Here is a 144,179-nt window from a genome sequence, read left to right as displayed (position 1 = left end):
ACTCAGCTTGAGAAGCTTTCATGGGCAGAGCAATCTTCACTTTGGAAAGATTGGGTGAGTCAGGGTGGAGCTGGCTATCTGTATTCTACATGTCCATCTTAAGTCACTTTTCTCCTCACATAGAGATAAATGTAAAGTCCTGAGCTGGGATCCCAAAAGAAAAATTGCATGAGTACAACAAGGAGCAAATAGGGCTAAGCAGGTAGCACTTCATGGAAAAGAGATATGAGGGATTTTAGCAGACTGTAAGTTGAAGTCAACTGTGACGCGGCAGACAGAAGAGTTAATCTTAGCTCCATTAAAAGAGTCATTGTGACTGGAGGAGAGAGGCTAAAGCCCTCCTATGCTCTCCCCAGGTCAGAACAGTTCTGGTGGTAGAAGCTTCAGAAAGGAAAGCCGGATTTAGGAAGCAAACACAAATGGCTGAGAACAATAGCACAGTGCCTGGCACAAAGGAGATGATTAGTAAATGCTTGTTATTTGATTAAGGGATACAGAAGTTGAATCATTCCCCATCATTACTAGGTCTCCATCAGTCCTGTTAATTCCACTTTCAAACTAACTGAAGGTCCCAAGGGCTGGGTCACAAGACCCAGGGGTTACCACAACCCCTCTAGATGATTGCACCAGGTTTTGAGCACTTTCTTATTCGTAATTACCCCTTTTCTTAGACTGTTTAATGGCTGCTTTTCTTAGGCTATGAATTCATTCTTTGCCACTGGGCAGTGATTTATCCCTTGACAGCCACACTGGTGTATCTGGCTTGGTTATAAAGGAATGGTACAGATCTAGGTAGGTTAGGAAATATATAGAAGCAGAGCCCCCTTTATGACACTTGGAATGTTTCCTCCCTGTTAAGAGACCACCCAAAGCTGGAGGGGAAGAAGAGGATGGAACAGGAGGTATGTGAAGCTTCATAAGGTGAAACTCACAAAAAAGCTGTAATGGTACCCCACTCCACCCTCTAAACTCTGAAAAGATTCAGAGTCCTCTAACTTCAATCTTTAACACTGCACTCACCTTCTAGGACTCAATCATAAATCCCTCTCTCCTTCAGGACCTACTTCAGTAAGTTTAGCCCTTTCTGGTTAAACCAGCATATTTCCAGTTTGACATACAAATGATTATTCTAGAAATAGACTAGAACTTCCCCAGCCAACTAGTAGCTCAAGTAAATCAGTACCTTCTCCAGGAGCACCACAACCATCCAGTTAAACATGTATGTTCTAGAAAATCAAATTCATAAAGTGGTAGACTATAGTATACTGCAGGGTCAAAAGAGTTACTCAGCCTGCCTATTCCAGGTCTAGAACATCGCTTTTCACTTTTCTCTCTTACAGATGCATAAAAGAGCTATGCCCCTCGTGTGCAAAGGATTGAGAACTGGAAGGTAGCTTCAGAGATCATCTAGTCCAGAGTTTCTTAACCTGGGGCATGTAAATTGTTTTTAATAATATTTTGACACCTGTATTTCAATATAATTGGCTCCCTCTGTAATCCTATTTATTTGATAGTATTCACTTAAAAACAGTCTTCTGATAGAGAGTCCATGGGCTTTGTAGGACTGCCAAAGGGGCCCAAGACACCAAAAAAATTTAAGAACCCCTCATCTTGTCTAATCCCTTCATTTCACAGATGAAGAAACTGAGGTGAAATGACTTGTCTGATGTTACACAGTGGTGAAACCTCTGTCTACCAGAAGACCACAGTTCTAGGAGGTCTGGTCCTTTGTTGACTTTCCAGCGGTGCGCGCGCGTGTGCATGTATGTGTGTGTGTGTGTGTGTGTGTTTATGCTTCCTGCTGGTGTATATGTCTCTGGAGCTAGATTCATGTATTAGGCTTTACTGAAACCTGCTGCAGGTCTTAAGGCATAACATAAACTCAAGAACTTGGGCAGTGATGACACTGCCTTCAAACAGCTTATCTATTCTCTCAAGTGTGCCTGTGCCTTAGAGGAGAGAAACATAATGCCTCAGCTCTAGGTTAGTTAATACAATATTTTGTCTCACTCAGCAGATCAAGAATTAAAGTCAGAGGAGACTAGGAGGTCACATTTAGAATCCATGAATCATTAAAATACTCTTATTTGGGGACTGGGGGGAAGGGAAAAGGACTATGGCAAGAAAAGTGGAAGAGGTTAAAGAGTTCTCTTGGATTAATTAGTGATCATTTCCCTACTGAGATCAGAAACTATCTAAACTTCAGGGTTGTTTTTTTTTGTTTGTTTGTTTTTTGCTGTATATGGGACCTTTCTTTATGCCTAAGTATATGCCCAGCTGTGGGATCAAAAAGCAGGGGCATTTTAATCACTTTTAAAACATAATTCCAAATGATTTTTCAGAATGGTTAGTTTAACTCATAACTCTATCAATAGCATAATCATCTGTCTTTGATTCCCACAGCTCCTCCAACATCAATTATTTCAATTTTTTGTCATCTCTGTCAACTTGCCAGGTGTGAGATGATTGCTTTGGAACAATTTTTCATATTATTTTTGACAGAACAGGACCCCTCATGGTTGAGAGGAAGATCAGTTACCCTTTATCACACATGTTTCCTACCTCACTACCATTGTACTATAGCTTTGAGCCCTCTCTTCCCATGGATACTGTGGGTATTTGAGGAAGAATGAACTTCAGGTTTCTTGGGGGAAATGTTTTATGCCAACTTTACTTACTGTATCATCTTACTGAATGCCTTTTAAAATAATTAAGCCCACTGACTGTTCTAGGGAGAACACTAATGGGGGCTCCTGAGCTAGTGTGTGACGTATAGGCCCAGAAAGATATTCTTAGAACTCTAAGAGGCATAATTCACTACCCTCTGGGAGATGTTTTGCAAGTGAGGTTGCAAGATTGGGGAAGTACCTCCAGAAGGGTTACTACATCCAATAAAGGAGGAAGTTCAGCAAATGTAAATCAACTGTCATAACAAGGAGACCAAAAGAACATAAAATCATTCCTTAATTAACAAATATTTGACTTACTAGCCAAATAGAGAGAGATGGTAGCCAAATATAATACTGACTTAGAATGTAAACTTATTTTTTTGTACGCAATAATATTTTATTTTTTCCAATTACATGTAAAGATAGTTTTCAACATTCATTTTTGCAAGATTTTGAGTTCCAAACTTTTCTCCCTCCCTCCCTTCCCACTTCCCCAAGAAAGCAAGCAATCTGATATAGGTTATACATGTACAATTATGTTAAACATATTTCCACATTAGCCATGTTGTGAAAGAAGAATCAGAACAAAAGGGAAAAACCATGAGAAAGAAAAAAATGAAAAGAAAAGTGAAAATAGTCTGCTTCCATCTGCATTCAGACTCCATAGTTCTTTCTCTAGATATGGACAGCATTTTCTATCATGACTCTTTTGAAATTGTTTTGGATCATTGTATTGCTAGCAATAGTTAAATCTATCATAGTTATTCATCATACAATGTTGCCGTTACTGTGTGCAATGTATAAACTCATTTATAAAATTTTATAATAAAAGATAGTAGAAGATTAGAGAGGATTCTGGGAAGATGGCAGAGTAGATCAAAAAACTTTTGGCTCTCCAAATTTCCTCTACAAAAAAAGACAGAACATCTCCTAAGAGTGGCAGAAATAAACAAGGGATAAAGCAGCAGTTTGCCTAAAACAATCTGAAAAGACCCCAGGAAAGATCTGACCTCTAGGGCCACAAGTTTGGCCTGAGTAAAGGGTAAATATCTCCTGGTAGACTCTGCAGAATCAACAAACAATAAACCCTAGGGGCACCTGGGTTGAGAGGCAGCCTCAGCCTTAGAAACTTTCATCTCCCAGACAGCATGGGGATCTGATGGCTGAGTAGGAGACGATTGAAGGATCTTCCACCATGGAGGGATGCCAAGCACAACTGTGCTGACCAGATGCAGCCTGGGCTACTGCTGCTGGTGAGTGCAGTAGTGAGGGGTAGGGATCCTGCTGGCTGTGGGCACTCGCAGGGCTGGTTTCAGTTCTGGGGCAGAGAAGACAGCTGTAGTTTGCAGCCACTGGAAGGACCATAGCGAGTAAGAAAATTTGTGGGGCAGTGTCACTGGAAGCCTTAGATGTGGCTTAGGAGTAGAGAGGAGGGCCCAAATTTGGGCCCTGAGACAGACCTCAGAAAATAACAGTAAGAAGGACCTGAGGTTTGGGGCATCATTCCCCATACCTCAGTACTACAACATAATTACACTAATAGCTGCTAAAAACAAAAATAAATAAATAAAAATGAGTAAGCAAAGGGAAAAGAACCCAACTATAGAAATTTCTATGAGGATAGAGAAAATCTGGGTTCATATTCAGAGAAAGATAATGGAGCTAAAAAAAAGTCACTCCTTTTTCAATGAGAAATGTCAAATGGTCCCAAGCACAAAGAGAGTTCTTGGAAAAACTTACCCATAAAATGGAAACGGATAGTAGATTAAAAATTTGAATTCAACCACATGGTGCTTTCAGGAAACATAAAAATGAGAGATACACAAAGATAAAATAAAGGGCAGGAGTAGAATTTAGTATGTAAAAAAAGAACTTTAAAAATCAAATAAGAGATATTGAGGAAAAAATAGTAAAAAAAAAAACAATCCAAGAAAATCAAAAAAACTATTAAAATAAAGTCAACCAATTCGAAGTAGAGAATCAAAAACTTAAGGAAGAAAATAATTACTTAAAAATTAGAATTGGGTAAGGGGAAACTAATGATGTTCTAAGACACCAAGAAATCATAAAACAAAATCAAAAGAATTAAAAAATAGATGAGAAAATGAAACATCTCATCAGAAAAACAATCTGAAGAACACATTGAAGAGAAATAGTATAATAGTCAAAATACCTGATCAAAAAGCAAGGATAGTAATCCTGATCTCAGACAAAGTTAAAGCTAAAATAGATTTAATCAAGAGTGAAAAATAGAGAAAGTATACTATATGTCAATATTATTCAATATTGTTGTAGACCATCTAAAATACCTAGACAGTATGAAATACCTGAGTGTATAATTGCCAAAAAAGACACAGGAACTATATGAACATAAACATAAAACATTTTATACAAATCAACTCAGATCTAAATAATTAAAGTAATATTTATTATTCATGGGTAGGTAAAGCTAAAATAATTTTTAAAACAACAATTTTACCTAACTAATATATTTATTCACTGTCATCCCAATTAAATTACTAAAAAATTATTTTACTGAGTTAGAAAAAACAATAACAAAGTTCATTTGGAAGAACAAAAGGTCAAAAACTTCAAAGAAACCAGAACAAAAAGACATAATGGAAGTATATTCAGCAGTATCAGACTTTACACTATATTACAAGGCAAGAGCATTGCTGAAGTATAAAAAGGACAATTGTGATTATTTTAAATTAAAATTTTCTTGTATAAATAAAATCTTTGTAGCCAAGAACATAGGGAATGCAGCAAACTGGGGGGAAAACTTTCATAGACAATCTCTCAGATAGGATGTCATTGGGTTGGAATATTGCTGTATTGTAGGAAATGATGAGCTGGCTGATTTAGGAAAACATGGAAAGACTTAGATTTATGAAGGAACATGCTATCCACCTTCAGAGAAACAGATGATAGGAGGAAGTAGGCATAGTACGGTCTTACATATATATGTATGAGTGTATATATGTGTGTGTATATGTGTGTGTGTGTGTATGTATGTTTATATATCCACACTTAATTGTAGACTTCTTTAGGGTGGTGGGGGGAGAGAGAGGGAAAAATAAAGTAAAAGTGACCAGCAAAGAACAAAAGAAAACCAAAATGAAAGCAAAGAAAAACTAGGCAGCTTTCAAAACAATGTATAGTATTAGTTATATACATTTTCTTGAAATGAAGATATATTGTTTTATATTAAATCCTCTCTTATAGTTGGCTGTGTCCATGGTAACATTTTTTTTCTTTTCTCATTTTGTATTTGTTTAAAATTTAAAAATTTATACCAAAGAAAGATAGTAGAAAATTTTAATTTATATCAGTTCATAATACAAAGAGTAGAGGAAGTTAAAACCAGTTTAAATAAAGCTTGGGGAAAAGATTTCAGGGTGGCATAGACAAGTGTATAACTTGTCTCTCCTAAGCTCTCCCCTTAGAACACTCCAAATACCTGTAAATAATGTCACAAAACAATTCCTGGAGCAGCAGAATCCAAAAAATGATGGGGTGAAACAATTTTCCAGACAATGACAATTTAGAAGGTCAGCAGGAAAGGTCTGTTGTATCTGGGTGAAAGTGTAGCACAGTTCAGACAAGCCATGCCAGCACAGACCCAGCCACAGCAAAGCAGGGGCAGTCCTTGGGAGCCATTGAATCAGCAGCAGCAGCCAGATCTCTTTGCCCACAGACTGGGAGGGCGGGGGAGGGAGGGCAGGGAAGGGGTGTCAAAAAACTGGTCAGAAGGAGATTACTGGGGTCTCCCTGCTAGCACTGATGCAGGACTCTGTTGCTTTGCCCATACTCAGATCTGGGTTGCAGTTCTGGGTGGAAATCCAAGGATGAGGAGGAGAACTAGCACACCAGAGCTTGTGGCCACAGTGGAGTGGGGACCCTTGTCACATTTCCAGGGCAGATAAGAGTGCTTGTGGTCCCAGGAAAGTAGTAAACACACCTCTCCTTAGATCATACCATATTGGAAGAACTGAAAATTTAAAGGTCCCTAGAAGTATCTCTGAAAGCAGCTGCACAAAACCCCTGAAGCTTGGGACAATGAGTCCTCCACCCTGGAAGTACAGCCCTACTTTAACAAAGAATTAGAAGTCAAGAAATAGACTGGGAAAATGAGCAAACAACAGAAAAAAAATTCTGACCACAGAAAGTTACTATGGTGACAAGGATGATCAAAACATACACTCAGAAGAAGATAACAAAGTCAAAGCTCTTATATCCAAAGCCTCCAAGAAAAAGATGAATTGGTCTCAATCCACAGATTCTGAAAATTATGTAAGAGAGGTAGAAGAAAAATTGGGAAGAGAAATGAGAATGTTGCAAGGAAATCATAAAAAAAACAAGTCAATAGCTTGGTAAAGGAGACACACAAAAAAATTCTGAAGAAAATAACACCTTAAAAAAAAGACTAGACCAAATGGTAAAAGAGGTACAAAAAGCCATTGAGGAGAAGAATGCCTTAAAAAGTAGAATTGGCCAAATAGAAAAGGGGTACAAAAGGTCACAGAAGAAAATAATTCCTTAAAAATTAGAATTGAGAGGCAGCTAGGTGGCGCAGTGAGTAGAGCACCAGCCCTGGAGTCAGGAGGACCTGAGTTCAAAGCTGGCCTCAGACACACTTACTAGCTGTTTGACCTTGGGCAAATCACTTAACCCCAATTGCCCTGCCTTCCCCCTGCAAAAAAAAAAAAAAATTAGAATTGAGCAAATGGAAGCTAATGATTTTATGAGAAATCAAAAAACAATAATTTACATTCAGAAAAAGAAATATGGAGACTGAATGCAGATCAAAGCAGAATATTTTCTTTTTTTGTTTCATTTTATGTTTTTCTTTCTCATGGTTACTCCCATTCGTTCTAATTCTTCTGTACAATATGACTAATATAAAAAAAAATGTTTAATAGGAATGTATATGTAAAGCCTATATTGGATTGCATGCCATTTTGGGGAGAGGAAGGGTAAGGAGGGGGAGAAAATTTAAAACTTATGGAAGTAAATGTTGAAAACTAAAAATAAGGGGGTGGGGCCAGAGCCAAGATGGCAGAGTGAAAGCAGGGACTTGCTTGAGCTCTCTCCCAAATCCCTCCAAACACCTGTAAAAAATGACTCTAAACAAATTCTAGAGCTACAGAACCCACAAAATGACAGAGTGAAAGAAGTCTCCAGCCCAAGATGGCCTGGATGTTTGTTGGGATCTATTGGACCATGCTGGGAGCAGAGCGCAGCCCAGCTTGGGCTGGACCTGCACAGACCAGGCTCGAGTAGACCACACTGGGTGGAGCAGGCCTCAGGGCACTGAATCACTTAGCTGTGGCAATTTCCAGACTTTTCAAACCACAAATGCCAAAGACAACTTAGCAGTGGGAAAACTCTGTTGGACCTGGGTGAGAGAAGGGAGTGGTCTAGCCCTAGCCCCAGGGTGGTAGCAGTGGCTGCAGTTTTAGCAACTGCAGCAGCAGTAGCTGCTTCTGGAGCTCCAGGCCCACAGACAGTGGTAGGAATCAAGTGGCTGATCAGAGCAGGCGTGCAGGGATCTTTTTTCTGACACTGAGGCAGGATTCTCTTGCTTTTCCCTGCTTGGATCTGGGTTGCAGTCCTGGTTGGTGGTCCTGGGGTGAGAGGCGTGCTGGTGTGGCAGAGCTTGTGGTGCTGTGGAGAGGGATTCTTCCTGATAGTTACATGGCACAAAAGAGTGAATGAGATCACTCACAGACCAAATCGCAGGCCAGGAGAGGAGTAAACATCTCTCATTGGATCATACCACCTCAGAAGAACTGAAAATTTATAGGTGCCTAGAAGTAGCTCTGCAAACAGCAGAGCAAAACCCCTTAAGTTTGGGACAGAGCACTCTCCACTCTGGAAGCAGTCATACCTTGACAAAGAGCTCAAAAGTCAAGTAATTGGCTGGGAAAATGAGCAGATGATGTAAAAAAACTCAGACTATAGAATCTTACTTTGTTGACAAAGAAGATCAAAACATACGGCCAGAAGAAGATAACAAAGTCAAAGATCTACATTAAAAGCCTCTGTAAGGGCAAGCAAAGTGGGACTTTTTGTTGTCTTTTGTTTTGGAGTGCTTCTCAGCACTAAGGCAATCAAATGCCTTTGATTGAGTCTTGCCTTTGTTTGTAGGAAGGCTCATCCCCTTTTGCTAGTTAGGTCAGGAGAGGTGATGAAACCCTCAACTGGTGTGAAGCCCTCAAGAGGTGATGAAACCCTCAAAAGGTATGAAGTACTCTGACCCTGAAGAAGTGTATATATACTCTGAGGTTAGCATTTGTTTGGGGGCTCACTCATTGGAAGAATGCTGGTATAGAGACTCTGGGTAGCTATTAAGGAGCCCCCCGGCTTTGAAAACCCAGATGTTGGTGCTTCTCTCTCCAGTAACTATGTCTGTATAGCTTTGGTCAGACAGCTAGAAGCCTATCTGTTGATTTGTGTTATTTGCTCTGTTTAAATTTTCTGTTTGTATTTCTCTGAAGTTCAGGGTTCTGGCTCTTCCCCCTGAACTAAGTGAATGATATATGTCTGTTTGATTAAAGTGAGACTGCAAACCCATTAAAGTTGCTTTCCTTAGAAAAGTAGATGAAAGAACCTGTGCTACCAGCCCTCTTGTGTACTGGTGTTATTCACCTTACACAGAAACAGTATTGATTACCTTAGTGCTGAGAAGGCAAGAAAAAGCTGCTATAAGGGAAGGGAAGAGGGGGTAGGTGAGGGGAAATGAGTGAATCTTGCTCTCATTGGATTTGGCTTAAGGAGGGAATAACATACACACTCAATTGGGTATCTTACCCTACAAGAAAGTAGGGGGAGAGGTGAAAAGTGGGGGGGGGGGATGATAGAAGGGAGGCCACATTGGGGAAGGAGATAATCAAAAGCAAACACTTTTGAAAAGGGACAGGGTGAAAGGAGAAAATTGAATAAATGGGGGATGGGACAGGATAGGAAGAAATACAGTTAGTCTTTCACAACATGACTATTATAGAAGTGTTTTGCATAACAATACAAGTATAACCTATATTGAATTGCTTGCCTTCTCAAGGAGGGTAGGTGGGGAGCGAAGAAGGGAGAGAATTTGGAACTCAAAGTTCTAAAAACAAATGTTAAAAATTGTTTTTACATGCAACTAGGAAACAAGATATATAGGCAATGAGGTATAGAAATCCATCTGGCCCTACAAGAAAGTAAGGGGGAAAGGGATGGGGTGGGGAGTGGGGTGATTGAAAGAAGGGCAGACTGGGGAAAGAGGCAATCAGAGTACATGCCATCTTGGGGTGGGGGGAGAGTAGAGATGGGGAGAAAATTTGTAACTCAAAATCTTGTGGAAATGAATGTTGAAAACTAAAAACAAATTAATTGATCTTAAAAAAAGAAAACTAAAAATAAATTAACTTTTTTTTTAAAAAAAGAAATTATCAAGGAAAACTGCCCTGATATTCTAGAACCACAGGGAAAATAGAAATTGAAAGAATAACTCATCACTTCCTGAAAGAGAAAATCTTAAAACAGAAATTCTTGAAATGAAAACTCTAAGGAATATTATGGGCAAATTCCAGAGCTTCCAGGTCAAAAAGAAAATATTACATGCAGCCAGAAAGAAATAATTCACATATCATGGAGTCACAGTCAAGATAACACAAGATTTAGCAGCTTCTACCTTAAAGGATCTCAGGACTTGGAATTTATATGATATTCCAAAGAGCAAAGAAGCTAGGATTACAATCAAGAATCACCTCCCCAACTTTGATAGACTTGGGTCTTCTCAGCAATGCAAAGTTCTAAGAAAACTCCAAAAGACCTGGGATGGAAAAAGTGATTCACATCCAGAGAAAGAAGTATGGAGTCTGAATGCAGATTGAAGCAAGTTATTTGCTCTCTTTTTTTGCTTTGTTTTCGTTTTTTGTTTCTGTGTTGTTTCTTTCTCGTGGTTCATTACATTGGTTATAGTTCTTCTTTACAGCTTGACTATTGTGAAAATGTAGAACCTATATCAGATTTCATGCTATCTTGGGTGGGGAGGGGGAGGAGAGGAGGCAGAGAAAATCTGAAACGCAAAAACTTGAGGAACTGAATGTTGTAAACTTAAACAAAAAGTTAATTAATTAATTTAAAAAAATCACCTACCCAGCAAAACTTAATATGATTCTTCAAGGGAAAAATGGACATTCAATGAAATTTCAAGTATTCTTGACGAAAAGACCAGAGCTGAATAGCAAATTTGACTTTCAAATACAAAACTCAAGGGGAGCATTAAAAGGTAAACAGAAAAGGGAAAATCATAAGGGACTTAATAAGGCTAAACTGTTTACATTCCTGCATGGGAAGATGATACTTGTAAAATAATAAGAACTTTCTTACTATTAGGGCAGTTAGAAGGAGTTATATACAGACAGAGGGCACAGGTGTGAGTTGAGTATGAAGGGATGACATTTGAAAAATAAAATTAAGGGGTGAGAGAGGAATGTACTAGGAGGAAGGGAAAAGGAGAGACAGAATTGAGTAAATTATCTCACATAAAAGAGACAAGAAAATGCTTTTACCATGGAGGGGAAGAGGGAGAAGGTTAGGGGAAGTGAGTAAACCTCACTTTCATCAGAATTGGCTCAAAGAGGGAATAACATACATACTCAATTGGGTATAGAAATCTATCTTATCCTACAGGAAAGTAGGAGGGGAAGGGGATAAAAGAAGGGGGAAGTGATAGAAGGGAGAGCAGATTGGAGAAAGAGGGTTGTAAGAAGCAAAACACTTTTGAGGAGGGACAGGATGAAAGGAGAGAGAGAATAGAATAAATGGGGGGATAGGATAGAGGGAAATACAGTTAGTAATAGTAACTGTGAAAAAAATTTTGAAGCAAGTTTCTCTGATGAAGTTCTCATTTCTCAAACATATAGAGAACTGAGTAAAATTTATAAAAATAAGAGCCATCCTCCAATTGATAAATGATAAAAAAAACTATGAACAATTTTCAGATGAAGTAATCAAAGATATCTATAGCCATTTGAAAAAAATGCTTTGACTCATTATTGACTGAAGAAATGCAAATTAAAACAATTGTCAGGTACTATCTCATACCCATTAGATTGGCTAATAGGACAGAAAAGGAAAATGAAAAATGGTGGAGGGGGTGTGGGAAAAATGAGACATTAATACATTGTTGGTGGAGTTGTGAACTGATTCAACTATTCTGTAGAGCAATTTGGAACTAAGCCCAAAGGGTTATAAAACCATGCATACCCTTTACCTAGTCAAACCACTACTAGGTCTGCATCCCAAAAGAGATAAAAAACAAAAAAATGAAAAGGATATATATATATATATATATATATATATATATATATATATATATATATATATGTACACACACACACACATACACACACATACATATATATGTATATATATACACATATATATGTATGTGTATATATATATATATATATACACAAAAAATTTATAGCAGCTCTTTTCTGGGGGCAAAAAATTGGAAACTTGAGGGGATGCTATTCAGGTGGGAAATGGATGAAATTGTGGTATGTGATTATAATGGAATACTATTGTGCTATGAGAAATGATGAGCAGGATGCTCTCAGAAAAACCTGGAGAGACTTACATGACCTGATGCAAAATGAAATGTACTGTGTACAAAGTAATAGCAATATTATAAGATGATCAGCTGTGAATGACTTAGCTGTTCTCAGCAATACAATGATCTCAGACAACTCTGAAGGACTTATGATGATAAATGCTATCCATCATCAGAAAAAGAACGGATGCTATCTGAATACAGATTGAAGCCTGCTTTTTAAAATTTTCTTTATTTTTCTTGGGGGTTTTTTTGGTCTATGTATTCTTTCATAACATGACTAATATGGAAATATTATGCATTACTATACATGTATAACCTATATTGAACTGCTTGCCTTCTCAACGGGGGTGGGGGTGGAGAGGGAGGAAGGGAGAGAATTTAGAACTCACAGTTATTAAAAAGTAATGCTAAAAATGTTTTTACAATGTAACTGGGGGAAATGAAATACTAAATAAATTTTTTAAAAAGATTTAAAAAAATAAAGCTTGACAAGAGCCATAACTAAACAAAGTCATCTGAGCAGCATTTAAGGATGAAGATGGAAGGAAAACAAGATGGAAAAGATCTACAAAGATTTTTATATTTCACCAAAGGAGAGTAGAGTTTCCACTCTCTGATTATAACATTATAATTCTAGATGTGCTAATAGAAGAGGTACAAATGGTACCGAAGAGAATAAAGATGGGAAAACCATCTGGATTAGACCAAGTGTACATAGAGGAGATATATCCTAGAGAAGATGCAATTTTGATGGTTGAGATATGGAGTCACAAGGTAACTGAAGAAGAGGAAGATGCTAAAGACATGAAAAAAAGTTTGACCCTCATTAAAACAGAAAAAATGAAGTGACCAAGAGAATATCAGCTACTGACATACACACACACACACACACACACACACACATACATACACATATATATACACATATATACATATACTTTCCTATCTACATGGACTTTTAAGGTAATAATCTTACATGCACACATGCATCCTAGACATGATTGATGATGATGATATTAGTAGGGAACAGGGAGGCTTTCATAAAGTAAAAATTCACAGTAGACCACATATTTGCTATAACATGATTTACTGAGAGATGCAGTGAATACACAATCTCACTCTTAGTATCACTAGCTGACTATAAAAAAAAAGCTTTTTCTTTGGTAGAGCAAGGCACTGCTTTAAAGGTTTTCTTACAACAAGTTGCTTCTTATGAATACGTGAAAATTATGCAAAATCTCTTGAAAAGGATAACACAAGATAATGGCTGCCTAAATGGAGGCAGGACACTCAGTCCTCTTAAACCTACTTCAGTAAAAACTAAAATTCCCACTAGACTAAATAATGATCAAGAAATCCAATGAGAAACCACAGCAAGTGACTTCTTCAACAGCAGAACTGCACAAAATACTAGTTAGAAGACCCTGGAAGCCGTCAGCAAAGCCAGAATGAGTAAAAGTAGACACAACTATAGCCTTCCAACATGACTAGAGAAGAGCAAGAGGTACACATAACCTGTAAAGCTCTGTATCAAGAGGCATAAAGAGGGCTCCTCTGAGAAGGCTTCAGGGTGGCTAGAAATCCCTCAGGTAGGGACCTTGGAAGCCCCATTAAACAGAAATTTTCAGACCGAAACATCTTAGAAAAGGAGGCTCTAAGGACTCTGATACATTTTCCAGAGGTACCAGAGAGATCCCTGAAAGATCTGGAATTCTGAATCTCAAAGATCTAAGGAATTCTTAGCCTAGGTGGCAGAGGTCAGTGCAAGAACACAGGTGAGGCAGGATGAGACTAAGTAGGGCCAAGTACTGTCTTTCCCCCTGCCCCGCCAAAAAAAGAAAGGGGCTACAGGTCACAAAGTTCCAATTCAGGAAATAATGCTAGAAAGATAAATAAAACAAAGAAGATTCATTGAATAAACTCATTGGCATACTGCGGTACACCCATAGCTTACATTACCACTGGTAATGTCAGGTAATGCACACCTAAGGGTCACTATGGTGTACATGAACTAGAATCCTATCTATAACATATCTAATAGGTGGCCATTCAACTTTTGCTTGAAGACCTCCAGTGAGTAGGAACTTACTCTGTCCTAAGTACAAACAGAATTAGAGACATATAGATTGGACTATACCAAAGAATATATAAGAATGAATGAGCATTGGGGGCAGCTAGGTGGCGCAGTGAGTAGAGCACCAGCCCTGGAGTCAGGAGGACCCGAGTTCAAATTTGGCCTCAGACACTTAACACACTTACTAGCTGTGTGACCTTGGGCAAGTCACTTAACCCCAATTGCCCTGCCTACCCCCCTCAAAAAAAATTAGAAAAAAAAGAATGAACGAGCTCTTTACTTGGGAGGAAGATGAGATCTAAACTCAAAGCAGGAGTAAAAGCTAAATCTTTTCCATTCTACAGACTCAAGCAGTCTTATAGACTCAAGCTGGAAAGCATGGATGTGCTGAGGAGCCCGTTTCCTCAATATGTCTGTAGCTTCTCTCTCTTGACTATGCCATTTGGGATTCTGCCTGGTGTCCCTCGAACTTCCAGCGAGTGCATGGGAGAGGATTTCTCTCCCATCCCTTCTACCATAGCAGCTGAGCCAGAGTTTGGACCCCACGTCCTTGGCTTCCTTGTATCTTTTGTCTTTTCTTCATGAGCACTGGCTATGAATCTAAGAAATGAACGTTTCTATCCCTGTCAGTAGCTTCCTATGTTCTAGAAGTCAGGAGTTCCCAAGTCAGTGACAATTGTCCAGTGGGAGGTGTTTCTGCAACTGCACTGCTTTTTGGAGCAGAAGATATCACCACTAAGAGAAACCACAAGAAGGATATTGAAGCTGAAATGACTAAAAAAATTCAAGCCACAGGCTGGATTTTTCAGAGATCCAGACTCGTGAGTTGCATATTTAAGATGAGTGAAAGTTTAATAGTTTTTCATGGGTCCCACTAAAATACCATTACTTTAGGTAGTGCATAACAAGGGATAGGCAATTATTTCATGCTTTAAGTATTTGTTAATGCACCCTTATGAGACTTTTGTGTTTTAAACATCTCTTTTGTAATAGAAGAAATAAACAGCTGTTCTATGCTTAAAATCTACTTTGTACCTTATATACCCTTTCTAGAAGAGATCCTGTTAGTATCTTTTAGAGAAAATCCTAGACATGAGTCAGCTTTGTTGCAGTTTTTCCTCTAGAACTCCAAGTTCGGAACATAATGAGCCAGAGAAAGAAATAGAGCCTATCTGCCCTCTTTGGGGTCAGGATCCCTTAAGACAGACCTTGGTTTGTAGAGCCTCTTTTGAGAGGGGGATCCCTTTGGGCCCTGGGCAGCACAAATACATACAAAATAATTAGAAGCTAATTGGTGTTTAGCAAGCTCACTGGTACTTTGGAGGATGAGAAAAGGCTTTATGTAGAAGGTGGTACGAGACCTGAGTTTTGGAGGAAACAGGTTAGGAGGGGGTGGAATGAAAGATTTTAACAAATACAGGTAAAGGGGTCACGTCTTCAAGGAACAGGGAACTAATGCAAAAGCACAGAGAAACAAGATGGAATATTGTCTGTGAAGAAAAGTAAGAAGACCTAGTCTGGATAGACTGCAGAGTATAAGTACATAACAAGGTTGGAAAGATAGTTTAGAGCTAGACCATGAAGAGTTTTAGAAGTCAAACATTATTATATTTGGTCCTAAAGGCAATTTGGGAGCTACAAGAATTTATTGATCAGAAGAGTGATAAGGTCAGATCTTCACTTTAGGGAAATCATTTTAGCAGCTGTTTGTAGTTTGGATTGAAACACATCACTAACAACTAATGAAATGTGAATTAAAATAACCTGGAGGCTCCACAGTATACTCATCAGGCTGGAAAAGTTGACAAAAAATGAAAATGACAAATGTTGAAGAGGCTTTGGGAAAATGGGCACATTAACACATTGTTGGCAGAGCTATGAATCGGCACTGACATTTTGGAAAGTTACTAAACTGTGTATGCCCTTTGACCTAGCAATACCACTACTAGGGATATATTTCAAAGAGGTAAAAGTAAAAGGGAAATTACCCACATGTGCAAAAATATTTATAGTGGCTCTTTTTGTAGTAGCAAAGAACTGGAACTTAAGGGGTATACTCATAAAATGGGGAATGGCTGAATAAATTATATACATATACCTAATGGAAAACTATCGAGCCATGAGAAATGATAAAGAGCAGTGTTTCAGAGAAAACTAGAAAGACTTATACGAACAGATATAGAAGAAGTGAATAGAACCAAGAGGACAATTTATACAATAACAACAACAAAGTAAAAACAAACAACTTTAAAAGTCATAAGAACTCTGATCAGCATGATGATCATGATTCCAGAGAACTGATGACAAAGCACACTAACCACTGCCTGATAAGAGAGGTGATAGACTCTGGATACAGAATGAGATGTATTCATTTGGACATGGCCAAGATAGGAATTTGTTTTTCTTGACTATGCACATTTATTATAAGACTTTTAATAATAATAGCTAGCAATTATATAGAGCTTTAAGACTCATGAAGCACTTTTCAAATATTAACTTGATCCTCATAACAACTCTAGGAGGTAGGAGATAGTATTATCTCTATTTTATGGATGAAGAAACTGAGGCAGACAGTGGTTAAGCAACTTGCTTAGTCACATATCTAGTAAGTGTCTGAGGCTGGATTTTGTTTCTGTTTTTCTTTTTTCCCCAATGGCTGGGGGCAGAGGAGGGAGAAAAAATTGATTTTTAACTGAAAACAAATTTTTAACATAAAATAAAACTTTTTTTAAAAAAAGATTGAATGGAATCAGGAAAGACTAAGGAAGAGAGACTGGTCAGGAGGCTATTGTAGTAGTCTAGGTGAAAGGGCCTGATGATGGACCTGAACTAGAGTGGTAGCTGTGAATAGAGAGGAGATTGATATAAGAGATGTTGGGTAGGTATTATTAACAGAGGTCCATGAGAGAGTTGGGAATTATAATGGTCATGACACTTGGAGCTCAACCAATGGAAACAGAAAATTCGAGGTACATTCCTCAGTAAAAAGATTTAAGGACTTCAAACTAGAGGAACTGAAAGATAAACTGGTTATTAAACTGATGAAGGGAGCAGCCAAGGGCAGAGCTCTGTTGTTAAGCTTTCTTCCAAATTTTAAGAAGCGAAGGCAGAAAAGGGAATGGTGTCCAGGATCAGAGCTGCACTAACGGTTGGTGAGAAGAGAAGGATTGCTAGCAGCAGTAGGTAGGGCCAGGACTGTATGAAGATTCCTGTAGGGAAGTGAACATATTCTATGAGGGGTGGGGAACCTGCAGCCTTAATAAAAAGATTTGTTCTGTAAAACTTGGATTCACTCAAAAGGCCACACCCGTGGACCTAGAAGGCCATATGTGGCCTTGAGGCCACAGGTTCTCCACCTCTGTAGCTATGCCATCAATGGAAAGTTGAGCTGAATAAGTGAAGCACCCAGGAGACAGAAACAAAACTTCAAATTTCAGGAAGCAGGCTGAAGTGGAAGAATATGATTAATTTGAAGAGGATCTAGATCATAGTTTAGATAAAGAGGAAAATTTCATGTTGGAAACCTCTGGAAGACCAGGGAAGTCAAATAAAACTGTTCCGGTCTGAGGGGGATTTCAGTCCAAACAGGGGAGGAGATCTGAATCCAAAGGCTACTTCTTTACTGTCTAATAATCTGTGCAATTCCTGAGGGAAAAAACATCATCTATAGAGCCTGAATCATTAAGGGCTTCAAATATTAATAGCTGGTCTGGTCCATCTATAAATTCCAGATCAAAACTGCAGACCAGAGTGTCTGGGTACACTGGGTATATACAATTGTCAAGAGGTGTTGGGGCAGCTCAGCTCCAGGGTAGAATCCTAAAGCTGAGTGAAATAACTTCTGTGTGAAAGTATATGGTCTTTGAAGGTCTGGGTCCAGAGAGTCACTGTTCTTAGAGAAGAAAAAAGAGGAGGCCATTGATGTTTATCATGTACTCTTTTTTCTTTTGAAACTGCCATTTTTTTTTAAACTGGGAGAAGAGTATGGGAAAGTCAGTTACTAAACTGACAGTTTTGCAGAACAAAGGTCACCAGGTCACTCTACTACTCTGTAGTTGCTACGTCAAGCTCTAGGACAATCCACATGATTCTATCATTAGTGGCCAGAGAATCACAGGACAATAGCTTTAGAGCTGGAAGGGATCCTTCCTAAAAGATCATCTTGTCCAACTCCACATTTTATATATGAGGAAACTTGGGCCTAGAGAGACTATTGACCTGTCTTAGTATATAAGTAGTAAGTACCAGAGCCAGGTTCTCTGACTCTAACTCCAGCGATTCTCTGACTGCTTTTTCTTCTATCCCACAAGGAACATGGTAGGAATTGAAAGAAACTTAGCTACAACTGAAATATCAAGAAAACCTAGGGGAGTTCTTGATGAAGGGGAAGTAGAAGACTGGAAAAGATAGACCTAACTTGAAGTACTCTTTGCCATGCTGACTGGGTGCGGCTCTGGGTCTGCTTCATAAAAGAGCTGAAATAGCCCTGAAGTCATAGGTTGGTTCATTAAAGAATTGTAGACACTCTTTGTGAGGGAGAGGTAATAGACAGCAGTAGAATCCCCATGGATAAGTAGCTCAGCAGAAAATTCAGTGCCAAGGCAGTAAGTGGAAGCATCAGTTCTGTGGAGAAAGGAGCCTAGCAAATGATGTCAGAAGCTCTTTGGGAAGAAGCAAATGGAAATTTTGGAGTAAAAGATATGTTCCAGCTGAGCTGAAACCCTAAAAATGACGGCTGCCTAGGCTACAAGGGTTCCCTATCCTATTGTTGGCTTGAGGGTTTGGGACAGTGTGTACCTTTGTGTATGAGAAGGGAGAATTTTCCTCATTATTTACCTTGATATTTTCTAATTAAATTTCATTGCTTTGGATTATCTCTCCTATGGTAGGTCAGATAAAAAGGAAACATCAGGTATGTATGTATGTGAGTATATATACATTTATACCCACCTACAAATACGTGTCACTTTCAGAGAAACATATTAAGAAGGACTTTGGCTACACAAGCAAGGCATAAACAGGGGTGTGAGGTGGGGAGAATAGCTTGAGGTCAAAGTGAGCCTATTATAGCAATGACATATCTAACAGAGTGTGAATACCTTGTGAGAGGGATAACCTTAGTCAGTAGGCCAAGGGGTTTATCACTTGAAGGATGGGAAAAGGACCTATTGATCTGTGCCAATTTCTAGGAGGGTCACCTGGAAGCAGATGGCTAGGTCTGGTCCTGTTTAAGGATATTCTGTACCTACAATAACAAGCTTTTTCTTTGTCTGCCACTTTAACTGCATGGCAAGTCAGCTTGATCAACCTCTCATTCCTCCACAAAGTAATTGACTGAGTGTTTTAACAGCTAGCAGCTCCTGTGGGGGCGTAAGATCCTCCCCCCAGCCAGCACCCAGGAGGCTGCCGGGACACCGGGAAAGCACAGGTTCTTTTTATCTGCTTAAACAAGGAAAGCACGGTGAAGGGGTTGACCAGCTTACTTTAATCCAGCATTCAGTTAGCATACAGACAACATCCATTTAGTTCAGGGGAAGAAAACACCAGCATTCAGTTAGTTCAGGGGAGCAAAGAGACAAGCATCAAGAGATATACCAAATACGGATTCATTTACGTACTTCAGGGGAAAAAGCCAGAACCCTGAGGTTCAAAACATTCATTTAGTTCAGGGGAAAACAAACCAGCACCCCGAACCTCAAAACCAAAATACAAACAAATTACAAATATCAACAGACAGACCCAATACAATTCATAGTTACCAACATCTGGGCTCGGCCCGAAAGCAAGGGTTGACCCAGAGTCAGGCTCCCCACTGCTCCCAAGCCAACCGGAAAAGGAAAGAGAGCTCTTCAAGCTGTCCTCTCCCCTCTTATAGAGTTTTTGACATCGTCAAGCGCTGCCTGAATGACCAGAGCCGATTGGTTCTTGAGCTGGCCCCTCCCCCTAGCGTAGACCAGGTTAACACCCAATAGGGCGTGGCTCTGGAGTTAACACCTCCCCTCAGCCAGCCCCATGACTCATCACACAGGAAGTTCTGATTCCTGGCATGGTCGCTGGAGCAAGCCCCAGCGTCCAGCCAGGCTCAATCAGGTAAGCTGAGTCATTCAAAGAAAACAAAAGCCATTCTGGTTACACTGAGTGACTTTGTTGTATTAGATATGTGAGGAAAAATTGAGAGTAAATACCATACGGATAAATGGACAAAGTTTTTATAATAAAATGCTGCAGTGGGTAGTAGAGTGACTTACCATAAACCTCTTGGCTCCTCTATAGGGTTATTGGCACATATGACACAAGACTGAACATACTGGCAGAGGTCATGTTGTAGCCATGGCCACTAAAGCTTTAAAGTCTTTGACCAGGACCCTATGACCTATTTCCAGGTTGTCATGGCAGAGGAAGAATACCGCTCATTGAAGTTCACTATGAAGGATTTTCAGATAGGAGAGAGAGTTCATGAAACCATCCATGATTAACTTTCCATCTGGTACAAATGTGCCAACTGGGAGATGTGACAGGTAGTTTTGAGTATAGGTATATGACAGCTATTACTAGTGAGTTAATTGTAGTAGTTCCAGTTGAAGTTTAATTGCTGCAAAGTTTAGAGTTTGTAGAAAGACCAGTTGGGTGAGAGATACACTGGGTATTCAAATCTGGGTTTTCATTACAGTATAGTGGCCAATAGATTCTGATTTCCAGGAATATAGGTGACAATGAATTTCAATTTTAAAAATATTAGTCTTTTAATAAATTTCTATTTAAATGGCTTCCTTAAAATCCCAGCTAAAATCCCACCTTCTTCTATAGTTAGTCGTTTCCAATCTTTCTTAATTCCAGTGCTTTCTTTTTTAAAAAATAATTTCCTTTTTAACCTATATATAGCTTGGTTGTATATAATTGTTTGCACGTGTTGCAATGTCTGACCCTTTAGATTATAAACTCCCTGAGAGCAGAAACTGTCTTTTGTCTTTCTTTGTATCCCTAGCACTTAGCACAGTGTCTGGCCCACAGTAGGCACTTAATAAATGTTTATTGACTGCGCATCTTTTGCTTTTTATTTTGTTTATTTAATTTTGAAATATATCCCTTCCACCTACTCTATCCAATCCAATTCAATAAACATTTATTAAGCATCTACTATGCGCCAGTGTACTAAGCACTGAGGATACAGTCAATAAAGAAAGACAGTCCATGCCATCAAGCTCACAATCTAATGGGGGAGACAACACCCAAAAGGAGATAAGAAATGGGAGGATGAAGTAAGGATACCAGGAGTACATGGTATAGAGACAACCTGTTCTGTGGAGTTAAAACCAGGCAGAGCTGCAGATACAAAGTGGAAGGAATAGAGAGTCCAATTTCTGCCTTATTCCTCTATTGAACTATTTGTTGTAACAAAGGGAAAAAAAGGAAAAGAAAAGCAGTTAAGCAAAATTATCCAATACATTAATGGAATCTGAGAATACAGGCAATGGTTATAGGATCATAGATTTAGAGAAGGCCCTTAAAGGCCATCAAATACAACCTCCCTCATTTTAAGAGGAAAAAGGCTGATAGAATTCCAGGGACTTGATCATGGTCAGAGCTAGTATCTAAGGCAGAATTATGAATTCATGGCTTCCTAACTCTTATGTCCAGAATTCTGTTTACCACATCATCTAGTTATGTCACCCATAACACCCTACCCTCTATGAAGAAGGGAGAAAAGTACAACTCTTCTTTTTGACCAAGATCAAAAATTATAGTTACACAACACTGTTGCATATTTCTGCACTTTTAACTTACACTGTCATTATAGTAATTGTATATATTGTTTTCTTATTTCTACTTACTTCACTTTGCATCTGTAAAGCTTTACATAGTTCTCTGAATTCTTCATTTTTTTCTTATAGCACAGAAATATTCCATTATATTTATGTACTACAACTTGTTTAGCCAATTTCCAATTGATTGGAATCTATTTTGTTTCAATTTCTTTGTTATCACAAAAAGTACAGTCGTGGACAGATTGGTGCAATTGGGATACTTCCTTCTGCCTTTGGCCTTCTCGGCTCTTATGCTTAGCCACATCTCTTGGTCAAAGGCACATATATTTTAGTATTTTCTTTGAATAATTCCAAATTGCTTTCCAGAATGATTAGACCAATTTATAATTTTACCAATATAGGATATTTCTTTCTGCAATTCTTTATGTGATATAGTTTGCTCTGGCCTCACTCTCTCATGGCAAGGCTTATCACATTTTATTGCTGTAGGATTATCTGGCACCCTGAGGGAGCTGGGAATCTCTTTTTTCTGCCATAGGCTTTATCCCCCTCTATCAGTAAGGCAAGATTCACAATATCGATGGTGACCATGAATATGCCTATATAGTTTGGAATCGCAAAGTATAAGAGACTCTCTGCATAGAAGGCAGAAGAAGTAAAATATTTATTCAAACATCAGAGGATCATATCCCAGAACCAATAAGCCCAATTTGACATAGCAGTAATTGTATCCCAAAACCTGTAAGTCCATTTCAATGTAACAGCAAAGAAATTAAAACACAATATCACAGCAAAGAGCCAAGCCATCCTGTAACCTTCCCTTTTGCTAGGGCCTTCCTGTAAACACTCACTCATGAATCCTAACTGTGTGCTTGCCTGTGTTCTCTCCTCCCACAGTTCTGAAAGCCCTTGCAGTTCTCAGAGCCCTTGGAGTTCTCTATTTTCTCTGTCTCTGTGTCTCTTCCAGTTTTCTGTTTCTCACAGCTCTCTCTACTCTGAGTCTTCTTCTCCTTCTCCTTCTCCTTCTCCTTCTCCTTCTCCTTCTCCTTCTCCTCCTTCTTCTTCTTCTTCCAGCCCTCTAGTCCCTGAAGCTCTCTAGTCTGAGATTAATGGCTACCCACAGGGTATATATACCTTGTTTAGGGCCCTGGAGCTTAGTACCTAGCAGCAAAAGGGTGTGGGCCTGCCTACAAACAAGCCTCACCTAATCAAGCTTCCCTTAATTAGCTCCACCTGAGGCCTGTTAAATGGGGGGGGGGGGGGGGAGAGATCTTTAATCTCGATTAGTACCACAGCCCCTCTGAATATTTTTGCCCCCATTTTTCCAGTAATTAGCACTGCAGTTCTATTTAACCACTTAACACTGGATTAGCTTTTACAAAGGGATATATTTATTTCTAAGATATAAAAAAAGAAAAGTACAAACATTCTCCCTCCCCACCCCCCACTCCCAACAGCTCAGGAGCATAATCTCTTCTATATTCCCTCAGGTCTTTTGGAAATTAGGCTCACAGTTTAGCTCAGTTCCTACACATCATTAGTTCTGCCAAATTCAAGTCAAAGTCCATATGGGCTAAGTGTCTCTGGACTCTTGCTTCTCAGGGCTTTGTTATTAAATTGCAACATCTGGCATGGATTCCTGGACTTCCAGATCCCCTAGGGCTCAAGTTTCCATCCCAGACTGGAGACTACTACTCCCTGTACCTAGAACAGAAAAAAATGAAGGAAAAGGCCAAAATTCCAGACTCATTTCTTAGGGCCTTGCCTCTAGAGATAAAAAGATCCTAAGGCCCCCTCCTCATTGGTCTCATTGGCTAAGTGAAACCCTTTACCCTCACACAGGAATGCTGTAAAAAACACCTGAGTTTCTGAATCAGGCTGTTTTAAAGACAGTGAACTTTCCAGTTACGTAGACAATGGGAGAAGAGGGGGGAGTGCTTGCATTCAAGTGGTAGACAAATGTAAAACGTCCATGCTTGATCTAGTCCTGCAGTCTCCTTGAAGCAGGTCCCCAGTGTCTTCTAAGTGGCTGATGCCATTTTAGGTGGTCTAGGCTCTGTGCCAAATTAATTTCAACAATGAATATTTCCATCTTTGGTCATCTTTGTCAATTTGATGGTGTGAGAGATGAAGTTTCAGAATTTTTATGACTAGTCTTTCATATGGTTAAGTCTGTAGTTTTTCTTTTGAGAATTGTTGTGTATCCTTTGATCCCTTATCCATTGGGGAATGGCTCTTGGTTACATATTTCTGTTAGTAGCCTATGTATCTAGGATATTAAACTATCAGAGATATTCTATGCAAAGATTTATTTTCTCACTTGAAAGCTTCTTTTCTTCTCCTAGTGATTTGATTTTGTTTGTTCAAAAGCTTTCAAATTTCATATAACTGAAATTACTTATTTTATCTTTTGTGATCACTGCTAAAGCTTGTTTTGATAAAAAAATTTTCCCCCAAACTTTCTTCACAGCTATTGCTGTGAAAGGAACCTCATCTCATCCTCTTCTTAAAAAACATTTTTTTTTAAATTGTGTGACCTTTAATTATTAGGTCTTGTGTCCATTATGAACTTTTTGTGGTATTCCTCATTTCCCACTTGGCTACAGTCATTCTGGACTTATTTGGCTTCTCTGGCTGCACTAATTCTGGACTTATTTGACTTTTCTATGTCTCCCACTGGGTACCTTTCCCTGATCTCCTCTTTCAACTTTCTTTTTTGAGTTGTCTTTTCCCCATTAAATCATAACCTCCATGATAGTAGGGACTTTTTTTTTTATCTCCAGCATTTAGCACAGTGTCTGGCACGTAGTAGGTATTTAATACATATTCATTGACTATTGACTTAGTATAAAATGTTGATCTAAATCTACTAACATGCTTTCCAGTTTTCCCAATTCTTTTTAATTGTGTAGTTCTTCCCCAAATCAATCAATCAATAAAGATTTACTAAAGGCCTACTAGGTTCCAGGCACTGTGCTAAGCAGTAGGGATGCAAAAAGAAGAAAAAAAAAGCAGTTTCTGCCCTTACGGAACTTACAATCATTTATATTACTGAATTTATTGAACCCTGGGTTGTTGGGTTCAATTATTTCTGATTCTTCCTTATCTAATCTGTTCCATTGATCTGCTTTTCTTGTTTTTCACCATTGCCAAACAATTTTGATTATACTGCTTTAAAATATGATTTGAAGTCCAGAAATGCCATTTTCTCCTTCCCACCCACCCCTCAATATTTGCCTGAGATTCCATTCCTTCTGTTTCTCCAAAGTAGGCCCTTGGTAGTCTGATCAGTATGGAACTAAAACTGTACATCGATTCTGGCACTCTTGGTAATTTTTATTATATTGGAATAACCCAACCAATAAGTAACAACCATTGTTTCAATTATTTCTTATTTTTTACTACTTTTAAATTGTCTCGACTTGGCTTTGGTAGATTGCCGGACATTTTTTACATTTTGTAGTTATTTTCAATGGGACTTTTATTATTTCTTCCCTGATTTTGTTTTTGCTATAAAGAAAGTGATATTTTGTGTATTTATTTTGTATCCCTCTACTTTACTGAAGCTATTATTGTTTCAATTTATACATTTTTCTTCTCATCTGATTGTTGTAGCCAGCTTTTCTAGAACTATTTAAAATAATAGTGAAGACAAAGGGCACCCTTGTCTTTCCCTTACCGGGAAAGCTTTTAGTGTTTCTACATTGCAAATGATACTATTGATTTTAGATGCATACTTTTGGTAATATTAAAGGACCCTTTTATGTCTTTGCTTCTTAAAGTTTTAAACATGAGTACTGTATTTCATAAAAGCATTTTTTATTTATTGAAAGTCATGTGGTTTTTGTAATTTAGATGATTAATTGTGCAAAATTTTCATATTTTGATATGAATCCAACGTAATCATACAGCATTATTTTCTGGATGCATTGCTTGCTATATGTAGTCTTACAAAACATCGATATTTGTCGGTCAGTTAGCATTTATTAAGTGCCTACTATGTATTCATAAAATAACTCTGAAATCAATGAAATCAGTCTGAAGTTTTCTCTGCTTTGTCTCTTCCTGGTTTGGATACTAGGATTATATTTGTTCCTTTAAAGGAATTTGATAGAGTGCCTTCTGTTTTTATTTTTGAGAATTTTTTTGCAGCATTTAACTGCTATTAAAAAGCCTGAATTAATTTCTATCTAGCCCGGGGGTTTCCTCCCCTTTTGACAGTTCATTTATAGTTCTCTCAATTTCTTTTTCTGAGATTATCTATTTCTTGATTTGTTAATTTAGGTTTTTCATATTTTTCTGTAGAAATACAAACACCTGACTAGTTACTAAGCAGTGGAAAGGTAAATCTTGACCTGTACGGTATTGGATGGAGCATTCCAAAAAGGTGGATGACTTGGGTTTTTCTTTAGGTGATATGTGTCAGAAGGTATCTCCAAAGAACAGACAGAAAACTGATAAAGAGAGATTGGCCTATATATTGCATTTGCAAATTAAAGAGCTTCATTAGTCTGTGAACTGTTTCGTCAGTCATTTCCAATAATTTTGCCTAGGCTCACAAAATACGAGATTTAAAACAAACCATTACAAAACAAACCAAATCAATACATTTGACATTTGTTAGACGCTTACAGCGTGCACGTCATGAAAATGTCGATTTAAAGGAGGGATGACCTGATGTCCTACAAAACAAGGGCAGGTATCGTATTACAGTTAAAGTAACCTGAGCATCGGGAGGTTTCTTTTTCTGGTTTAAAATAATCCCTTTCACTAAATGGCCCTGAAGCTGCAGTGAGAGAGCTGAACAAACATCTTTTCTCCCCGAGGCTTTAGCGGAGGGAAGCTCCCCAAGTCCCGCACCGCCGCCTGGGAACACTGCAGGCTTCCCGGCTTCCCTCAGGGACGGCCTCTGCTCAGCTGCCCTGGGTCAAAAGCCCCGAAGAGGGGATGGGAGGGTCGGAAGGGGCCGGGCCCAGCCCCCGTCGTCACTTCCAGAGACCCAGGAAGGGGCCGCTGGTGGCGCCACACGCGTCACCCATCTCCCGGAGAACGGCGAGGTCCCGAGGCTCACAGCTCCCCGAAGCTGGCAAACAACAAGCCTCCCCTGCGGGCCTCGGAAAGCGGCCGCCCCACGAAGCCGCTCGGCAGCCCACGCTCCCTCCCTCGGCACCGCCCCACGCTTTGGCTCCTCCCCGCGGGTCCCCCGGCAGTCACCGCGAGATCTCATCACCTCTCGCGAGACTTGCCGTCAGCCATCTTCTTGGGGGTGCTGCGAGCCGGGGAGCCCCCCGGAATCGTTTTCTATTGAATCCTCGCGCGTTCCCTCGTCCTCCTCTCTTCTGCCTTCTCCGTTTTGTCAGTACCCCTGCCCAGGGAGCCCCCGCGGCGGGGAGGGCTGCCCGGGGCTACGTGCGCGTCCCCTTTCCTGACCCGGGGAGCGTCGGGCGCAGAACCGGGAAGGGGGAGGGCCCAGGGAAACTGCCGCGGCCGCTGCCTCCGCCCCGGGTAGGGGCTGCTTGGGCTAGGGAAGGGGAACGGGAGCGGGGAGGGGAGCGCGGGTGGCACCCCGAGGTGCCTGCGGCCTTGGGTGGCGTCCCGCGTGCCTTCTCGCTGAGCGGGGAGCGCGGTATCCTGCCACCGGCGCCGCCCACCGCGGCCCACGCGGGCGGCGGGGGCGCGCGGAAGGGGGAGGCGGCGGGGGCCGAGGCAGCGGCGGCGGGGTCCTGGCGTGGGCCGGCAGGGAGGGAGAGACTCGGGCCGCGGGCCACAGTGGATGGTTTCTAAAATGATCATCGAAAACTTCGAAGCGCTCAAATCCTGGCTCAGCAAGACCCTCGAGCCTATGTGAGTATCCGGGGATTATTTTCGGGGGGGGGCAGAGACACGCGTGACCGTGTGTGTACATCATCCACAGCTGCTTTTCTCCGCTATCTCTTCCTGGATTCTGCCGTGAGGGGGGAGGGGGAAGGGGGGAGGGGAGAGAAGACCAGGCCAGGCAAGGCTAGGACGGGGCTTCTTACTCCTAGCTACCTTCCGCCTCCACTGCCACCCGCGGCCCATGTGACTCCTGAGGTTTCGAACTGCCTCCTAACTAAGCCCTGCGAGTCTGTTCCGCGCCCTGCTCCCGGTGTCCCTCCCGTTACGACTGCCGTCCCCCCTCCCCCGCGATACGCAGCCATCCCCTCTTCTCCCTGTTACTCTTCCCTCGTGTTTCCTGCCCCTGCGTGGGGAATCCGAGCCCACCTCCTGCGGCGCCCCCCCCCCCCCCCCCCCCGCCGTTGTACACTGCTGTCCAGACTGATTACAATCCTTAAATCAAGTGAGGGGGGTGGGGGGGGAGGGGTTTGGACTCTTGCATTTCGAGGTTGTCATCCTCCCTCAGATTAGCAATTATGCTTGCCGAAAGGCCACGTCTCTCTTTTCCATTGACCCCTCCTCTTGTCTGGGCTGGCAGATGTAACAGGTAGGTAGTTCTGAGGTCCATCTGCTGGAGAAGACCTTGCTTGTTACGTTTCTCACCTAGCGATGCTCTCTGCGATCCTCTCCCCCTCTCCCGAACGTCCAACCTATAGGTTTCCCGGAACGTAGAAAACATCTGATCTCCTTTGACATGGGGGAGGTGTTTGGTTGTTACTTTTAGGATGAACGTGGGCAGTGGGTGTTTTGAGAGTGCAGGAGTATTTTAAGTAAGAAAGAAAATCTAAATTTAAGAAATGCTCATTTGAAAATATAGAAGGATGAGAGACCAGCACGGTACAAAATGTTTTTGGTTAGAATTGGCTATCATAAAATAGCTTCCAGGCAGAGTTAAAAAGAATTGTAGGATACTTGGTTTTTTTTCTGCAAATGTTGATAGTATTGGCCTACTGAAAAATGAGGTGTCTTAAACAGTTTAGGTTTTTTTTTTTTAGTGCTTTTTTTCCCCTTTAGCAGAGAACTTGATTATCGACAGGTAAATACGTCGCAGCTTATTCACACATCTTCTATTACTTTAACATTTAGTGCTTCTTACACATATTTACATAGTTCTGGGTGAAGAACCCTTTTACGTAAAAATAAGACAAGGCACTTAGTGTAGTGGTCTGGAGCACAACACATGGACAAGTAAATAAGGTTAAAAATAATGCAGAGATGCCGTTCCTTTTTTTTTTTCTTTTGGCAGGGGGAGGGCAGGGCAATTGGGGTTAAGTGATTTGCCCAAGGTCACGCAGCTAGTAAGTGTGTCAGGTATCAGAGGCTGGATTTGAACTCAGGTCCTCCTGACTCCATGGCCGGTGCTCTACTTACTGAGCCACCTAGCTGCCCCAACAGTTGCCTTTTCAAGCATTATGCTTTCAAGTGTCCTGTCAGCTTTACAAATTTTTCCCTGCTCCTGACTTAGTAGAAGAAAAAATTATTAACTACCTATACTTATTTAAATCTCAGAGAAATTATATTTTCCAAGTGTCATATATAAATTCTTAGGTGCATACTACTAAGCTTCTGCAGTCACTGTTTTTGTTAATAGTTGAGATGTATTTTAGTGTTGACCTATAATTACTTTTGCCCACTTTCAGTCCCTACCAAAATTCATCATCCTTCCATCTTATTGGTCCTTTTTCACTTGATGTCTTGTTTATTTGTTCTTTTATAGGAGTGATTTTCTACCCAAGTTTATCAAGATGTCTCCAGATACCTTTTAATATATTTCTGTGCATGTATATGTGTGTGTGTATATATCATGTTTTGTACAGATTTGTGTCTTAATTTTGGAAGAAAATAATTTAAAAAATCAAAACCTACAAAGGTAGAGAGATTTCCTTTAGAGGTTAGACTCTATCAGAGACATATGTTGGATTATTAGTATAGGCTTAGTTTGAAAGTAAAATGAAAAGTTTCTATTGTCTGATTATAATGCTATTTGGATATGGTAATTTAGAGGGTGTGTGTGTAAGTGTAACCACGTTGCAAATTATTTGAAAATGCTAGGTTGGATTTGGGTTTTTAAAATGCTTTTCAAGTTCCCATTTTTTTGCTGTTTTGTTCCTGGGATTTACCTCATTTTATTTTATCCATTTTCCAAAGGGTTGGATTTGTTTTACTTTTTAAATTAATATTTAATTCTATATAGAGAGGCCTTAAGAACAACCACAGACATTTTCTTTTCGGGGGGGGGGGAGAAATTGTTGGGAAATTTTCTTTCCCCCCTCAGCACCTAGATTTTTTTTAAAAGTGGATTTAAATTGAAGCTTTTTCTTCCTAGATTTTTTCTTAGCAAAATTACATTTTTTTTCTGGTCCTTCATATCTTTAAATATGCTAAATGCGATAATTTCAGAATTTTAGAGCTGATAGCTTAAATGGTTGTTTCTGCAGATGAAGGTGGTTTTGCAGATGAAGAAATTGAAATAGAGAGGTTAAGTGACTTACCCAGTTTCAAAACTTAGCTTTGTGATAGAACCTGGACCTCTTGACACTACCTTATGGTGCTGCTTAGTGCTTGCTGAATGACAAATCCTAATTTAAAAAAAAAATCATTGTTTTTAGTATTTTGACAGTCTAGATGGACTAATGAAATTTAATAGGGATAAATATAAAGACTTACACTTGGGTTTCAAAAACCTACAACTTTCTGACTTCAGGATGAGGGCTATTGGATCTAGGCGAGTTCTCCAAGGAAAAAGAGCTAGAGTTTTTAGTAGATTGCAAGCTCAATTTGAATTGAGTGTGTCATGACAGCCAAAACCTCTGCTACTTTCATGGAATCACAGTGCCTGGTGCATTCATGATCAGTTTGCAGTGTTAATTTTAGGAAAAGCTTTGAGAAGCTATCACAAGATACAGGATAGTTCTAGCACAGGGGTAAGATAGTCCTAAAGACCATGACTTGCAAAGAAAAGCTCAAGGAACTTCAAATATTTATTTAGTTTGGAGAAGGCAAAAAACCATAGAGAACCATTATAACTATCTTCAAGTTTTTTTAAGGCTGTTGTATGGAGGTGGACTTGTTCTGTTTGGCCCCAGAACACAGAATCAGGAAGTTGGGTCAATATAAAGAAGAATTCCCAACTGTTAGAGCTATACAAAAGTGGAATGGGCTGGCCCTAGGTAGCAGTTCCCCTCTTCAAGAGGTTTACTGGTGAATTCTGAGAGACTATTGACTTGTAATGGGGATTCCTGCTTAGGCCTCTAAGATTCTGACCTGAGAAATTATATGGAGACATTATTAGTATCTTTCTTCTTGTCAATACACCTTTGTCACCACCATAAAATTGCCTTCTGTCTAAATGGACTGTGTGTGTAAGCACCTGACCTTAAGTGACCTTTTAGCATATGTCAGTTCCACATCTTCAATATCTATCACCTTTTCTCCCCTCAGGCTGACACTACTTTAGGTCAGACCCTAATCATTCCTCACCTAGAATATTGCAGTAATCTACTACTTAATTGATCTTGCCTCTTTTTGCAGTCCCATCTTCCACTGCTTAAGTAATTTTATTAAAACACAGGTCCAACTGTATTACTCTTGGGTCAGTAAACTCCACTGGTTTCCTATTACTTCTAGGATCAAATATAGACCCCTCTGGCATTTAAAACTCTTCACAGTCTGATTGCACCTTACTTTTGAGCCTCTTTAATGATCACTCTCCTTCCAGTACTCTGGTCTATCCACACTGCTCTTTGGTGTTCCTCATACTCCCTCTCCTTTGCACAGACTGTGCCCTCTCCCTGGAATGCACTCTTTTTTAACTTCACCCCTAGAATCCAAGTTTCCTTCAAAGCTCAACTCCAGTGTCACTTTCTACATGATACATTTCCTGATTTCCCAGCCTTCCCCAAATTACCTTGTATTTATTTTGGGTATATTTTGTAAATGCATATGTGTACATACATTTTCTCTCCTCAATAGAAAGTAAGCTCCTTGAGGTCAGAGACTGTTTAATTGTCTTTGTATCTTTAGCACCTAGCATAGTGCCTGGCACAGAGTGAAGTGATTTATTATCTGATTTCTCTTAATTTGTTTAGGGAAACAGAATTTATCGTATAGTGGTTAGCATAGTAGCCAGTCTACAAAGGGTTGTGGAATGAGAACTCTTGTCTCAAAGGTAGTCAGTCCTACCTGACTTATACTTTTCCTTGTATGGCACAATGAGTAGGTAGAGTGCTGGACCTAGAGTCAGGAAGACCTGAGTTCAAATGTGACTTCAGATACTTATTAGCTATGTGGTATTTTGGGCAAGTCACTTAATCTCTCTCTATGGAATAATAGTAGCACCTACCTAGAAGGGTTGTTGTGAGGCTCAAATGAGATAATACTGTAAAATGCTTAAAGGCACAGTGCCTTGCACATAGTATATGCTTGATTAAAGTTTGTCCTCCTTCCTTTCTTCCCTCTCTTCTGGAAACTGACTACATAAATTATGTTCTTCAGTCTAACTTCTCCATTGACTCCTTCATTTTTTCTCCAGATGTACTCAGATCTTCATAAAAACACAGACAAGAACCTTTCTTTAGCTTATTTCATCTCTTCATTCATTTATCTACCTACTTAGCTGTTTTTTAAAGTAAGTTTTATTGTCATTGAATCTACACAAGTCTTGTGTGCTTTCATAGATTGATCCTCAGATATCTTTTGCATCTTGTAGTTAGTTGGAATGGAGATTCCCTTTCTATTATAGTTTTGTTATTATTACATAGAAATGCAGTTGATTTTTGAGGACTTATTTTGTAGACTGCAACTTTGCTGAAGGTATTGTCTCAGTGTCTTTGCTGATTCACTGGGATTTTTCACGTATACTATCAGTAAATAAGGGTAGTCTTTATGCCTTTAATTTCTTTTTCTTGTTTTGTGGCTGTTGCTAGCCTTTACAGAACTGTCAAATAATAGTGGGGGAACTTAATGTTAAATTTTTCTCCATTTTGCTGCTCAACTTTGTGCAAGGCTAGTTGTACTACACTGCCACCTTTACTTCATCTCTATATATAACCATTTTCCAACTACCACCCCAAAGCACTTTACTGTACATTTCTTGAGGTATTTTTCTTTAAATATTAAACTTTGAGTTGGAAATGACCTGAGAGGTAATCTAATCCTGTGGTCTACAAAGTGGGCCATGGCTTGACCTCAAGGGATGTGTGGTTAACCAGTCAGAAGATGGGAAGATAGATAGCATCATTGCCTCCTTCTGATGGGTGTAGGGTTTGCCTTCAGTAAAAGCACACCTACTTTAATCCTCCACCCTACTTTACCCCTTCACTACACAAGTTAACAATCTCTTTCTCTCTGGAGCAGGAGTTCAACCCTTGAGGTAGTCATAAGGTAATCACCTGGTGAGGGTGGTGAGTGACCAGAAAGAGCTCCATCTTGCCTTCATTTTGGGAGGGTTACACAGGAAAAGTAAGCATCATGCCTCACAGATGATATTTTAATTACATTATCTTTCCCTTAAATCGAACCCATTCTTGAACAGCCCTATTTGTCTTTGCAACCTTGGTGTCATATTGATTCTTCAGTCTCTCTTACCCCTTATATCCCTTCATTTGTCAAGTGTGGTCATTTTTATCTCCCCAACACCTCTCAAATTTGACACTCATAAGCCACTGTCCTAATTTAAGTGCTTGTTATCTCTCACCTGGATTATTGTAATAGCAATCAATTAACAAGTACCTGTCAAACACTTATGAAGAAATGAGGAAATTACTGCTCACAATGAGTTTGCTTTTAAATGGGGAGACAAGTACATATCAAAATATAAACAGCTTAAATATAAAGTTAATAAATGCAAAATATGCTAAATAGCTAAATACTAGCTAGTTTAGGAGAGAGAGCCCCAGCAATTGCAGGGATCAGGGAAAGCTTCATTTAGAAGATGGTGCTTGAGCTGCATTTCAAGGGAAGAGGAGGACTCTTGAGTTGGAGGTAAGGAGGAAGTTCATTCTAAGCGAGGATAACCAGTGCAAAGTATGGGAGGTGGAGTGTGCCCTATGTGAAGAATAGAAGGCTAGTTTGGCTGGATTGCAGAGTATGTGATGGAAAGAGTACTGTTCAATGACATTGGAAAGATAGATTGGAATTAGGCTGACCTCTTTGAAATGCTTCGCTTCACTAACTCCAGTCCATCTTATAATATCTGCCAGAGTGATGTTCCTCAAGGGCAAGTCAGACTGTCTCTCATTTAGTTAGCTTCTTGTTGACTGTAGTATCAATTATCTTTATCAATTTATTTTTATCTCACATGTTAAATGTCTATTTTTTGAGTTTTGTAATATATTCTTAGTACAGTAAGACATGCATAATTTATAAATAACTAAATGTAGACATTAAGGGTACTTAGAGATTTTTTTACTGGTAAAAGTATGTGATCAAAACAGTTTGGAGAATACTGATCTGGCCTCCCCTTTACCCCCAACATTTGTACCCCATATAACATCTCTTCATGAGTAATCATCCTGGATTTCCATGAACACCTCCAGTAATAGCCCATCTTCTTATATAAAAGTATTTATTGCATGTTTATTATGTGCCAGATATGTGCTATATGTCTGATGTTGTGAAGGACCTTCTGTTCTACATTTGGGCAAAAACAAAAATCAACCTCCCAAATTGAGGCTAGTAGAGGCATGACAAGACCCTTGCCCCTCAAATTCTAGTGTTTCCTGATTACTTTGAGGATTAACTCTAAAGTCTTATCAGACATTTAAAGGTCTTTGCAGTTTAGCCCCTTCCTACCTTTCCAGTCTTATGCTTTACTTCTTTCCATGCGTTCTCTGATCCAGGTACACTAGTCTGCTTGTTGTAGATTGTACAGCTGTAGCTGCTGCTCCATATCTAGGCTCTTTGACCTTTACTCTGCCTGTCCCCCATGTTTAGAACGCTCTTCTTCCAACTCTTCGTTTCCCTGACTTCAAGATTCAGCTTAAATGCTACCTTCTGCAGGAGGTTTTTCCTGTCCTCCCAGCTTATTAGTGTCTTCCCCTCTGAGATCACCATTTATTTGGTATATGTTTTGTATGTACCTATTCACATGTTTCTCCCATTAGAATATGAGCTGCTCATATTCCCAAGGAAGTCCCTGCCCTCTAGGGCAGGAATTGTTGTTTTTGGTTTTTTTTTTCTATTTCTTTGTATATCAAGCATTTAGTTCTGTGCCTGACGTAGTAAAAATGGCAAGTGTTTGTTGACTGATTGAAAACAGAAGACTGGGATGGGGAGGAGAGTGGTAGCTTTCTCTATGTATTTGAAGGGCTGTCATGTTGAGGAGAGATTTAACTTACTTTGCTTGGTTCAAGAAGGCAGAGCCAATAGTAATGGGTGGAAATGGCATATAGGCAGATTTTGGCTTCATTGAAAAAATGGTTTTTTTCGTTTTTATATTACCACCACTTCCTGAAATATCCTCCATCCACCCCCCACTGCCTTTTTAAAATGGAGGAAATGAAAATTTTGGCAAAACTAACCAACAGATAGTTTACCAGTATTGTAGTGCTCCACATTCATAGTTTCCCATATTAGCAAGAAAGGAGAGAGGTGAATTTTCTCATCTTTTCTCCTGGGCCAAGCTTGAGCATTATAATTATGCAACATTCAGTTTTGTATTATTATTTTACATTGTCACTATGAATTTTTTTTCCTGTTTCTTATTTCTTCACTCTGCTTCATTTCAAATAAGTCTTATGCTTCTGTCAATTCTTCATAGTCATTGTTCCTTACAGCATAAGATGATACCATTATATCCATATACCACAAGTTTTTAGCCATTCACCAAGCAAATTTTATTTCTAATTCTTTGCTACCACAAAAAGTTCTATAATACTGTGAGTATTTTGGTGCAGATGGGATCTATTTTATGACTTTGACATCCTTGAAGTTGTGTCACCATGGAATCTATGGATTAGAGGGTATTTTACATACAAACAATATACACAAACATTTTAGGCACTTTCTTAACATCACTGCAAAGTGCATTCCAGAATGGTTGAACCTGTTCACAGTTCCTATCATTGTAACTTTATGTAGCTCCCATCATTGACTATTTCTATTTTTGTCTTAGCCAATTTTCTAAGTTGTAAGGTGATACTTTAGAATTAATTTGCTTTTCATTGCTGCTGTCAATTAGTGATTTAGACTCATCTTTTGTATGGTTGTTAGTAGTTTGCATTTCTTTTGAGAATTGTTTTTGTATATCCTTTGACCACATATGGCTTATTCTTGACCTGTTGCATAGATATCTTGGGTATTAGACCCTTATGTAAGATATTTGATGCAAAGGTTTTTTCCCCCCCAATCATCAGCTTCCCTAATCCATTTCCTATGATTGAAATTATCTTTTGTGATCATCTCTAATCCTTATTTTGAGCTTGATTTGAAGGAAATCTATTTGTTTTTTTTAGCAATTATGGCTGGCTAAAAGTGGCCAGGTTTGCCTTTAATGCAATATTCACTTTGAGCTCTTCTCATGGTCCCTTGACATCATTCCCAATTCTCAGTGTATTTTTACAATTCTCAGTGTATTTTTTCAAGTCTCCAATGAAGAGGTAGCCTTTATCCTTTCTAGGGCTTTTAATCTATTCTTGTCTTTTTCAGAAAGTTACTTCCGCATTCAATTCTTCTCTGTCACTTTCAGCCTCTCCATATTTACTGGTTCTTTTCCCTGTTGCCTATCAAATGCCCAGGTCTCCCTCATCCTTAAAAACCTCTTGCTAGTACCTACTATCCTTCAAAGTATTGTTCAACATCTCCCTGATTTCACAGCCAAAATCCTAGAATAGCTGTTTACTCTCATTGTTTCTACTTTTTTTTTTTTGAATTTAAGTTTAAGAGGTCTATTGGACATCCAGATTGAAATGTCCAATAGGCAGTTGGTGATAAGGACTGGGGATGGATGTGTCCAAGGGAGGTGTTAAGATGACCAAGGGAGAGCATATAGAGGGAGAATAGGGCCCATGATAGATCCTTGGGGGACCATTTATAGTTAGGTACTAAGGAGGAAAACCAGGGTACAGGGTAGTATCAGGAAAACCCAGAGAGGTGAGAGTATACTAGAGAAGAGAGGGTCAGTCACAGCAGATGCAACAAATAGATTAGAAGAATGAGGAATGAGGGAAAAAAAAACCACAAAAAAACATCAGATTTGGTAATTAAGATGTCATTGGAGACTGCTTTGGAGAAAGCAGTGATGATGTTGGTAGGCTATTTGTTGAGGGTTGAGGAGTGAGTAAGAGAAGTGGAGGCAAGAAGTGTAGATAACTATTTCCCAGAGTTTGTCCGGATAAAAGGAGGAGATATATAGGATAGTAGCTTGGAGGGCTTATAGGGTTGAGTGAAGGTCTTTTAAGAATGGAGGAGACTTGAGCATGTTTGAAGGCAGTAGGGAAGGAACCATGGAACCATTTGAGTTTGAAAATTTTCTAATTGGCTAGAGATATGGGGAGGTGTTGGGATCAAGTGCACATGTAGAGGTGTTGACCTTGGCTGAGAGAAGGAGGACCTGTGTTCAAATCCTACATCATATACTTAATCCTCTGCTCCAAATCTCAGTTTCTTCATTTGTAAAATGGGGGTGAGCACCTACCTGACAGGGTTTTGTTGTTTATAGAGCGTTTCAGTCATGTCCCACTCTTCTTGACTCCATGTGGGGTTTTCTTGGCAAAGATACTGGAGTGGTTGCTATTTCCTTCTCCCCTTCATTTTACAGATGAGGAAACTGAGGCAAATAGGGTTAGGTGACTTGCTCAGAGTCACAGAGCTAGTGTCTGAGACCTGATTTGAACTCGGAAAGATGAGTCTTTCCGACTCCAGGCCCAGCACTCTATCTACTGTACCACCTAACTGCCTTGATAAGGTTATTGTGAGGATCAAATAGTATAATAAATGTAAAAGCTCTCTGCAGACCTCAAAAGAACTATAAAAGTGTTAGCCATATAGTAAAACTTGATCTGTTTGAGTAAAGGTATTTATTTGTATTTTCCAAGTTTTTTTAAATAAACATTGGCCTTTTTTTTTTTTTTTTTAAAGCTAGGCAGTGATACTAAAATCAGGCCTCTTAACATAAAAAGCCCAAATTCCAAAACCTCTGATGTGAGAGAAAGACCTTTTTATTAGGAGCAAGAACTTAAAAAAATATTTATTTTAGTTTATTGTGAATTCCATCTTAAATTTAGTTTTAAAAAAAGCATACATTTAAAACTTTAAAATCAAATAAAAATTCTGAAGCAGTGTTGCACAAAGGGTAGAGGCTTGCCTTTGAAGTTAGGGATATCTGTCTCAAATCCTACTTCTGATACAGAATATTTGGTTGGCCAAGGGCCACCATCATTTAACCGCTTAGTGCCCACAAACATTTCTTTAAAGAGATAGAATTTGAGTGTTTGCTTATCTGCATTAGTAAAGGGAGTGTCTATATTGGAAGTTTAATGAAATTATGACTCTGGACCAAAAATAAAACACAAAACAATTTCAATTTAAAAATAACTATAATGGAATTCACAATAAACTAAAAAATATGTGAACAAGAAATCTAAATTATGAATATTTGGAGGAGGTGTAACTTGGCTGTATGTCTTTGGAGGACAGTATTACCAAAACAACATACTTATAAATTGTTTCATTTAATTAAACTTGTTGGAAATATTGTGACTGCTAAGGCTTAGAATTATATCACTCTTTTTGGGAGAATCATCTCTGGACTCCTCAACCAGCCCAGGACTCCACAGAGGGGTCCCAGCTAAGTTAAGTTTTACCAGAATTTTATTGAGCTTCTCAGGCCAGACTGAGTCTTCCCTGAGGCCCTTCGGTATGAGAATGTCTTTAGGGTATTTTGCTTGGGTCTAGCCCTATATCCCTGCCCAGCCCTAGCCATATCAAAATGAGTAGCTGGTTGGTTAAGCACACCTTGAGGTCAGTGCAGCACTCTAGACCTGAGCCAAACAGAGCCTATAATATCTTTCTAGTCTTATATTACTCCCTTCCACAAAATCTTTCTTGTATCTCCCCCCCCCCCCCCCGCCAAAAAAAAAGCAAAAGGAAAAAAAAACTCTTGTAGCAAATAAACACAGTCAAGAAAAATAAATTTCCAACCATGTCTGAAAATAACTTTCATTTTGCATATTAGTATATTTCCTGTCAGAGATGGATGGTGTTCTTTTTTGGTGCTCTTGAATTATGATTGATTGAATTCCTACTTATCTTTTAAAGTATCATTCAAATGCTACCTCCTTCATGAAACTTTAACTCTTGGACATTATATAGAACTTTATATTTCTCCTTTGGATTTAATATATATTAATTAAAGTAGTGTATATGTTCTAGCAAGCTACTAGACCATAAACTGCTTTGATGGAACTTATTTAGACTTCTCTAGAGTTTAACATAGTTTACCATAGTGCTCTTGTAAACTTAAAATATTTACTTATATTTACTTAATTTGGACATGACATTAATAAATACTAGGGGACCTCAGTAGTACCATTTAAATGAGTTAATTGTAAATAAAGCACTTTATAAACTATAAAGTAATATGTAACTATTAGCTGTTACCTTTATCTGTCACTTATTTGAAAATAAAGGAAAAAATGGTGGCCGACCATTATGGATGGGGAAGGAAATAGGTACAAACTCTGTGGTTGGGGTTGTGTTTTGCCAGCGCTTATAATTGGGAACTTGATATTGTTTCTTTGGACATAGAATGAACAAAGGGAGAAGAGGGAGATTAGGGGAAATTCTTGAAATGAGACAACTTGGTTGTAGTGGTTTGGTGTCCATGGGTGCCCTCCCTTTCCTATATTGTTTGTAGAATTGGTAGAAGGCAAACAATAGGCTTGAACTATATGTTCTGAATGTCTTGTGTTCCCTGTTGGTCAGTGGTCCAAAATTTCCAGCACTGATAATACCAGAAGAGAATGATGATTTCATACTTCAGGTTTGGCTGTGACCAGAGACCATTCATATAGGAAGACTGCAGTGGCACGTAACTATATCTTATCTTTCTGTAAATAGTTACACCATCAGGTTTTTATCCTGTGCTTGCAAGAAATTAAAAAATAGGAATTGAGGCTTTTCAATAGGTTCCCTGATATATCTATCTATCTATCTATCTATCTATCTATCTATCTATCTATCTATCTATCTATCTAAACTCACAAATTTTGCCTAAAGTTTATATTGGATCTTTTTGTTATTAATATTGTAGTTATTTCTGTTATTAGTTATTTTTGAGGCAATATGCCATTTTGGATAGAGTTCTGGACTTTAGAATCAGGAACATGTGGCTTCAGATTCTACCTCTAGTGCATGCTATGGGCAAATTAGAATCTCTGAGCCCCAGACAACTCTTTAAGACTCTTCAAGTTACTAATATGTTGGGGCCCCTATTATGTGAGATAAATTCTTATATCACAGTTTCCAGTGATGACATCACAGACCTTTGACTTATTTTTGTTAGTATGTGGATGGCAGGGCTTTACCTTGTGATCATTCTTGGCAGAATTCAAGTTTGTCTGGTTATAAAAAACAATTAGCAAGGTCACAGAAAAAAGTGTACCATGGAGCCTTATTCTTTTCAAGAATTTGTATTTGTGTGTGTGTGTGGGTGCGAGTGTGTGTGGGTGTGTTTAACTATCTTATTAAAAAAAATGAACCTGTATAGAGTCTTAGTTATTCTGTGCTGAAATATGAAAATTTTTAGGGCCTCCCCTCTGCTATCCAGTTGCAACCATCTTTTCCTGTGGACTATGATCTTCTAGATCTCACCACTCACTTTTGCTGAGGAAAACCTATAGGCCTTTCTTTGATTTTTTTTTCTTTGGCCTATATTTTGTTAAGCCATCAAGCTATTTTTTTTGCTCTTGTCTATTCTTTACTTTTTTGATTATTCAGCCATCTCTCTGTATTAGGCAGGCATAGCCAGGTTGGAGAAACTTAAATGTGTAGCATCTAGAAGTTTTATCTGGCAGCCCACTGCAGATGAAATCTCATCACCCTGTCACCCTAATGCTATAGCAAAGATTTGTATGACAAAAGTATTGCCAGGTCTCAGCTGGAGGTCCTCTTTCTTAAAACAATAGTAAATTTATAACACTTCTTTGCAAAATTGTAGAGGATATGACCTGTATAATTGAATTTTTTAATCATTGAGATAAAAAGTTTCTCCCACATTTTTGTTGTTCTATGTGTAGTGTCACATGAAAATCTAATAGTGAAAGAAGTCCTGTTGCCTTTTCATATGTGTAGTGATAACTCTTTTAAAATGTATTTTGTCCAAAGACTTCCCCCATAGTTTTCTGTTGTGGTTAATATACCCAGTTTCATTTACGTGTGTAACATTCTAAAAACATATAAAAGGAAACACTATTTACATACTAATTTCTACTCATTATACATACTAATAATTAAATGATAAGCACACAGAGAATGCTGTATGTGATGGAGTTTCTTTTATGTCTGCAGATATTTTCATTCTTATACTTATATTAGAAATTATTTTTTATTTTTAGCTGTGATGCTGACCCATCAGCTCTGGCTAAATATGTTCTTGCTTTGGTAAAGAAGGATAAAAGTGAAAAAGAGCTGAAGGCATTATGTATTGATCAACTGGATGTATTTCTTCAGAAGGGTAAGTGGGAAATGTTATCCATATTTTAATAAACTTTAAAAATATTATTGAAAAATTGGCATATTCAAATTTTACCGACATAGAAAGACTGCGCTACATTGTCATCTATAACCATGCCAACATTTTTTTTCCAGCTTGGTCTTTTTTATTAGTTGTGTGAGAAAGTTGCTGAGACCATAAAAATGTAACATTATTTAAAATTTTATTAATTAAAAATTAGAAAGCATGATCAGAATGCTGGCATAAGTAATTACTGTGGAATATTGGATGATTAGTAGCTTAGAATTGTCCCTTAACTCATAGATTTTCTAATTTCTCTTTTTAGAGACACAGATATTTGTAGAAAAACTTTTTGATGCTGTGAATACGAAGAGCTACCTACCTCCACCCGAACAGCCATCATCAGGAAGTCTAAAGGTAGAATTTTTTCAACACCAAGAAAAAGATATAAAAAAGGAAGAGGTAGGAATTTGGGTCATATCTTACAAGCTGTTTAAGTTGTCCATATGACATCAGCATTGAACTACATGAATTTTATTTGCTATATCCTGTTGTCTTGGAGGCTTATGTAATCATGCCATTATTATTACTAGGATCAGATTTGCAAAATATCTTCTTTACTCTGCAGTATTATTAGATGCATGTAATGAAAGAATCCCTCTTTAGTAAAAGAGCCAAAAAGTCAGACCTAATCTCAGACTGATGTAAAAGCTCTTAACTTCAGACTTAAAGGATCCCTGAAATATCATTTTCTGTGTTTCATATTTTTAGGACTTTTCCATTTTATTTACTGCTGCCAGTTAACACTGGAATTCTAGTAGCTGCTGCGTACTAGTGTTTGAGGATTGCAATGGCAGCAGTAATAATTAATGGAAATGAAGCCATCATGTGTGTTTAGTCAGAACTATTATGTTAATAGATTTTTTTCTTTTAGAAATATTTGGGGCAAGATGGGTAGCAAGAAAGGGGGTAGGCCCCTTGCCTGGGGTGGATGTGTAATATTAACGACGACAGAGAGAAAGTGGAACTACTCAACTGCTATTTTGCTTCCGTCTTCTCTGTCAAGGAGAATGATCTTCAGACTGGAAAGGATAGAACAAACATGGTTAAAAGGGAATTGGAGCCAAAGATAGGTGAGGAGATAGTGAGAGAGCACCTAGCGACTCTAAATGAGTTCAAGTCTCCTGGCCTGGACGAATTACACCCTAGGGTGCTGAAAGAACTCACAGATGTGATCGCTGAACCGCTGTCGGTGATCTTTGATGAATCGTGGAGAACGGGAGAGGTGCCGCGGGACTGGAGACGGGCAAATGTCCCAATTTTCAAAAAGGGGAAGAAGGTGGATTCCACAAACTACAGACCGGTGAGCTTCATGTTCATCCCAGGCAAAATTCTAAAACGGATTATTAAAACAGATGGTTTGTGAACATTGAGAAAGGGAAGCAGTGATCACTACGAACCAGCATGAGTTCATTAAGAACGAATCATGCCAGGCTAACCTCATTTCTTTTTTGACTAGGTTATTAGAGCATGGGAGTGCTATGGAAAATATTATATTTGGATTTCAGCAAGGCATTTGACAAAGTTTCTCATGATATCCTTGTGGACAAGATGGAGAAATGTGGGCTGGAATATGGAATATAGTACAGTTAGGTGGATTCAGACCTGGTTGAACGACTGGACCCCAATGTGTATTGATTAATGGATCGACGTGAAACTGGAGGGTGGTCTTTAGTGACTTGCCAAAGAGCTTTGTCCTCTGCCCTGTTCCATTCAGCATTTATATCAATGACTTGGATGAAGACATTGATGACATGCTTATCAAGTTTGCAGATGACATGAAACTGGGTGGGACAGCTAATATATTGGATCACAGAATCAGGATCTAAAATACTCTCTTCAGGTTGGAATGATTATCCAAATATAACAAAATCAAACATAAAAGGGATACATATAAAGTCTTGCACTTAGGTTGAAAAAAATTAACTGCAGAATTTCAGATTGGTGATGATATGGTCACAAAGCAATTCATATGAAAAAGACTTATATTTTTCTTAAGAAAGCTCAGTGTGAGTTGAGAGTGTTATATGGCTACCAGAAAAACTAGTGCAGTCTCAGGCTGCAGTAGTGGAAATACAGTGTCCTAAACAAGTAAGAGGATAGTTCCACCGTATTCTACCCTGGTCAGACCATAGCCTCGGCATTGTGTTCAGTTTGGATGCCACATTTAAAGTTGGATGTGGAAAAATGGTAGTGTATCAAAGGAATGATAACTAGAATGGTGAGGGTATTGAAACCATGTCTGTGCAACATTTAAATGAACTGAGGGTTATTAGCTTGGAGAAAAAAAGACTGAGGGGGACATGATAGCTGTCTTTAAATAGTTCAAAGGGTTTTCATGTAGAAGGGAAATTAAACTAATTCTATGTAGCTCCAGGATGCAGAACTAAGAGCAAAGTGTAGAATTATAGGGGAGGCACATTCTGACACATCATAAAACATAGGGCTATCTTGAAAGGAAATGGGCTTCTCTGCAAGCTTCCCATCACTAGTTGTGTTCAAGCAGGTAAATCGCTTGGTGTGGTTGCTATGGAAGAGATTCATACTTTTAGCTGTACTTGAACTTCTCAGGTTACAAGTCAACTGTTGTTAATTTCATACACATTTGTGTCGAAAAATGGGGTAGCCTACCTGTATAACCTTGGCCCTTGCAGGTCATAAAGCTTGTCTAAGAAGAACATGAAGGTACTTGGTATCTTAAGGTAGTCACTAATTGCAGGAACTAAATACTTGAAAATGCTAACAAATATTTATTGAAATTTTTAAGTAGAATAAAGAAGATTTAGTTACTTCTGGGGCTGGAATTTAATAGCCTGGGTATAGGCTATTTTTTTTTTTAAATAGGAATTGTGGTAGAATTGCAAAGGTGCACCTAAATAGGTTGCTTCTTTTGAGGGAGTGCCATGAGGAATGTTGGCATTTGTCCTTTCTGGGGCCCTGTTTGACCCAAATCCAAGTGTTATGGGAATTGTCTTCCCTTCAGCCATCTAAACGACACCAGCTTTAAGTTTCCTATTTTACTTGGTTATATGGGGTAAGTCAGCCTTTTTAACCATTCCCTTCAGGCAACATGTGTGCATGACCCTCCTAGTTTGCCTTCATGTCACAAAATGACCTGAGCTTGTCACACCAAAAAAATCAATGGCCTTTGTATCTGTCTGTCAGTATTGGTTGAAGATCTGGCAGAACATAGGCATATCGCTGTACACAAATAGAGGAGGTAGATCAGTGCCAGTTCACATAAATAAAGTAAGTGCTCTGGCAAGAGTTGGAGTGGGGAGCAAAAGGTAGGGTCTGATTTTTTTACTTCCCAAAATGTGGTTTAAGTTCCTCTAGATTTGTATTCAGAGATTTCTCCCATGGGTCATCCTGCCATGAATTCACACTCAGGAATGCTCTAAGAATTGCTGCTTCTGGCACTCTTGGGGTTAAGGAGAGAGATGAGAATGGTTTTATTAAGAAATCAGATGCAGATTCAGGGGGCCAGAGAGAACCTCTTGAGACCTCTGAATACAAGTTGAGGACCTAGCCATCCTTTGAGGAGTGTTATGTTCCTTCTACCGAATTACATAGCAAAACCTTTACCTCATCTGAACTATTGATGTACCAGTTATTGCTTCATCGCCAAATTTTTGGCTACCGTTTGACTTAATCCTGGTGTTTTTATCCATTGTATTTTGTGGGTATCAATATCAGTTGGCCATCTAGGCTAACCCATTATGGATTGTTTTTGGTGTAAGCAATAGAAATCCTCTATGACAGTTGCTTTCTAAGAGCTATTGGTCTAAATTATCTCTTGAATTAGGCGTTGAGTCAGAACAAAAGGGAAGACAGATTTAGGTGAGTTTTATATGTAACTTTGTAAGAGATTTTTTTTTCACATCTTCAGATATGTTTGGAGATTAAAAATGATGCAGAAGAGCATGGGGATGAAGATAACAGGAATATAAGCTGTAAAAAAAATTAGAAAATAGAAAGTTCATTTTTGATGGGTTAGTAGTTATTTGCCTTTGAAGAAGTTAAGATTTTAAAAATAGGATGCCTGAGAAGAAAGGTTAGCTAAATGTTGCTGGTAGCTGGAGTATCAATATGAGTTTATGCTTTAAAGAATCTGAAAATAATGCCTGTATAGTTGTTTAGACGTGATGGCAAAATGATGTTAATTTTCTAACTGCTGTATGTTCTAAGACGAATAAACAGCATATAACTCACATAACTGTAAAAAATGAATCAGATTAGCTATTTTTAAGCTACATATTGTTTTTCCTTCAAAGACTTCAAGGGGATCATGATAGTTTATTTGGATAGAGGAGTAAGGGATTTAATTGGTCACTTGGTTCAAAAATTTCCTGGTAGATCATCTGTCTTTGGGTTGTTAAATTTGGCTCGGAGTATCTGATTTTTATCATTAAATTCACTAATGCATTTATTTTAGTTTCCTCCATTTTGTGGTTGATTTAGGTATATATATATATGTATTAATGCCCCCCAAGTTGTAACTTAAAAAAAATGCCTGGCTTTAAAATATAAATATCTCATTAAAAAAAAAACAGCCCTTCAAATAGTTCTCTGAAATGCATTATCATATTTTTAGAAAAATGATAAGAGTAATACTTCTTACAAAGTTCAACCTGTGGTTTTCCAACAGTTTTCTCATTTTTGGAGAAATGGTTATATCAAGATGTGATGCTTGTAGAGAAAAAGAAGAGTGTCGAACAGAAATAAGCTAAATTGTGTATACTTTTAGTTATTTTAAATTGTTTTGTCTTTGACTACTACACTTCTATAAGAAGGCCTCTATTTCCTTTTCTTGACCTAGCAACCCAAAACTACTTACCTTACAACATGTAAGGTAAGGGACAGTCACCTTACCTCCCATGCTATTGGTTCCATCTCAGCTATCTTCTTTAATTTGACCTTAAGATTCCTTTTTTTCATCTTCCACCTGTGTAGCCTGGCATATAGTAAGTTTCAAATAAATGCTTGTTGATAGATTGATGTGTAGTACCTTTATCCACCTTCTCAGCAAATTCTATTCTAGTCCTCTTACCTCACCCAAGTATAGTCTGTCTCCTTCCCTCCCCACCTCCACTCCCACCCCACCCCTCTCTTTATAACTCTTCCTAGGGAAAGAAGTGAGACACTGTGGAGGGTAGCCTAACATGGCATCCCAGAGTTAGATGGCATCAATACAATGTAGAGCTGGAATTTAGAACCTAGAATTTTATGGGAAGAGAGGGGCCTTTGAAAGTCAGGTTTGGGGTGTTAGAGAAAGTCAGGTATTAAGAAAGAGAAGAGTAAGGTTTAGAGAAAGTATCTGATTTGAGTTTATCTGAGGATTTTTTCCCCCGTTGTACCATGAGATGAAAGCCAGCTAGAGGATTGACTGTGTGGGGCCATAATGGTGCTATCTGTTGTTAGACCAGGACTGCTTCATCTTAGGTACTTTGCTGTCTTGCTGAAATACTCATTTTATGATAGTCCTATCAAAATACTAACTTGTTCTTCTACTTCTTTTTAATGGTGTTAATGAATTTGGCCAAATCATTAAGGTTAAATGTGCAAAAATATTTACTTTCTGAAGAAATGAAATAAAAGCTTTTCTTGATTATCTTTAAAAAAAAGTCCTCACTTTATAAAACATTGTCATTACTATTTTATGTGTTTGTTGAGTCTAATTATTTTCTAGATACTTTTAAACAATTCATTGTGACACATGCTTACTGTTAACTGAATTATATGCCTAATAGGTAATTGTATATTTTCATTTAGTGTTTATTGTAAAGTACATAAAATTACAAGTTATTTAACTTATTAACACTTTGACTTGGTAGATAACATTCATTGCTGAATATACTTTTTGAAAAATTCTTTCCTGAACTGCAGATTGCAAAGGAAGAGGAACGAGAGAAGAAATTTTCTAGAAGGTTAAATCATAGTCCTCCCCAGTCAAGTTCCCGCTACAGAGAAAATAGGTGATAAATTCATTTTAAGTTGTTAAGCTCAAATGACTTAAGACTGAATTCTTACTTTAGACTTAAGTTAGTGCTGTGTGTGTGTGTGTGTGTGTGTGTGTGTGTGTGTGTGTGTGTGTGTGTGTATGTATAGTGATTGGGAGTATAATTGGTCCCAAGAAGATCTGGGACTTCTTTCTATATGATCTCTTAAGAACTTTCAGTTTTCTGATTCCATTTATTTGTTCCTTTCTTTAGAATTTATAAAGCACACATTATCTGCAAAGCATTGTGCTAGGGCTAAGGGAAAAGATAGAGATAATTTAGACATGGGCTCTGCTGTCATGAAGGGTCCTCTTTGCAGACAGATATATGTTTGCCTGTTAGTGGCAACCAGCTGATGAAATGGGTAGAGTACAGGGCCTGGAGTCAGAAAGACCTGAGTTCAAATCTACCCTCAGACATTTCTTGTGGGGGTAATAATTCATCTGTAAAATAGGAATAATAATGATAGCACTTCCTCCACATTTGTTGTGAGAAACAAATGAGATAATAAAATTGTAAAGCATTTAGTAAAGTACCTGGCACGTAGTAAATATTATGTGATTATTAGTTACTCATACTATACAATGAATGGTAATGCAATAACTATATAATAAGAAACTAAGATAAGAAAAAGGGGCTATTTTAGGTCACAGAAAAAAGTCATTTTTCTTCTTATAGATTATAGGATTTAGAGGTAGTAATGGTTTTAAAGATCATCTTAACCAAATTCCTTATTTTATAGATGAAAGAAAACAATTAAGGCCTAGATAGATTAACTGGGTAGGACTAAGGAAGACATCTTGGAGAAGTTGGTATTTGAATTGGTTTTCAAAAGATGGGTAGGATTTCAAAATATTAAGATTGGGGAATGGGTTTGGTAAGGCATTCTAGACCTAGAGAACAGCATGGGCAGGTAGGGGACATTATCTGTTACAGTGCTATTTCTACCTCCCAAAGGAACTATCAGGTCATCATAGTACTCACTTTAGGCATTAAATACCTAAAGTATTTTCAGGGTTGGGTTCTATGACACCTTAAAAGTAATAGAATGATTTTTTTTTCTGTTTTCTTTTCCCCATTAGGATAGCCATTAAAAAGTGATCACATTCTAGGATGTGGGTGGTAGGATATAAGCTTAAGTAATAGGAATTTGAAGGAAAATTTGTCTTATTTCAGTACAACTAAGATTCAGTAATGAAGAGAATACATTTAATATCGTTTGTTTTCTAAGAATATACATACAATTAAATGAGTGCTTATTGATACTAAAAAACATGGATTTTGAGTCTAAATCTCATTTTTCTTTTATTAAAGAAATCATGGATTTTGCTTAACACCTACCTAGAATTTCATATTCTAATGCAACATTTTCCTCTCATTTTCTTCATTTGGCCTTCAAGTTTTCTTCCCTTTTATTGTATCAGCATTTTCCTATGCAAAAAAACAAAACAAAACAGTAACAAAACATTCCATGCATGTGATACAGTCAAATGCCTTATATGTGGAGATGTAGAGTGTTGGATTTTTAGTTTTAGATCATCAAATTTGATTTTTAAGTTTTTTTCCCTTTTTAACAAGTTAGAGTAGTAAAATAAGATGTTTATTTTTGCCATTTTTAGAGATTACCAGGTTTTTATGATTGTAGTACTGATGAATGATTTGGATATGAGATTTGCTGATGACTTTTAGATCTTAACTGGCAACTTTGTTTCTAATAGCCTAAATTTGTAAGTACACTAAAATGATAGTATTTTGATTTCAGGAGCCGTGATGAAAGGAAAAAGGATGACCGTTCTCGAAAAAGAGATTATGATAGAAACCCACCTCGAAGAGATTCTTATAGAGACAGGTACAATAGAAGAAGAGGGCGGAGCCGAAGTTATAGTCGAAGTCGGAGTCGGAGTTGGAGTAAAGAGCGGTTGCGAGACAGAGATAGAGACAGAAGCAGGACTAGAAGCCGCAGTCGAACACGAAGCAGGGGTAAGCAAAGATAATGAATACCCTCCCTTCTTGACCTTTCTCCCTTTTCTGCTCCCTCAGCATTTTATTTTATATTTCTATTAAAACTTCAGTTAGCTGCTCTTCATATTTAGGAGTTTAAATTTAATCTCATGATATAGTTTACATAAATTTAACAATTTGATTTATGTTGAGAGAATAAACTTGCTATTTTTCTTTATTGATTACACATTGGTAAAGCCTTTGCATTGGTTTTTAGTTGTCATTGTGTGTGCCCAGGTGAATGTAATTCTCAGTATACCTTGTTGAAGGGAAAATAGAATAACAAAGTAATGAAAAAGCATGATTGGTATCATCCCCTGTTAACTTTATTTTTAGTCTTGATTATACACTTCTGGGCTCTTTTTCTTTCTTCACTAATTACTTGACTCTACCTTTCTGCTAATTCTTTTTGGAGTATTCTCTTCTGGCCTAAGACTTATGTCACTTCAAAGCTTAGAGAAAGATGAAAAATGATTTAAAGATGCATGGAGCAGTGAAGGAAAAGGAATTAGTGATAGAATTGCTTGTATTTTGTTCCATTTTCACTTTATAAAGCTTAGGGATTGAGAGTGGGGTGGTTTGTAGTTCATTCAAACTACATAGGAAATGTTACCTGCCTTGTCCTCCTTTTTATCTCATGCATTCATCTTTACTTCTCATCAGTTTTGAGTGAGAATGGAACAGTGGTGATTAAAGCTTAAATATGAATATCTAACATTTTCTAATATAATGTTTCTTCTTAAATGTGAATTTCTTGTCGGGATTTAAAGTTGTTAGTTTGGAGATTTATTGGCAACAACCCTTTCTTATTCATATTTACTCATCATCTATCTAATATACTGTCTTGCATTTAGTAAGCATTTATAGACTTGTGGTTTTAAGACTTAAAAGATACTCAAAGAAGATCTAGTTCAGTCCTAGCATCTTACATATGAGGAAACAGACCTCTAGAGGTCATGTGGCTTCTTCAGAATTGTAAAGATAGTGAGTAGCAGAGCTAGAGGTTGAATTCCTGCTCTTTGACTCCAAATTCAGCTGACTTCCATTGCACCATGCTGTCTCTCTTAAGTAAATGTTTGTCAGATTGTTATTGAATGAATTAATAGCTGAATGAGTGGATGATAAAGAGTAACTCTAGGAGTTAATGTGAAATCTCCAAAGGATACTGTGTTGGAAAACTTTAAAGTAAGGCTTTTAAAGAAAATATTTTAAGAAAAAAAAATCACTGAAAATAATTTATTTTCATGTTCCAAAAACCTTAATTCCTGTTTTTATAATTCACAGGGACAGCTAGGTGGTGTAAGCTTAGAGAGTTGAACTTGGAGTTAGGAAGATCTGAGTTCAAATTTGGTCTTAGACACTTATTAGTTGTGTGACACCCTGGACAAGTTACTTGATCTCTCTGTGTCTCTGTTTTCTCATCTGAAAAAATAGGAATAATTGTGCTAATAGCTATTCCCAGGGTTGTTCAGAAGATAAAGTGAGATAATATTTGTAAAGTGACTTGCAAACCTTAAAGTGCTATATAAACCTAGCCATTATTAATCTAGCTATGTGATTTTAAAATTAATTAACTAATATCCTTTTCTGAGAAGCAGCATGCTGTAGTGAGTAGAGGACCAATTTTGGAATCATAAAGCCCCGAGTTGAAGTCTTGCTTTTTACTCTTATTAGTTGTTTGACCACAGACAAATCACTTACATTTTTAGTGAACCAAACAATTCTCTAAGACTATACAAAGTCGTGGACAAGTTGTTGATTTGCTTTGGTGGAAGGAGTTTCCACTTTGGGAATTTGTTGTGTTCTTTACCCCCAGTGAAATCAAGTATTGCTCTACCTACCCTCATTCCTGTTTAACATAAATGATCAGTCTGAAATATGGGTAAGAGGTGGCTAAGAAGCTTTAGAAAGTCAGAGGAGGATATTGCCAAAAGAGAGAGGGTTGATATATACGTCTTAAATTTTTATTTCATATTTGTATGATGTCTGAAGCAGAATATTGTTCTTTAAGTTCTTTAAGATGAGATCTTCTAAAGCATCTTTTACAATAATATATTTTTGAAAATCATGTTTTCTCGTAGAAAGAGATCTGGGAAAACCAAAATATGACCTGGATAGAACAGATCCATTAGAAAACAACTATACTCCAGTTTCTTCTGTAACTAACATTTCATCTGGCCACTACCCTGTTCCTACTTTGAGCAGTACTATTACTGTCATTGCTCCTACTCATCATGGTAATAACACTACGGAAAGCTGGTCTGAATTTCATGAAGACCAGGTGGACCATAATTCTTACGTAAGACCTCCAATGCCAAAGAAACGTTGCCGAGATTATGATGGTAAGTCTTTCAACCTTTGTGTGCTAAGTATATTCTACATGACATAATGTGTTATACAGGTCTAATTTAGATACGTGTTGCTGATTGTGGGAGTAGTTGAAATTAGTGTTGGTGAAATTTTTCTTTTGTTAACCCAAAATAATGTTGTCCCTTTTAACTAAATACTTCTTCAGTTTTGTCTTTCCCCCCTTATGTCGAAGCAAATAATTGAATGTCAATTTTTAAGTATCATTTATCTGAAAAATAATGCTGCTTTTCCCCCAGAACCACAGTAAATTCCTATGAATGTGCTTTTTCAAAGGAACTGCTACTAAAACATTTTTTAATTAACAGGGAAAAACTTCTTAGGAAACGGGAAATAATATACACATATTGGACCTAGACATTTGAGTGTCTCCTATGTATAAGAAAATTGATGAGAAGGTAGATGAACAGGGAGCTTTGGAGGAAGATTTTACTGTGAATGCCAAACTTCAGTACTTCAAAAGATCTGTTATTTCATCAATGTGGGTACTCCCTCCACCAATGCAGATGGCAACCCCTTTATGCCTTAGCGTAGAGAGTTTTCATGAGCTGCTAGGGCTGAGTAAATTAATCACCTAGTAGTCAACCTTTTGTGTTACTGTCTATTTGAACTTAGCTAGTCTGGTCCTCAAATGACGTTATGTCACTGGGCCTCTTTTTGAAGCCCTTCTATCTTTTTAAGGATTCTGCCAGAGCTCTTGTGACAACCTAAGGTCATTCTTGTATGATAATTAGCCATTGCAAAAGGGCTTTAGTGGAAGAAGTTCTAAGCACTGCCAAAAAATGAATGCTTAATTTCTAAAATTAGATACTATGTTTGCATTGGTGTAAATATGTGCTAGGTATTCTGCCTCATTTGTTTACATGTGTAAGTTTTTGTCTTTGAGATTTTTTTCAGTATTATCCTATATATAACACTGTTTCTTGATGGGTCTTTTGTCATTGAGAAGCAATAGAGAATTGTTATTTGAAATGGCCAATTATGTTTCCCCAATTAAAGTAAAAAAAAAATCACAATATACCCACGCAGAACATATTTTTAGAATACTTCTAATTTGTTAGCTCACATAAATTTTTGCAAAATGGTTTCAAAACTACAGATGTTATTTATTCTCACGTTTTCTTATGGCTTAATTAATAAGGTTTTTTCCCTCTCTCTCTCTCAGAAAAGGGTTTCTGTATGAGAGGAGACATGTGCCCTTTTGATCATGGAAGTGACCCTGTAGTTGTAGAAGATGTAAACCTTCCTGGCATGCTGCCTTTCCCAGCACAACCACCTGTTGTTGAAGGACCACCTCCTCCTGGACTTCCCCCACCTCCACCTATTCTGACACCTCCACCTGTGAATCTTAGACCTCCAGTGCCGCCTCCAGGTCCATTACCACCTAGCCTTCCTCCTGTCACAGGTAAACAAATGTGTGTGTGTAAAATTTGTGTGTGTGTTCGTATCTCTACGTGCTCATATATAGCTATACCCAGATATAGCTGTATAATATCTTTATGTACTTTGGTTTGTAAAATAAGCTCATTTTGCTAATTGGCTCTTTTACTTTTATTAAAACTGGTCTTTAATGTTTTGAACCTAATGAGAATTTTGAAGAAAATTCGACAATACTCAATCTTAGGAAGATAGGAAAACTGAAACACGTGGGATGTGATAGGGTCACTGCTCCATTAGTGGGGCTATTTGATCTTATTTTATCTTCTTTATGACCCTGTTTTCCCTCTTCTGAATTTTATATTTTGTTGTGAAAATATTTGATCTTCTCAGTTTCAAATTAACCATAAGCCATTTCATTTCTAGGGGGAATGAAATGTGTTTTTTTTTCTTTATGAAGAATTCAAATATTAAATACTTTTTTTCAGAAAAATATAAATATTAGCATTAAATAAAGGTAATTATTTGTGGCACCAGATAGAGGGCACTGAATAAGTTAATTGTTTGGATCAATGTTGAGAAAACTATAGTTTGTGCTGTCAAACCTGACTGCTGTTTTTCTGATCATCTTGAATTTTACTCATGAAAGAGCAACCTGATTCATGAAAGACGTTTTTATTTTTAGTACATCATCCTGATCATCATGGAATCCTAGAGTTGTAAGGAAATGCAAAGGTCATCTAGTACAATTAACGCCTATATCCTGCACCTCTTCATGTCAGTCCTTCAAGACTTCCATGATGAATTTTGGATAACTAACGAGTTAGGAATATTTTTCTTTATGTGGAGTTGAAATCTGCCTGCTTTTTACTTCACCCTTTGATCTTGTTCCTGCCTTCTGAGGTCTAGCAGAACCATAATCCTTTTTGCATATGGTAACCCTTCAAGTGCTTGAAGATAGAATGATATTCCTCCTTTCTCCAGTATAGATTCCCATTTCATTTAGTTTGTTTGATGTGGTTTCATGTCTTCTCACCTTTTGGGTGGCTTTCCTTTTGTTTGTCCTCTAGCTTTTCCATGTTCAACTTGAATAAGATATGATACTCAAGATGTGGCTTGATCAGGACCGCCATCTATATTTTTCTCAATACTGCTTCTGTCATTGTAGCCTAAGAGCACTATTTTTGGCTGCTAAGTCATACTCTTGTCTTATATTGAGCTTGTTCTCTAAAATGCTCAGGTTTTTTTCATATGAACTTATTTCTCACACTATCTCTTCTCTCTGGTAGCTCTAAATTTGAGTTTTCTCACCCAAGTGCAAGACTTTATGTTTATTCTTAGTAGATTTTGTCTTCTTGGATTCAGTCCAGCATTCTTTCCAGTTGAGAAGTTTTTGATTGTTTTTAGTCTATTGTGTAAGGAATCTCTGTCAGCTTCATGTCATTTGCATTTATGACAAGGATGCCTTCTGTCTCTTTCTAAATGCTCTATTTCCTTCCTTCCTTCCTTCCTTCCTTCCTTCCTTCCTTCCTTCCTTCCTTCCTTCCTTCCTTCCTTCCTTCCTTCCTTCTTTTCTTTCTTTCTTTCTTTCTTTCTTTCTTTCTTTCTTTCTTTCTTTCTTTCTTAGCAGCTGGAATTGAGACTTGCTTAGAATCACACAGTCAAATTTTTGAGGCTAGATTTGAACTCAGGTCCTCCTGACTCCACTACTGTTGCTCTATCCACCGCGCCATCTAGCTGTCCTTCAAATGCTCTGTTTTCTTAATTTTTTTCAAAAAAATTTTTTTTTTTTAAGTTTTAGTGGCAGCTAGGTGGTGTAGTGGATGGAGCACCTAGTGATAGAGCACTGGTGCTGGAGTCAGGAGGACTTGAGTTGAAATCTGGCCTTAGATGGTTGATGCTAGCTATGTGATGAAAGCTTTTTTTTTTTTTTTTGCATTTAAATTTTTGAGGTACAAATTCTCTCCTCCCTAGCTCCTCCCCCATTCATTAAGAAGTCAAGCAATATCAATTATACATGTGAAATCATACAAAACACGTTTCCGTATTATCCATGTTGCAAAATAAACAGTAAAAAGCAAGAAACAGAAGTAAGTGAAAAAAAGTGTGCTTTAATCTCAGAGTTCGTGAGATCTTTCTCTGCAGGTGGATAGCATTTTTCATCATAGGTCCTTTGGAATTGTCTTGGGTCATTGTATTGATAAGAGTAGCTAAGTCTTTCACAGTTGTTCATCCTTAAAATGTGACTGTTACTGTGTACAATGTTCTCTTGGTTCTGCTCACTTCACTTTTCATAAATTTTTCTGAAATAGCCTGGTTCGTCATTTCTTATAGCACGATAGTGACAAAAGATGTAGTTCGAATTGGACTGGTGCCTAACCTGTGAATGATGGGAGCTGAATAAAGCAGACCACAGGCTGGTGAGTTAGGAATCAAAGAGCAATTTAATTTCAGAGTGAGGAAAACAGGTTTGCAAACCTAAGTCCTCTTGAGTACAGGGGCTTGTAGCGATGGTTGGGTTTATAAACATGAAAACCACAAAAAGGCTGGACCTAACATAGGCATTCTTAGGTCTTGAGCAAACAATTCCCCAGGCAGGCCCACTCATGGGAGCATTTTTGGTACAATACAGACATTCTTGGGTCCTGTGGGAACAGTATGATCATTCAGTGGGGTACAGAACCAGAGTTAGCATTCTGGGAACAGAAGTGCAGCCTCTGCTTCAGTTCACTTAGCAGCTACAAGCACAGGAATTGTTTAGGATGTCAGAAGATGTGATCAACCCCTTTCTGCTGCAGAGTGCCAATTTTTCTGAGTTCATAGTCTCCTGAGAAATAGGGGAGCTCCAGCAAATTTAGATAGTATAATCATTACACATATCATATCTATTAATATGGAAATCGTAAATTCAATGACAGTATTACCTCCTTTCGGTCAAAGACTGGTACGTTCCTGTAGACCAAAGGGGAACAACTGCCTGAAACATGATTTTGATTTTATATAAGACAGAAGTGAATAGATGAGATACAAGGTGAATGCTAAGATAGGTGGCAAGGCACATAAGGAAGAGAGACATCAGACTAGAGAGGGCAAAGTGGAGAATTCTGTAACAACAAATGTTACTTGCAGCTACTGTGGAGGTGTAAGGCCAATAACATCAGCACACAGAGGGCTGCTAGCAACTTTAAGGGGTTAACAATCTTACTTTAATTAAACATAGATATATAATTCACTTAGTTCAGGGGAAAACGTTAGCACCCTGAACTTCAGAGCAAATACAAACAGAGAATATGGTACAAATCAACAGATGGGCTTCTGTCTGACCATAACAATACATACATAGTTACCAGAGAGAGAGAAGCACCAACATCTGGGTTTTCAAAGGTGGGGGGCTTCTTAATGGCTACTCAGAGTCTCATCTGGCCAAATCACAGGAACACTCTTCCAGTGAGTGAGCCCCAAAGCAAAATGCTAACCTCAGTATATATATACTTTCAGGGCTAGAGGGCATCACAACCATGTGACTTAGGCTTTCTTGTAACTTAAACTGCTCATCAAAGACTCTTCATTCAATCAAAGACTTGATTCAAAGGCCAGACTCAATCCAGTGCGCTTGATTGCTTTAGAGCTGAGAAATACTCCAGAATTAAAAACAGCAAAAGTCCCACTTTGCTTGACATTACAAATGCTTCCAAGGTTTCCAGGCAACATGGAGAATAGGTCAAAGGTGAAAGGGGAAGACATGCTTCAGTGTGTTTTAGCTCCTAATCCATAAATCTTCCACTTGTTTGTTTAGAGCACTAAGACCCTCCTCTGTGAAGGAGGACTAGTTGAGGTAAGGTGTCTAGTACCCAACAATTTCACAATACTGTGAGGGAAAGTAAATCATCCTGCATTTGGAGACTGGTCATGAACCTTCCATTATACCCCAGGCCCAGGAGTAACTCACTTGAGAGTTTCCAGACAGATGAGTATAGTGTGCCAACAGTGGCTGCTGTACCAATCAGGGATAGTATGGCTGCCAGCAGAGCCGCAATGGGCAGGAAATAGAGCCTCTGTTATCGGTGGAGGGATGGCCTTAATTGGGGAAGAACTTCATCAGAGTGGTTCTCTAGAAGTAGGGATAATTGGATATGGTATAGACAAGGGCACAGAGACCTTCCTAGAAGGGAGGGAGGCTGTGGTACAGAGTAGAGCCATAAAAAAACCACTTCTGTGGAGAGGGGTAAGTCCACTGCAAAGGTGGGGTGTTAGAGGTGAATCCAGGAGTAGAGTGCCTCCAGGCATGGGTATTCAGCACTGGTATTGTTATGGAATAAGAGACCATTCTGGAATTCCCACACTCTTGGAAATAAGGGTATATGCCTTTATAGTTGCCTTTATTCTGAATAAAAGTCAAGAGTCTGATGCCTGATTTCTTAGGGCAGGCTTCCACACTCCACTTGCTACAGGCAGGCATTAGTAGTGTTATAAGATCCCCCAGTCCCAGGCAGGGAAACCTGTGGCCATAGAAACTGGCTAGAGGAGTCAGGCTTCCAGAATGAAGAAAAAGTTACATTGCATGGGATTTAATGATCTAAGGTGGGGCCCATATTGCTGCTTATACAAGAATGCAAAGCAGAGCCTGAGTTTCTAGAGAGACTCCTGAGCGCAGTGGACCCCGTAGGTAAGGGTGTGATATGCTAGGGGCCCTAAATTCCATGGTTTAGTTTTCTGTTTCTCAGGGTAGTATTACATCACAGTCATATACCACCACTCATTCAGCCATTCTTCAATCAATGGGCATCTTCTCAGTTTTCATTTGTTTGCTACCACAAAAAGAGCTGCTTTATTTTTGTACATATAGGTCCTCCTCCCCCACACTCCTTTTTAAAAATCTCTTTGAGGAAACAGGCCTACTATTGGTATTGCTGGGGTTAAAAGGTATGCAACAGTTTTTATAGCCCTTTGGGCATAATTCCAGATTATTCTCCAGAATGGTTGGACCAGTTTACAATTCCACCAACAGTGCTTTAGTAGTGTCCCTATTTTTCCACATCCCTTCTAGCATTTATTATTTTCCTTTTCTGTCATGTTAACCACTCAGGTATGAGATTGTATCTCAGAGTTTTAGTTTTTATTTCTCTAAATGATATGATTTAGATTTTTTTTATGTGACTATTGACAGCTTTGATTTCTTCCGAAAACTGCCTGTTCATATCATTTGACCATTTGTCAATTAGGGAATGGCTCCTATTTTTATAAATTTGGCTCATTTCCCTATTACTTATTTATGTATATACACACACATATATGAGAAATGCGGACTTTATCAGAGAAGCCTGCTGTGAATTTTTTCCTTCAGTTATTTTGCTTTCCTTCTAATTTTGGTTGTATTGGTTTAGTTTGTATGAAAACTTAAATTTCATGTAATCGAAATTATTTGTTTTACTTCCCATGAACCTCTGTATATCTTGATTGGTCATAAACTCTCCCTTATCCGTAGATCTACCAGGTAAATTTTTTCATGTTCCCCAATTTACTTTTGATATCACCCTTAATGTCAAAATTATTTACCCAGTTTGACCTTATTTTGGTATGTGGTGGGAGATGTTGGTCTATGCCTAGTTTCTCAGCAATTTTTGTCAAATGGTGAGTTTTTGCCTCCAAAGCTTAGATCTTTGGGTTTTCAAATACTAAATTACTATAGGGTCATTGACTATTGTGTATTGTTGTATACCTATGTACTAAACCACTCCAGTGTCTTTGTCAAGAATACCCCACAGACAGTATGATCCATGGGATCACAAAGAGTCAGATGAGACTGAAAGACTAAACCACAATAATTGTGTACCCATTTTATTCTGCTGATTCAGCACTCTGTCTCTTCGCCAATACCAGGTTGTTTTGATGATGATCACCTTACTTTTAGCATTTTTTTCATTGATTCCCTTGATGAATTCTGTTATTATTTTTCCTAGCTCTATAAAATAAATTTTTTGGTAGTTATTGGTATTGAATAGTAATTTAAGGTAGGTAGAAAGTCATTTTTAGTATATTGATTCAATCCTTTTAATATCACATTCTGGAATTTTGGCAGCAATCAAAAGTTCATTGGATCATAGTTTTTAAAAAAATCATCATTCTTTTGAAAATCAGGTGACTTGTTCTTTACTATATTACTTCACTTCCATATAAGTTTTAAAAATCATTTCAGGTCAAGTCAGCAGGCATTTATTAAGTGCCTACTATGTACCACATGCAAACTGTTTTAGTTTGTGTGGCCTGGTGATTTGTAGTCATTTAGAGTTACTAGATATGGGCACTCTCATTCTCTATGCATGTTTTTCAAGGTTTTATTTCTAATGGGACATTTTTTTTCTTTATTTCTCCATTTGAGGATTTTTCTCTTTGGTAGAGAAAACAGAAGAAAAATATGAAATAGTTTTTCTTTCTTAATATAGTCTTTTAATACCAACTAGTTCTCCCTAGTCAGTGGTCTTTTTCTTTACATGATGTTCCTTATTTCCTTAGCAGTTCTTTTTGTTCTCAGCATTCTGGAAAGCCCCTACCTCATAATGGAATTTAGCTTTCCTTACCATATTATGCTTTTGTAGTCTCTTCAGTTACCTACTTTTGCTTTCCTTTTTCTGTTCGAGTCTTTTAAAAAACAAATTATAATCTTAATACCAAATATTGAAACAAATAAACTTGCTTAGGAACTATTTGCATTTCAGTTAATTTTAGCTAATAGAACTTTTTTAGCCATTTCCTCTAGGTTTCTCCATCAGAATTCTTTGTCCATTCACATATGTTGTTATTTCGTTAGTCTGTGAGCTCTTTGAGAGGAGGGACTGACTTTTGCCTGTCTTTGTATTCTCTGCACTTAGGATGGTGCCTGGAACATACTAGGAACTTGTTGATGTCTATTGGCTGGCATTGTAGTTCTTTTGTATTTTTTTCTTAATGTTCCTTTTTGTTCTTTTTGCATTTTTTAATAAAATTCTTTATTACTTTATACTCATCCTACTTTCTTGTCTTAATGGCACTTACATTCCATTACAGAAATGTACCACCATTTATTCATGCATGAACTTGCCACTAGGATTTTAGGTTGCTTTTTTTTTTTGTAATTAAAATTTTGAAAGAAGTTTCTTATGTTACTTTTAGATTATATTACCAAAAATTAAATTATTAGGTCAAATGACTGATTTTCTATACATATCTTTTAAAAAAGTATGAGCTACTTCTGCATTTCCTTTTTTGACCCATTGTTTTTTTTTTTTCATCATCATAATCACTAATGAGATTACTTTGGACTGAATTTTGTTTTTGAGAGCCACCCTTTCTTAAGTTTATTCCCACAAAACATTTAGGTGTTAGGATCCTAACTATACGTTCTTTGAACTCTGAAATCCACTCTCCTAAAATTTGCTATAATTTAAATTATATCTGATACTCTTCGATATTTTTCAAGATCTCTGGAATAGCATCACCACTTCCTTCTATGATTCTCTGTTTCTACTTTACTTCCCTGTTTCTTTTTATTGATTAGAGTAAAATCTGAGTAGCTGTCTGTCTAAAAATTTATTAGATACTCTGCTTTTGCTGAGTCCATGTTTTATAGTAGAAGACTTGGGATTGAAATCAGGAGAGACCTGGGTTTAAACCCCATTTCTTAACACTTAATGGATTAGTGACTTTGGGCAAGTAATGTCTCTCCGTCTTGATTTCACAATAGAATTGTGAGTTTGTATTTTAACAGAACTAGATCTCCAATTTTGGCAATTAATGAGAAAACTCATAAATATATGCTGTCTCTTTGCCTTCTTGGTTATCTGTCTCCAGAATGCATTGCCCCTTTCACCTTTTTGGCTGTGTTATTTATAAGAACTTCGCTGTACAATATACATTCTATCTATTCCTTTCATTGTTCCTTATCTACCTATCTATTCAGTCATATATTCCTTAGATTTACAGGTTTCCAAAAAGGTGTACATCTCCTTGATAGGTAATGTTATTCTATTGCCATTTTTTTGTGTTCTCTGTTTTCTTAGGCATCTGAAATTCAGCATATCCCTAACTTAGCATATTATCTTTTCTCTAAAATCTATCCCTTTTCCAAATTCCCCCATTTCTGTTGAAGGCACCACAATCATTAAAGTCACCCAGGTTCACAACTTGGGTATTATCCTTAATTCCTCACTCCTCCCACACCTTACATGTCTTATCAGTTATCTAATATTTTCTCCTAATGTCACAGTATGTCTTACAGCCATTCCCTTCTCTCTGCTCAAATGGTTTTCAGCCTGGGAGACAAGAGGCCACATGTATAAGCAGCCCTACCCTCACCCTCTCCACTATAACATCCTCCTTTCATACTCTGGTGGAGACACACAAGGACCTAAAGCTCAGGAGCCCTACAAGTAGCCATGACACCAATATCAGTGATTCTGCTTCAAGTTTGGTCCCTGTGGTACCATTGAAAGGAAGTAACACTTGTAGAGAAAAGGACTGCTACTGTCACCTCCAGCTACCTACCAACTGTCACCAGTGGATAGCTTAGGCCCAAGAATGCCAGGAATAGCAGAGTCTCCAAAACTACTAGCCCAGCTGCTACCTAGGCTCTTAGCATCATTAGTGTAACATCTGTTGAAAAGAGGCCAGCCATCCCCACTACCATCAATTCCAACTACTGGTGACCATAGGGCAGGCAAGTCAGCCTAGCTGAAGTAGCAAAGGTTCCTGGGGGACGTGCAGTACAGAAGTACAACATGTGTCAGGCAGTTCAAACCACTGCCATCACATCTACCACCACTTCCCCTTAAAACCTTGCAGAGACAGCCCCGGACTCTGAACTTGTCATTGAAAGGAGTAACTGATGGAAATGAGGCCTGCTGTCTTTTCCACCACCAGCACCAGCTTTTGTCTACTTTTCCTGCTTACAGCCTGGCTGCTGCAGCCATGGTCCAGGGAATCAACCCTTCTGGAGATATGAACTAACACCTGTTTCAGCAGTAGTTGAAACCCTTATCTCCTGAGCAGCTACAACTGCTGGACACCTTGAAAAGAAAGGTCTTGCTTCTAAAGCCCTTGGTGCAGAATCAGATGATTCAGTATTAGAAATACATGTTGTTTTATCCATTAAAAAGACATTAGAGAAGATGGCATTACCATCTGCAGATTTTCCCAGTGTAATCCCAAGGACCTTGGGACCTTTTCATCTGACTCAGAGTTTATCCCTCCTACTAAATGTGTCATCTTTCCCTTATTAGAATGTAAGTCTCTTGGTAAGAATGACTATTGTTTTTCTACTTGTATCTCCATTGCATGTTATAAACTCTTATATTTTTTTCATTTATTCAGGTAACTCAGGCAGCCCTCATCACCTCACTTCTGGACTAGTTAGTGGCACTTGATCTTCCTGCCTCAGATCTCTCTCCTCTCTCCTGTCCGTCTTCCACAAAGTTGTCAGAGTAACTTTCCTAAAGTGCAGGTCTAACCATGTCACACTCCCTGCTCAGTAAACTTCAGTGGCTTTCTATTGCTTCTGTGATCAATTATAAGTTTCTCTGTTTTAAAGTCCTTTACATTCTGGCTGCAGCCTACCTTTCGAACTTTATTTTATGTATTAATACTGCTTATTAAACTTTACAGTCTAGCCAAAGTGACCTTTTTTGTTGTATCTTTGGCATGACATCCCATGTTATTTATACTGATTAAAAACGTCTACTAACCAAAAGCTAGAGAGCTATAGATTAGCTACAGGGCTGGGGAACCTGTGGCCTTGAGGCTGCATGTGGTCTTGTAGGTTCTCAAGTGTGGCCTTTTGCCTGAATCCAAGTTTTGCAGAATAAATCCTTTTACTAAGGGGATTTGTTCTGTGAAGTTTGGATTCAGTCAGAGGGCTGCGCTTAAGAACCTAGAGGACTACATGTGGCCTTGAGGCTGCAGGCTCCCCATCCTTGGTAGCATCAGCTGGTGACAGGTTTTTACGCTGTCTATTCTTCATGTTTGAGATGTTATCTCAGCCTTTTAGAATCCATTGTTTCTTTCAAAACCTAAGTGACGCCCATATAAAACCTTCCTATTTCTTTTCCCACTCACTCCCCTTCAGTTGCTGGTCTCCCGTTTCCTCCCATTTACTTTGTATTCATTTGGTATATACTTGTTTGTATCTATGTTTCTCCTGATAAAATGTAGGCTTCTTTTACTGTTGCTTTTGTATCCTCATTGTTTAGGGCAGTGCCTGATACATTGTAGTTGTTTATTAAATGTTTGTTAAATGATTACTACTGTCTGTTGTCCCGTTCTAATTAGGTGTTGCATCAGTCTCAGTGCCCCACTCTTCAGATTATTAGACTCAAGCGAGATGATCTAAGCCAAACTTTTGGCAGACTATAAACGTAAATGCCTGTTATGTTGAGCCCATCAAGTCTTTGGTAACTTATGAGCATACTGTATTGCTTTAAAATCTCAAATCCTGTTATTCTAGTTCATTTTATTTCTTAGTCATATGTTGTGAATTGTTTTATTTACATCTGAGACCCTGGCTTGAGTTATTGTTCCTTTTTTTGGATGTTGTTTCTTTTGAATTGTTTGATAACTCTACTAACTGTTCTTTGTCATACCTGTTAAAGGCTGGTATCTGGTTTGGCTTAATTACTTGTGGACAGTTTTCTTCTTTTTTCTTCTCAATTTAAAACCCTCCTGATGAAGTCTAAAACTTTCTAGGCAAATGTATCCTTGCTTCTATTAAGATGCACTCTTCCTTAGCAAAGAATCCATCTTTGCTATATGTAAGTGTGATTTCACCTTAGTTGTAATATCGCAGGTCATATCAGAACATCACCTGACCAAAGAAAACATTTTGATTAGCCTACAATATTTAGTTTACTCACTTTGTTCATATATCTTATTCTTGATTTTTACAGGACCACCTCCTCCACTTCCTCCTTTGCAGCCATCTGGTATGGATGCTCCTCCGAACTCTGCAACCAGTTCTGTTCCTACTGTAGTAACAACGGGTATTCATCACCAGCCTCCGCCTGCACCACCCTCTCTCTTTACAGCAGGTGCAGTATGGGCTTTTTAAGATTATCAGTTCAGAGAGTCATAGAATTTTAGAACTGAAAAAACTTAGTTAAAGTGGCAATTCATCTCATAAAATATACTGGTTTTACAGCTAGAGGGAATATCTAGTCTAGTCTTTTTATTAACAATAAGGAACCTAAACCCCAGAGAGGTTAAGGGACCTGGCCAAGGTGATTAAGCTGATGAGTGGTAGAGTTGTGATCATCCACTTTTGTACTATTTTTGCACTTATAGCTGGAATATTTTTCTTGGTAAAATTTCACAGTACAGTATAAAAATTGTCAGTTCTAGAGACACATTCACACGTACACGCACACACACAAAGTGTGCTAAGTGGAACAGAGGATGGAAAGTTGGTCTTGAAGTCAGGAAAACCTGAGTTCAAATTTGGCCTGCCACACTTAATAGCTATGCGATCCTAGGTACGTCACTTAACCTCTTTGCCTCAGTTTCCTCATCTGTAAAATGGGAATGATGATAACACCTATTTCCTAGCATTGTTGCAAGAATAAACTGAGATAATATTTTAAACCTTAAAGTTTTTTATTATGATTATGTTTTTGATACTAGTGACAAAAGTGAATTATTTTTGAGATCTTTTCAGCTAACATTGTAATATATAGTGTCAGTATTTTATGTTAACTATATGGCAAAATGTTTCAAAGTGGAGTTTTATAATTGTTGTTTAATTACAGTTTTTGTATTACCAGATACATATGACACAGATGGCTATAATCCTGAAGCCCCAAGCATAACAAACACTTCCAGACCTATGTATAGACACAGAGTGCATGCCCAAAGGCCTAATTTGATAGGACTTACTTCAGGAGATATGGATCTGCCACCCAGAGGTATTGTGACTAAGTTTGTTCTTGTCATCTTCCCAACATCAGAGATGAAAGGACATGTACTGTATACCAGTTGCAGGTCTTGGGTCAACCTTTGTAACATAGCCAGTCATTTGTGAAAGACGCATGTTTTCTTCGTCAGTTGTGAAGGATCAGAGTTTATTGGTGGTTGTGTTATTGCTGTACATCCTTCTTTTTTGATAACACAGAATAGTAAAGATTGGGCTATTGGTGATTGCTTTTTAGTTAAAATTTTCTGCTTTCTCATACAGGATTTAATTTTTCCACTTATGTGTCTTGCTTAGATGGTGTTTTCCTTGGACTTTGTATGTTTGTACCATGTTTATCTACTATGTTAGGATTTTCCCCCTTGAGACTTATATAGTGAAACATCTTGAGCAAACATTTCGTTAAATATTTTGAAATTTATTTTTTTACCTTTATTATAATCTTATTTTTTATTTTTAAATTAAATTTGAAGTGGTCTCTATTTTAGTAGGTGACAGTCTTTGTTTTATTTGGTTTCTTGGAAGAGATGGACATTTTCCAGAAGGTAAAATGTGCCAATTGCATAGATGAAGAATTAGGGATAACAGTCATAAGGGAAAATGTTGAAAAAGTTTGATCCTTTTTTCCCTGTCACAAAATGCCTTTTAAATACAGTTTTATTTTACTCTTAAATTCTCTCTTGAGGTGTGATATCCTCCTTATTCCGTACAGCCAGAAAAATCACTTCCTCATATTGGAGAGGAATAAAAATGCAGCTGAGACTAGGTAATAATATTTATGTAGTAGAGTTTGCTTGATTTTCTAATGCTTTGGTTGTTTGTTCTACACTTTTCTATAGTGTCATATAACCATGAACATTCAAAAAATAAACACACATTTATTTTAATTGAAATATAAACTCTGAGAAAATAAGAAATTGTGTAATTCGTATGATTTGGCTTTTTTATACTGCATAGAGAACTAAAATAGTTAAATATATTCAATTTTCTTCCTTCTTACTGCTCTTCTCACTTTAAAGTAGTTTTTTTCCTGTCTTTTTCCTATTCATATTGCATTTTTGAGATGGAAAATTTATTGTCAACATATATCCCATAGTTTCAAATGTGATGTTGACATGTCTGATACTTTGGGTGCAGGATGGTTCTCCCTTTCCTGCATCATCCTTTTTATACCCTTTTGTTCAGACTTAACCAATGACTTAATTAGTATAGAGAATTTCCAGTGTGGAAATTCTTTAACAATTGCTGAAGAGTCACTTGGGGAACACTGAGAGGGCAAGAGGCTTGCTCATGATCATAGATCCTAACATGTGTTGGGGAAGTACTTGAACCCAGGATCTTTGTGACTGCAAAGCTATCTCTTTTATCTGCTGTACCAAGCTGTCAACATGGTTGGCATTCATTAAATGTTTATAATAACAGTATTCTTTAGATGGAATATTTTCTGTGAAAGGTATTGCATTGTAGATAGGATCCTCATTACAATTATAGAATTAATACTGTGTATTTGTAATAAGATACAAATTGTTAAATTGTGCTATATGTTCATTCTGTTAAAACTAATTGAAAAAAAACTTCGGGCGCTTTTACTTTTGAATCCTTAACATCTGATGTCAACTTAAAGTAATAAATTAGGAATTAATAGCTATCTGCTTACACACTTCAGGGAGTGCTTATGCTAAATATACTAAAGTACAGGGTGTCCTAAAGTCGGGACACATAGGCAATGTGGAGTTATTGCATCAAGTTCATGTGAATCTTACAAAGTGCATCAACCTTTGCATCACAAGTGATGGAAATCATATTGAAGATATTATTTGTTAATATTCCAATTAAATAAAATGTTGAAAATTTCATCTATTTCATTTCTTGAAAATGTGCATTTTTGCCTATGTGTCCAGACTTTAGGAACACCCTGTATATTTCTCTTGGCACTTGCAATGTCAGTGTGGTACGGGGTGGTAGGGAGAAGGGTGGGAAGAGTAGAATAATCCATTCCTGTTTACATATTCCTAAAGATCTTTAGATCCTAACATAGAGTCTGATTTGGAAGAGACTTCCCCAGTTTGTTATCTAGTACAGCGCTTCTTAAACTATGGGTCACTACCCCATATGGGGTTGTGAAAAATTTGGCAACAGTAAACCCACAATGACCAAAAAGTAATTGAAAACCAAATGTGCAATGAATCTGAGGTGTTTCTGGCTGCGCTTGCCTGTGTTGCATTGTGCAACTTCACTGTAGCCTTGGTTTTGAACACAAAGCATATACTCTTTGCACTGTGCATGCCGTCATGCCACTCTACACCAAAAAGCACTGCCAAAACGCGGAAAGGGGTCACAAGAGAAAAAAGTTTAAGGAGCCCTGATCTAGTTTGACTTGCCCTGAGCATGAATCCTTTTCACAGGAACCTGGTTGAAATGATCATCTGGCTGTCATTTGAAGTCTCCTGGTAATGGGAAAGTTAACTGATTTCTGAAATTGGGGTACAGTAGCCCATCTCATTATTTTGAAAAGCTGTAATTTTAAGGAAGGTTTTCTTTATATTGAGCCCAAATCTGACTCTTCTATAGTTTTGAGCCATTAGTCCTAGTTTTACCCAGTGGAGTCAAGTAGGTTTGTACATGTGGTTTTATATCTGTTTTCATTCATACTTTGTATATTTTAAATACATTTTTACAGATAGCTTTGTAAAAATCTTATTTAATATTTTATTTTTTCCCAATTACATGTAAAAACAATTTTTTTTTCAAATTATGAGTTCCAAATTCTCTCTCCCCATCCTCACCCCAAGGCAAGCAATTTGACATAGGTTAAACCTTTGTAGTCATGCAAAACATTTTTTCATGTAAGTCATTCTGTGAAAGAAAACACTGACAAACAAAAAACCCCAAGAAAAATAAAGAAAAAGTATTTTTGATCTACATTCAGGCTCTACCAGTTCTTTCTCTTGAGATGAGCCATACCTTTCGTCATAAGTCTATAGATAGCTTTCTAAAAAAAATTACATACATTTCTCAATATATTTCTTTCCCACCTCTGCCAGAGAATCATAAATATAACAAAATAAAAAGAGGATAAAAAATTGGTTTGCAAAACTAGATGTTTGATATATGCTATGTTGAACACACATCTTCCCCCAACTCTGCAAAGAAAGAGAGGAGTTGCCTTCTCCAGTCCTTTTGTGGGGGTCACATTTGGTCATTATAATTTAATGGCATTCAGTTTTAGTTGTTTTGTTGTTTCCCTTTACAGCCATTTAATTCCATTTACAATCATCGTACATATTTTCTTAGTTCTGCTTACTTTACTTTACGTCCATTCCTATTAGTCTTCCCTTGTTTCTCTGTAATTTATTCATATTTATCATTTCTCATAGTACAGTGATATTTTGTTACACTCAAGTGCCACAACTTGTATGAGATCTCTTTGATAAGGATATTCCGTAGTAGATTATGAAGAAAAAGGTCTCAAAAGAATTGAAAAACTATTAACCATAATAAAGAATGCTCCAGATGCTAATAATGAGAGAAACATACCTTCACATTTGGTAAAGGTGAAGAAGATGCCAGAGTAAGTAGAGTTGTAGAGATTTTGAAAAGAGGCACATTAATGTGGTATTGGTGAAGCTATGAATTGTTCTGACAATTACAGGAAGAAATTTGGAATAATTTTAAGAAAGTCACTAACTCATACCCTTGGACCCAGCAATCCTACTGCTAGGCATATGTCTTACCTTAAAGGAGGTCTGTGATAAAAAATGTTTATAGTAGTACTTTTTGTAATAGCATAGAACTAGAAACAAAGTAGATGCCCATCAACTTCATAATGATTCAGTTATGGCACCTGAATGTAATGGAATATTTCACTGACCTTTTGCACAGTGTGGTTTCTAGTCTTTAAATCATCCTGGTGATACTACTGTTTGTCACTGTCCTTCCTAAAAATATGGTACCTAGAACTGAATATTCCAGATATGATCTGTCTGATAAGGAAAGAGTACAGAGCAGTACTGTCATTTCATTCTTCTGTTCTATGCATCCTAAGTTGAATTAGCTTTTTTGGCTATTATGTCACACTATTGAATCAAACAGTTCTAGTTTGTTTTTCGTTGATAGAGAGAATTCTTCTGACAAGACAATGTGAGTCATGGTGAGAGGCTATTAAACAGTGTCAGGTGATATATTTGAGAAAGTATAGAAAAAAATAAGAAAATTCAATTCAGCAAGCATTTGTGGAACAAGTGGTACATGTATATTAGTGTGCTAGAATCTGGGGGAAAAAGAGAACTTACATTCTAGTGTGGAAGATTAAGATGGGTACGCAATGAGTTATGATGGAGATAAAATACGGTAAGTGAATAAGAGATAAAAAGAAAAAAATTTGAGAAAAATTCAACTTGCTTTTAACACCGTGTAACTTTTTTGGGGATGATAAACTTCATTGTTGAGAGAAAACATAACATCAAGACCTTGGAAGATAAGATGGTCTGATTTCTTTTTTTCCCCTCCACTGTCCGTGAGAATCTTGAGCATAAACAAAGTAAAAGGACTACCATACTGCCTTACTGTCCCAGTATCATTGATCATCTGAAAGGGGAGGGAGAAGATTTAAGGGGGATAAGAAAGGAAACCTTTTTATTACCCTTCAATAATTTGGAATTTTGGAATCACATTCTACTTTACTTATAGCCAGGTAGAAAAAATGATTTGTCTGTGTCAGTTAAAAGCCGTGGGTTTGTTGAGTATATAAATCACGCCAGAGCACTTGAGCTCAGAACTGAAATTCATTGCTTAAACAGATAATTTTACAAAGCTGTACGAACCTCCCGGGAGTTTGTTCCTCTTTGTTGAATCTACTTGTTCATACTGTGAAATCAAGTTAATATAGGATTTGGTTATTTAAAAATGTGTCTTCTTCCACCTGCTATATATCTATAATCTATAATTATTATTATATAGAAGCAGCATAGTATAGGGAAAAGAGCACTAGATTTGTAGGCAGGAAATCTAAAAGAGTTCCCGGAGGCCATTTCAGCTGCCTAATTTTACAGAAGGGGAATCTGAAACCCAGAAAGGAAGTAACTTGTCCAAGGTCGTATAGATAGTAAGAATTGAATCCAGGTCCCCTGACTCTAAACATAGCTCTCTCATGATCTTTGGTTTAAATTGTGGCTTCATCATTTTCCAACTCTGTGATTATCAGCAGGTTACCTAACCTTTTTAAGCCCCTATTTTATTATTTATAGTACTTGTATATCTGCTCTTTGAGATTGTTATTGAGGCAAGTGCTTTGTAAACCTTACATTGCTGTGTAAGTGGGAGTTATTTTTACTTACATCCCTTTTGGGGCATCTTGGCATGTCATGGATAGAAAGAAGTGTGGATGACATATCTTGTCTGCTTGACTTCTTAAATCTTATGTGCGTGAGTTGGGAACTTGATTAGCAATTCTTGTATGATGGGCTTTTGTCCTAGTCAGGAAAATGTCTTTTTATGTGATAAGAAGAATAAGGTTTTAGCTGCACCTAAAGTCAAACATCTAATTCCCTGGACATCTTTGAGGGAGTAGCTGTTGCATGTTGGCCCAATAGCTGTTTGCCTGTCTTTTTACTGCCATGTAGGATCATAGATCTTACAGCTGAAAGAGACCTCAAAGGCCATCTAAATCAACCTTCTAATTTTACAAATGAAGAAACTTAATTTATTTGATTTAAGGAACTTGCCCACAATCACACTGATAGTGTATAAATTGTACAAGTGGCATTTGATCCAGGGTCCTCTGACCAGAGTGTGCATACTACCTTTCTTGTACCAGGAGGAAATCTGTGAAATCCTGTCGGGGCAAAGGGATTAATAGACAAATATCTTTGGTAGAAATTCTTCATATTTTCAGAACTTAAAAATTGTACTTTATTGATTTAATAGGATAGCTATTATTTATTTGTTAATTATTTATGGACACTTGTCACAGTGTCTAGATTACAGCATCTTAATGTATTTAGCTGTACTTAAGGTAGGTATAGCAAGGGTTCTTACTGTTTTTATCCAGATAATTTCTGTACATTGGCACAAATTAGCTTTAGGTTTTAAATGTAAAATCTTTAATTTTCAGACGAGTGCCCAAATAGGTCATTCAGCAAACATTTATTTAAGACTGGGCATGTCCAGGCCCAATTGTAAGTGTTGAGGATACAAAGACAAAAATGATAAGCACTTTTGTCCCCAAGGAGTTTACATGCTATCAGGGTTATAGATATAAGGCTATGTAAAAAATAAATACATAAAATAAATAAAAATTTTGTGCAACTAGGTGGTGCAATGTTTAGAGTGTCAATCCTGGAGTCTCTTCCTGGAGACACAAAGACTCATCTTCCTGAGTTCAAATCAGGCCTCAGATACTTAGTAGCTGTGTAACCTTGGGCAAGTCACCTAACCCTGTTTTCCTCAGTTCCTCATCTGTAAAATGAGCTGGAGAAGGAAATGGCAAACCATATTACCTTTGCCAAGAAGATCCCAAATGGTGTCATGAGATGTCAGACATGACCGAGGAAACTAAACAACACAAAATTTTGTGCAGGAGGCACAAGCAGCTGAAGGACTCAGGAAAGACTTCATCATTATGATTGTTGTTGTTATTTTAGCATGTCGTTATCTGACAAGTATAGTTTGCTCATCCCCCACAAAACCAGTCTTTTCTAGTTCAAGTAGTACTTTGTTGTTTTCACCTATTATGTCCTTAGATTCTGTTTTATAATAGAATTTGTGCATTTATTGTATCTCTACTTGTTTGTGTACTTCCCAAGGGCAGGAAAGAGTTTGTTGTATAATTTTAGTATATTGTAGAAGGTATTAGGAAGGTATTAGAACCTTGTGGATTGTGTGTGTACATAGAATGTTTCTCAAGAACTCAACTGTAGTCATAAATAGAATAAGCCAGCATAAGTTAAGTTGGAATAATTATCCATAAAAATAATAATTACATATTTTGGGTGAGGGAATGCTCAAAGAATTTAGATTGTTGTAGGAATTGTGGTCATATAATTTTATCTACTCAGTAATTTCCATTCTGTTTAAAATTTTTCATTTTGTAGAGAAAAAACTGCATATCAAGAGTTTTCTTTGAATATACTTTTTCATCCACTTAGCTTCAAAAGTTAAAACTAAGTACTAGATGGAATTGATAGAGAAGCAGATTTCTAGTTCATCTAGGAAAGTTTTCTAGCAATTAGAGCTATCCAAAAATAGATTACCTCAGGAGTTCTCCCCATAGAAGTTCTTAAAGTAGGGGATGAATGACCCCTTGCCTTGAATGTTGAATAATAGTAGTAGTAGTAACATCATGGCTATATTTATTTATTCCCCTTTTTTCCTTTTATGGTCTGATAATTTTCTTTTTAGAGCATTTAGTTATCTGACAATGATACTTTGACCACTGCAGATCTTTCATTATCAGGATTTATATAGCAGTTTAAGATTTGCAAAGCACTTTATTTGGCTCACAGGGATCCCCATTTTACAGAAGAGGAACCGAGGCTGAAAGCCTAAGTGAGCTGCTAGTATCTGAGATGGGATTCAGACTTAGATCTTTCTAAGTCCAACACTATCCTCTACTACACCAGTCAGTTTTTTATGGTAGAGGTTGACCTGTATGACCTCTGAGGTACCTTCCAATTCTGTGTTTTATTACATAATTTTTAAAACCTTAAAAACAATTTTATTAGCATGAATGTGCAGATGTGGAAATACTGGGAGTACTATTAGAATTTTTTTTATTGGAGGGGGAAGGCAGAGCAATTGGGTTAAGTGACTTGCCCAAGGTCACACAGCTAGTAAGTGTGTCAAGTATCTGAGGCTGGATTTGAACTTAGGTCCTTCTGACTCCTGGGCAGGTGCTTTATTCACTACACCATCTAACTGCCCCTACTATTAGAAATCTTGTTGGTAATTAAAGGTGGTGCTGACTAGGCAGGGCTTGGGTTGGTATTGACAATACTTTTTTCAATATATTTTCTTTCCCTCCACTCCCTGGAAATGTATAAGAAATAATTGAGTGGTGGTGTAACCTGACAAAGCATCTTGCTCTCCTAAAAAAATTAGAAAATACAAGCAAAATAGTTTTTCTTTCTTTAACAACCTTCCCCCCCCATTCCTGACCTTTTTCTTTGAAAACCTCGTTAGTTTTTCTTTCTGTAATTATGATTGTTTTGATATTTTAAAAACATTTTAAAAACAGTATAGACCATGAAATATACATGTCCTATGAGGACATCGCTATATCTATATATATATAGCTGTATCTATAAACATAAAAAATGTTTCTAAAAGTTGTTAAAAATATCCATTTGAAAACATCTAAGATACAGTTTTGCTTTATAATATTTCTCTAGGTTATAACTTTTTTGTGTTTTTTTTATTATTTTTTAAATATATTTAGTTTTCAGCATTGATTTTCACAAGGGTTTGAATTACAAATTTTCTCCCCATTTCTACCCTCCCCCCACTCCAAGATGGCGTATATTCTAGTTGCCCTGTTCCCCAGTCAGCCCTCCCTTCTGTCACCCCACTCCCCTCCCATCCCCTTTTCCCTTTCTTGTGGGGCAAGATAAATTTCTACACCCCATTGCCTGTGTATCTTATTTTCTAGTTGCATGCAAAAACTTTTTTTTTGTTTTTGAACATCTGTTTTTAAAAACTTTGAGTTCCAAATTCTCTCCCCTCTTCCCTTCCCACCCACCCTCCCTAAGCAGTCAAGCAATTCAACATGGGCCACATGCATATCATTACGTATAACCCTTCCACAATACTCATATTGTGAAAGACTCACTATATTTTGCTCCTTCCTAACCTATCCCCCTTTGTTGAATTTTCTCCCTTGACCCTGTCCCCTTTCGAAAGTGTTTGTTTTTGATTACCTCCACCCCCATCTGCCCTCTCTTCTATCATCCCCCCTTTTTTTAAATCTTCTTCTTCCTCCTTTTTTCCTGTGGGGTAAGTTACCCAATTGAGTATGTATGGTATTCCCTCCTCAGGTCACATCTGATGAGAGTAAGATTCACTCATTCCCCCTCACCTGACATCTCTTCCCTTCCTACAGAACTGCTTTTTCTTGCCACTTTTATGCAAGATAATTTACCCCATTCTATCTCTCCCTATCTCCCTCTCTCAATATATTCCTCTCTCATCCATTAATTTGATTTTATTTCTTTTAGATATCTTCCCTTCATCTTCAACTCACCCTGTGCCCTCCCCCCCCTCTCTCTCTCTATATATATATGTATGTATGTATGTATATGTATATACACACACATACATATATACATACATACACACTCACATATATATATATAGTGTGTGTGTATATATATATATATATATGAATATTCCCTTCAGCTACCCTAATACTGAGGTCTCATGAATCATACACATCATCTTTCCATGTAGGAATGTAAACAAAACAGTTCAACTTTAGTAAGTCCCTTGCAATTTCTTTTTCTTGATTACCTTTTCATGCTTCTCTTGATTCTTGTGTTTGAAAGTCAGATTTTCTATTCAGCTGTGGTCTTTTCACTGAGAAAACTTGAAAGTCTTCTATTTTATTGAAAGTCCATATTTTGCCTTGGAGCATGATACTCAAGTTTTGCTGGGTAGGTGATTCTTGGTTTTAATCCTAGCTCCACTGACTTTTGGAATGTTGTATTCCAAGCCCTTCGATCTCTTAATGTAGAAGCTGCTAGATCTTGGGTTATTCTGATTGTGTTTCCACAATACTCAAATTATTTCTTTCTGGCTGCTTGTAGTATTTTCTCCTTCATCTGGGAGCTCTGGAATTTGGCGACAGTATTCCTAGGAGATTTCTTTTTGGGATCTATTTGAGGGGATGATCGGTGAATTCTTTCAATTTCTCTTTTGCCCTGTGGCTCTAGAATATCAGGGCAGTTCTCCTTGATAATTTCTTGAAAGATGATATCTAGGTTCTTCTTTTGATCATGGCTTTCAGGTAGTCCAATAATTTTTAAATTATCTCTCCTGGATCTATTTTCCAAGTCAGTGGTTTTTCCAATGAGATATTTCATTCCTTTGGTTCTGTTTTATAATATCTTGATTTCTCATAAAGTCACTAGCTTCCATTTGCTCCAATCTAATTTTTAAGGTAGTATTTTCTTCAGTGGTCTTTTGGACCTCCTTTTCCATTTGGCTAATTCTGCCTTTCAAGGCATTCTTCTCCTCATTGGCTTTTTGGAGCTCTTTTGCCATTTGAGTTAGTCTATTTTTTAAGGTGTATTTTTCAGCATTTTTTGGTTCTCCTTTAGCGAGTCATTGACTTGTTTTTCATGGTTTTCTCACATCCTTCTCATTTCTCTTCCCAATTTTTCCTCTACTTCTCTAACTTGCTTTTCCAAATCCTTTTTGATCTCTTCCATGGCCTGAGACCAGTTCATGTTTTTCTTGGAGGCTTTTGATGTAGGCTCTTTGACTTTGTTGACTTCTTTAGGCTGTGTTTTGGTCTTCTTTGTCACCAGAGAAAGATTCCAAAGTCTGAGACTGAGTCTGGGTGCGTTTTCGCTGCCTGGCCATATTCCCAACCAACTAACTTGACCCTTGAGTTTTTTAGTGGCGTATTACTGCTTGTAGACTAAAGAGTTCTATGTTCCAAGCTTGGGGGGATGTGCCAGCTCTGCCACACCAGCGCTCCTCCTTTCCCAAGAGCCCCCAACCCGGACTGGACTTAGATCTTCAGCTGGTTCTTCACTCCTGCTCTGATACACCACTTAATTTTTCCCACCAGGTGGGCCTGGGGCCAGAAGCAACTGCAGCTGTAGCTGCCCTACCTTCGCTGCCCCCCCCCCCCCCCCACGCGGTACCTTTTCCCACTGACCTTCTCTGTTGTCTTTGGTGTTTGTGGGTTGAGAAGTCTGGTAACTGTTGTAGCTCACTGATTCAGGGCGCTAGGGCATGCTCCATCTGGCTCCTGGTCTGGTTGGTCCCCGCTGCCCACTCTGGGCTCTGCTCCGCTCCGCTCCCAGCTCCGTGCGGGATAGACCTTAGCCAGAGACCATCCAGCCTGTCCTGGGCTGGAGCCCTGCTTCCCTCTGCTCTTTTGTGGGTTCTGCAGTTATAGAATTGGTTCAGAGCCATTTTTTATAGGATTTTGGTGGGACTCGGCTGGGAGCTCACGCTAGTCCCTGCTTTTCAGCCGCCATCCTCTAGGTTACAACTTTTAAAGATGTTTTGTTACTCTTTATGTAGAATACCATATTTCTTGAAAATTGTTCAGTTTTTTTGAAGGGAAAGTTTTCTTGCAAAAACATATTTTCCATGGTCTACTGGAAACAAATCTGAATTCTTGTTCAGTCATACGTACTCAGAGATTTTTGTTTTTAGAGACTGTTATTTTGGAACAGCCATTTGCTGTCATTTCCTATTTTAGTTTGCTTAAACAAGGAAGGTTTTTAGGCATATGGCTTTATATTCTTTGTGGATTAAAAATGTATATAACTTAATTTGTGATAAAGGGAGTAACTTGGAACAATACATTTATTTTATAATCACACAATTAGCATAAGCTCATTTACTATAGGAAGCTAATAAATGTATATTTGTAATACCTTTGTTCTTTTGCATATTTCTATGAACTTTTTTGGGGGTTTAGCCTGTTTTCTTTTTAATCCACAAATACTTACATTGTGAAAGATTTTTTACAATATAAATAATATTGTTAACCCTGTTAAATTGAGAAGTCTACTAGCTTATCACTTTTTCTCAAAGGGTAGTGTTTTCAAGTTTGTCATAATTGTTCATTGAATTCTAAGTGCCAGGCACACAAAAACATTTAAATTGAATTATATTGTAGTAAATTATGCAATAGTAGAACGCTTATAATTTTTTAAATATTGTCTTCCCATGAAGCAATGTTATAGACACATCATTGGGCCATTTCCCCTTAAAGAGGTGGTCCAAAGAGAGAAAAGTTTGGGAACTTTTTGATACTGCTGATATAGAATTTTGTGGGTAAGGTTTGTTTTCTGTTTTGCAAATTAGCAAATTGTAGTGGAAGTCTAAGTTTAAGGGATATTTCATTACCTCGAAACAAGTAGATTCCTGTTTTAAAATCTACTTATTTACCTTTATTTCTCTTTTGCTTGTTCTTGCACTCTTCATATTTCACATGAACGTAAATAGTTTAATTAGGTACAAGATAAAGAAATGCCAGTTGATACTGACTTTCTTCCCACAGAAAAGCCTCCTAATAAAAGCAGTATGAGAATAGTGGTTGATTCAGAGTCAAGAAAAAGAACCATTGGATCAGGGGAACCTGGAGTTCCTGCTAAGAAGACTTGGTTTGACAAGTAAGCTGGTGGGGGTAACATGGACGAATACTACTTTTCATCTACCTTTAAGCTATTAAAAGTTTTTTTTTTTTTTTTTTGGAGGGGGAAGGCTGGGCAGTTGGGGTTAAGTGACTTGCCCAAGGTCATGCAGCTGTTAAGTGTGTCAAGTGTCTGAGGCTGGATTTGAACTCAGGTCCTCCTGACTCCAGGGCTGGTGCTCTACTCACTGTGACACCTAGGTGCCCCTATTAAAGTATTTCTATAAAGTAATAGCTTTTTTTTTAATGAAACATTTCAGAGTATGTTATCATCCAGTCTCTTGGTCATTTTTTCATGGTGAGTCTTTTGCTTGGAACTCAAAATCCATTTTCTCATGGATAAAAGTGGTATAAATGCTTGTAAGTTTCTAAGACTAGTCCATAAAGGACAGTCATATTTTAGCTGAAATCATAGTATAGTTGAACTATAGTACTATTAGTAGGTAGATCCTATTCACAGCTGGCCTGGCAGCCATAACACTAGTATAAATCTTATTTCCCTCCATCTGAATGTCGCTTTTGAGTGGAATTACCTAGCTGTTGTTAGTGAATTTGTTCTGAGTATGTATGCACGAAGCCTCTGAGATCTCAGCTTCTTCACTCAAGGTTTAGGCTTTACTGGATGAGAGAAAGTAAGAATTGTAGCAGGGCTGGGAAAGTCATTATGTGTTGTGTGTGAAAACTTTTTTTCTTTTTGGAAGTGAGGTAGCCCGAGTAAAATCTCACTTCCCAAATACATCATAACCTAAGTCATTATGGGAATATTCAAATTGAGATACAAGAAGGCAGTGGAAGTGATAGATAATAAGGACAGTAACACATAGGGTTGGAGAGAAATCTCTTTACTTCATTGCTTTCCCTTAGCAGTATTGTTACTACTAATTCATATATTCCACCATTGAGTGTGAAATTGGATTTTAATGTCTCTTTTTTTTGCATATGAAGTAACTTTATATTTTGTTATAGGCCAAACTTTAATAGAACAAATAGCCCAGGTTTTCCGAAGAAAGTTCAGTTTGGAAATGAAAATACCAAACTTGAACTCCGGAAAGTTCCTCCAGAATTGAATAATATCAGCAAACTTAATGAACATTTCAGCCGGTTTGGAACTTTGGTCAACTTACAGGTAAGAGCTATAAAAAGATTCCATAATCTTTAGTTGTCATATTCAACTTAATCATGTTCATAGATCTGTAATCTCATTGATACTGATAATTTCCATCAGTGTAGTTTGCCATCTTTTCATTCCTTTTTTTCCTGTGCCAGATTTCTTCATTAAATCCTCCATAGTGCATCTATTTAGCCCTATGGAGTTTTTCTTTAGGACATTTTGTGGCTGTAATACTCAGTTGTTTGAGGGTTTTTTCTTCTTGATTTTGTTATATCACTTCTATAGATGGATCAAATTAATAGACAAACAGAAAGATGAACAGAACCTTTATTAAATGCTTACTATATTCTAGGCACTGTGCTAAGCATCAGAGAAACAAAACAGTTCCTGCCCTCAAGGAGCTTATGTTCTTTTTTAAAAAAATAATTAATTTTTTTAAGTTTTCAGCACTCAGTTCCACAAGTTTTTTAGTTCCAAATTTTCTTCCCGTCCCACTCCTCCACCTCCCCCCTCAAGATGGCATGAAATTTGATATAGGTTCTACATATAACTTCACATTAAATTTCTTTTCCATTAATCAGATTGTAAAGAGGAATTATAACCGATGAAATGAACCATGAGAAAGATGTAACAAAACGAAAAATAAAATAAAGTTTAACAAAAGAGAGAGAGCAAATAGTTTGCTTCAGTCGGCATTCAGATTCCGTAATTCTATCTCTGGATGTAGAGGGGAAACATCATGAGTCTTTTGGAGCTGTCTTAGAACCTTGCATTATTGAGAAGAGTCAAGTCTATCAAAGTTAGTCATCACAGAAGCAATGTGTCTGTGGTTGTGTACAGTGTCCTCCTGGTTCTGCTCCTTCCATCCATCATCAGGTCATATAAGACTCCAGGTTCTTATGAAGTCCACCTGCTCCTCATTCCTTATAGCACAATAGTATTCCGTTGCATTATACCACAGTTTGTTTAGCCATTCCCCAATTGATGGGCATTGAGGAGCTTATATGCTCATGGAGGTAGCTAAGCTAGAAAGAGCTGGGAAAGCTTGGTGGGACAGGTGAAAGAATTGGAAACTTCATTGAGTGAGCAAGATGAGGCAAAAGCTGACCAATCAGAGCAGAGAGATTCAGGGGCATTACTAGTTAGAGATGAGAAGAAGGGGGATGGGATGATTCCATTAGTGGTTGAATATCTTGGATCAGGCCAGGAAATGTTATTTCTGCCATATTTGTTTTTGATGAAGTCTTTTATGTCATATGCTGAAGTTGAGATAGTACTGGTAAAGTTACTCGTCTCCTTTGAGTCAAGTGTAATTTTTTATTTTGGAGATTGCTGCCTTTCATTGTCTAAAAGCCACATAATATCACCAGGAGAACACTGGTGTTAAAAATAGGGATGTTTCTGTCATCTTTTTGGCAGGGGGATAGCTTGAGACCATGGATAACACAGCAGTTTGTTAGATAGAGTCCGATCTTTTATTTTCCTTCTTTTCAACTCTCAACTATCGACTTATATAGATTATTGTCATCTTTTCCCCCTACAAGTTTTATGGTCTTATATAAATGAGCCAGTGGACATGCTCTTGTCCACTTGGTTTTTCCTGAAAGGCTTGCTAGGCCAATCTGTTTTTAGTGGCCATCGAACTTAATAAAGAAGACATAAGACTACTGTAATTAGCATACATATACCTGCAAATGAGTTTCTGGAGAACTGCTATTTACAGGGAGTCCCACTTCCATTTGAACTTTGGTTTTGATACATTTGGTAACCACCTTTGATGAAAATGTCTTAAGTTATTACTTGCTTTATAATTAAAAAAAAAGTAGTATTAAAGTTTCTTGAGGCTGAATATCAAGGAATCTTCTTTGAGAAGACGTGCTGTGTTCTGTTGTATTGAATACTTCAGTAATCACCTAACAGTGACCACAGTTGGGTCTTGTATTTTTTGTCTCCCAGTTAATTGTGTTAATGTGAAGACTTGGTCTACTATAAAAATCTTCTATGAAAACCTTCTTTTCCCTTTTCATATTTTGAGTAAAAATACCCTCAATAATAGTTAGTGTTTATACAGCACTTTTTTAAGGTTTGTAAAGTGGTTTGCATATGTTAACTCATTTGATTTTAACAGTGCCCTTGTGAGGTAGGTGATATTATTAAATGAGATAATATTTATAAAGCATTTAGCACAGTGCTTGGCATATACTGGGTTCTGTATAAATGCTTATTCTCTTCTTTCCCTTATTATCTCCATTTTATGGATGAGGAAACAGACAAAGAACCTAAATAATTTGCTCTCAGTCTTCTAGTGTAGTCTTGAACTGAATGGTGGAACTTACTGGATTTTTTCTTTTGTCTTTTTTATTGTTTTCATCTGGTTCCCTTTCAAATCTTGGCTGGGGCATTTTGGGTAGAGCTGGGCTCTTTCCCCCTAATTTATACCTCAAAACCCCTCAGTATTATCCATAATTCTCTTTGTAATTCCTGTCTTTGATGAATAGATGTCCTTTTTCTCATCAAAATCAGCCCTTCTTCTTATACTATTAATTCTGTCTTTTCTAGGAGTAAGGCATACTTGCAGGCCCTACCTCTATTTCAAACCAATTCTAATGAAAACTTAATTTTCAAATTTTTATCCACCTTTTGAAATAGATGTGGAAAACGTTTGTACTTTAATTAAGCTTACACCAGATGGCATCTTCAGGACTACAAAATAATTGTAGCTACTTTACATTAGACTTTCATTTCTCAATCTCTTGACTGACTTTTGGAAATATTATATGCTTAAAAATTTTTTTTCAACACTTTAGAGTTTGTGCAGTGGATAGACCTCTAGACCTGGAGAAAGGAAGACCTGAGTTAAAATTCAGCCTCAGGAAGTTACTAGCTGTATGACTCTGGGCAAGTCATTCAGCCTCTGTTCGCCTCAGTTTCCTCATCTGTAATATGGGAACAATAACAGTGCCTATCTTGAGGGATTGTTAGGAGGTTCAAATGAGATAGTATTTGTAAAGTGTTTAGCACAGTGCCTGGCACATAGTAAGTGCTATATAAATACTTATTTCCCCCCAAAACTTGGGGAAAGAGTGAATAAGCTTAGAGAGGGGAATTCAGGTATAATCATAGTTAGTTCATTTTTACTTGGTAGTGCTTAGAGCGGTCTGACAAGTTAGGTTCGACTGGAGGTCCCTGAACAAGTTCGGAGGAGGATGATAGCTTCTGAAAATTGTATATCCTAGCTTCTTCCTGAATTAAGTCTTTAAATAAATTAACAGAGGCCCTCTTTGAATTTAGTTCTCAGAATAGTAGGTACTTTTCCTCAGTTTAGAATTTCAAAGTCAACTCTAAATGGTTGTGGTTAGCTGTTATTTTGCTAGTTTGTTAGGTTTTTTGTTTTTATAGGTAATAGAAACAGAGATAGGTGCTAAGAAATGAATGTCAGCCTTCCTTTGTAGAGTTCTTATTTCTAATGTTGTAGTATATTATTTTCAAATTTGGGATATGCTCCAGCTGAAGTTTGTTATCTTTTGTTAGAAATAATTAAAAAACATCATGTAATATTTATAGGATAATTTAAAGTTGGTAACATGTTTTACATTCATTATGTCATTTGAGTTAACAGTGGTGAAACAGACTAAGAGCTTCAAATGACCTGACTAGTCACACAACTAATAAATGTCAGAGGCTGGATTCACACCGAGCTCTAGTACAGTGGTGAATATTTTATGCTTTTTACTTTAGAAATAAGAATAATAGCTCACTACATTTTCCTGCTGACATAATTGCTGTGGTCCAATTGTTTATCTTCTTTACTGACATTGAGAAAAACTTAATTGAGGGTAGAACATATATACTTGAAATGGTTTACTTTTTTGCCATAATCTGCCTTGGCAAAGTTCACATGATTACACCTTAGTATGGTTTTCGTTACATTGTTCCTGTATAAAGAGAAGCTAGATATGAGAAATTTTAGAAGAAGCTTATCTAAAAGACACTGATGTTTTTATCTTTATAACTAAGGGAGAAATCTTGTCCTTGTGTGAGGAATATTGGACTTGGAGGCAGAAGTGATGAATCCAAGTATTGGGTCTGTCACTTAACCTAGTGTACAGTGTTATGTGAGGGAGGTTATTCGTAAACTGCCAGGGACTGTGAAATAAATGTAGTACCTTCCTACCTCTGCAATCTTATTTCGTATTACTCTCCTCACATATTCTTTGTTCTAATTGAACTGGATTTACCTGTTTTTCTGTGTACTGGACATTCCATCTCTCTTATGTGCCTTTGTACAGACTGTCCTTCCTTCCTGAACTGCACTCCCTCCTCACTTCAGCTCAATAGGACCCCTAGCTTCCTTATAGTTTTGTTATTTGCTAATGTATACATGTTTTATTGTACCCCTTCCTTCTTATAGACAACGATGGTTTTGTTATTATCTCTCTCTCCTTTGTGTCTAGATCAGTACTTGCTAGGAGTAGGAACTTGATAAATGTTTGGTCGGTTGAATTGTGAGCTGTTTAAAGGGATTTGTTTAAAATGTCCTTGTTTTTCATTTTCCATTTTAGGTTGCCTTTCATGGTGATCCTGAAGGTGCACTTATCCAATTTGCAACATATGAAGAAGCAAAAAAAGCAATCTCTAGTACAGAAGCAATTTTGAATAATCGTTTTATTAAAGTCTATTGGCACCGAGAGGGGGCTGCCCAGCAACTGCAGACAGCTTCCCAGAAAGTAAGAGGAAAATTGTTTGGGTGAAACAGTTGTTTGCTGTTTAATTTCTACATGTACTTAGAAACCCAGGTGGGAGGGAGACTTCCATCTTTATAATAGGTCTGTAACATGAAGATAATGTTGGGGGCATATTTTTAAAAATCTTATTTTCTGGCAAATCATCTTGGTTGATTAATTTTGTCCAGATAAGACCACAGTTTCTTCTAGCTTTTTAAAAGGAAACAAAAGGTTTTAGGGGAAAAGATCTCTAGGCATTTTTCTTCACCTGTATAAATAAGTATTAAATTTTTTGTTACTGAACTTTAGACTTGCTCCCAAAGCTTTTACAACTGTGAACAAAATTTGAGTGTATAATTAAGCATGTCATAATTTGAAGGTCTTTGTGTGCTCATTTTTTTTCTCAATGCTAATCACCTTCAGATTAACTGTTTAAAATTTTTTTTTGTTTTTGTTAGGTTATACAACCATTAGTCCAGCAACCCAGTTTACCTGTTGTGAAGCAGTCTGTGAAAGAACGATTAGGTCCAGTACCTTCAAGTAATATTGAACCCGCAGAAGCCCAGAGTGCTAGTACAGATATTCCTCAGGTATCCCCTATTGATTAAAATGACAATTTTTAATTTGTTTTTTTTTTAAATTATGCATTCTTATTTTAACCAGATTAAATACAGGTAGTCTGGAATTTCCACAAAAGCTTCCTACTAGATGTAATTCAATTTTGGTTAGTATTGCCATCTAAAATCCAAATTAAGGCTATAGGAATCCCTCCCTTTGTGAAATAGCAAAGTTTTCTGGGAAGTAAAATTCTGTTAATTTCTTATTCAATTTAAAATTTTGTCATGTGTTATCATTGAAAATTTATTAGTGAACTAAATAAATTTTCAGGGAGGATTTAAAGATAGACAGTAGCATGCTCTCTTTTGTATTGTAGTAGTTAGCCTTTTCAGAAGTTTGCATCAGCTTTCCTGCTCTGACATCTCCCTATTTACCTGCCTGCCCCCAACCTGGATCATGTGAATTTTCCCCCTACATGCAGAGTCTTGGTGATTCTCTTTTTATCTGCAGTTCTAATAATTGGTCTTACAGCTCTCTTTGTAGGGTTCAGTGTTTGTACTATCTAATTGGTCCATATTATGATACCCCATTAAATTTATTGAAGATACTGTAATCTGAAAATACCTTAAGTGTCTGATAATAGTTTAACTAGCCATTCCTTGTGTCTTCAGAACAAAGGATTTTGGGGGAATTTTGAATGTTTAATCAAATTATAGAATTAGGTATGAAATTGCCCAGTTGAATACAGAGCATATTTACATGGGTTTAAGAAAAGAACATTTTATCTGGGAACAAAATTTTTTTAAAAGTTTTAAAGCATATTAAAACATTATGAATTTTAAAAATTTGCTATTTAAAACAATTAGTCAATTTAACAGCATAGAATCATAGAACCATAGATTTCTAGAGCCAAATGACCTAAAAGATTTAATAATCCAGGCTCCTCATTTAATATTTTTAATTTTCAGTGATTGATTATAATGCATGCTAGTTTTTTTGTTTGTGTTCTTCCCCCATAATTTATTAGAAACTTCCAAAATACTCTTTCTCTTCTGAAAAAAAAAAAAAGCAAAATAAAACACCATAAGCATTGTTAGTACCTTCACTCATACTAGTTAAGTTCAGTATGGATTAATAGATTTTAAACAGTGGCAAACAAAATGTTCATAAATCCCAACAGAATTATGTATGCTTGGGGAAACACTGAATGTGTTCATTTTAATTTTTTTAGAATGTAACTAAGTTATCTGTGAAGGACAGGTTGGGTTTTGTATCAAAGCCATCTGTTTCAGCAACTGAAAAGGTAAGAAGAATAGCATGATATGTTTATTTTGGCTTCCTTATTGTTTTCAGTTATGATTTCAGGTGGCATCTTGATTTTTTTTTTAAAAAAGTGTATGCTTTTCCCTTGTGTCTAGAAGCTATTGTTTCATTGTACTTTTTAGTCTCAATTTTCTTTTAAAATTTTTTTAATGTCAATTCCATGAAAAAAAAAAGTAACTCATTTGTTTTTTTTTCTTTTTGCATCCAGCTTTTAAAATACTTTTCTCCCACTCTGTACGTCCCCTGTTCTTTCTCTGTCTTCACTGTAGTTTCATCATCCACTAGATGTATGACCTTGGGCAGGTCAGTTAACCTCTCAGAACCTCAACGTTATCATCTATATAAGGGGGATAATAAAAATTAAATTCTGTACAGTCTAGGGTGTCTTTAAGGAAGGCACTTTGAAACATACTGTAAGCCAGACTATTGATATAGGATGCTGTTACTCTCTTATCTTTTCCTCATAAGAAGTGTTCTAAAATATCATTGATAACTTCTTTGTATCTGTACATAAACCATTGACTTGTTGAATTAAATTCATCATTTTAAGTACAAGGAAAATCAGAATGACAGAATTGTTAGAGTGTTTTATTCCTTGACAGGTGTGGCCTCTGACATAGACATAGTCTATGTCTCTGAATTTGCACTTAAATTGCTCCTCTAGGATTTGAAATTACAGCTGAGTCTTGATGTCCAGTTTGTGTTCTGATCTCTTAAGATAATAGAATTTTAGGCCTGAGGTTGTCTTATCTACCTCATTTTATACAGTAAAGAAACCAAAGTTCACAGATCAGAGAATTGTTAAGGGACTTGCCTAAGTCACGTAGCTAGTTAGTTGAGAGAGCCGAAATGGTAATACTCAGGTCTCCTGATTATTAGTCTTGTCTTCTCTCTCCCATACAGCTAAGAATATTTATTGAATCTCTAGGTTACTCTACTTCTCTCCATTTCTGGCTATTCTTGAATTTGCCATTCCCAAGAAATTGGTATTCTTTTAATGACCAACTGGACTTTGCAAGATCATACTCATCCTCTTCTCTCAGATGATCTATTCCTCCCACATTTCTGATCTCTGTTAGTGGTATCATTGTCTAAGGTACAAAAAGCTTCCGTGCCTTGGTATAATTTTTAATTCATTCTCCTCATTTCCTATCACTTGTCTAGTTCGGTTGTTCTTTGTTTGAAAGTATCTTTGACTTAAACACCATTTCCTCTTATACCTCCCCTACAAAGTCTTCCTTTCATTACATCTGGATTATTGCTGTAGCTTCCTAAATCTTACCTCTCCACCCCCTTCCCTCCAAGTATTAGCCTTCCTATTGTGTACTGTTTAACTGTGCCAGATTTATTTTCCTTAATCAACACTTTACTTTGTTTTAAATCTTCTTTGTGCAAATCTAAATGACTATTTCTTATTGCATTAAAATTTATATTCTTTCTCATGGCTTCTATAATTGGATCTGGCATATCTAGTCAAGTTCTTTTTCATTAATTAGCCTCCATATTCTCACTGTATATTGAACATGCTTTTTTATTTCTACCTCTGTCTATTCACTTGGGTCATTCTCCTTTTAATTTTTTTTCTACTTTATCCAAATCTAGTCATCTACTTAGGAGATGGAGCCTTCTTTAACTAGCCCTGCCTGTTCTGGTCTTCCCTTCTATCCTGTCCTCAGAACTTCTGCAGCATTTAATAATATTGCCTTGTATCATAAACTGTTCTTTATAAAGGTTAGCTTTGTTTGTCCAGCTGTATTCTAGGCTCCTGAAGAGTGAGAATCATATTATGTTTCTTTACAAGGGAGCCTAGTATAATGTTTAGTACATATTAAGCACTCAGTAAATACTTGTTTATTGATTGCAGATGATCAGACAAGATTTCTAATTCAGAAATCTTCAGGATTACTTCTCTTGATTATCAGGCATTTGATTAGGCTGAAAATCTAACTAAAGCTAATTTGTATTTAAATAGTTCACCTTCATTCTGCATTGTATGAACTACAAATTTGTCAAAAAACTATGCAAATAGGATAAACTAAAATTTCCTTTGTCATTTTTCCCCTCCATTTCCCAAGGAAAGAGTGTAAACAGAATCCAGCTGAAAATATTATATGTTTCTAAGAGAACAAATTTCAGCTTGTGAAAAATTATGTATTTACCCTATTTACCTTACCTGGTAACTCTGAAAGTTCCATGAATTATTCATACTAGGTACTACTCACATTAGTGAAACATGCCTTTTTATTGTCACAGCATCTTGGGGCTAGAAGAGACCTCATAGATTGTGGATAGAAGTCCCCCACTTATAGCTTCCCTGATAAGTACTTGTCTAGCCTTTGCTTAAAGATTCCCCATCTACTACCTTTCAGGGAAGCTTATTCTTCTTTTGGACAGTTTTATTGTTTTAATTGTTAGATCGTGGGGCTTTTTTTTTAAAAATTGAACCAGAAACATACCTTTCTGCAATGGAAAATGCAGAGATTGTTTTTTCCAAATTTTACAAAAGTCAGTTAGACTTTATGTATCTTTTTCTCTTTAGTTCTACCATTTACATTCTGGGTAGAAACTAGCATAGAAAGAGCAACAGAGAGATGGAGAATAGCAGACATAAAATAATTTCATCAGTCCAAGCTCTAAAAAACAAATTACTATGATTCTTTCAAACATTAAGGTCATGCAGTGGCTTCAATTTGGAGAAGGCTTTTAATTAGCCATCGTTAACATGATTTAACATGTTTGTGATACATCAGTTATAGTTTGATGTGTGTTACTGTTGTTGATGTAATCAATTTTTACACTACATTTATAGGACTTCTATAACTGCAGTATGTTGTAATGGAAAGATACCTGTATTGGAACTGACTTCTACTGCCCTCTCTTACCTTGTGTTTTCAGTTTGTAACTAGGGGGATAATAATAAGCTGGAGGCATAAGGGTATAGTGGCAAGAGAGCTGGCCTCAGAGTCAGGAAGATCTGAATTCAAGTCCAGTCTTTAGCACATACTGACCATGCTCTACTGAGCATGTGACTGAGCATGCGTCCTAGGCAGCTTTCTTAAGAGTAAGAGAAGAGTTGCTGATGTGATTTGCCAGATGGACTTTTTCTCACCTCCCTACATCAACAAAATCAGGTTTGCTCCAAAAAGGTAACCAAAAACAAAGACAAAATAAATTTCTGCTATTTTCAAAGGATTGTAATGAGGAAAGCAATATATTAACTAAAGTGCTGTATATATAAATTTCACCTTGATCTATCATGAACAAGCTGTATCACTTTGGCAAGTGAGCTGATTACTGTGGACTTCGTTTTGCTCTTCTAGAAAGTGAACGGGGATGAGTGGATGATCTTACCATAAAGGGACCTTGAGCTCTAAAATTCTATGAACATACCTGTTATGCATAGTAGCGTATCTATATGGAAAGAGTTGCTTTTAGCATGTTATTTTGAATCAGGATAGAGCTGGGACAGAGCTCCCTGGACAGGGAACTCTACTAATGCAGATTGGCAGCTTTTCTGCAACTTGGTGTTTTTCCTTCTAATTAACAAGCATCTACTCCTCATTTCTTCTCTTTCTCATCCTTCAGAAAATGAAACAAAACCCTGTGCAGCAAATATACATAATCAAGCAAAACAAACCCCTATCTTGCCCATGTCCAAAAATACATGTCTTAAACCTACATATCACCTCTCTGTCAGAATGTGAACACTGTATTCTATATCATTGGTCTTCTGGAATCATGGTTGATCATTGTGCATTGATTACAGTTCTTAACTCTATGAAAAGTGTTCATTTTCATAATATTATAGTAGAAATTGTTTTCCTGGTTCTGTTCACTTCATTTTGCATTAATTCAGAGTTAGATTCAAGTTTCACCTGCTTCCCTCACCCCTTATGTGTTTGTATAGATTTCTACTTGCACTCCTTTACATTATCTGACAAAATAAGTCCTCTCCACCCCAATCCTTCCTTCTCTAGTTTGTCCCTTTTTCTTTTCCCTTTCCTTTCTTTTGAGGTCATTGCAACGTAACAAGTCACCTGAATGTACTCCATCTTACTTGGTTCCTTCTATCCTATCAACATTATTGTTCTTAGGGCATACTAAGAATAATGTATATCACCCTTCCCTCTCCATTAGAATACAAACACTTTTTCCTCATAAAGTCTTTTCTAGATGTTTTGTATTTACTTCTTATGTTTCTTTTATTCTATGTTTTCATTTCCAAATTTCTATTCAATTCTGGTCTTTACATTAGGAATACTTGGAGAATTTCTCTGTTTCATTAAAATTACATTTTCCCCATTGTAGAATGAAGTTCAGTTTGGTTGTAAGCCTATATCTTGTGCCTTTTGGACTATTATTCCATGCATTCTACTCCTTTCTAGTAGTATTTGCTAAATCTTGTATGATCCTGACTGTGGTTCCTTGGTACTTGAACTCTTTCCTTTTGCCTGCTTGTAGTATTTTTCTTTCATCTAGAGCAGGGCTGTGCAACCTGCAGCTATAAGCAGCTTGTGGGTACCCCAAAGGATTTCCGGCCCCTCGAGAAAAATGTAGAGGATGTTTTCTTCTACATTTTTCTCGAGAGGGTGGAAATCCTTTGGCATGTTGTCAGCAGCCCATAGGTCGCAGGTTGTGCAGGCCTGATATAGAGAACCTGGATTTTTGACTATCACATTCTTGGAAGTTTCCATTTTGGGATTTCTTTCTGGTTCTAAGATATCTGAGTACTTATGATTTCATGAAATATGAAGTCTGGACTCTTTTTTTGGTCCTGGGTTTCAGGTAACTCAGTAACTCTTAAATTATTTCTCCTTGATCAGTGTTTTTAATATGAATATCATACTTTTTTTTTTCTATTGCTTGACTTTGTTTTAATATTTCTTGTTCTCTCATAGAATTGTTAATTTTTGTTTGGTCCATTCTAATTATCAGGGACACTGTTACTTGGATAAGGTTTTGTACTTTTTCTTCTAAGTAGCTAACTCTCTTTCCAAATCTCCTAGATAGCTCTCATTTCTTTTCCAGTTCTTTCCTTTATTGCTCTCATTTCATTTGTCCTATTTTTAAATTCTATTTTAAGAAGTCTTACATAATTTCTTTTAATAATTCTAATTATTCTTATAGGCAAGATAGATTTTTCTTTGAGGTTTTGCTTATAGGTGTTTGGAAATTATTCTACTCTTCTGCATCTGTGCCATGGGCATCCATGGTCTCATAATAGTGCTTTATCTTTTTTGTGTGGTTATTCTTCCACTGATATGTTCTGGACAACTTGGTCTTGCTAACTGGGAAGCTCTGAGGGTGGATACTCTGAGGGACCTTTTTGTTCCCCAGCTGCTTTCCTGGGAGGGGAAAGGATTATGTCCACAATCTTTTCTGGGAGAAATAAAGCTTGGGATTCTAGACACTGAGTTTGGACTCCTGGGCCTTCTTGGTGACCACCACTGCTGGCCTGGGTAGGGCCTAAGTCTGAGGTCAGCTCTCAAGCATCCCTGTGCTTCTGCCCTACCTCCAGGCCCTGGATGCTGAGTTAGAGTTCTTAGCCCCTATGGAAGGCTTGTCTAACTGGGAGGCTCTGGGTGCTAAGTCTGAGCTCCTGGGCCCTCTAGAAGATCCAACTCTGCTGGCCTGGTCTGGGACTGAGTCCAAGGTCAGCTTTGGGCATTTCTGTACTTCTAGTCTTGCTCTGGGCCCTTAACATCATATCTGCAATATAGACCTCTCTGGGAGACAACCTGTAAGAGTGCCTTAGCTTGGGCCTGCCTGATCCTGGGCCCTCTGGGAAACCCAGCATTGCTGGCCTAGGCAGGGAACCTTGGTCTGAGAAAAACCTTGGGTATCTCTGCCCTGCTGGCCTAGCTCAGGCCCTGAGTGCTTTGTTCACATTCTCTGCCTTCTTGGAGTTTTGTGCTGCTGATCTAACTCTGGGTTCTGGGCACTGAGTCTGGGCTCTTGACCTTCTGGGAGACCCTTGCTTTTGGTCTGGGCCAGGGCCTGAGTCAATGATCAGCTCTGGGTGTCCTGCTCTGTTGGCCTAGCTCTGAGCCCCGAAAACTAAGTCTATAATCCTAACCCACTACTATTCCACAGTTCCTGTTCTGGTCACTTGTTTATAGGTCACATTTGTGATCTTGGTCTGGAAAAACAATGTTTTGTAGTTTTTCTGTTTCCTAACCACTTCTGGATCTGGCATTCTTCTTAGCTCAATGGAATAGTTTTGGCAGGAGCTGGGCTGCACTCCTCCTCCTCTGCCCTCTTGGCAGGTCTCCTCTCCAACTTAACAGTCTTAAAAGAGTTGCCTAGAGCAGTCAGTGAAAGGTGATTTACTTGCCCAGGGTCACACTGCCAGTGTATGCTAGAAGCAGTATAGAAACCCAGGTCTTCTTAGTTTCAAGGCCAGTTTTCTCTGTCTGCCATGCCATGCTTCATCACTTTATAATGAGTACGGTTTTAAAATAGCATGCCTACATATTGTAGTCATATTGATGTTTGCAACAGAGGCATATTTGCTTATGAAAATGTTATGCTTCCTTATTTTAATGTGATAGTGATAATGAAAAGGTAATATGCATATGGTACTTTTATGACTTAATTTGAATTAAACTTTTATTGTGTTAAATTCAGTATTTGCAGAATACTGTTTTCCTCACTTTTCTTCAAGAGAACAACTAGATTTCTTTTCTTTCACAAGTTATTGTTGCATGGTTTACCTGAATCAGGTGTAGGTGATCCTTTTCCTACTGCGGGCACTGCATGGAGGAGAACCTAGCACTCTGCCAAACTGAAGCAAAAAATATGTAATTGGTTTTGGAGGACAAAAATGTTCCATGAACCTACCTGATTTAAAAAATTTGAACAAATTATGCCCCAGATATTTAAAATACACACAACAAATACATACCACAAACATTAAAAAAAATATATTTCACTTCATATCATGGCTACTGGGGAATGTAAAGGAAGGGGAAAAAAAGGAAAAGAGGGAGAAGAAAAGTAGATTAATTACTACAAAATAAAAGAAATAGGCATGAAGCAAAAGAAGTAGGAGGAGAAGATAGTTGGTTGGAAGGTATTAGTAAATTAGTAAATTTCACATCACCCTCAGCATCCTCTCTCATGAATTTCTGGAATACAAATTAGTCAAAACCATAGCGTGATTTAAGATCTCTCTGAAAAGGAGACAAAATGCTACTAAGGAAGTTGGGGAAATGTTCTTTATTACTTCAGCTTTCATCTCACTACCTCACCCTCCTTTCCATCACCTGAGGATATATTGTGTTCCTAGGAATTTAGAAGTAGTAAGTGCTACTACCGTTGTTAAGGAAAAAAAATATATTAGCAGAGTAATGATAGGAGTTCTTTATTTCCACTCACTGCCCTTGACTTACCTTGTGATCTTTTGGGTGTTGCTGCTTCTGTTCCTTAGATATATTAAATTAGCCTATGAGATAGTCTTCTAGGCCTTTTCTGTTATTTTACATCAAGAACTGTAGAATTAGTATATCCATAAGAAAGGGGAAATTATTTGACTGCTCATCGTTTCTGAATCTAAAATGAAGTATATATAGTCTTGAAGTTGTGATCTTTTTCTTTTTAAGGGACAACGGCCAGATCAATAGTAACTTAATATTTAATTCACACATTTCAGGACTGCACTTGATTAGATATATTTCTCCTAATGAAGCCTTTTAAAAAAGACTGAGTTAATGTTTTTTACCACTAGTGACACAGAATAAATTTGATCCCTAATTTCATTTGACTATAGTATAATTAATGCTAATCAGCAAACAATAAACAGAAAATCTATAAATAGTATCTGACATGTAATTCAATTTTAATAGAGTACACATGGCTATACTTTATTTCAAGATTATAATTGTAGTTTTAGATGTCATTTGAATGAAGGTTTTCAGTAATTCATATAGTGATCAGACTTTTTTGCCTTGAAATTGTGCTTTCCTTATTTCTCCCTGCACGGTTGAGCCAGGGGGCGGGGGGTGGGGGGGTGGGTCTGGAGGAGTGGAGAGGGACAGCAATCTGCTTATGCTTGGGTAAGAGTCTTGTAAAATTTCTTATTTAAGGAAAATACTAGTCATTTTTCTTTATCTTAAAACTGTTTAATGTGAAATTTGTGTTAATATGATTTGTCAGTGATATTACAGTTTAGATATCTGAGATACTCATTTTAAAATGGAACATTAAAATGCAGTCGAAGTGTTTTGTAGGAAACAACAGACACAAGAGAAAATAATTAATTTGTGTTGTTAGGTGTTGTCCACTTCTACCGGCCTCACAAAAACAGTGTACAATCCAGCTGCTTTGAAAGCTGCGCAGAAATCCTTACCTGCTGTTTCCATCTCTACATTAGATAACAGCGAAGCACAGAAAAAAAAACAGGTAAATTAAGATGTTGCAAAAGATTTGTTTGTAGAAAGCATCTTTATGATTGGTTTTTATATTCATTTTCTTAGGCCTGATTAGGACAGTAGGACCAAAAAAAAAGCCTTCTTAATTAGTGTGTAGATCTTGGGCAAGTCAGTTTCTTTAGAAAACATTAGTTTTGATGAACTTGCCAATGAAGTACATCTTTATATTTTCCATCTAGCATAGGATCATAGATTTAGAGTTAGAAGGGTTATCAAGTTGAACCCCGTTTTAGAATTAAAGTCTTCTTGACTCCAGGTCCAGTGCTCTATCCCTTTTATACCACATTGCAAACAATAATCAGCTAGTATTTAGTAAGTACCTAATATGTGCTAGGTACTATGGTTATAAGTACAAATTTCAAAACAATGGCAGCCTGCAGTGAACTTATCTTCTGATTGGGAAAACAGGTTCATATAAAATCTGTACAGCAACATACATATATACACACAAAATAGTTAAATATAAGGTACTTTGTAAGGGAGATCATTAATAATTGAGATATGTGTGGAGAACTGGAAAAGTCATGTAGAAGATTGTGCCTCACTTAGACCTGACAGGAAGAATAGGACTCTGAGGTAGTGGTAAGAATGAGGTTGTATATTCCAGTTCATGAGCATGAAGATGGAAAATGGACTGTCTTGTGTGAAGAAGAGAGAGACAGTCATTTTGGCTTGATTGTAACATTAAGGACCTACTATGTTTCATGCACTGTGCTAAGATCTGGCAATGCAAAGAAAGGCAAAAGATAGTCAACTCTCAAAGACTCATAGTCTAGTGGGGGAGAGAACATGTAAATAGCAGTGTATGAGTAAGATTTATTCGGGATAAATTGGAGATTATCAACAGTACGGATGGAACAACACAGATGGAAAGTACTAGTATTGAGAAGGATCAGAAAAGGTTTCTTACACAAGGTGGGATCTTAACTGGGACTTGAAGAAAGACTGGAGGTGGGGATAAGAGAACATTCCATGAAGGAAGAACAGGCAATGAAAATGCCTGGGGTCAGGAGATGGAATATTTTGTTTGAAGAAGGGCCAAGAGGCCAGTGTCACTGATCAGATCAGGGATTAGGTAGGGGACAGGTGGGGAGGGGTCAGTTGAAAAAAAAAAAACTGGAAAGGTAGAGAGGGACCATATTATGTGGGCATTGAATGCCTGTCAGAGGATTTTATGTTTGATCTTGAGGTGAAATGGAGCCACTGGAATTTATTTGGGTGGATTGAGAAGGGTGACATGTTGAGATGTGTGCTTTAGGAAGATCACTTTGACATTGAGTGGAGGATGGGGGGGAAGAGAGAAGAGATTTGGATCAAGCAACAAGACACGCTAGCAGGCTAATTCTGTTTTATAATCCAGGCATGATGAAATGAGAGCTTGCACCAGGGTGATGACAGTGTCAAAGAACAGAGGGGGGCATGCATGAGGGACGGTAGGAATATGGAAGTGGCTTGACTAGGTGACACTTTGGATGTGGTGCTGTAATAGAGAGTGAGGAGTCAAGGGTGACACCCAGCTTGTTAGCCTGAATGACTGGGAGGATGGAGGTACCTTCAACAATAATAAAGGAATTAGGAAGAGGAGAGGGTTTGGGGAAGAGAGAACAATTTCTCTTGAAGGTGTTAAGTTTGAGATGAACACAAGACCTTCTGTTTGAGATGCTTTAATAGTCAGGGAAGTGAGACTGGAGGTCAGCAGAGATCTTAGGGTTGATTAAGTAGATTGGAGAAACATCAGCATAGAGGTGAATCCATGAAAGCTAATAAGATTGAGAAGAGGAGAGGGCCCAGGATAGCCTTGTGGGTACCCAGGCTTAGCAACTGTGATCTGAATGAAGATTCCCCCAAAGGATTCTAAGAAAGAGTAGTCAGATTAGTAGAAGAAGAGAGAAATGTCACAAAAGCCTCATGAGAAAAAAGTATTAAGGAGAAGAGGGCGATCAGCAGTGTCAGAGGCTGCAGAAAGGTTGAAGATTAATAAAAGGTAGTTTAATTTGGCAATTAACAGATCATTGATAACTTTGGAGACAATAGTTTCTGTTGAATAACATGGTCGATATCCAGACCAAAAGTAGGTAAGAACAGATTGAGAGGAAAGAAAGTGGAAACACCTATTGAAATGGCTTTCTCAAAGACTTTAGCCACAAAAGGGAGGAGGAATCTGAGGCAGTAGCTAGTGGGGTTTATTTGATCAAATGAAGGTTTTTTGAGGATACAAGAGATAAAGACATGTTTGTAGGCACTGGGGAAGTAGAGAGTAGATGGGGAGAGATTTGGAGATAAGTGAGAGAATGGGGTTGATAGAGTAGGCAGTCTACTGTAGGTGACATGAGTTCACTTTGACTTGTAGCCTGGCAAGAAGGATCACCTCATCATGAGAGAGAGAAGTGAAGGAGGAGACAATGGCAAAATGCATCTGGGGAGAAGTGGGATCTCTCAGTGAATAGTCTTGTTTTTCAGTGAAGCATAAGAAAAGGTTTTCTTAGCTGAGGCAGGTGAGAGGAACTATGGAAAGTTTGAGGCAGGATGAAAAGGTGTGGAAAAGCTACTGTGGTGAGTGGCATAGTGATTCAATTAGAGAAGTGTAAAAGGATTGCCTTGCTTCAGTAGGGGCCCAGTTGAGATTATGTAGCATAAGTTTGTAGTGGATTATGTCAGCAAGGTTATATAATTTTTCAACTTTATTTGGCAACACATGAGTAGGAGTGAAGACTGCCAATGGTGGAGGTAGTCCAGGTTGCTTGGCAGGGCAAGACCAGCAGTAAGATGAAAGGACACAAGGTATCTGAGAAAAGAACAATGTAGAATTGAACTGGTTCGCCAAAGAGTTTAGATAAGGAAGGAAAGTGTACCCAGTACAGAGGTTATCACGTGGTAAAGAATTTAAGAGTTAAGGGATTAGAGACTTAGTGAGGACGAAGAACAGGTTTCAGGGTAACACAGAGGGAGTGATTGTGATCACATTCGGAAGTGGAGCATTTATCAGTGATGGAAAGACCAAGAATATAATCATCTCTGTATCTAGCTGTGGTGGTATGGAGGAATAGGTCATAGGAAAGGAGCAAGTTGAGAAACCGGGAGATGAGGAAAGGTGTTTGATGGAGTATTAAAGACATATGTTGAAATCTCCTACTATAGAGAATGCTGTGAAGAGAGGTTCCTAAATGGTGGTGATAGAGGGAGAACCTAGAAGAAGCAAGGAATATTCCAACTTCTCTGTCTAGTCTGGGGAGTTGTGAGGAGGATGAGTGAAAGGGAAACTGTGTAATCAGGATGGAGCCAGGTGTCAGTAGGAACCAGAAGGTAAAAGGAATGAAAAAAGATTAAACATGAAAACAAGTTTATTTTCTATGGGAGTATTACAGAGAGCATAGTGGAAGGGCTGGATGGCTTTAGAGGATAACATTGGGGAGTTGGGTTGAGAGGGATAGGAATAAGGGAGCAGGTAAGTAGGAGGCGGAGAATGAGGTTTGAATAATGACAGTCAAGGGTTCAGAATCACTGAAATTCTCAGAAGGCATTATTGGGTGAGAGGTTGTTAGTTGTAGAGGAATGAGTTCAGGTGTATTATAAACATTGCTAGGAGTTTGACCTCAGGATTTAGTCCTCTCAGCCTGTTAGGTAGCTTATGAGGGGACAAGTTAAGAGTTGGCTGTTGGAGTGGCTTTTCTTTCCTATCCCTTCAGGTAGTCCAGGCCAAGAATGGTATTGGTTTTTCTATTCCCTGCAGGCTGGAAGGGTTCCCTGTAAGTGGGAAGAGGCCAGTCTAGGAGACCAGGCAGGCAATGGAATGGCATCTTTCTGTCTCATGGAGGCGGGAATGGTCCCCTGCAAGTGGGAAAGAGACCAATGTAGGAAACCAATACGTACTGAAATGACATCGCTTTTATGCCCTGGGAGCGGGAAGAGCCAACCTAGGAGACCAGCACACAAAGGAATCACATCTCTCTGGTCTCAAGCAGATAGGAAGAACCAGCCTGTGAGACCAGTATTCATTGGATATACACAGTGCAGGAGGGGGAATAATGTCGAATGAAGATAAAAAGATAGATTGGGGCCAGGCTGTGAAGAAATTTGAAAGCTAAACAGAGGTATTTATATTTTACTCTAGAAGTGGTGGCAAGCTATCGTAGTTGTTTGAAGAAGGGAGTCATGACTAAATTTTGCAGCATTCTACAAGATGTACTAGAGTAGTGAGAGACTTGAGGTGGGACCACCAATTAGAAGACTTACAATAAACTAGTAGATGAGAGGCAGTGAGGGCCTGAACTCAGGTGGTATATGTGACATGTGAGTGGTGAAAGGGGTCCAGTGTGAGGTGTTAGGAAATAGCAAGATTTGGTATCTGATTGGATGTATGAAGTGAGGATGGGTGAGGTGTCCAAGACAATACTGAAATTATTGATCTTTGACACTGGAAAGATAGTGGTATCTTTGCAGAAATAGGAAAGTTTGGAAGAGGGGAAACCTTAGAGGAAATGAGTTCAATTTTAAACATGTTAGATGTTTAGAATTTTAGATGTCTGGGATATCTGTTTGAAATATCCAGTAGGTGGGTCATATGGGTCTGGGAACAATAGATTGGTGAATCTTCTTCATCAGGGTGATAATTAAACTCGTGGAAGTTGATAAGATTACCATGAGAAGATAGGAGAAAAGAAGAGGGCATAGGACAGAACGCCAGGGAACATGCACAACAAGAGGGCTGTGGATGATTGAGTGATAAGCCAGTAAGATATGATGTAGATGATAAGCCAAAAAAGTGACGGAGAAGGAGCAGTCAGACTGGTAGGAAGCAGAAGGAAGACAGATTAGTGTCTCTAAAATCCAGAGAGGAGGGAGGAGACAGCAGTCAACTATGTCAGATGCAACAGATAGGATGAGAAGAATGAAGAATGAGAAAGGGCCGTCAAATTTGCAAATTAAGATGTCATTGGTAACTTTGAAGTGAACCTTTTCAGCTGACTCATGAGATTGGATGCTGGATTGACAGAGTTGAAGAATGAAGTTAGTAAGAAGAATTTGAAACAGCCAGTGTAGACAGCACTTTGAAAGACTTTGGCTGAGAAAGGGAGGAGAGAAAAGGTCATTAGCTTTAGAGGATGGCAGGGGTGATTGAAGGGTTTTTTTTTTAGCAGATAGAAGAGACTTGGGCATATTTGAAGGCATTTGGGAATGACCCAGTTGATTTAGAGAGGATGGAAATTCATGCGAAAGAGGGAGATGATTGAGTATGCAGTATGAGAGGGGGATGGCATCAAGTGCAAATGTGGAGGGGTTCACTTTGTAAAGGAAAAGGACCACCTCTTTGTCAGAGCCTGAGGGAAATGAGACTTTTCTTTGATTAAAATACATAACCAAAATGATAAGACCAAGCTTAGTAGTTTGATATTCTTAATAAATATGATTCTTAGCTTGGTTCAGTACTGTTTTACATTTACATTATTGATTTGAGTAAAAGGTATAACTAACATAGTAATTAAACTTGCAGATTTTACAAAGTTGTGAGGGATCAATGAGACACTGAAGATTATAATGACAGAATCCATATAGGATATTAAAAGGCTAGAGCATTGATCCTTAATTCAGTAGGGTTAAAAGTAAATAAAATCCTACTACACTTGGGTTCAAAAAATGAACATCACAACTACAAGATGCAGGCAGGGACATAATTATACAACAGCTTATCTGAAAAAAAATTTGGGTTTTAGTGGACTGTCAGCTCAGTATGAGTCTTGGGTTGTCTTGAGAGGCATAGCTTTCTGGAATAAGGAGGTGATCATCTCTCTGTACTCTGCCCTGTCAGACCACATCTGGAGCATTGTACTCAGTTCTGGGTGCTACAGTTTAGGAAGGACAGAGAAGCTGGAGAGTATCCAGAGGAAGGCAACCAGAAGGTGAAGGCCCTTGAGTATCGTGTCATATGAAGAGGAAGGAAGGCACAGAAGAGAAGACTCAGTGGGGACATCATAGCTGGCTTCAAGTATTTTGAAGGATTGTTCTGTGGAGGGAGGGATTTTGAACTTGTTTGAGGGCAGAACTAGAAGCAGTGGGTGGAAGTTGCAAAGAGGACAGGTCATGCTTGATATCAGGAAAAACTTGGTAACAAATAGAGCTGCCTCTAGGTGAAACAGTTTGTCAGGAGGCGGTGGGCTCTTCTCTTGAGAGGTCTTAAAGCAGTGGCTTGAAGAGTAGTATATTGGGGGTTCTCTTGATGCCTGGATTGAACTAGATAGCCAGTGTGTAGATTTTGGGATCTTGTGGACTCTTGAACCATAGTATATATACTTTGGAATTACTATACTTTATAGTTAATTTTATTTATTAAAGCTAGAATTGGCCATTTTCTGAATAATCACTTTTTGGGAAAATATATATATTATGATTTTTTTTTCCCCTCTTACCTTGTCTTTCCTTATAGGAAGCACTAAAACTGCAACAGGATGTGAGAAAAAAGAAGCAAGAGATTCTAGAAAAGCACATTGAAACACAGAAGGTAACTGTCATTTAAATTTGAGGATACGTTTACAAGTGGTTTCTAGTTTTCAATGAGTTTTAATTCTGCTTTAATAAGAAGTTAATATTTGTTTTAAAAATTATTTGGAAGAATAGTTGTGTTTATTTTGGTTAGATGCAGCTATAAATGATAACAGTGAGAAAAATTGGTAATTTCCATGTGCATATCCTATATTTCTCTGGTCTTTTGTTTAAAAAAATGAAGCACGGATTTATGGAATTACTGTATACTTCTTGACTTTTTGTGCCATGATATTTATATGAGCACTTCTGGATTATTTGAAGTATTAGCAAAAGTAGTGTCATGAGTAAGTTAAAATTATGAGTGGCCCAAAGTCGTTTAGATTTGTCTTTGGAATTGTACTTAATTTCATTGAGTGTGTTATTGATAATTAAAATTCACAGATCTTTAGATGACAGTTCAGTTTTAACTCAAAAAGCTGCAATTTGAGGCTGCTATTTGTAAAACTTTTAAGCATCAGGAAAAAATGGGAAGCCATCTTCATTCAGAAGGACCTGGATAGATATTTTACTTCCTTGTCATCTATGCTTTTGCCATGTTCCCTACTGTAGGTTGAGTACTGCTCTTTAGATTAATTCAGAGCATAAGCTACTCTTTCCAAGCTTGTTACCTGCCTGATTCACATTTCTCCAAAAAAAGGGAAGCAATTAAAATTTTTGATTTGGTAGGAAATTATAAGGGTGGAAAGCTTAAACCTATTTTCCTCATGGCTTTTTCTGCATTCCAAATGGAGTAAAAAATATACAGGAAAGGTGACAACATTGTCAAAGTATATAAAAACAGAACTAAAAGCTTGATTTTTGTATGCTTTCAAATTGTTTTAATGCCCAATTGTTAAGAATTTTAAGAAATCATTTAATCCATTGAAATAAATCTAAACATTTCAGTTGAGGACAATCTGTGGTCTGAATTTATATGTGTATGTGTATATATTCATTTAAAATGTGTGTTCTTTCCTCTTCTTTACTATACTATGTAAATACCTTTGTTTATATTTTCCTTTAACATTGTAACAAATTTTTAAAATTTGATAGATGTTAATTTCAAAACTGGAGAAAAACAAAGCAATGAAGTCTGAAGATAAGGCAGAAATAATGAAAACTTTGGAGGCTTTGACAAATAGCATTACTAAATTAAAAGATGAGTTGAAAGCTGTTTCATCTGGAAGCTCCCTTCCCAAAAGTGTGAAAACCAAAGCTCAGGTACTTTATTCAGTTAAAAATTAAAATGAATTGTACCTTAATCATCTCTGTAGCATGTTAATATATTATCTGTGAAAACATACTCATGACATCATGTCATTTTTAATAAAGCCATTCCCTAGGAAGTTCAGCATTTTTTCCTAATCTTTATTTTTTTAGGTAATAATTTCATGAAAATGAGAGATGGTGCTATTTTAAAAGTTTGGAGCTTAGTGAAGACTCTTAAGTGAGTCAGAGGATAACTAAGGAATAGAATCTAACTCCCTTAACTGTCTTATTTTCTGACTTTAAGTATTAAAAATTATTTATACTTCAGAGCTGTACACTAGGATAGTCATGTCCAAACTGTGGAGAGTCACAACCAAATTCTGTAACCTGAATAAAGGACTTTATGGTGGAAACTTCAGTTCCTAGGACTTTGTGGTGTGGCTCTGTTAGGCGATTAAAGGGTTTCGATCTGTGATTTCATTGTATAGAAACTCCTCCTGTTGTTGAACATCTACAACTATAGATAACTATATATAACTATAGTTATAGCCTCTATAGCTAGAGTCTATAACTAGATATAACTAGATAACTGCTGGGGACACTGATAGGTGAAGTGACTTGTCCTTAGTCCTTAGAGCTAGTTTGTTTCAGAGCTAAGATTTGTATCCAGCTCTTCCCAGCTCCAAGTTTTGTTCACTGTACCTCTCTGGGGTACTGCTAGTATTAAAGAAATAGTTCATGATCCATCTTGAGATATTGGGTTTTCTAGTTGCTTGCTGACATGATGGTGTTGAAATTGAGGCAGTGGGGTTGTCAGGAACTCCAGTCTTTCCAGGCACACTTTTGACACTTGTTGGACAAGTCACCTTCCTAAGCCTCATTTTCCTTTTTCTTTAAAAGTGAGATATGGTTGCTACTTCAAAGGGTTAGTGTGAGGCCCCAATGCCTTGTATGTCAAGTTCTTTGTAGATTTTCTAGTGATATATAATTGTCAGCTATTGATGTTAAAATTATAACCATATCCACATTCTCTCATTTTCCACAAAATAAATAAGTACTGAGTATGTGACAGCTGTTGCATATCCAGACTTGTATGTTATGGAACTCTACATTTTAAGGAATTCTTGAAATATGTAAATTTTCAAATTTTGTGGCTAAGTGAAATCCTGAAGACCTATAACTTGCCTTTTCCTCAGATTGTTCTTTGTAATAACATCTGTTTCACTAATGGTTTACAATGTATCCCATCCTTCTTTTCTATATTTTTTGAGCACTTAACGTGTAGGGCACTGTGCTAGATATGAAGTTGCGTATGATAGTCTCTAATTACAATTTGGTTGGGGAGATAACATGTCTGTAGTTCTCTTATCTTTTAAGGGCATATGTAAGTACCATAGAAATGCAGAGGAAAACGAGATGAAGGCAGTTCAAGGTAGTGTGGATTCATTCTGACAATAATTGTGGAAGGAGTTTGAAGCTTTTGATTTGGGCCATGAGGGAATGGGTGATATCTTAGTACTTTAGGAACTCTCAGAAGCCCCCAGGCTGCATGCCAAGAATGCCTTTATTCAGTGTTAGATTGATCATATTTCTCTGGTACTCAATTGGTTTCATTTCAAGTCTTAGTAAATTTTTTTAACCTAAAATGGTACCAAATAAATTAACTCGTTAACTAATAAATATTTATTTAGCTTCTCCTATGTGCCCAGGACTTTGGGGTAGAAGTGGAGAATGCAGATAAAGTGTAAGACCTGACCCCTAAATACAGCAAACAATGTACAAGAGATAAAAATTAAGTGATAACATACTATAAGACCTATAGAATTTCAAAGCAGAAAATGATTAATGAATGCTGAAGTTGGCAGGGAAAACTTCATGAAGGAATTAAGCTGGGTCTCAAAGGGTTAGGTAAGATTTTAATAGAAGGGAAGGAGTTATAAATGTAAACTAATACCTCAACTGTTTAGTCTTTATGATATTTCAGATGCAGAAAGAATTACTGGACACAGAACTGGATTTGTATAAGAAGATGCAGGCTGGAGAAGAAGTCACTGAACTTAGGAGAAAATATACAGAACTACAGCTTGAAGTATGTTTCATTAATATCATAAGATAAAAGGATGCTTGTAATAGTCTTTTTCAAAAATATTGCTTCTGTATTTGATAGCAGCGATTAACCCCTGCCACATGTTCTGTGGTATGGCACACCCACCATGGCCTGGCATTTTCTTTCAACACTTGAGTATAGAGTGTGCTATGGGCAGGACCTGTTATTTAAATAACAGGCCCTGTTTTTCTGGTGCTTAGATTTGTAGGAGGATAGGAAGCAAAGAAGCATGAATGTACTCTCTATGGTTCCAGTTTCCATATTTTGGAGTCTGGGTTTAGAAGAAGAAAGTAAGAAAGGCATGTTGATAGGCTACGTAGGAGAGAGGGATCAAAATAGTGCCTTGTACCATCATCTCAGTCCACACCTGTATTATTTTTTTTTTAACTCACGTCAAGCACACAGTAGCATATATAGTCTTTGGAAGATCAAAATTCTGTTTTTATTAAAAAAAAAAAAAGCCCCCAAGTACACACTAAATTCATTTAAGAAAAGTGGTTATTGATTGTACTTATAAACGTATACCTTTGTACTTTACCGTTTTTTAAAAAGAGGTTATGTACTTAAGTTTACCATGGTAATGCCAATGTTTATAAAAGTTTTGTTGACATTTAATATTATCTTCATATAGTTTTAGGTGATATGTACATTCTATGGGATCTGCTTTTTTCATTCTGAATCACTAAATATTATAAATCTTATCAAATTCCTTTGAATTCTTCATGTAATTTATTTATTATGGGGCAATACTCCACTACTTTTATATATCACAGGTTATTTGGCTATTCTTCAGTTATTATTGTCAAGTTGTTTTTAACTTTCTGCATTTACAAATAGTTCATAGCCTATGGAAAGGTGTCATGGTATAAGAATGGCATGGTGCCATTGACTGGGCACTGAATTTGAAGGCTGAAGACCCATGTTCAAATCTTACCTCAGGATACTTTAATTGCTTTGTGACCTTGGTCAAGTCACTGAATCTCTCTATGCCTTAGTTTCTTTATTTATAAAATGAAGGGGTCAGGCTGATTGGTGTTTCTGGTCTCCTAGCATAGTGCCTAGTACATCCTGATGAATAATAATTTATTGAATTGCAGTTCTAAATCTATCACTGACTTATTTTCATTACTATTTTGTTCTATAATGTTATTGAAGAGGACAGGGTTTCAATTTTTTCGTAGTTAGAAATGGGACTTCATTTCTTTTTTTCCTCTCTAAGCTTTAATAACTTAGCATATAAGGTCGTCCTCACCTTATTTGTTGAATCATGCTATTTCTAGTCAATTTTGTATCATTTGAAATGTAGTAGACCATACATAGTGCTTAAGAAAGTTTTGCCTATAGGTGGTGCTGTGGATGTTTACAAAAAGAAAACAATGCATAATTTCCTTTTTATTTGGCTATGTTTTTTTATTTACTTAACAAATTCTCAATTAATTTTATTATTCCATTGTGTTAAGATTTTTGGAGTTTTAACAAGAATGTTAATTTTTTAGAATGTAAATATTTTGAGATGGGGTAAGAAAGGCAAGCCCAATTCATGGTGTGGTTCAGTATTTTCTACATAGTTTGCAGATTTTGTTTTATTGGTAGAAAACCAGTTAATAGCTTAGTGTTTTGGAGGGAAGGGAAATAATATGGGTTTCATTTTAAAGATGGAAAGGTTGAATGTTGGCATTTTAATTGTGTTATATTAGTTTTTTATAGGTTAAAAAAAGTGGGACCATGGATTTAAAGTTTTAGTTTACAATTTCAGCGGTTTTGAATAAAGCATTTTAGTTGTTACAATGATATACCTGTATGCAAACTTGTATTCTGCCAGTATTGCGGCTAAAGCTTAAATTGCAGCTACTACTAATATCTGCATTGAAAACAGTATTTAGGTTTTAGTTGGTTTTATCTAATTTTAAGATTAAGCATTCTCCTAACAGCTCAGGCTGGAAATATATGGTTACCTATATAAAAATTCCTGCCCTATTGCTATTCTTATTCGAAGTAATCAAGTTTATCATTTGTTTCCTTTAATATTGGGGAAAAAAACCTAGCACTGTTTTGTGATGATTTTTTTTTTTTAAATTAAAAATGAGGGTGCATTGGTTTACCTCTGATCAGTTCTGACTTTTGGCCCTAGGTAAGCCACTGTACCATCAGCACCCTAGGTTCCAAAGCCAGAAGACCAAATCCTACTCATGACCTGTTTTTGTATGACCTACAAGCTAAGGATGGTTTTTACATTTTAAAATACGATAAAACTTTATTTTAAAATTAATAACCATTTTCATCTCTAGGCCACAGTAGTTGCTAATCTGTGTAGATGGGATGAATTTCTCTTCAAGAGTTCCCTACTTGTATGGCATCACAAGCCTAGATGAAATTTTTAATAATTTGGGGATTTGAGATGAGAAGAGAACATACACAACAATCTCAGACCTTAAAATGACAGTTTCATTCTTTGGGCAAAAGAAGCAAACTGAATTTAAGAATTTCACTTTAAAATTGAAGTTCCAACTCAAGGGATTTGTAGTACATTTCATATGTTTAGACAAAAACAAAAAAAATCTGTAATTGCAGTTTTCCTTCCAAAATAAAATTTTTGAAGACATTAGTTTATTATGAAGCAGCTAAGTGGCTGAACCTGGAGTTAGGAAGACCTGAATTCAGATCTCAGTTACTTAACTATGTTAAGTATGATGAAACTGTTTCCTCATCTGTAAAATAATAGCACCCACCTTTCAGGGTTCTTGTGAGGATAAAATGAGATAATATTTGTAAAGTACTTTGTGAATCTTTAAGTGCTATATAAATGGTAGCAATGATGATAATGTTGCTGGCAAGTGACTGGTGTATTGCTTGAATGTATGTATATAAATGGCATGCATTTTAAAATCTGTTTTAGGCTGCAAAAAGAGGGATTCTTTCTTCTGGTCGAGGGCGAGGAATTCATTCAAGAGGTCGAGGTACAACTCGGGGCAGAGGAAGGGGTCGTGGTCGAGGGAGAGGAGTTCCTGGTCATGCTGTGGTAGACCATCGCCCAAGAGCATTAGAGATTTCTGCATTTACCGAAAGTGATAGAGAAGACCTTCTACCCCATTTTGCGGTATCTAATGATTTTGATGACTACTTTATCCAAGAACGTACATTATATTAGGGGAATTAAATTACATGTCTCGTAGTTAATTCATTGCTGGTTAAAGAAAAGAAAAAAAAATTGCTTCTTTTGTCTTTGAAATAGAACATGTGTTTTGCTTTTCTTGCTGTAGATTAGTTCTCTACAGTGCCTATGAAGGCCTTTTATTTTCTCTTGGAATAAAGCCTTGTCACCAATTACTGATTTTATTATTTTTCTGCTTTTCATGTCTAAGGATCCACTTTTCTCTCCCTACATGAACCTGTTGATTTAGTACATGTTAAAAGATTGCTTTTGATGGTGATATTTTAGAGTAATATAAAAAATGGCAAATATTATTTGAATACTTAAAAAACATTACAGAATATACAAATGGCTTGCTTAATCCCAACATTTTATTAAAAGCATAAGAGATGGACTCTTGCTGCTGTTGGATGAGGTTATCTCATCTCACCAAAAGCACAAAATCTGATAGTTTGAGGGGGACTCTAGTCAAACTTGTACCTGAATTTAAAGCCCCTTCTGCAAAATAACCAGTAAGTGCCTCTCTACCTATTGCTAATTCCCAAGGGCACTCTAGTACTTCGCATATAGCCCATTCCATTTTTGGTTAATTATGATTTTTAGGAAATTTTTCTCAAAATTTTTTCACTATAAATTTTCCCATTGCCACTTTCAGCCATTGCTCTTGGTTTTGCCCTTGGAGATTAACCAGAACCATCCTCTTCTTAAATAGTCTTCTGAATATATGAAGATAGCTCTCATGTCCTTACTAAGTTGTCTTCTGGCTTAAATAGTCAAATTCCTTCAACTGAGCTTCATATGGTATGAACTCAAAAGCTCTTTACTATTTTGGTTGTTCTTAATTTCCTTCCTAAAAAAGTGATGCTTAGGATGGGACGCAGTACTCTGATGTCATTTGACCAAGGTAGAATACAAGACTGCTTCCATCCTGGGCAGTGTCTGTCTCAGTGCGTCCTAAGATTTCATCGGCCACAATTTTGGCTCAGGTCAAGTTTGCACTTGAATAATATTTCTGGATCTTGAGTTGCTTTCTAGCCCTGTTAGTGCCAGCTCGCATTTGTAAAAATGGTTTTTGGATTCTCAGTATAAGACTTGCTATAGAGTCTGAGAGGTCTAGAGCTAAAAGGGACTTCAGAGGCCATATGGTCGAACCTCCTCAAAAGTACTGCTGTGAATATTTTCATATATATGGGATGTTTTGACTCTTTAGGTTATATGTCTTAACAGTGAGTTCTTTGGGTCCAAGGGTGTATAAATTGGACCAATTTACAGCTCTACCAACAATGTATTCGTGTGCCTATCTTCTGAAGCCCCTTAAGCTTTAAATATTTCTGGGTTTTGGTCTTTTTGCCAATTTTCTGGGCATAAGTGAAATTTATTAATTTATCTTTTATTAATGATTCAGAACAGTGTTTTATATGGTTATTGATAATTTGTAACTTTTTAAAAAGCTATTCATATCCTTTGATACCACATATCTATTGGGGAATGACTCTTGGTTTTATGTATTTTTATCAATTTCCTAATACACCTTGATTTAGACCTTTATATTTGATGTATATTTTTGGCATAATCTGTTCTTAAATTAAGCCATATTGGCTTGTTCTAACCATTGCTTCCTTTCTAGATGTTCATTAATGATGGTTAAGGAATCCTTTAAGTAATAAGCTGTAGAATTTTTCATGATATTTAACTCAAGCTTGCTGGTCTATAGTTTGCAGACTCTTTTTCCTCCCCTCCTTTTTTAAAAAGTGGAGACATTTGCCCTTCTCCACTTGTGTATAACTGCTGTTCTCCACAGTCACTCAAAGATTCCTGAGAGTTTTCAAATCTTTGGCTTATTTTTTGTTGCAGGAAAATGTGAAACAAATAAGAGTTGAAAAGGTTTTTTAAAATTATTTATTATCTTGTTTATGTATTACCAGTGGTTCTTCCTCTTCTTGTGTTCTCTTTTTTTCCCCAGGATATCTGGGACATCCTCTTCCTGCCTCCCCCCCCCCCTTTTTTTTTTCTTTCTTTACCTTTACTTTCTTCAGAATATGCTCCCTCCTGGAGAATCCATCTCTCCTTTGCTGGTGTGTCTACATCTCTCTTTAGATACTTTAGAGAGTGTCATTTTGGTGTCTTCAGTATTTCATTCTTGAGAACTTCTCATCTCTTCTGTATAATTTTAGGTCCTTTCTTTATTTTTGGATTCTTTCTATATTTTCTTGGAACCTTATTCTCCCAGAATGTGGGGGTACAGGTCATACTATAGGGGGCAATTAGAGGAATGGAACATTGGACCTGAAGTCAGGAAGACCTGAGTTCAAATCTGGCCCCAGATACTTAACTAGCTGTGTGACCTTGAGAAAGTTGCTTAACTTCTGTTTGCCTAGGAGACAGCTAAGTGGATCAGTGGATAGAGCTCTGGGCCTAGAGTCAGGAAGACCTGAGTTCAGATATGGCTTTAGACACTTATTAGCTGTGCAACCCTGGGCATGTCACTTAACCTCTGTTTGCTTTAATCCACTAGAGAAGGAAATGGCAAACGACTCCAGTATCTTTGTCAAGAAAACCCCATGAACAGTATGGTCCTTGAGGTCACAAAGAGTCAGACACAACTGAACAACAACGAAAATGTCAGACTATGCCTGTCTTTTCACTATACCATCCTTTTATTTTTTGTTAAGTTTGAGAACAGTTGTATTACTTGGACAGGATCCTAATAAGGAAATATTTATTTTTAGAAATAAGTATTCAGAACAAGTGATTGTTTATGTGGGTTGTCGTTTTATACTCAGATCATATAAAATCATCTTTATGGTGACCTTTTTTGATAATGAATTTTTTTTTCTACTTTTACTAATAGCAAAGTGGGAATAAGTTTCAAATGGGGATATTTAATACCCAAAGCTTTGTGAGAAAAAGTATATTCTGCCATTCTAATTTTCAAAAATAATGGTATTTATAACAGCACCAAAAGTAAGCTTGGAAAATATACGATGTCTTTAAGCAGAAGTGTTGCACACAATCATATTTTTGGTCTGGACCTATAATTAGTGTTTTACACAAAATTTCCTCCACCTTTGCAGCTGAGCAACTTGATATGCAATTTTATAGTCTTTGGTGCCTGTGGCTGAAGAGTTTTAGCAACTTGCCGCAGGGTGTTATAACTAATACGTATTAGATCTGGAACTTAGGTTTTCTGACTTTAAGGTTGGTACTAGATCTAGTGTTACAGTGTTTCTTCTCCTGCCCACATACATGTTGTACCCTGCATATGCACACGTGTACACACTCACACATGTACTCAAATTATGTACATATGAAATTTTCTAAGAATGTTGGGACCAATATGGCATTACTGTTCTCTTTTACTTTATTGTGGCATGGGTTTATTTGTATGAGTTTATGTTTTTAATAATGTTTGATATTTTAAATTGCATATGCATTTAAATGGAGAATTTTTTTTTAAAGCAATATGGTGAAATTGAAGATTGTCAGATCGATGACTCCTCTCTTCACGCAGTAATTACATTCAAGACAAGAGCAGAAGCAGAAGCAGTAAGTCCAACAATACTTTAACCATTTGAAAAATCCATTTTGAAAGTATTACAGGTGCCTCATTTTTTCGTGCTGCCGTAATTTCCTAATAGTTCACAGTCCTGTGATAGATTCTACCCTTGTAACAAAGAAAAAAAAAACAGCTGAACAAAACAAACATAGGGAATAATCTGCACGCATAGTCCAGTATGTTTTGTTATTGTCTTTCTTGAACCAAGATTGGTCATTGCATTGAATATGAGTTCAGCTGCCTTAACAGTTTTGTTTAGTTTTTTTCCCATTTAAATTGTATACCTTTGTTGTCCAAACCAGAGGTTCTTGACCTAGGGTCCATGAACTTGTTTTAAAAGAATTTTTGATAACTGTGTTTCAATATAGTTTTTCCCTTCATAATCTTGCATGTTTTTTCTTTTTTTTGCATCTAAAACATTATTTTGAGGAGTGCATAGACTTCACCAGACTGCTAAAGTGAGGTCCATGACAGCAAAAACAAAACAGTGAAGAACTCCTAGACGGAACTCTTCTCTTGGTTATGCTTTTTTCTCTTTGCCTAAGAACATATGTACCTTCCCCATGTTTTTCTGAATTCCTTATACCTGTCATTTGTTAAGATAGAATAATTACATAATAAGCCTATGGTCATAATGGTCAGCTGTTTTTTTTGCTACCACAAAATGTGTGATACTTATGAATATTCTGATACATATATGACCTCCCCATCATTGACTTTACTAGAGTGTGTGCTGAATAGTGAGATTTGGGGGTACAAAGTATAAACAACTAATTATTCTTTTTGCATATTTTCAAATAGTTTTCCAGAACAGTTGAACCAATTCCCTCTTCTAACAACCATTTATTAGTCTGTTTTTCTTGCCATGGTTCCTCAAATATAGACTCCTTTTTGTCATTTTTGCCAGTTTAATGGATATGACATTAATCCTCAGTTATTTTCATTTGATTTTTATTTTTCTTATTAGTTATTTGGAGCATTTAAAAATCTTTTTGTTTATTGTTTGCATTTTCTTTGAAAACTGTTCCTGTCCTTTTACCACTTACCTTTTGGAGAATGTCTCTTCATCTAATATATTTTCTGGATTTGTGACTTTGTTCAACTTAATGATTTAAAACAAGCAAAAGATGAACCTGTAATTCATAGAATTCTTCATTTAGTTGAAAATTCATATTGAAGAGGTTCTGGGAAAAACTTTCTTACCTGAGATAAACAATGCTGACAGCTTAGTAAACACCTACTTTTTGATAGGTAGCAGTTAAAATGCCTAACAACAAAATATTATCGTTAAATAATCATTATTCCTGACATGTGTCACTTGAGAGTTTGTAAAATGATTTGTATACAGTATTGATTTTGATCCTTAGAACAACTTTGTGATGTTGGAACTGTTGTCTCCATTTTATAGGTGAGAAAATTGAGGCTGAGAAAGGTTGAGTAATTTGCTCAAGGTCATACAGCCAGTAAGTGTCCAAAGCAGGATTTCATAGGAGCATAGATTTAAGAGTTGGAAGAGACCGTAGAGATCATTAATCTAATCTTGTCATTTTATAGATGAAGAAATTGAGGACCAGAGAGATTAAGTGACTTACTTATGGGCAAGCAAGTGTCACAGGCAGAATTCGAACTCAGATCTTCCAACTTCAAGTCCAATTCTGTATTCTCTGTACCACACCCTTTTTAGCCCACAAAAAACTTAGCATTATCAATCAGTTCTTAAAACAGTGCTTTTATTCTCAATCTGCTTCCCACATTCCACTTCTTTTTTACCTAGCCTTAATCACTGAACGGGCATTGCCTCAGACAAACTGAGACCTGGGAAAGACATTAGCTTAAAAGGGCCAAGGTCTCCCACTGCATCTGGGGCCGTCTCTAGCCACTGGACCCAGTTGGCTCCAGATAAAAAAGTGAGACTGATGACTTTGCACAGCCCTCCCTTGCTTAAATTCAATGCACTTGTATGTCACGGGATCACCTCCCTGAAGGACCAACAACAATACCTTCCTGCTTCCCTCCTATTAATGGATAACATTTGGAAGAGATCAATTAAATTAATCATCAGTGGATAGACTCTGTATTTGAAACCTTCAGGACTTTGAAATTTTCTACAAAAAAGTGCAACGTTTAAGTGAGCTTATTTATTGCTTGGTTTTGCCCTACTTTTGAAAATCAGCTGTTTGCCATGGTAAATATTAACCTTATACATAAAAAAGTCATGAAAACAATCTTTTTGTCATTACTAGCATGTCCAAAGTTCTGTCACATAACTGACGAAGAGGGAGGACCACTTTGCTTTATTCTTTTTTCATTAATAAAGTTTTTGGTGTTTCCCCATTGCATAAAATTCTAGCTTTTGGTTTGGGAACTGCCTCCCCCTTTTTTTCTTCATCGTTTTAAGAAAGGGTCTTTCTTTGCCTAGACACTACAGAGCTTTTTAGCATAAATGAGTATTGCATTTCAACAATGGCTATTTAAAATTGAGATGACATATGTCTTTGGATGTTTTTTTGCTTTGAATATGCCTAATTGCAACTATTGGAAAGTAATACTAGTTTAGGTAACAGTTTTTAAAATTGCATTGTTTTACTTTTTATTTTTCTCTAATGGTTTTATATTTGTATTTAAGTCAAATTTTCTCTCATTGACTAAAATTTCAGTCTGTCTTCATTGCATTGTCCTTTTAGATTGTTCCATCTTGAACTTTAAGTCATAAACATTCCTTGTGAGTTTTAGTAGAGCGTAGAACGGTCACAGTTCAGTACCTTTTCATTGTCATGCTTTCAAAAAAATATCAGAAGACAGGAAATAAAGCTAGTTAGTTCATCTATTCTTTATATTATGAAACTGACTATTTGGGAAAATCCAAGTGTATTCTTTTCCTACTTTTCATTTTGAATGTCTAATGAGCAAAGACTAAAATTTGAGCAGTTCTCCTCCGTATCACAGCACAATAGAACAGAAAAGAGGAGGAAAATATAAAAGAATAAATTTAATTGTTGCAGGAAGAAGCATTTTGGAAACAAGTAATAAAAATACTTGTCTGTTCTAGTTCTTTTGGATAGTAGCAAAATATAGATTACTGATTTTGAACTCTACCACATCTTTTGACACTCTCCCTCCCCCACATCCCCATTTGTGTGTATCAGGTTTGTATTAGAATCATGATCATTTTCAGATGATAACCACATATACATACACGCACGCACGTGCACGCGCGCGCACACACACATGCACACATGTACATCCTCCATGTAACAACGTTGCATCCTAGATAGAACTGTGGTGGCCGTTTAAATTTGTCCAGTGGATTCCCCAATATACTGTTACTTGTCAGTATTTCATACGAAAATAAAATTGTTCTGACCCAATTTGATTAACATTTTGTATTGTGGAGTGAGTTTTAGTAATTATCATGTATCTTTTGCTACAATTTACAGAAAGCTTCTAATTGTCTTGTTTCTATTGTAGCTTCCTATTTTTCACAAACTATTTCAAGAAATCCAAGTTATCCAAGAGTAATTTTTTCTTTTATAATATTCTTGTATAAGTTACATAAGAAAAAGAACATTGTTTTGATTTTGTATTAACTTTACTCATTTCTGTTGATGCTAAATCTAGTGAGGATTGACTTGGTGATATAGTATTGGGGCATCATTGCATGGAGAAAGTGTAGCCTTTTGTGGCTCTTTGGCATAGTGAGGATAGCAAGGAAGGTGATATAATAAGCTTATAGTAATTTACTTTGCATTTTTTTCTCATTTGCATGATGCTGTTTCATTTTAAGAAGTAAAACTTTGGGTGTGGTGGTGTGTTGCATTCATTGTACAAAAGGTTAAAATAGTTCCTATATTTGGTGAGACCTTACTGTAAATTTTTTAAATGGGTTGGTCTACTTGCTTTGAGCCCAGAATTAAACTACTATATCTTGAAATTTTATAATGGTCTTTATCCCTCATATGAACTTTTAATATGCCATATTGTATTTATTGTGTGTTTATCTTATTCGTCTCTTCCCCCACCCCCACCACTAGATTTTTGGCTCCTTGACAGTGTCTGAGTGTATTCCCTCATCATCTAGAAAAGTCCTTTGTAGACATTCAGTATGAATGTTAATTGAATATTACCAAGATCTTGTCTCTAACAAAGTGTGGAAGTTTTGCTTGTGCAGTATTCTATTAACCTCCTCACTTATAATATTACACTTGCTGTTCTTAGGTTTATGGAGTTTTATGAAATTTTCATTATGTACCAAACTAATATAACAGGTGCATAAAAATAATCAGTATTAGTAAAAAGGACCAGGATTAGCATGGAAGGATATTTCCTTAAACATTGAAAATATGTACACAGTTGCAATAAAAATGATAATTGCAGGCAAATTTAAAAATATATACCTGCTTAGAATCTAAGACAAGGATTTCATTTAAATCACTTGGAAAAATGGGGCAGAAATAAGCATGAAAGAACAACATTTTTAAGCTTTTTTAAAAAGATACTTTTATTAGGTATAAAAATTTAGATTCTTTTTGCCCCCATTGAAGACATAACATATTTTAAAGAACAGTAGAAAAGTTATCTGTTTATTACTATACTTGTTAGGACAAGGACTCTAGATGACTGATTTTATTCCATTTTTTCATGTAGTTGAATAGAATTTCAGGATTGAAAACAAATTTAAATAGATGAAATTTCAAAGCCCTTCATAACCTGAACTCTTCCTTTCTAGTCTATTGGCTCTCATCCATGCTTGGAATTCTCTCCCTTCCTAATTTATCTATTGCCTTCCTTCAAGTCTCAGCTAAAATCTCCCTTTCTGTAGGGTACCTTTTCCCTGTGTACCTTAATGCTAATCTAGTAGTGCCTTCCTTCTGAGATTATCCAGTTTATCTTGTATATATCTTGTTTGTGCATAGTTGTTTGCATGTTGTCTCTCTCATTAGATCATCAACTCCTTGAGATCAGGAATTGTTTTTGCTTTTCTTACTATCTCCAAAACATTGCACAATACTTATTCACATAGTGGGTACTTAATAAATCCATATTACCTTGACTTGACATACTTGACTGAAAATTGGTGTTTTACCTAAGGATATTTCCATATTAGAAGATATTGAAGCATGTGCTATAAAGCTACTTATTAAATAGTATAAGGATTGGATCTGTGATTTCTTTGGTATCATAAATTCCTAGATTAGAAAATTCCTTCTATCAGTTGCAGATTGGTACCTTCTCCTAGGGATAAAGGACTTGTCTAGGGTCATGTTGCCGGTATGTGTAATGGTCAGGTCTACCTGGTTCCGAAGCCAGCTTTATCTACTGTACCATGCGGTCTCATGTTTATTACCTAAAAATGTTTTTAAAAATTGAATCAAAAGAATACCTTCTCTACTTTGTCTTTTTATCACTCCCTTGTGCCACCTTTTCACCTCAAGGAACTGTATTAAAGGCACAGCTATAGAGTTGCCCACCTTGGCAGAAAGTAGTTAACCTTCTCTGGCTGTTTGGTCACTGATTTCTGCACTGTGATCTCACATCAGCCTGCAAGTAGGTCAGAATCAAGTTTCCATTCAGCCTCAGAGACTAGAATTTCTCAGCCCTCTTTTCAGCAGGTGTGGTAGTCTCTTAAGAACGGAAATTATTTTCTTTATATCCTTCTGACCTATCTCCTGAAATCTGTGCCTCTACTTGTGTCAGGTCAGGATATAAATCCTGATAGCTAGTAATGCTACCTATGTTGCAGAATCTGTGTCCTTTGCCTTTTGGAGAACATCATTCCTTTTATATCTTAAGTCTTACCTAAAAGCCACTTCTGAAACTTTTGCCTAAATATCTGCCTTTTGGGATGCCTTGCCTGTGACTTAAAAACACAAGAACCAAAAAGTGTCCCATAGGTCTTATTTTTCTCCCTCTCCCCAGTGACTGTGTATGTAGGGAGGGAGGACAAGGGGAGAGATTGGGGGCGGGGTTAAGCTTGTTCTTCATGTGGTTGGCCTGGAGTCTTTCCTTCCTTTCCCCTCTTGCCATTTCTCTTCTATTCCCTTAATTATAACAGTATTACAAATTCGTTCTAAAATTATACTTTAAAAACTGAACCATTAGTCATATTTCTCAGTCAACAGGCCCCATAATAAAAAATTAATATTTAGTCTTAGTGCATGCTCAGAATAAGGTTTAAAAGAGTTTTAGATTTCTAGTTAGAAGACTTGGGTTTGATTCCAGCTCCAACAAGACTGTTAAACGTTAGGCAAGTCACCTAACTCCTCCTAACTGAGGCTCAGTTTCCTTATCTGTGAAATAGGGATTACTTTTTAACTTCTATAAGAAATTACTGAATAATAAGGCCCTTTTATAATACTTTATTACGTAAATACCTTTTGGGATAGAACACATTAAACTTATACTAAATTCCACCCTCACTCATCTGGATTTAACTTTTATTTGGAAGTTGGTGATGAAATGCTTGTGTTTAGCCCATAATTCATAGCAATTGACTTCTAAGAGACTTGATTGGAGTGTGTGGGACAAAATGCAACTCTTAGCACCTTAGGATTTTGAACAAGAGTAGGGAGGAGTTTGGGTTTTTTGGAGGGGCAGAGGGAGGGAAAAGAGACTTAAATAACAAGTTCTTAGAATTTTGTGTGGTTAAAAAAGTAAAGTTAACTTGTTTTAGAAATATGGTGAGTTTTTTCCATATTACAAAATAGGGGGGCAAGGTGGGATTTAGGAAATGAGATGAAATCCGTCGGAGAACTGGGCCTGTGACTCTGAAGACCCTGGCTTTAGTCATTGTATTATCTTGTGAATGTTTTGTGTAATCTTGGACAAGAGACCTTACCTCCCTCAAACACAAAAGTTTTCTTCATATGTAAAATGAAGTAGCTGGCCTTGATCTCTGTTCTGCTTGAATCAAGATAAAATTTGCAGCTTAGTTTTTGGAATTTGTACAGCTAATTGTATCTAGACAAGATTAAGTTTTTTATTAAAGTAGAGTTTGAAGACTGGTATGTTGTGTTCCTAAATCAGCATCTAGGGCTGGTAAAACAGAAACAAACTTGTAGAATCTAAAGTAAGAATAAATAGACTGTGAGGATTTGAAATTCACTTTTCTAAGTGTGTGAATTCTAGTACATGCACTTGATGACATATTTCCTTGTGGTTGTTCAAAGGTTTTTTCCCCACTTTTTCTCTCTGTTTATGGTCATGCTCTTGCTAATTCAGAGTTCTTGAATAAGTGACAAATAAGATATTTGATATTTAAATTTCAAAACATTTGGGGTGAGGTTTTATATTGATGATCTCTACACATTTATCATCTGGCATCTTGAGGGTGCTGATTGGTCCAAAAGTAGTCGAATTAAATAGCATTAAAGCACATCTTAGTATTTTTTTTTGTCCATGAATAAATAGACTGGAATATCTGAATTTGCCTCCAGAATCCTTAATATTGGAGGAGAGTAAAGCCAAGGAGAAAGCGTCAGGATTTAGGCCTGAAGGGGCAAGAAGGAAGCATCAAAGGCCATGGCCCTTAATTTGATTGCAAATAGAATATTTGAGTTGGAGATGACCTTAAATCCCTCATCCTGTAGATAAGGAGACTGAGGCTTGTAGAGGTTGTGACTTGTCTTTGAAATTAAACAGAGTAAGTGATTAAGTTATTTGACTCCGAGTCCAATTCATTCTCCCTCTCCCATGCTACTGCTTTGCCATGTCCCAAGAATATCTTAGCTTACAGTTCTCTGTTTTGGTGCTATTAGCCTATAAAAACTGAAATTTTGATATGATAGAGAAACAAAATTAACCAACCTAAATTTATTCTCTTTTAGTGATCCAGGAACATTTCTATCACTGCCGTAACCCTATAGTAACAAACATTTTAAAATTTCATTTTGGTTTTTTGGAGGGAAGAGATTTTCTAGTTTCTTATTCTATTTAAGCTTTGTTTTGAAGTAACATTTAATTTCTTGTGGACTTTTAAAGCTGTCTACTTTTCTATGTGTGTTAAATTTTGAGGAGTTACTTTATTTTTCTTTATAGGTTGATGCTATTAAGAATCATCAGAGAGAAGCCTAACTTTGTATTTTTATTAAGTATTTATCAAAATGTTGATACCCTGATTGAACTTCAGTAGAAGTTGGTTATTAGATTTCAGTGGGAGAATATGAAAAGTGCTGGTTTTTAGAACTGTCTAGCTGATTTGTTGGAAAACAAAACTTTCATGTAAAATGTTTTGCAGTATAGATTTTGTGTTGTATAATTCTACCTTAAAGTGAATATAGTATTTACCATATTAAATTTTGAATCAAATTCGTGCTTAAAGAAGATACTTTTTAGAAGCTTATTTGGAAGATTATTTCATAGTTTCAGGTATCTTTATGCTTTGAAACCCAAGTCATGACAATGATAGCAAAGTCAGTGTATCATAATATACTTTTATAGCAGAGAGGCAATGTGGTTTGTTAGAATGAGAACTGGACTTAGAGTCAGGACGAGATCTGAATCCCACTTACAACACTGGCTTGCTGTATGACTAAGGGCACATCACATAATTTCTGAGCCTCAGTTTCTTAATTCATAAAATGGCCATAATAATACTTGCCTTACATCGATAATTGTGAGGAAAGAATTTGGCAAACTTTAAAGTGTTACGTAAATGTGAGTAAATGTAACTGGAAAAATATAAACAAGTATAGTAAGAATTTTTATCAGAGTTTATTTTGTAGAAAGTTTCACTAACCCTTTTAGCTTTTCCAATGGGGGAAAAAAGGCTTTTGTAATGAGAGTTTGTATTTTAGCCTGAAAATAAGGTAAGATCTTTTACTATAAAATGTTGCATTTTCATGTAGTAGTCATTTCTTCAAAAGATTACAAGTTGTTCCTGAACCTAAATGTCATGTATAAGTACATCTTAAAAATTGCAGTTGTGTGACATTGTGATGAGACCCTGGACTAAAAACTCCAGAGCTGCATTTTAATAGGCATGGAATCTTTTACATTTATCATAAATTTATATGTACAGATTTAAAATTTATACCTGGGGACTTTAATATCACACAACTCATGTGCAGATGTCATTGAACATGTAATTGTTTCTACATTTCACATTATGCTGTAGTTTGAGATTGTACTATAAATCTTTTGTGACTGTGACGGTTATTTCGGTATGTTGCTAACACTGATTTATGCTAGTTCATGTTACTTTAATTTGAACATACTATTTCCAAAGCAGCCACTTAATGCAGCTGGTACTTAGAAAGGCATGGATATCCCATAAGTTAAAATTTTTACATTTTCAATTACAAAGACTTTACAGAAAGTGGAACATTTTTCAGAACAGCTTATAATAGCAAAGTTTAAAATTTTTTAAACATTGAAGCATTTTGTATTTGTGAAATTTGAGGATTCTTTTTTAAAGGAACAGTATTACATTAAGAATATTGTAGTACTGGGGTCCACTTTAATGTTTGATGTCAGATGTGGCCTTTTGTTATTACATGTGAATTGATACTCTAAAAAGTAAGGTTGCTTTACTTCATATGGTATGATTGTGAATAGTAAGTTTCCATATGTGTCGTGCATAAATTATTAATATTATCTATTTGTCTTGTATCTACCTGCCCAACATCATTCCCTAACCTCTCATAAGTTCCAGTCTACTATCAGCACCTGCTTGTTGGACATTTTGATTGGATATACTATAAGAATCTCAAAACCTGTGTGTCTTAAGACAGAATTCATCTGTTTCCCCAAATCCATCCCTCCTACAGACTTCCCTGTTATTATCAAGAGCTACCATCTGTCCAGTCACTCAGGTTCACACCTCAGTTATACTTGACTTTTACTCTCCCTCATCTCACATATCGAATCACTTGCCAAGTTTTTTGTCTATATTATGTCTCTTGTATTTGTCCCTTTATCTCCACTCACACAGCCTCTCCTATAATTCAGGCTTTCATTACTTCTTAGTTATATATTGAAATAATCTCCTTTAATAGATCTTCTTGCCTTGTCAGTCTCTTCTCCAATCCATCCTCCATATGCTTCCAGAGTAATATTCATAAAATTCAAGTCTGACCATGGTATTTCCCTGCTTTAGTAAACTCCCAGAACTCCTAGTGACTTTCAGGTACAGATAAGATCAAATATAAACTAACACTCTCTCTCTCTCTCTCTCTCTCTCTCTCTCTCTCTCTCTCTCTCTCTCCATATATGTATGTATGTGTGTATGTATGTATACACACACACTGCTCTGGTTCAGCCTTACTGCCCTTGGCCATTGTGGTGTTCCTCCTACAAGACATTCCATCCCTTATCTCTGTGCCTTATCTCTGTGCACTTGGTCATTCCCTGTGCTCAGAGGGTACTTCCTTATCTTTGGATCTTAGATTTCCATTTCCTTCAAGCCCATCTCAAGCATCACCTCCCTCTTAAAACTTTCACTTTTGTCTTTATGCCTGACACATGGTAGGCACTTAATAAGTGCTTGTTGATTGATTGAATGTTCTTTAAAAAAATGGAATAACATCAGAAGGAATCATAGATGTTTTCTAGCCTAACTAGGCCCAGGGAGGTGAAGCCACCTGAAAAACTCAGAAAAACTAAGCCAAACACTAATACTGCAATTTAGTTAACATTTATTCTAAGTATTGTAATTGTCAGAATAATTAAACTCTTTCTCAGAGGTACTAAACTAACATTTTTACTTTTTTTAGGCTGCAATTCATGGGTCTCGTTTCAAAGGGCAAGATCTTAAACTGGCCTGGAATAAGCCTGTAATTAACATGTCAGCTGTTGAAGCAGAAGAAGTTGAGCCTGATGAAGAGGAAGTAGGTCATTTTTGTCATTGTGTGGGTGGGAGGGGTTTAGGGGGTGTGTAGACTGTCAGCTTCAGAACTTAATCCTGAGCCCTGTCATGAATTTAAGCAGTGATAGTTATGATACTTGAAAATAACCAGCCAAAAATCATATGTCTAGTCTGTTCTCCGGGGGCAATTTACCATTATACGAAGATGCTCATAAGTCAGTGCTTGTGGTGGTAAATGCTTGATGGCTTATGCAGTGCTTCCTGACCACCACTCTGTGATTGAGAGAATAAATACTATTATGCCCATTTAGAAGATAAGGAGACTGAGGCCCAAAGAGGTTGACATCACTTGCTCAGGCACACATAGCTAGTAAGTGCCAGAGCTAAGATTCAAACCCTTACCTCCTGACAGAAAGATCACAGTCCTTTCCACTTCCCCTTGCTGTTCATGGTTGGTTAATAAGAAATCTTACAACCTATATAGTTTTAGAGTAACTCTATACCTAGTTCCTGTGACATCCCAGCTTTCCCTTTATTTGTCTTTCCCTTTCATAAAGTCTACATCCTTGTTTTGAAGCCAAAAAACCCAAGGTAGGACAGTTCTGCTTAGTTTGCTGCTTTATATCAGTGTAAGATGATTCTCTTTTTCAGCATGTAGTTGTTCTGTGAGAAAAAGTTAAGCATGGGAAAGGAAGCCTGTTGGGGAAACTTAACAGTTTCTCATTTTTATCCAACTCAGATCTTTGTGTAGTATAGCTTTGATATCTTTTTTTTTTTTGTCGTGTGAATTCCCAGGTGATCAGATAGGTCCTTATTAAAATCAAAGTACAGAAATGCATTTTGAAACCAAACATACATGATTTGGCATTATTTGATAATAGTATTAATAATAGAACATAATTTATATAGCACTTTACGGTTTACAAAGTACTTCCTTTACAACAGCTGTGTGAGGTGAGGAGGCAGGTACTATTCCCATTTTACACGTGAGGGAACAAAGTGTTGAATGGTCGGTGACTTACCTAATGTTTCAAGGCTGGTAATAAGTAAGAGCCTGGGCCAGGATCCAGTTCTTGGATTACAAGTCCCAGTGCATTTCCCACAATACCAAAGGATCTATAACTCTTCCCCACCATAAGAATTGAATAGTACATAGGTATAGAATAACTTACAATACTAATTGCTTTTTTGGGTTGTGAGTAGTAGAGGGATTAATACAAAAAGACACTGTCTGAGAAGCTTCTATCCACTAATGGAGGAATGAATCACAGGAAGTACATGCAATGGATGTAAATGCATTAACAGCTGTTGTACACTACACAAGTGCTAGAGGTGGTTACTTGTATGATTAGAAACTATTAGAGCATGATGGGCAAGCATTTAAGATTACAGCAACATTTGGTTAGATAGGAGAGGGGAGGGCATTCAAGGCATGGTAATGGCATGTACAGACCTGATTTTATGTTTATTGCTCGTTATATGCATACCGGTATACTAGGCTGTAGGATCTCATTTGTCCATTGTTTTTAGTTTGATGGGCTGAGGTTGTTGCTTTCCCCTCAGTTGTTGCTTGACATTTCTGTCAGATGAGATACATTTTGTATTCTACTCTTTGAGAAATATCTATATATAAAAGTTTCCCACTCTTTGTTTTGGTAAGTTCCTAAATACATTTTAACCTAAAGTTTCAGGAAGAGTCTTTGGTGGATGACTCATTGCTTCAAGATGATGATGAAGAGGAAGAGGACAATGAATCTCGTTCTTGGAGAAGATGATTTGACTCATCATTGATCTACAAATGCTAGGACTCTACCTGTGTTTCATTAGTATTACCTAATGTACTTTTACATATTTGTAAAAACAATTTTTGGTAAAATGTGATGAAGATGGATTTCAAAAATAGACTAAAGAGAAGAAACTACCTTCTGATCCTGTATTTTGAAAGATTGCTGTTTGAGTTTTATTTCAGTAAACAATTGCTAAAGACATCACACTAGAAACATATGCAATGTTTTTATTACATACTTCTACTGAGCGTTACAGAATTCTTTGGGTTCTTTGTAATTTAATGAATAGGTCTGAAAAATATATGACCAATACTTGTTATAACTTAGAGGATTTTTGTTTTATTCCAAAGTATCAAATGGATTTGCATTAAAAATCTTAAATGAATGTTTCCAAAAATGAATAGATAACATAGTACTAAAGTCTCCAAGTTATGTATTCATAATATTGCATAGTAGTATGCTTAGGCTTTACTATGTACTAGCCTTTTGTTTAACTTGTGTATGTATTTTACAAATGGGTTTTAATGATAACGGTGTATGACTGCTTTGCATATAAATCCTTATGACTTTAAGATGTTTAAAAAAAATAAAGTGGAATGGTCTCTTTAAAAAAAAAAGAAAAAGAAAAAAAGCAATAACCAAAAAAAAAAAAAAAGCTAAGGCAATGTTCCCTAATTTAAAAAAAAAAAAAGAAAAGAAAAGAAAAGAAAAAAACTAAAATAAAAAAGACCATTCCAAATGGTGACCACCCCTTTCCCCCACTACTCACAAAAAGAGCTATAATCACTAATTTATTCATAACAGTAGTTTAATGGTACCTTTACAATAATGTGCAATCTGATGCCTAAAATATATACCACTTCAGTTTGGTTTGATCCTTTAAATTTTCAACAGATGTCTTAAAATTAAAAAACTTTAAAAACAGGCTGATTAGTTTGGAACCACACTTCAAGTAGACCCAATTTGATGAATAAGAACCATGAGATTACTTTTTGGATATATGAAAGAAAACTTGACCATGTGAAGATATATGAATAAAGAAATGTACTATAAATTAGTACTTAGGAAAACATGTTTGGTAAGTACACCAACCTCAAATTTTTATAGTGTACATTTGTTGTACCTTTATAAAGATCCTTGACTTTTACAAAATCTTTACTTCAGAACAGTCTTTGTGGAGACATAATGCATCCAGTTATCAAAATTTATATAGTATGAACTGAAAGGAGAAAATCTTATTACATTTATTTCATTTTAGTGATACAAGTATTCCCTCTTCCTCCTAAACTGAGATTCTTTCATCTTCAAAATGTATTTTTGGCTCTTGCCATTTGAGGAGGTTAGTTTTCAAGAAACTTACTCATTAAAAAAGACTATTACAAGAAATGAAAGAGATGCCATCTCAGGTGTCCCAAGATCCGTTGATGCCTATCGTGAATGTTGTTCTGTATACTTCACTTCCTTATTATCATGCTTAGGAAGTCACCCTAGGTTCTCAAAGCCTGTCTTTTGTTTGATGACCAACTTGGCTAAGATCAGAGAGGTTCATCCCTAGAAAGTTGGCTACTAAGCAATAAATTTTTTTCATATTAACAGTTTACTATTAAGACATAGAGGTACTGTGATTAGCATTGGTGGAAGTGATACCCACACCACTGAAAATTTCCAGCCTTCAAAGTATATTTTCCATAAGGCACTTAACAGTTTTAGTATTATGTGCCAGTTCCTGTCTTTTCCTTTCTTCCACCTTTTCCTGACTCATCTCAGCTCATCTGTTCTCCCACCACCCGTCCCATGTATGCGCTGCAATAGAAGTCTGTATGTTATTTGGCTAATGGTACTATCTAGCTAAACATTTTGACTTCAAATTTCATATGCTAATTTTAAATTTCAATTAGTTTAATATTTCTTCCCAAACTTTCATATATATATGTATATGTATATATGTATGTATATATATATATGTATGTATTTAGATCTGTGGTATAGTTATACGTAACATTGTTATCTAGTCTATGCTTGTGCTATTCTGGTTCATTAGGTAAGTGTGTTCTTTTTTCTTTCTTTTTCTTTTTTTTTAATTTTAGTAGTCATGAAAGATGCCAAATTGACAGAGGCACAAGTTCCTTCTCTTTGCACCAAACAGGTACTACAGCAAAAATAAATCTTTTAGCTTTAAAAGCCAGTTAATTATCTTGGGTGATTTTGGCTTTATTAATTTAAGAATTTTTTGGTTAGTGGTTTTTGTATTTATATAAACTACTGAGAAAATACTAGTTTTCCCGGTCTAAAATCATGTAATAACTTAAAATTTATAAGTGCTTTGTATCCTCTTGCCTTGAGTTCAGTGACCAGTAAGGTTTGAAGGTTGTATAAAGAATCAAAAGATTTGTTTAAGTTTTTTGACTTATTTGAGCTTCAGTTTTCTTGACTCTCCTTTGGGCATAATAACTTAGAACTCATAGGTTTGTTGGCCAAGGTCATATGAGATGTGTGTAAATGTGTTTTTTATACTGTACGTAGTAATTTAAATAAGACCTGTTATGAAGATTTTTATTTTGATGTATGGATGGATGGATGGAGTGAATGAATGAGTAATAGAGTGCATGTCAATTCTCGACTTCAGAAATCATATCCTACAGTTTCATACCTATACCCCTACATTCAGCGCATGAGAGTTCTGGATTTTACTTTAGTGCTAGCGTATTGGGAATATTGTTAGATACTTGTGAATCTTTCTCTCAAATCATACCAGTGTTACATACAGTGTTGTGAAGATTTTTGCATTCATAGGAATATTGATGAAAAAGTGGTTTTCTAGTATGTCTCCTTAACTTTGGTGAGAACTACATTGAAACAGCCCTAGAAATTGGCATGAGGTGACTATACCATCACCATTTATACCATTATGTATTTTATGATCATTAATAATCAAAAAGTTCTTGAAAACAAACTATCCTGAAATCTTGCGTTGGGGGGGTGGGCTTCAGGGGTTCCATGTTGGCTTGTCTTCAGAAGAAACAGCTTATATTTGGTCATAAAACTTAGATAATATCTTTTGACATAATCTTTAGAAAAAAAGCTTCCTAAAGCGCTTTCTAAAACAATCCACATTTTTATATTGATTTGAAGTTTACGCTTTCTTCACGACTATAATGTAGGTAGGAAAGGTATTATGATTTGAACTGTCTACAGAATTTGCAGTATACCTACAGAATAAAAGTTAGTATGGACTACACTCACTGTTATTCCCCAAATCAATTTTGGTTTACAGATACAAAGAACCTTTAAGTTCTTTAGGCTGTATAGGCCCAGCTACCTTAGTCTTTCCCTGTATCATATGCTACCCAAAACTGTAATTATCTTTGTGACCCTACAGATTTTGCAACAAAATCTCTGTGTTATGCTGTAGTATGTAGCCTTAAATCTGTGGTTGCACTGATGTGGGTGTACCTCCATGATACTGATAGCAACTCATGCATGAGCAGCCATCCTGTGAAACTTTTGTTAGTGTTCTTTTATGAGTTATACGCACATAAAGTAATGTGCTGGAAGCTTTTGTGCACTTTTCCCTGACATAGATAATCTATAGAGCATTTGTAAGTGATTCCTTAACCCGGCCACATGACAACATGACCATCTCTGTTGCTTTTGTGTTTGCCTGATGACATCCTTCACTCAAGTTCTTTGGAGGTTTTTATTTTCTGTAGGTAGCAGTGTGCTTACACTCACCTCTTTACTGCCCTTTGTGTAATTATAGTCATCACTGTTGTATAGTACATTATAGTTTTAGTTTGAAGTGTATGTATTTGTTTGTATGTGTGTATGTGTGTATGAAAAACAACCCTGTGAGGTAGGTAATTTATTATGCCCATTTTAAAGTTGATGAAAATGAAACTGACAGATTCATTTGCCTAACATCATATGGCTTATAGGGGTGGTACAAGCCTTGAATCCCGTGACTCTTGACTCCTGATTCAAAAGCTGGTTTTTTCTATTGTAACAGTAGGGTTTGCTTCTGTGAGTTTGTGGATATCAGAAATGAGGATAGGGATGTAAAAGAAGTTATAATTTGAGGTGATTGCAAAGGATTTGAACCCATTCTTTACTGGGAAATAGATTTGAAAGATAAATTGGAATTACCTCATGATAACTGGTTATAACACTTTTAATATTTTTATTTTATATCCATTTTTTCAATTTCTTTAAAATAATAATAGCAATAATACATATTTTAAAAGCAGTTGTCATAATAATAGTAATAACTCAATTTATAATGGTTTACAGTTTACCAGTTGCCTCTTTCACAACAATTTTGAGGTATATAGCCCTAATAATATTCCCCACTTATAGATAAACAGGCATTCATTTTAAATGACTTAAACACATTTACTGAGTTAGCCTGGAAGCTGGTGCTTGAACATTAAGTCTCCTGATTTCAAGTCCTTTGCTTTTTTCTCCATTACCATGTTGTTACCTCTTGTTTAAATATTTGTTGCCTTCTACATCAAGAAAATAGTTTAATAATTTTATGTCCAATAACATTCTTCTTAGAGTGGGAGATTGCTATTACTATTGAAAGGAAAACCTTTCCAATTTCTAGGTGATGATTCATAATATTAAGAGTTGTGTTGGATCTTGTTAAAATGAAATTTTCTATTATCAAAAATTCAGATAAAATATTCTTTTGTTTTGTTCTGAACATAGTGACTTACATATTGTTTGTCATAATGTTATGATTTCCTAGCATATTATAGGAGCTTTATACACCCCATTATTACCAAAAGCTTATCTGAGATGTTGAATAAAGGAAAGAGTTGATTTGAAAATAAATTCTGGCTAACTACCAGTTCATTCATGGTTCCTTCTTCCCCTTTCTAAGATGTAAGAGTCTTATGTTGACAAAAAGACAGTTATTTCAACTTGATTTATATGAAACCACCCAGCCACTCTCAGCTCCCATCTCTTCTATCTCAACACCCCTCCCCCCCATAACATTAGAGAAGCGTATTGAATCAACAGGTAACCCTAAATCATGGATTTGCCTGGGTAGACTAGTTTGGGAATGTGAACAAAGACCTGTAGAAAATGTGAGTTCTTTCAGAGTATTGATACAAACAAGTATCAACAACTTGAAAGGACCATGATACAAGTGAATATGACCTGAATCAACTTGGCCAAATGCCCTAATTTAAGAAAAAAATCATCCTTCCAAGCAAATAGAAATTTTAGTCACTATTTTGATAAATAACTTTCTTGCACTTCGTTGATTTTTTTAAATGCTTGCTTTGATTTGTCCCCATACTCTATTGTATCTTAGACAATTTATTTTTCCCATTCTAATTAATTGTTCTTTCTCACTGCATTTATCCTATTTTCCTAAATCTCACGGATTATATTTCTTTTTGTTTTTCTGACTACTCTTCTACTTTACCTTTCCTGGGCAGGCTTTTACTTTATACGATATATTTATAAAGCAATAAGACCAATTTTATTGAGCAGCTTATCATGAAAACCAGTCTCATTTTTATTATTAGTCAACATGCATGCATAGATTTTGAAATATACTTTGAGAATTTTTGAGTGATTTCTTCTAATTTGAATGGAGATGAGAAAACTTATCAAAACTTAGAGAAGTAATTCATTGGCATAATCAGGCTTCAAAAAGAGTCCAGACTAGAAGGATGGGCTGAGTTTAATTTTGAAATCAAATAGGGATTAATGTAAAGTCTCACATTTAGGTTTTAAAAAATGCACGCAATGGGAAGAGATGGCTAGAAAGTAATCTGAAAGAAGCTTGGGATTTTAGTTGGCTACATGTGCAGTATGCTTGGGTTTAATGCAACTTTACTTTAGGCTATATTAGAAATAGGGTCTGGAATTAGTGAGGTTAACAGTCACTGTACTTAGCACTGATGATCCCACATTTAGAGTATTACATTCTGACCACTTCATTTTAAAGAGGGACTTTGATAAAACTGGAATGTTTCCAGAGGAGAGTGACCAAAAGTCAACCAAGAGGAGATTCCAACCCATATCAGGGCTTTGTAAACCTTAAAGTGCTAAATAAATGTGAGTTATTAATACTATTATCGAGAGGGTTGCTTCATGGAGCCGGGTATGTTATTTACGTGGAGAAGACAAATTAGGTATATAGAGTATAGTCATTAAATATTTGAAGAACTAATGTGGTATAGGGTGTAATGGGTTTCTCCAGTACACAAAACCTAGATCAATTGGTAGAATTTAAAAGAGGGAGGCAGATCCTGGTTTATATGAATAACTTTCTTTGAATTAGAGCTTTCTAAAAATGGGATGATCTCTCTTGTAAAGCTGCTCTCAAGCATAGCTTGAATGGTTATTTGTCAAGGATGTAGAGGTGATTCATTCATGTAATTGGTAGGAAATTGTATTAAATGTATTTCTAAGGTAATTTTTACTTAAATATTCTGACATGAATTTTTGCATTTTGTTTGGTTTGCTAAACATTTTGTTGGTTAGAATATTAATTTCGTTACATTTTTAAAAATTTAGGTCTACCCACTCTTCCATATTTCTTACCTATTCTACATAACATTGGCTAGATTTTTTAAAATTTGAATTTTAATATAACATTTTAGTACTGTTCTCTTTTGTCTTTGATGCTCATGTCTTTTGCAGTATGATGCAAAGAGTGTTTTAAAACCACCTTTGCCCCAAGTAATTCTCTATCCTAACCTTTATTTAGTTTGCTTTACTGTTTTGGTTGGGTTTTTACAATTATTTTTATATAAACTTATATATAAGGAGTTTTAAAGTATTTTCTGTTTCTGGATTGATTAATTGTTTTCTCTTTCTCCAGCAGAATTCTATCAACATTGGCCGAACTTTAGCTTAGAGGCTACATTGGCAAGACTTGTTCCTGTCTGGAAGAAGACCATTATAATATGATGTGATACCATTGTATGCTTTGTCTCCTGTTAACTTGAATTAATGTTTGGTTTTGGTGCATATTAGCTTTAGTTCTTTGGTAGTATGAAAGGCAACAACTGTTTATCCCCTGAATTTGTGTCTGAAGTTTTGTTATTGGTTAACATAATCTTTGAATAACAATCTCAGTTTTGGTATTTTATGTTCTTCCTTTTAAAATCAGGTTATTATTGCAAACACAGAAGGGAAAACCTTTAACTTTAAGTTTCTTAACATCAGATACATTAAACATCAGTCAAGTTGGAAAGAGCTTTGTTAACGAAGTGTGTCAGCAAAGCCATTCTCTTTTTCTGAGCATTTGGGAATTATGAAAATCAAAAAGGCTTAAAGTAGCAGTTGGTATGGAGTTGGTTTGGATTTTAAATTTTCTCTGCTTGACGGGATCTGTTTCTGGAAATAGGGTAGCGACTATGGGCTATCAAGATTTTGTTTAATAACTTAACAAATTATTCTAAAAATGCCAAAAGGGCTTACCTGGACAATTGTTTCTGAGTCATTAATCCTTCAGAACAGAGAGTAACTTCACTGTTGTTTCAAGGGACATGTTTTAACCTAGGGAATCATAAATATTTTGAAGTGTCAGATTGACATCTGTGCATTGAAGGGTTTTCATTAAAGACTGAATCCCAGCAGACACTAAGTGAAGTAATTGCTTTTTTAAAAGATTATATGCCTCTTCTGTTTCTAGAAGTGTATATTTTGCTTAATTTTTAGAAGGAATATGGTTTTAGTATTATTTTGGGTTTTGTTAGATTAAAGTAATACACAGTATAGTTGTATAAAATCTCATTTAAAAGTCTCAACCTCAGAATGTTTTCAAAGTATAACTTATGAATAGTGATCCTGGGTAAATACTTCTCTAAATATGTTAAAGGATGAAGCTGCACATATCAGGATGATAGAGAAAAATTAAATGATTTTCCAATTCCTTTTACCATGCTGTTTCCTAATTCACTTGCTACACAAAGACTACTTAGGAAAACACTCAGGTTTTTTGTCGTCTTATTGCCTAATTTAAAAAAATGCATAAATATAGAAAATAAGAATTTTGAAAACATTTGTCATAATATGGGCAAGTTCTTAATACTGATTTGCAATAGTGGAAAATGTGATATACTTAGGTTAAGAGACTAAATAAAGTGCCTATTTTAGATGGCCATCAAGTGAATTTTAATTATAGCCATTGACTTAGCCTACATTTGTGAATCAGCAGATAGCCCTTAACTCGTAGAGTACTTATGCAGTTTAGGCAAGATAGCTGGTGCTTTAGAGGTTTTATTCTAAATAAAAATTTGGACACAACCAGGAACCAGATAATTCTGATCATTTGCTTGCCATTTCATTTTGGGCTTTTGAACTGGAAATTTTCATTATGATCAGTGTTTTTTGTTACTAAAAAAGTCACTAGTTTTAGCTATGTCTAATTATTGAAAAGCAACAATATTGTCAAAGGATGACGGTTTGCTTTTATCAATATAGTTCAACAGGATTCTCATAAAACTGTGTAGATAACTGCACAGAATCACTTGATTGAAGTATTTCATCTCCACATGACTGAGTCATTGAAGTCTTTTTTTATCTTAAAAATTTTCGATGTGTTTATTTTATACTTTTAGCTACTGTAGCTATGCTATATATTTGTTTACATTTTTACATAGTGAGTTTCAAAGTATTTATGCTCACAAAATAACGAAATGTAGACTTCTGAATAACTACTGTCTTGCTTGCAAGGCAATTATTAGTCTACAAGTGAGGCTTCCACACAAATGTCAGAAAAAATTTTGTTGGTGCTACATATAGCCTTCCAACATTTGTTTTTGAGTTAAATTCCATCACTCATTTACTTCAGCATGTTCTTTGATCCTGTTAAAACAATATTTTTTATAACTACTCAGTTGGTAAATTGGGTAAAATGTTCAGCTTTCTGAACACCCAATAAAGGTACAAATGTAATAATGAAAAAATGACAGGAAATTTCTTCTTTTTGATTGTGTTCCTGCCTTCTCAAAAAAGATTTTAATTTGTCATTAGATCCTGTGTTAAAATTCCTAAGAGGTGTAAGGGGTGTTAATCCTGGTCTAATTCCAAATAGGATGATATTTCCATGCCTGAACCTCCTTACAGTAAATTAGTAATAATGTTTATTTTTCCCCAGACTGTTATGTGACATAACAATCTATGCTGTTATTAGTTCATGCAATGGTAGTTTTTCAGTACCTATTTTTAAAAAACTGATGGACCAGAGGGGTGTAAGAAATTCTTAATATGTTTTTTTTTTAAAGAATTCTCAATTCCAAACCTTGCAAAGAATGTTTTCATAAATCATTCTTAGGGATCAGTAGAACATTATGAATGTTAAACTTAATGGTGTTCGTAATCCTAAACTGTAGTATATTAAAATATTTGACACAAATTTTTTCCTGTTTTTTGTTTAATTCAAAGTTCCAGCTCAGTTTCTGTGGATTGATGAATTCTGTACTCATGAATGTCCTGTTTCAAGAAAGTCTCCTGGCATGGGACAATATTCCCTTGCTCTTTGAGCAAAAGTAATTGCTGAAGCTGTACCAGCTTTTTGTTTTGTTCTCCTGTGGTGGGGTAGGGGAAGGGAGAAAGAGTTGTGATAAAAACTTGAACTAGAACACTAATATTATTTGCTTAAAATACAGTATTACTTGTTTGGTTTTGTTGTCAGTGGTTTTGTTATTTATAGTTGAATTTGTTTTGCTTGTTAAATATTCATGTTCGTTATTTTTATATTTTGAGAATTTTTGAAATAAAATTTTCCTGAAAACAATTCTTTAGTGAAATTTTTCCCCTTCCCAGTGCTGCCACTTGGTGACTATTTTTTAGCACCACCAATTGACTAGGAAAAGAAAGATTAAAAAAAAGTTAGGTCCTGATGAGACAAAGATACTTCCCATCTCTGTGGACCTTCAGGAACTATTTTTCTCTGTTATTATTTAAGTAACACCACTTTTTCAGTGTGGGAAATGAGCCAACATTTCTTCCAGCCCTCTCTGCTTTTCCTCTGATGCCTATTCATGTTCCCTACTTTTCCTTTTTAACTACTTACAGATCATGTAATTACCACTTAGGCAGTATTTTTCGTACATGCGTTGAGATCTGATATTTTTCCAACTTCTCTCCCTCAGAAAATTACCCTTCTCCGTTTTTTGTTTTTTTTTCCCTTTTGTGAAACAAAATAGCCCAAGCCCTGATTAGGGCTGGTGGTACATATATGTTTTGGGGAAGGGAAAAAAATGAGAACGAAATTGTTTAAAGTAGTATTTTCTTCAGTGGTCCGTTGAACCTCCTTTTCCATTTGGCTAATTCTGGCTTTCAAGGCATTCTTCTCCTCATTGGCTTTTTGGAGCTCTTTTGCCATTTGGGTTAGTCTATTTTTTTAAGGTGTTTTCTTCAGTGTATTTTTCAGTATTTTTTTGGGTCTCCTTTAGCAAGTCATTGACTTGTTTTTCATGGTTTTCTTGCATCCTTCTCATTTCTCTTCCCAATTTTTCCTCTACTTCTCTAATTTGCTTTTCCAAATCCTTTTTGAGCTCTTCCATGGCCTGGGACCAGTTCATGTTTTTCTTGGAGGCTTTTGGTGTAGGCTCTTGCACTTTGTTGACTTTTTCTGGCTGTATGTTTTGGTCTTCTTTGTCACCAAAGAAAGAATCCAAAGTCTGAGACTGAATCTGGTTGTGTTTTCGCTGCTTGGCCGTATTCCCAACCAACTAACGTGACCTTTGAGTTTTTCAGTGGGGTGTGACTGCTTGTAGACTACAGAGTTCTATGTTCCACGTTTGGGGGGGAGGTGCCAGCTCTGTCACACCAGCACTGCTACTTCCCCAAGAACCCCCAACCCAGACTGGGCTTAGATCTTCAGCAGGCTGTGCACTCCTGCTCTGATCTGCCACTTAATTCCTCCCACCAGGTGGGCCTGGGGCCGGAAGCAACAACAGCTGTAGCTGCCCCACCTCCGCTGCCCCTGGGGCTGGAAGCCGAACCGTGAACTCCTTCCTTCCACTCCCGCAGCTTTTCCCACTAACCTTCTCTGCTGTCTTTGGTGTTTGTGGGTTGAGAAGTCTGATAACTGCCGAGGTTCACTGATTCAGGGCGCTAGGGCCCACTCTGCCTGGCTCCTGGTCTGGTTGGTCTGAGCTGCTCACTCTGGGCTCTGCTCGGCTCCGCTCTGCTCCCAGCTCCGTGTGGGATAGACCTCACCCAGAGACCATCCAGGCTGTCCTGGGCTGGAGCCCTGCTTCCCTCTGCTGTTCTGTGGGTTCTGCCGTTCTAGAATTGGTTCAGAGCCATTTTTTATAGGTTTTTGGAGGGACTCGGCAGGGAGCTCATGCTAGTCCCTGCTTTCCAGCCACCATCTTGGCTCTGGCCCCTCAGTCCTACCATGAGAACGAAATTATAAAGCAACTTCTAAAGCTTTTGAAAGTAGCCAGACTGTGATCTCAATCATTATGGGAGGATTCTATGAATCTATTTTCTGATTAGAACTTTCCCTTTAACGACTGTTGTGTAAGTCGAGAAATGACTTTTTTCAAAATTTTTTTCAAATTACCAGCATCATAATAGGATTTTCCATACTTCCTTTGCTAATGCGTAATATTTTAGCTGTATTTTGGATCATAGGTCTAGAGTTGGAAGTAGGATAAATGAAACCCCCTTATTTTAGTTTTTTTTTTTTTGTCTCCCTCTGTGTCTTCCAGGCTAGAAGTGTTGTGGCTCCTCACAGTCCTTGTTGTACTCCTGCTTTGTTTCTGACTTTATTAGTTTGGCCCTTCCTCAGCCATTGAGGTGGCCAGCTGGCTCCCAGAGGTTTACCATATTGACAGTTGACTTTAGTGCAGACCCCCAATGTGAATATCCTCCTGTAGCTGGGAACTTCAGAGCTCAAGAGATTCACCAGCTTCACTTAGCTTTCACAGTAGCTGGGGTTATAGAAATGTGCCACCACACTTGCAACCTCCTCATTTTAAAAATGTGTTAATGGAAACAGGTTTAGTGACTTCCATAAGTTTACCAAGAGGTTAAGGAGTGCTAGAGGTAGGATTTGAACCCAGGTCCTCTGACTCCAAATCCAGCACTGTACTCTGCCTTTCAGCTTTAGGAGACTAACCTGGGAGTCTAACCACTATTTAAAACTTTATGAAATGGAATTTCCAAATTGTAAATGGAAAACTAAATAAACTCTAGGACCAATCAACTTTAAGAAAGTTTAAAAAGTACATACTTTATTGGCACTTTGGCAAGCTAAAGAATTGTTGTAGGGATGTTTTTACTTAATAAGCTCGTATATGCCTTATTGAATATTTCAAAAGTTGGCAATGTGGTGAGGGCTATATACCTCTTCTCAGAATGTTTCTAAATACATAAAACACACAGGATTGCAAAGGAAACCAATTATATTGAGATAGCAAAAGAAAAAAAAATTAAAAATAAAGACTCCGCATTCAGAATCTACTGTATTGGAGCTCTAATTTCACCTGTCTGGGTTTGCCTTCCACCTATACAGATCACAGCCCTTCCACATCTGCGTTGTGGATTACAAAACTTATCCAATAAATGAATCAATGAAAAACTTTATCATGTGCTGTCTACTAACAAGTACTCTGTACTTAGCTAGACTGGTCCTTTGACAACAAATGTTGTATGACATAGGTCAAAGCTATCCCAGCGTCTGTAGGATATACCAAGAGCTCACATTCTAGTTTCACCCTTCAAGGATAAATGATCACTTTCATGCTGGAAACAAGACTCTGGTAGTTTGGCTGCTGTAATAAATGCCTTTTTTTTTCCCCTTTGAAAGAAAGTGTTACTTGCAAATGAAATCAGTGATATTTGGACTGGAATGGGATCCCTTTTCCTCTCCACGCCTCCTCTCTCCCTTGTCTGCCCCATGAATAATTATATATATACCAAGCATGAAGAAGTACAATGATTTCATTATGGGGACCTTCTTAAAAACTCCGTTTAGGCCAACAGGCTGGTGCATTCCTTGAGCTTGGGAGTCTTAAGCTGAAGTAGGGTGAAACCCAATCAAATGTCCACACTAAATCTGGCATCAATATGGTGAGCCTTGAGGCCAGGGACTGCCAGGATAGTCAAGAAGGGAAAAACTCGTGCTGATCAGTATTGGAAAAGGGTCCGTGAGTGGCTGCTAAACTTCTACCTTGGACCAGACAGGGAGACCTAACCTAGCCCTTGAAAAATAAAAATGCAATTCAGAAATAAGGCATGTGTTGGAAATTCTTTTTGTGCCAACTACTTTGGAATTTATTTAGGTGAATGAATCCCCAGATGGTTTTTAAATGAGGTAAAATTGCCCTTATATTAAAGGTGCAGAAATTGACTTACATAGTTCACATGAGCTGTCTTTGGGTCAAGCAAGAGTTACAATTTTTAAGTAATATTAGTGATTTTTTAAATTGTCTTACACTAAAGCGTGTTAGAAGCCCGTTTACAAAAGTACTTTATTCTAAAGATTATATACCATGAACCCAAATCACTGCCCCCTTCTGGAGAGGCAGTATGTTGTGTGATATATGAAGAGAAGTCATCAGGACAATAGGGGTTCAAATTCAGTCTTTGGTATGTACCAGGAAGCAACAACCTCTTGGTGTTCCCAGCAACAGTTTCTCCCTACTGTCAAGCAGGAGCTGTTCTGCATTGGCAGAGGTTAAGTTTTCTCATAGAGGAACCCCCCATGCACACACATACACTCATGAAATGGCAAGTTTGGTGTAAAAAAGTGAAAAGTGACCATTTCTGGATTGAAATTCTTGAAGGCTAAAATAGGGCTAGCAAGGAACTGGAGTCGGGATTTCAACAGTTTAAAAGAACTCCTGGGTGCAAGAGCTCCTTCTGCCAACAAAGTCCCTGCCTTCTCTGCAACTATTGTCGCCTAGAACAGTGAATAATTTACCTTGCCAAGGACAACACAGTTTAGTATGTGTCAGAGCCAGGATTTATCTTAAACCTTTGTTTCAAAGATGGCACATAAGCAAGCTTACTTATGATGTAGTTAGAATCTTGCCATTTCTTAAGGTTAGCAAAAAGCCACAGTAAAAAGATACCTACCATACCACTGGGGAAACATAAGACTAAATAATTATGACTCAGCAATATGCCTTTGGTCTTTTTTTTTTCCATGCTTTACACTAAAAAAACCGGTAAACTTGCTTGATTTAAATGATAATGTTAAGCTAGAAAGTCTCCTTGCTCATTGTATGTGTAATTTGAACTTTCTTTTTTCTTTTTTTTTTCTTTCTTTTTTTTTTTTTGCGATCAAGCTATGTCCTTTCATTTAGGACAATTGTATTTTTATCTGTTTACTACAATGATAGGTTTCTGGTGAGAGTACGCTACCTTGAACTCAAGAATCTAATTTAAAAAGTGGCCTTCTTAGCAGCAGCAATTGCAATACTGATATAATATTAATTATTATTAATATTAATATTTCAAACTTGCCATCAAGTTGGTGATAGGCCAGTTTCCTTTTTTTTTAACTAATTTATTTTAGTTTTCAACATTCACTTCCAGAAGATTTTGAGTTCCAAATTTTCTCCCCATCTCTCCCCTCCCCCCACCCCTTCTTTTATTCCCTTCCCTTCTATTTTCCTGTAGGGCAATTTTCTATACCCCTTTGCCTGTTTATCTTATTTATATATATGTTCCCTCCAACTACCCTAATACTAAGAAATGTCTCGTGAGTTACAAATATCATCTTTCCGTGTAGGAGTGTAAACAGTTCAACTTTAGTAAGTCCCTTATGATTTCTCTTTCCTGTTTACCTTTTCATGCTTCTCTTGATTCTTGTATTTGAAAGTCAGATTTTCTATTCAGCTCTCGTATTTTCATCAGGAATGCGTGAAAGTCTTCTATTTCATTGAATGTCCATTTTTTTGCCCTGAAGTATTATACTCAGTTTTTCTGGGTAGGTGATTCTTGGTTTTAATCCTAGCTCCTTTGACCTCTGGAATATCATATTCCAAGCCCTCTAATCCCTTCATACAGAAGCTGCTAAATCTTGTGTTATCCTGATTGTTTCCACAACACTTGAGTTGTTCTTTCCGGCCTCTTATAATAGTTTCTCCTTGACATGGGAACTCTGGAATTTGGCTACAATATTCCTAGGAGTTTTCCTTTTGGGTCTCTTTCAGGAGGTGATCAGTAGATTCTTTCAATATCTATTCTCACCCCTGGTTCTAGAATACCAGGGCAATTTTCCTTGATAATTTCTTGAAAGATGATATCTAGGCTCTTTTTTTGATCATGGCTTTCAGGTAGTCCAATAATTTTAAAATTATCTCTCCTGAATCTATTTTTCAGGTCAGTTGTTTTTTAATGATATATTTCACATTGCCTTCTATTTTTCCATTCTTTTGGTTTTGTTTTATAGTTTCTTGATTCCTCATAAAGTCATTAGCTTCCATTTGCTTCATTCTAATTTTTAAGGAATTATTTTCTTCAATGAGCTTTTGGACCTCCTTTTCCATTTGGCCAATTCTGCTTTCTAAGGCATTCTTCTCCTCATGGCTTTTTTGGATCTCTTTTGCCATTTGCATTAGTCTCCTTTTTAAGGTATTTTTTTCAGTATTTTTTGGGGTCTCCTTTAGCAAACTGTTGATTCATTTTTCATGACTTTTTTTTGCATCACTGATTTCTCTTCCCAATTTTTCCTCCTCTAACTTGATTTTCAAAATCCTTTTTTGAGTTCTTCCATGGCCTGTGACCAATTCATATTTTTCTTGGAGGCTTTGGATGTAGGAACTTTGACTTTGTTGTCTTCTGGTTATATGTTTTGATCTTCCTTGTCACCAGAATAAGATTCTATAGTCTGATTTTTCCCCTGCTGTTTGTTCATTTTCCTAGCCAATTACTTGACTATTTAGCTGTTTGTAAAGGTAGGTCTTTGGTTCTAGTGCACAGAGTGTACTGTCCTAAGCTTCAGGGGTTTTGTGCAGCTGTTTTCAGAGATTTCTAGGGACCTGTAAATTTCCAGTTCTTCCAAGGTTGTATGATGAAAGGAGAGGTGTTCACTCCTCTCCTGGTCTGTGCTCTGGTCTGTGAGTGACCACAAGCACTCTTTTCCACTTTGTGACTGTGAAGAGGAGTCCCTCTCTACCACTGCCATAAGCTCTGCCACACCAGTGCTCCTCCTCACCCCAGGACTGCTACCCAGGATTGAGACCCCTATTGAAGCATGGGGGAAAGCAAGAGAATCCTGCCTCAGCACCAGCAAAGAGATCCCTGCAATCCCCTTCTGATCAGCAGCTTGATCGCTCCACTGTCTGTGGGCCAAGAGCTCTGGAAGCAGCCACTGCTGCCATGGCAGCCACTGTCACCACCTCCTCCTCTGCTTCCTGGGGGGCTGGGGCCAGACCACACTCCTCTCTCACCCAGGTATGACAGATCTTTCCTACTGACATTCTAAGTTGTCTTTGGCATTTTGGGGTTGAGAAATCTGGAAACTGCCACAGCTGCCAGTGATTCAGTCCCCCGAGGCCTGCTCTGGGCTGTCTCTGCCTGTGTGACCCACACTGGACTGCGCTCTTCTCAGAATGGTGCAACGGACCTCTCCTGTCAACCTTCCAAGTTGTCTTGGGCTGGAAATTTATTTCATTCTGTCATTTTGTGAGTTCTGCTGCTCTAGAATTTGTTTAGAATCATTTTTTCGAGGTATTTGGAGGGGTTTGGGAGAGAGCTCAAGCAAGTGTCTGCTTTTATTCTGCCATCTTGGTTCCACCCCCAGCCAGTTTCCTTTTCTACCCTTCAAAACTGAAAGATGCAACTTTTAAAAGTCTATAATATTTCCTCTGCAAATACTTTCATGAAAATTTTAAATCTCATCTTAAAGTCCTTGCTTAAAATAAGCAAACACTAAGACTGAAAGTCTAAGATTTTAAATGCATTTACTTTGCATTTTGCACTTAATTGAGCATTCATTTGGCACTACCTTCACCTTATGAAGTTCTGTTTTATAGTGAAAATGTTTCTTTTCAATAGAAACAAATATTTGGTAAAGTACTTTATTTCGAAACTTCAAAGTGATCGTTCTTTCTTATAGTTTGTGGATATGTAAATTTGAATTTAACCAGTCAATATTTGTGATATCTAATTAATATAAAACTACCATAATTATTCCAGATGTTTCAGGTCTGTAGGCCCCAAGGACAATATAGGGTTCCTTTAGTACATTATCTTCAGTGGCTTAGAAAGCAAAGGGGGAGAGCCATAATTTCTCAATATCTCCCATAAATATAGGAATATTGAGCCTTGGATTTGACTATATGAAGTTATTTTAGCTACTGGGGTTGTGGAGGGAATAAATGAACCTGAATACTAAGTTTGGAGGAAATATCTTCTTCCCAGAGAGAAAAAAATCTTTGAGATCAAGGAAACAGAGCTACAGGGCTGTCAGCCTCAGACTAGCAAGGACAGGATGTTCCTGACTGTTACTATTTTGAAGTAGACCTCTACTAGCTTGGAGAGATATATGGCCCAGGGACATTCTGATGAGATTTACTGGGAGAATATATTATCCTTTTGGAACAAAGCTGATATTTGACAACTTTGACCCTAAGGTAAACCCATTCACTCACAAATCACCTAACATCTTGTCCTTGTTACTCAATCTTCCAAATAAGGAAAGTAGACAAGCAGCTCCACCTGATGACTACTTTTTCTGAGGAACATCTCCCTAGGTTGTGAAAAAATCTGTATGGATGTATAGCTCCCTTTGTTCTGGGCCCTTGCTATTGCATAGCAGCTGAAACTAGTTAAACTTCTTATCATCCATCCTTGCTTCTTGCCAAGTCACACCAAAGTAGGAAGAATTACTCTCTGGGAGGATCTTAGGATTTCTGGGTTGAGGAGTTCCTCAATGGGGTATACTTCTTGAAGTTCACTGGTCAGGTAAAAGGGTGGTAAAGTTCTATAAGATTCTTTTGCTTGTGCTTAATTAAATCCAATTTAACAAATATTTGTTAAATGCCTGCTTAGGGACTAGGGACTTAGGGACTCTTAGGGACTTTGATAGTTACATAGGACAAACAAATTTTAATAGCTCTTGCCCTCAAGGAACTCACATTTTAGTGGGGGTGAGAAGTCATGTGGACACATAAATAAGTACAAAAAAATATACAAAGCAAATAAAAGGTGGTTTATGTTTTGTGGGGAGATGCTAACAACTTGGAGGCTTAAGAAATGTCTCTAGTAGGCCTTATCAAGAAGGTTAATGAAAATGAATCTTTGTTCTGGCATCAATGATGTCTTCCTGATGAACTCACAGCTGGGTTATACCCCTTGCCTCTTTAATACCACATTAAGGCAGATTAAAAGTTGGCGTTGAGGGAATCAGTAAATGAGAAGATCTTCACACCACCCCTCCATTTGAATAGGCTTCAGGTGAGGCTCCAGGTTGGGCCCATGAAGGGAGGTCTGATTATATCTTGGCTCCCAAGTAGGCCCAAAACCCCTACCTACTTGGTGCTGGGCCAATGTGGGCACGAGGCCCCCACGGTCCTAAGGGGAGGTGCTAAGACCAGAGCCAATAGTAGCCACCTAAATTCTGGTCACTCAGATGACACTTTAGTCAATTGGATGAAGTCTAATGACTGTATAAAAAGAACATGGCTTGGAGATTGAGACATGGTGGAGGCAGGAGAAGTTGAAGCAGCAGCAGCAGCAGCAGCAGAAGGTGAAGCAGAAGAAGCTGAAGCAGCAGGTGCTACTGAGAGCAGGACTGACCCTGATGCAGACTAGAGAGTGCTGAGCAAGAGCTTGAGGCCAGTGGGTAATCTTCTTACTGGAGGGCCCTAGCATTGGGCGGAGAGCACGAATATGATTTGGCTTCCTGTCATAATGTTTTTCTGTAACCTCATGGTTACTTTTGTGAGGCGGACTTAATGGGCCTAGAAGCTTTTGGCCGGGATATCAAATTGGGGATATTGGTCCATGGGTCTGCACCTTTGGAGCTTGAATAAATGTTTTAATTCCTCTGCCTTCTACTTAAAGAATTCCTTATATCCTGCGATTCTGAACCATTCAGGCATATTTATGATTTTCTTTGAAATCATGAATTCTGCCTTCATGCTATATCTGGCAACAAGGATGGGATTGCTAGGTATAAGATCTCTATTTAGAAGCAGAAGAACTTCAGAGAAAGAGATGAATATCCCAGGGTGGGAGGATCCATTTTATTCCTCCCTAGCAAAGGAATGGGCTAAAAGAGCTGGACTCTGTGAAAACTGGGAACCAAGGCTACGGAGAGGAGATCCTAGGGATTTGGAAAGATGTTTACAAGAGGTTTGAATTCAGTCAGGGGCATCACTATCTAGGCAAAGCTGGATAGTGTTATCAGCCTATGGGCTAGTATATGAAAGATTGAGATTAAATGAAAGAAATGGGGGCACTCCTATGCCATGGCAAGAAGAGGAATCTCAGATAACAGGAGAACAAATTGTTGCTTAAGAGTCTACTGACTCAAATAAGAATTTTTCCACTAATGTGGCTAGGAGCAACAGGAGGCCAAATAGGGCAAGAGTGCATTTCAACTCAGCCCAGGTTGAGCCTGACTGCCTGCTTTGTCCTTGCCATGGTGGCAGCGGAAGAGTGGAGAGAAAATGAGACAATGGGGAGGCGGAGCCAAGATGGTGGCTGGAAAGCAGGGACTAGCATGAGCTCCCCACCAAGTCCCTCCAAAAACCTATAAAAAATGGCTCTGAACCAATTCTAGAACTGCAGAACCCACAAAATAGCAGAGGGAAGCAGGACTCCAGCCCAGCACACCCTGGATGGTTGCTGGGTGAGGTCTTTCGTGCACGGAACTGGGAGCAGAGCAGAGCCCAGAGTGGACAGCGCGGACCAACCAGACCAGGAGCCAGGTGGAGCGGGCCCTAGCACCCTGAATCAGTGAGCTTTGGCTGTTGCCAGACTTCTCAACCCACAAACACCAAAGACAACAGAGAAGAACTGCAGAACCCACAAAATAGCGGAGGGAAGCAGGGCTCTACCCCAGGACAGCCTGGATGGTCTCTGGGTAAGGTCTATCCCACACGGAGCTGCGAGTGGAGCAGAGCCCAGCGTGGGCAGCGGGGACCAACCAGACCAGGAGCCGGGCGGAGTGTGCCCTAGCACCCTGAATCAGTGAGCTGCAGCAGTTACCAGACTTCTCAACCCACAAACACCAAAGACAACAGAGAAGGTTAGTGGGAAAATATGCTGGGGACAGAGTGAAAGAAGGAATTCACGGTTCAGCCACCACCCCGGGGGCAGTGGAGATGGGGCAGCTACAGAATTGCAGCTGCAGTTGCTTCTGGCCCCAGGCCCACCTGGTGGGAGGAATTAAGTGGCGGATCAGAGCAGGAGTGCACAGTCTGCTGAAGATCTGAGTCCAGTTCAGGTTGGGGGTTCTTGGGGAAGGAGGAGTGCTGGCAGCACATCCCCTCAAGCTTGGAACATAGTACTCTTTACTCTGCAAGCAGTCATACCCCCTGAAAAACTCAAGGGTCAAGTAAGTTGGCTGGGAACATGGCCCGGCAGCGAAAACGCACCCAGATTCAGTCGCAGACTTTGGAATCTTTCTTTGGTGACAAAGAAGACCAAAACATACAGCCAGAAGAAGTCAACAAAGTCAAAGAGCCTACAACAAAAGCCTCCAAGAAAAACAGGAACTGGGCTCAGGCCATGGAAGAGCTCAAAAAGGATTTGGAAAAGCAAGTTAGAGAGATAGAGGAAAAATTGGGAAGAGAAATGAGAAGGATGCAAGAAAACCATGAAAAACAAGTCAATGACTTGCTAAAGGAGACCCAAAAAAATACTAAAAAATATACTGAAGAAAACAACACCTTAAAAAATAGACTAACTCAAATGGCAAAAGAGCTCCAAAAAGCCAATGAGGAGAAGAATGCCTTGAAAGCCAGAATTAGCCAAATGGAAAAGGAGGTCCAAAAGACCACTGAAGAAAATACTACCTTAAAAATGAGATAGGAGCAAGTGGAAACTAGTGACTTTATGAGAAATCAAAATGTTATAAAACAGAACCAAAGGAATGAAAAAGTGGAAGACAATGTGAAATATCTCATTGGAAAAACCACTGACCTGGAAAATAGAT

The 144,179-nt window shown here is 37.1% G+C and overlaps 1 protein-coding gene across 10 annotated transcripts; it reads left to right on the top strand.

Annotated features, from left to right (window-relative positions):
* The first annotated feature begins 27,656 nt into the window (after window positions 1–27,656).
* RBM26 (RNA binding motif protein 26) lies at window positions 27,657–123,494 on the top strand. Of its 10 annotated transcripts, none has more exons than XM_036757597.1 (23): window positions 27,808–27,963; window positions 41,589–41,707; window positions 42,033–42,124; window positions 42,774–43,070; window positions 47,654–47,742; window positions 49,529–49,746; window positions 51,849–52,109; window positions 53,300–53,539; window positions 64,425–64,565; window positions 65,280–65,435; window positions 77,676–77,787; window positions 78,774–78,933; window positions 83,481–83,645; window positions 84,101–84,232; window positions 85,432–85,503; window positions 93,795–93,923; window positions 100,374–100,448; window positions 101,525–101,692; window positions 103,665–103,769; window positions 106,684–106,884; window positions 110,398–110,484; window positions 121,204–121,317; window positions 122,981–123,494. In XM_036757597.1, exons 1-23 carry the CDS (start codon window positions 27,893–27,895, stop codon window positions 123,068–123,070), a joined length of 3,294 nt encoding a protein of 1,097 aa, XP_036613492.1. In that variant the 5' UTR covers window positions 27,808–27,892; the 3' UTR covers window positions 123,071–123,494. The 10 variants fall into 10 exon arrangements, with proteins under 10 accessions (XP_036613499.1, XP_036613492.1, XP_036613490.1 ...); XM_036757595.1 differs by having other exon boundaries at window positions 42,033–42,169; window positions 65,295–65,435; XM_036757594.1 differs by having other exon boundaries at window positions 42,033–42,169.
* Window positions 123,495–144,179: the final 20,685 nt, after the last annotated feature.

The sequence above is a fragment of the Trichosurus vulpecula genome, chromosome 4, assembly GCF_011100635.1.
Source record: "Trichosurus vulpecula isolate mTriVul1 chromosome 4, mTriVul1.pri, whole genome shotgun sequence".
NCBI lineage: Eukaryota > Metazoa > Chordata > Mammalia > Diprotodontia > Phalangeridae > Trichosurus > Trichosurus vulpecula.
Note: the sequence above shows the minus strand (reverse complement) of the source record. Positions and strands in the feature narration are given on the sequence as shown.

Bases quoted from the DNA above. Each gene is read 5' to 3' on its own strand.
- RBM26 (XM_036757594.1), top strand. From the start codon at position 27,893: ATGGTTTCTAAAATGATCATCGAAAACTTCGAAGCGCTCAAATCCTGG. The intron at 47,743-49,528 runs GTGATAAATTCA...TTTTGATTTCAG, and splicing joins TCCCGCTACAGAGAAAATAG to GAGCCGTGATGAAAGGAAAA. The intron at 121,318-122,980 runs GTAGGTCATTTT...TTTAACCTAAAG, and splicing joins TTGAGCCTGATGAAGAGGAA to TTTCAGGAAGAGTCTTTGGT.